Genomic DNA, 121,896 nt, shown 5'->3' on the forward strand with positions numbered 1-121,896 from the left:
AGTGAGAGAACAGTGTAGCAAAGCTGCTGTGGGCAGGTGGGACCTCCAGGGATTTGCTCATCAATTTTATCGTGGAAAGGGGCAAAGATGGAGCCTGGTCAAGATCCTACAGAAAGTATGTTTGGGGCGTTTCATTTCAGCGGTACAAACAGAAGTGAACACAACAGAAAAGGTCAAGAGCATGACAGAGTCTCGGAGAGCGTTTTCAGCAGAGACTTAAGGGCTCCTGTGGCTGGAAGGTAGGAGGGGAGGCAGCTCCACACATCTGCTGCACAATATGTGCTCGGTGTGTTCGGAGAAGGGGCGGTGAAGAAGCAGCAGGGGTGGGCCCTGGCATGGAGTTGTAGGCAACATGGAGACAGAGCTGAAACTCTTGGTTTTAAAGCCCCAATGGAGCTGTTAATGGGCTGGGTTTTGTATTTGTTTTTTGGGTTTTTTTAAAAAATCTTATTCCAAGGAAACTGTCTTGTTGCTAGCCTGACCTTATTGCTGGAGATGGAATCAAGGCAAGGCTCACTCTGGCAGATGCAACTTGGTGGTTCAGACAGGACTTGCAGGAAAGGAAGCTCTTGGCTTAAGCTGCTTCATCTGCAAAGGCTTTGGGTGCACAGTATTTTAAACTTAGCTGCATTATTAATAATAGCAGAGTGTAAAAGAAGAGGAAGCAATCTTTACACCCTGGCTTGCATGGTTATGTGTACTCTGAAATGGGCCTTTGGCTCACTTCACCTCCTGACCTCCTGTTCTTAAAGCCCTGGCAGACTTCCATGCACAGGGAAGGGTTTTTAGATTAGCCTTGGAATGGGATCTTTGCTATCCCTACATCAGTAGCTATATGTGCAGTCTGTGCTTTCAGCTGCCTTTCTGTCTTGCACTAGGAGGTGGCAGGGTGTTGGGTGGGGTTGCCTGCGTCTCTCCTACTGGAAGGGTTTCTGGAGAGATGGGGAAACAGGTACAGTTCTGTCCATCACTGCCTACAAGAGCAGGGAATGGATTCTATCTGCCAGAACTTTGGCTATGGTGTGGTATTATTCCTGAAAAGTATTTCTAAACTGCAGCTAGAAACATCTGAGAATGGGAGACTGGGGAATGTTCCCAATGGGCAGGAAGGAAGGTGTAACTGTTGGTAGTTATTTTCATTTTAGCTCTCAAAGCAGCTTGATGTCTGCACCACATAGTTACGTGACTGGAGGCAATGTTTTGTGGTGGGTGACAAATGCTGGAGCTCGGGTGCTGGGACAGCTGGAGAAGTGCAGAGTGACCAGAACACTGCTACATGGGCCAGGCAATGTTTCTGCTTATAAGAACTTGCAGGAAAGGATTAATGCAAGTGAAATTAATTGCTAATTAATTACTGTCTTAGCGCTGAACAAGGCAAATGTTTCCCTCTCTACAGAAACAAGCATACCATCTTACTTGGATATTGGGGGCAGAGAGAAGCTGCTGGGGCAGCAAGGTGACAGAGATCTTGCCTCTGCTGAGTCTCCTGCATTGGCTGGAGGCCAGTGGCACCAGAATGTGTCTCGCATTACAGAAGCTGAAGCCAAGTCTCTTTGGTGCTCATTTGAATTAAAAACAAACAAACAAACAAAAAACCCCCACCAAACAAAAAACCAAAACAAACACCAACCAAACAAAAAAAAAACAACCACAATGAAGATGACCAACCAACAAAAGATTTGTCACTTATTTCTGGTGCCAAGACAATTTTCTTCCCCAGTACATGGATATTCAGATGTAGTTCCTTTATTTTCCTGTAGGGAAGCTACTATATGGGCATCATAATGGTAAATAGTTTTAGTTTTGGTTTTAATTATCTTTGTTTTCTCACTGCCTCCATAAAACCCATTATTTCTTCCTCGGTTTTTATGTCTCCCTTCTGAAGACAGATGCTGTTTATGGGTGCAGTGTTGTTCTCCTCCCTCTTTATACGTTTTTATCATTATTTCTAGTTTCAGTGAACAAGTTTGTTTCTGTCTCAAGCAGGTGCAGAGAGCTGGAGATTTGCAATAAAAATTTGCCTTCTAATGCTTCACAATGGAAAATTTGCTGATAGAGCATTTGATGTCCCAGGTCCAAGCTGGGTTTCAGTTCAGTGTAAGATCTCAGTTCTGGTTATTGCCTCATCAATGCGATACAGATTTCTTAGTATTGTATCTAATTCCTAACAATGCCTGGGCTGGGATTCTTTTTAGAAAAGATTAAAACAAATGCCTTCTTTCCTTTCTGCTCAGGTTTTTAGCCCTTTCACAAGCTACCAGACCCTGTGTTACATTTCCAACCTGTGTGGCTTCCTGAAAACATTTGAAAAAAAAAGAATTATATGATTAGATCAGTTATTGGAACACTGTCTATAAAGTATAAATGGTAAATCAGCTTTCCAGACAAAGTCCCTGTGGAGCAGAGTCTGCTGTTCAAAGCACTGGTGTGGTGCTCCTGCTTGCCTCTTGAGCTGATGTGATGTTTTGTCTTGGTTGCTGGTATTTTTTTTTCATTCTGGATCTCTTTTTTATCTAGTATTTCTGTTTTGTGAGAGAATTTAATCAGTTGAAATATGGGGAACAGTAACGTCAGTCATCATTCTTTTCCTTTCTTTTCTTTTTAAAAACATATATTTCACTGTTGGATTTCTGCTTTTTCTAATTAAGAGCCAGTAATTTATCAGCAGTTTGTTCATGATGCTCAGCTTCGGCTTTTTTGGAAGTGCTTGAGTTTTTCTGTGAACTAAAGAATATCTTCTTCTGTGCTCAGTAATTACTACTCATGGGTATTTCCTTTTTTGGTCCTGGGTGAGAAATATTCCTAGTCAATGACCCTTAAATACTTAGACAATTCAGAGCAAGGAAATGAGAAGCAGATCTTCCTGCTACTCTACTAATACAGTGTTACATTTTTCAAAGGAACCGATAGCACTTAGATACCCACAGGCTTTGTACTTCAATTTGTTTATTTTACTCCAGGTAAGTCTTCAATCTTCCTTTAGTGCTGCAGACACAACTCCAAGTCCAATGTGAAGCAATGGAGTCTGCCCCTAAGGGAACTTGCATCAAGGCAAGGAACTGATTTTATTGATGGTGGTGTCTTTAAACGAAAAATGAAAAGTTGCTTTTAATAATCCATTATTTCCCCTACCTGTTGTGGAAAAGTTTTCTGTCCATAAATCTATGTCTCTTGTGCTGTATAAGACTTTATTCTACTGAAAGTTTTCCATAACCTCTGGCTTTTAAATTATTATTAATGTAATTCTGCGTACTGTCCGTAGGCAAAGAAAAGTACAGATTGTTACTGGGATGTGAATAGAGACGTATGTAATTTATTAGGCATCTGTTTCCAAAACCAAACTGCTCACATAGGGGCTTGCACAGCCCTTGGCTGTGTGCAGCAGTCTTCTACGCAGGGCAAGATGGGGATTTGGTGGATAGATACTGTTTGTGTGTATTTTCCTGCTCCTTACCCTTTAAATCTCTGTATGACCAGCCTGCTCCTCTGCTCTGCATGTGTCCTGTGCTTTCTGGTGCTGACCAGGGCAATCCAGGAGGAGTGGAGCTTTTGAATCCACTGCTCTGAGTGGGGGGTACCTGTGCCCAAAATGTGTGCTTCAAGGCAGGGAGATTCTTCCCTGCTTCCTCGTGCTGAAGTGGGAATCAAACTCAGAAGAGTGTCTTCAAGCAGTGGCATATCAGTATTTCAAAAGGCAGTGTACTGCCTAGGATTTAGATAAGAGTTATGTCCTTGCTCCTATATGTTGGGTTTTTCCACCATGAAGATGATAGAATGACATTCTCAGCCACAATTTTGAGGGGAAAATCAGCACAAGAACATATGAGCACAAAAAAATAAATGCCTTCAAAATCACTAGAACGTTTTGTGCCTGAAAAATTAATCACCTCTGCTGGGAAATAACTCCCAGTACACATGAGGAAAGTTCCAGAAGCTGTGAGAATAGAATAGCACAAACACAAACCAGCAGAGATCTCTTAGGTATGGGCACAGCAGAACCTCAAGGAAGGTGATCCTATGATAAATTGTGGATGCAAGTTTCTGTCAACAGATGAAAGCAAACTTCTCAGGAGATGGACTGCCTTATGGGGAAAGGAAAGCCAAAGCATTTCTGTCCCCTCTTGCTCGTTGCTTTCCTGAACAAGCACTGTCGTTTCCCGGGCCTCTTCATCACTCTTCTAATAAGTTTATCCACAATTGTTTAAATTGCTTCTTTTCTGATCTGTGGAGGGGCTGTGACTACTCTGTTACCACCTCAAGTGCCTCCATGAGCTGGAATCACAGAGTTTGGAATGACTCAGGACCTGGGGAAAGGTGCTGCCCTCCCTTAGGGTAAGGGAAATGCAGACTCAGGCACAGGGATACATGCTCTAATTTGAAGTTACCAGATGGAAATGTGGTGATAAAAAGAAGTCCAAAGAGGATCTTTTACTTCTAGATATATCCCTGTATTGGCTGGTGTATAAATTTTCAGTGAAGAATAGCATTTTTGTTGTCTTTTGGCACTTAAATTGTTTATGTTGATATACACTATATAGAGCTTTCCTTTTCAAACCAGAAAAGGATGTGGCATTGTTTCTTATAGGACAGAAAGCTTGTGCTTTTAAAAGACTTTTGATTAATAACTGTATTTATCTACCTCCTGTTTGTTTGCTTCATTTTTCTTCTTCCCATCCTTTTTGTAACTATGCTGTTGGAAGTGTTATTATTGGCGGTAAAGATCAGTGCAAATACTAATGCACCTGTGTTTCCTGATGCCTGACTAGGCTTTCCTCCTTCCATTTTTAAAGAAATTCTATTTTATTTTGTAATTAATTTTAGGTTTTGTCCTTTCTGCCATTCCCAGTTATTGGCTGCTATTCAGGAGGGCGTATTTGCCATATTCTTATATTGCCATAGCAACGTGGTCGGCTTGTGTTTTGATTCTTGGTGTTAATATGGTTTTTAATTGTTGGGTGGCAGGGTCTAAGAGTTTCAGCCTAATCAAGCTTCATAATTCTCTTGTGCTAGGTGCTGTCATAAAGCATAAAGTCATACAGTCATAAATGTGTTTCATGCCTCAAATGCTTTCTTATTGTTCCTTTGGGTTACTGTACTGTTGCGTGATACCTAAATTTGCTTTTTGCTTTTGTTTACTTTAGAGAGATCTTTTGAGGAGCCAGGTGCTCCACTATTACCAGGAATCAGGTAATGGCAGGTGTTTACTTTTCACAGTATTTAAAGGGAAATCTGTGTTACCATGTGCTGTTCCCTTGTAACACTTGGAAAAGGAAGGAATGCGTTGTACCAGTCTGTGTGCACGGTAAAGGGGAAGGTTCAAGAAGCTGAATGACTGCTTGGTTTCGTTTGTTGAAGCTCAGTGGATTTTATGTAATATATCAAATGCCAGGTGTAAACAAAGCTGCAGAGCTTCTCTTCAGGAGCTCAAGGTTTTATTCCTCTTGGGAAGATGCTCAGTGTGTCTCTGAGGAAAGGGAAGTGTTGCAGAGAGCTTGGTGATGCCTCCCATGAGGTGCTTGCCACCTGCCTGCTGAAAGGCATTCCTGTTCTCTGCCTACAGCAGACACTGGCACCCTGGGTACTTGCTGCCTGGTTCGGGCTTCTTGCACTTCAGACTGAGAAAAATACCTTCATGTGACATTTATGGAATGGCCTCAAACCCACTTGATATTTCAGCTCTGGCATCGGCCTGGATTTGGCATTGGACTGGCGTCGGTGAACCTCGTCAATTCCAGTGGAGGAGGAAAATCTGACATCAGTGCTAATATCTTCTGATCTGTCATCTGCTCAGAAGTCCAGGTACTGTGAGATCTAAGTGACTAGTGGCTGTATCACTGGTTGCTGTCCTGAACTTGTCACATATGGGGCTCTCACTGAATCATACGTATAGAGAAGGGAGGAGGTGTTCTCATGCAGCTGGAAGCCAAGAGCCCAGGGTTCAGCTCTCTCCAGGAGGACGTGGTGTCTCTGCATTTCCTGTGTCTGGGCCAAGAAATGAGCATGGGCAGCATTTGGCTGTCCCTGTGTGGCTGTCACCAACAGGGGAAGATTGCATAAGGCACCTTCAACCATTATTCCAGACAAACCTGACACAGTGCTGCCCTGCTGACTTCGCTGACACCAATGAAGGCTAGTGCTAGGTGTTTGGGAGGCATTTTGTGGCACCCTATTTACAATACAGCAGCTTTCTTCTACTGTCCACAGAAGGAGACATGCTTCTGTGTGCCCGAAGTAGGTAACAACTTGGGTCTTTGTGAAACAGAAGAGTATACATTTTAAACAAGAATTTGCAAGTATTCTTGCTTTCCAAGGTAAAGATTTTGCTGGCCTCTTATCTTTTGGTGGCTTTTTCAGTAAAATAAGGTGGTAAAAGTATTTTTTTCTGTTCTCCAGCTTTTATAGAGGCTACAAACTCCCACTGGTATGCGTGGCATGACAGGAATTGTTGCATTAGCAAAGAACTGCTGACCGAAAATTGAGTTTGTTTAATCAAAATTCTGCAAAGTGTTCCAAAGACAGAAGATTTCCCCATCTTTTCCTGTGCTGTTGGCAAATCTTCACAGTGAACTTTGTCTGTGCAAGAGGCCATTGCTGTCTTCCACCCCCCAGGTAGGATTCCTGAAATAGCAAAACATATTCATGCCTGATCCCTCTGCTTGTCCATTATTGTCCATCCAGGTGGCCTTTGGAGCACTGCCAGCATTATCCTTACTAGTGCAGGACTCTGAGGAGAAGGCATGTGAGGAGGAGGAGTAAGAGAGCATTGGGGAAGTGTCTCATACAGATGTCCAATCTCTGCTGGTCAGTGGTCCTAACTGGATGTCACAGGTTAGAACAAGCCTGGATTGCTCTGACTTATTGCCAGGGCCAGGACTGAGCCAGTGGCTGGGAGCTGACCTTGGAGGCTCCCACTGTACTTTTGCTAAGATGCTGTTTAGTCAGGATCAGAGCTAGCTCCTTACACCTTGCCCTGGAGAACAACACAGGGAAACCTTGCCAAGGAGGGATTAGCCAAGGGGTTGCAGGTGCAGAAATAAAAAACAGTGCGGTGCAGGTTAATATAAATGCATTTAGTCCACAAACCTCCTCTCAGCATTCATCATTTCCATCTGTGGAACGTGCTGCTGTTGCTGTCAGAGTTGATCCTTGTCCAGCTGGCTATTGCTGCTTATGCACATGATCCCAGACCTTCCCAGAAGCCAGCATCATTAATGCCATGAATCACAGCCTCAGCTGGCTCCAACACTGGGCTTTGTTTCAGGGACCTTTGTGTCTGCACAGTTTCTCTTTTCTTGCTCACCTTGAGAAATGCAGCGGGGTTTAGACTGTCATGCTTATCCTTTTCCCCATGTGATGTTTGATTTTTTACCTGTTTTGCTATTTTAATTGGCATCTGTAGCAGATCATCATGATTGCTACAGGAATATGTGAATGCTTGCTTCTGCTTCTCAGTAAATTTGCATCTCTTGCATCTGTGCTATTTAATTTCTGGGGATAAGGGATGCTGCCTTTTGTTCTGTGTTTATGAAGCACTGGAGCACTATGTAATAAGGTGTTCAGGCCCTTGAAGTCTGCTGCAGGACCTGCTTTTCTATTATGCCACGACACAGACTTCAGGGTGGGATTTCTGAATATCGTGGCAATCTCCTTTGAGTTGCTGCTCCAGGATGGATACTGTCATCTTCCAAGCTTGTTCTGTAATCTCTGTGTTTAAATACAGGGCTTTGCACTGAAACCTGCTAAAATGAAAGTTTCATCCCTCTCAGATTGTCTCTGTCATTCTCTATGACTGCTTGTCTGTCTTACTCTTTTCATTCTACTCATATTTGTCATCTGAAAATCTGATCATCCAAGTTCTTAAAAATACTTCTAGATCACTAATGAAAACTATTGAGCTGTATCAGATCTAATTTACTTCAATACAAAAAAAAAAAAAAACCTCTAGAAACAATGCAATTTTGGGTTGTCCAATAATTTTGTGTCTGCCGGTCTGTCAATTCATCAAATCTGTTTATTTCAGCCAGATTTTACCAGAACACACTGCAAAGATTTACTGAGCACTTCAGCAAGGTTATGTATGCTATACTATATTACATACCTGTAATTTTCTCCATTAAACAATCCATAGATCCCTAAGGATGCTTTCCATTAAACTGTGTTGATGGCATTAATTACATCCTTCATTGGCTATCAGTTGAGTCTTGTATTAATTTCCCCATTAATTTGCTTGGGACTGATATTAACTTAATTTCCCTAGGTCATCTTCCTTTTTTTTTTTTTTTTTTATTTTGAGATGGGAAAAAAATCACTAAATTTGCATGTTAGAATTAATGCATAAAGTATTTTTTCTAGTTTCTGCCCTGTGTGGTATCCCCAGGTATAAGTTTTTACACTACTCACATGAATCTTAAAGACATCAGATGATTTCTTGCCTCTCCTGAAAATGGATATAAATGAACATTATTGCTTGGTAGTCAAACAATAGATGTTTGTTTGTTTGTTTAAAACTACATCTGCTGGAGAAAGTTCACTGCATTCTGTTTAGGAGCCAAAAGGAAATTAAACTCTTTGTCAGCTAAACACTTGATTCTGTCATTTTTTTTTTTTGTATGCCCTTATTGTTTTCTTCAGTAGTTCTTTGACAGAAATTGCCAGGAAAAAAAATATTGTCAGGAAAAAAAATTAGGGACACTGTAGGGTCAGCAACAGCTGCCTTAATTTGCAGAGGGAAAAGACAAAGAGTTCTGTTTGTTTTAAATTAAGGATGTTTTTGCTGATGAAAATATATGCAGCAGTTTTCTGTCTTTTGGTCAGCAGAGAGATTGCTATCTTATTTTTAGGTTTAACATTAATGTATACATGGCTTTACACTGCCTGTTGATTCTGCTGCCACTGGAAGTCTCTGGGCTCTGATGACATTGGGCTGCTCCTGACTGTGGCTCACTGGAGACACTGAGCATGGGTTTCAAAACTTCTTCCCTCAACTCTTCTCTCTTTTTCCTTGTTTTTTTTTTTTTTTTTTTTTTTTGTATAGAAGGTGAAAAAGCATTAGTACTTACACCATTTAATTTGTTCTGCTCCAGGTCTTCAGCTGTGAGTCACTGTAATTGCATTTGAGAATTGAAGTCTCTTGTACTCGTATTAATACGATTTTTCACTTTGGTTTTTTTATTTCTAACAAGCAGGTACATGCAGAAAACAAGATCCTAGATCCTAGTACTAAAATTATAATCTGAAATTTGCAGAGCATGGATGCTATAATTTGCAAACAATCTAAATCTTTATTTCCTAGCAGAAACTATAACTTGAAAATGGAAGCATCATTGGCATGGAAATGTACCTACTAAAGAAACTAAAAATGTGCTTAATGAATAGAACTACACTGACATTTATGCTCTTCAGGTTTCTTGGATAATTCCCAAATGATGAGAAGGTTTGTCAGAATATGCTGGAGTGTGTGTTTAGGTTCTGGAATTTAATCCTCCTTTGTTTCTTTTTTCCCCCTAGTCTGACTGATTCCATGTTTGGGTATACTCTGCGCAGTGAGAATCCTCTTACTCTGAGCCAAAACTCATCAGTGTCCACTCCAACATTTGCAAAGACCTTCAGGTCTTTTGCTTCCAAATGGTTTTAAAGGTTAGAAAGTGTCTTGGATATGACACAGAAATTCATTTCCTTTTCAGATCAGAAAAACATTCAGTGTATCTCCTGCACGTGAGAGCCTTACCGAGTTTTCACACCCCCTCCACAGCCCTCCTTTGTATTCTTCAAATACTCCATTTGCAGTAAATTGAGAAAGTTCACAGGTCTTCGAGCCAAGAGCACTCCAAAACTTTTTGGGTCCAGTATATCTCAATATTCAAGAGGGATGTCTTTGCTCCCTTTGTCATCTAGATCCATCTTCTGGCATTTTACTGTTCCTAACCGAATAATCCAATATTATATGAATCTGAGAAAGAGGGTGAGGCTGCTTAATGCCTGGGAATTGGAAGAAAAAAAAAAAAAAAAAATCTGCGAGGTAGAGTGACAATAAGAAAACAAAAACAAACAAAAAAGCAAAGAAGAAAAACCCCAAAACTCCAAACAACCAAACCAAACCCTTGGCTTGCACTTTATCTCACTGCTGCCAGCTCTTTTTATACTCAGATTAGGCAGGGAGCATGTTGACACAGCCCAGACTGCACGTTCTTACATGAAAAGGCAGCATTTTTAATTAAACACACTTGCTGCTTTTTCGCTAGTAACAAGCCTGCAGCAGTTTACTGTGCTATTCACTCAATTGAAAACTGAATTTCTTATCTTTTTTCCCCCAACCAAGAACTTTCTTAAACTCATAATTTTCTGTGTCTACAGCATTTGCCTTTGTTCACAAGAACAGTGTCTTATTTAAGGTTCCTTAATTTTCCCTAGAAATTTTCCATCTGATGATTTTTCTCTTCATTGCAGTGAGTCCAATGTTCTCCCTTTCCCCCTCCTTTCCATCCTCAGCCTAAGGTACACACACTATCTACTGAATTTAAGCAATTAAGTTACATCAAAGTATTAGAAATTGCAAATGTCTTAATTAAGATTAATGCAATTATATTGCAGCCAGTTGTTCAATTAAACTATTAATAGGAATTATGAAATGGGAGAAAAAAACTACCCCACCCTAAAACCCCTTTTGCATCCCACAGTGTTGGTAAGTAAATATTTAGCAAGCAAGTTGAAACATAGGCAGAATATTTATGTCCTTCTGTTTACTCCAGCCTTTTAGCTCTTGCTTAGGGATTAACAATGAAAGCAATGTCTTCTTGGATTCATTTTCTCTAAATTATATTATATTTTCTAAATTATATTAACTCTTTCTTGGAAACATTTTGATATGAGAGTGATGTTACCAGCCCCTCTCTGCCTTTTGTGATGAAGTAAACAAACCCAAAGACCACTCTTGGCTGTGCAAAGGCTTTTGAGAAAAAAAAAATCTTGTAGGCTATCTGACAGCCAAGATAACATAAACTGCCAAGTTTAATTTTTCTTGGGAAATCTGGAGCAAATGCATTGCAAAGTTGTTCATTTAATGTAAGTGTGCTTCTGGGCTTAAAAGTAAATCCAACCCCAAAACAGTATTGATGAATCACAGTCCACAGACATCTGTCAACAGAGAGGCAAGGCTGAGCAAAAACGTGTTTGCAACTTCTCTCCTTACCTTTAATTTATGTAATTTAACAAATGTTTACTAGATTTTTAATGGATCTAGTAAATCATGCCAAAGATGCCTATGGAGCTAATTTTCTAAAGCACTTGGAGATGAATATTTCATTGAGTCCTTTGTTGTATCACTACTCAAAATAACATCTCCAAATTGCCTCCAAATATGGAGGAAATCATCACCAAGGGCGCTGGTAAATGTTCCTGCTGGAATCAACTTCTTGCTTAGGGGTCCAGGCACCTCCTGGCTTCAGGGATGTTACATGGCAGCAGCTTTCACTGGCACCAGTATCTGTGAGCAATTACTGACAGTGTTCACCACAGACCTTCTCTAGTCACTTGTAATTGTGTTTGTTTGGGGACGCTGTACTGTTAAAGCTTTCTCTGGAGAGCAGGCTGCGGTCAGGCAGTCAGGTGCTCATCAGGAGGGCTGTGTCAGAACTAGCAGTAGGAGCATCTTCTCTTGCTGGTAACAGGAAGAGCGTGCTAGCCTTTCTTAGACTTGCAAGAGTTCTCATCTGGCAAGGAGAGACTGAGCACCATTGCTGTGTATTGGGGCAGTCTCAGCCCCAAAGGTGATTTCCCAGTCCCACGCTCCCCACCTGTTCTGTCAGCCTAAACACTGAGACTTCGAGGTCTGGGTTTTCAGGAATTCTTTCAGTTTTCAATTAGAGAGGAGATGAGGCAGTGGTATTCACTAGATGCAGAAGAAGAGTTAACATTCTGATGTGTCACTAGTTTGGTTTTTAATTTGGTTTTGTGGTTTCAGAGGCAGCCCAGTCTTGACCTCTGCATAGTCTCCGTGCCTAATTTCCTTGTCTCTGCTGTCTGCGCTGACTGACACCATCCTAGAAATTGTCTAAGTGGCTGCTATCCAATTTCCCAGGACCTCTGGAGTATTTCATGCTGAAATGTAGTTCTACACCCTGAACTGACCAAAGCTAGCCTTTGCCTAAGAGCACTACCGATATCTTGTATCTTAAACACCTCTGGAAAACACTGGGCATACTCTGGGAGCAGGGATTTTTCCAGTTCTTTTGAGGCACTGGTGCTGTGACCTTGCCACCTGTCCAAGTCCTACCTGCTGGTGAAAGTAGTTTTGCAGAGCTGCTGGGAAGTGCCCAAGAGGATGGCAAATGAAAATCACACCGCCGCCTCACTGTTTCCTCTCTGACACAGGGTCTACTTTGCCAGTCTTTGGTAAAGTATTTCCACTCTGCTGCTGCTGTTTAGAGGATGACTGTTAGCCCACTAAACTGCCCTGAGAGCAAAAAACATAAATGGTAGGTGGCAGGGATGATGGGAGAGGGAAAAACTCAGCCCCAGATGCCTGTTTGACCTCTTTTTTGGAATTTGTGCTTTAACACCAAGGTAATATTTATCTTAGCCATAACTCAGAGGGGATGCCCACTGGCAGGTTTGCAGCTGCTGCTTGGGAAACACAGGAAGGAACACAATTCCCCAGTCACATTTATGCCCATGGTGCCAGTTTTCACTGAGATGCAATTGAGCAGGAAGCTGAAATTCTTCAGGGGTAGGGCAGAGTTCAGAAAAAGCAAGGAAAGCAGCAGCATGCTCGTTGGTGATCCCTGTAGATGTTTACCAAACCAGCCTCTTCTTAAGGGAAAACCTATTGATTAAATTCATTCTCTGCCTCCTCCTTTACTTTGCTAAATATTGCTGCAGGCAATATTTTTTAAATTAATGCATTATTTGAGTGAAAGCAGTGATGGATCAGAGCTGGAGTTCTTTCAGATATTGTTTTAAGGATTCTTGCATTGATGGATTTTTGGTAAAATTGTGTATTTTTGTCTCTTGTACAGATGTTAAGGTGGCAGTTACTTCATGCTAGTTGGAACTAAAGCAAGCTGCAATACAGCTATACCCAGCATCCTTGTTATTTCTTTATCCACCAGCAGAAAGCAATGGCAACTGTCCTCAAATAAACTTTTATTATAGAGAACAGTACCACATGGAGATCATTCAACAGCCAGGAGCCATTGTTTATGAGATATTATTTGATTATTTTAATTTGATTTCTTCTATTTCAAGCAGAAATCTGTGAACGAGAAATCAAAGAAAACTTTATTTCAGAAGCACCTGAACGCAATATATTTGAAGCAAAATATTTTGCTAAGCAGCTGCTCCAGAGCTGAGTAAATATTTTACTCAGAGCTGCTCCATAATATTCCTGTTGCTGGCCTTGAGGTCTGTGAAGCAGCAAGGGAGTCCCTGGTGTGTTTATCCCATGGGCATCCCTGCTGTACAAATTGCTTCAGAGCAGCCCAAAACTTCCAGCTCCTCATCCCATCTCTCTCATGGGAACACTGGCATTTTTAGGAGCCCTATGTCCACCTCTTTCAGGATGTTATTACTCTAGAGGCAGAGGCAGAGTGTGGTCAGGTTATGAACCTTGAATTCATTAACCGGGGACCCAGAAGAGTGTTCAAGAAATCAAAATCTCAAAGTAATTGGACTAAAATGAAATGTCAGACTTACATTCTTCATTACTTGCTGTAAGGTTTCTGCAGACAGCATTTTAAATTATTTAGCTTGAAACAGAACTCGGATGCCACAAATGGGGGATGTTTACACAGTCTTAGACATATCAGGCGTAGCTTTTTATTTGCAGAGATATTTATAAAACAAACCAGTTACCTCCAAACATGACACAGCAGTATTGATTCTGAATCCTTCCAACTCATGCCTAGCAGGCTTGACTTTGATTTAAAAGGCAATTCTGAAGAATGGCTTAATTTGGGTTTTCCTTCCTGTAGCTTGGCTGCAGGTATTTGTCAAAAAATACTCCTGAGGTAAATGTCACTATTCACAGTCCCTGTATTGTCACTGCAAATTATTCACCTTTGTGTATTATGAGAGCTGTAAAAAACCATTGGAAATTATATAGACATTTTCTAACAATGGCGTTGTACGTCTAATTCCTCTCTTCCTGGTGACATTCTCAGATGTGTAAAGTGACTGGATCTTTTCCAGGCCATTCTGTACAGCTTAGAGAAATCTTTCCAGCAACTTGTTACTGAGTTACAATACGCATGATACACTGATTAGACTAATAGTTGGGTTGGACTATAACTTACAGGCTTTCCTACTTTAATTTAGATACACGCAATATGGAGTGTAACAGCCATAAAATTAAACAGATTCTTTCCTAGGGATTTCCCAGCAGGGATGGATGATCCCCACTCAAATTTTCTTTTGAAAATTACTAAGATATGAGAGCTGCTGTTTCAGTTTCTCTCTTCTTTTATTTTTCTTCCACAGCTGAGGAATATGTCTGTAAGCCTCAGGATAATTCATATGTCTCTGAACTTACCTTTTTTTTGTGAGCGTGTTAAAATTCCAGCTGTAGAGACAAGGGGAAGTTACATTGTGCAGTAAGACTCAGAGGTGTAACAGTACTGATCTCTGTTGATGTCAAGAAAAGTCCTGCAAATGCCACAAGCCTGAACTCTGAATAATTTGGGACTCATTCACATAGTTTTGGAAATTTCAAGAGAAAATCATAGTCTTAAGGGTAAGAATTCTGCTGATTCCATGATGTAAAATTACTGCATATTCTCATTCTTCAGATGATGATGATTGAATATATAATTTTATTTTTCAGACTAGAGTGCTCATAAGACAGCTAGCAAGCCTGCTTCTGATTGCTTTGACCTGTAAGAACATCTTTCACATATTTCTTTATTTCATTGCTCGGGGCATTTTTCTTCTCTTCACCTTCTGGTAGTTTTCATTTTGGTTCTAGGCACAAATGAAGGAACAGTCTTCCAGCAGAAAATCTGTTGAGCCTGGTATAATCTGGGGAGGGTCTTGAATGCCTAGTCCTGACTTCCCTGGATGGCCTTACCTGTGAAGCTGAGCTGGGCTTGTGCTTCTAAGCTATCGATGCAGAGCAGACATTGCCAAGAAACTAATCAATAATCTGCAGGGGATGGGTGTCCCCTCCTTTTCTGTTCTTTATATACAGTCCTGCATTTCAGTGATGTGTCCTTCTGTGATGTTCAGCACACAGTATCCAGTTTTATCTTTGCAGCCGTTGATGATACCTGGTTGATGATTTCCCATTGCTCTGACAAGGCAAATATTTTCTTCTCTCTCCTGAGACACTTTTACTTATTATCTTTTCAAGCTGCTTCTATGAGCTGAAATCCCTCCAGAGAGTTCTTAAAAGATCAGAACTGGTTTATTTTTAAAAATGCGGTATCCAGTTAATTCCCAACAGTTGTTTAACAGTTGAGAGCCCTTTTTTTTTTTTTTTTTTTTTTTTTTTCCCTCCACTCTGGCCATTTCTGTTACCTTTCAGTCATGGGAATCTGAGTTTCAGTCTGAAAATCTGGATTTGGTTCTCAGGTTGCACCAAGAGTGCACTGTGACATGGGTGTTCATCGGATGCAGATGAGGCTCACTGAATAATCTCTCTTCACCTCTTCTGGGATTTCCAGGCCCTGGAAGCGTCTCCCTAGTGGTCTGCACAGGTTATCTAGAGACAAATTGCCTTTAGCTGCTTATGTACCAAGCCAGCCACTTTGATATCGCAATATTACCAGGCCAATGTGTAGCTGGGTCTTGGTTTTAAGCCCAGTTGCTCTTAAAAGAGGAACAGCTTCTTTAGTTGAGATGAAAAAAGACCACAAAACAAAACCCACCACCGGCAAACAGGTGGGGGCGAGTCTTGCTTTTGTTTAGGCATATGAAACTCATTTCTTTAAGGTAAAATAAATGGGAATTTCCATCGTCTGCAGACCGTATAAGACTACAGTACATTTGGCAAGCAAACTTCTACTTCCAAGTCAAAAACTAATTAATTTGAAGACCTAAGAGGTGGTCACAACTTGAGCAGGTAAAATGTTGCAGTGGTCTGTGTTTTCATGCTCCATCGTGGCATTTACAGTGCTCAGGAACTGAATGTACCTACTGGTGTCCCAGATGCTGGCAGGGACAAACTTCAGGAGGAGTTCATGCATACTCCTGGACTAGTTACTTCGATGCTGACCTAGAGAAGGGTTTGGGCTTGCTTTTAAGTAGAGCTGTAATTGTGAATAGAGCTCTATTAGTAGGTTTGGCAGAAAATGGGCTAGTTTCCCTGCTCCCCCTCCTCTTTGGTTGAATCTAAACTCTCAGCATCTATTGAGAATCTGCTCGTTCTTTGAACTCTGTAAAATTTCAAGGTAGGTACAAGTTTGCCTTAGTGGCAACTTCTGGATTTAATGAATACTACTGACAGACTGAGACATCATGAAGGAAAACCCAGACAGACACTGAAAATATAAATTCTCTGTCATGTTAATGTTCTTTCTCCTGGTGTTGTCCTTTACTCTCCCCACCTGCACTTCAAACTCCCACTGCATAGAGGCTTCCTTTGTGCATGATTAGTCACAGCTTCTTCATGTCAAAATAAACCTACCTACGTTTTTTATTGTTACCTTAGCTGAGTGCCCTGAAATTGTCTCTGACTTTCTTTGAGCAATTCATCCCTTCTCATTTCTTTCCTTCTTCTTGCTGGAGAAGGCGTTCGTTACAGGGTGTGAGAGGCCACGAGAGGTCAGTGAAAATTTTAGGTGCCCTTTCAATCAACTGTTTATTAATGATAGGTAACATTTTTGCAGATTTGGGCTCAATATGAAATCTTTTCAGGGCAGCTTTAGAAATAGCACGCCTTTTGTGAATCTTTCTTTGCAGAGCTGTATGTATCCAGCAAAACTGAAATGACTAATAAAAATATTTCATCTTTTAACTCTGAAATTTCACCCATCATGTGGTTTTGAAGGCAGCTTATGGTTATGAAAGTACAGCAGAGCCATGCTACCTTAGAGAATGCAAGAAAAAAAGCGCCCATATTTAACTCAAGTTATATTTTCTTTTAAATATTATGAAAATTTCTTCTCTGTTCCCTCCCAAGAAACAGCTCTGAGTGTTCCAACTGAATTAGAAAGAGTTGTTGGGCTGTTAGAGATGGAAAGGATTGACATGAGTAATGAACAGCTTACAGAAGTCTTAGTGGTAGACTGTAGAAAATTAATTGCATCCCCAATTTTAGATAGAGGTCGAATCTACATTTACATTTTTTAATTCTTCCATTTTTTTCTCAGAGGCGCTTATTGCTCAAAGGTCTTCCAAACTTAGGGAATATGATCTGAGGTTATTGAGTTTTTCAGAGCATAGACAGAAAGTCTCCTTATGGAGGAGGAAGGGTGACCCAATACAATCTAAGCAGCTCATCTGAGAGTGCTGGAGACCTCTGGTTGTTGCAAGTCACTTCCAGATGACCGAGTCATCCAATGGAATTCTTAGGCATGAATATTCTTGCTGTCGCATCTCAGCTGGCCCAAAAGACTACACAGAGTCATAGAATGAACTGAGTTAGAAGAGATGCACAAGGATCATCAAGTCCAACTCCTGGCCCTGCACAGAAGTGTCCCAAGAGTCACACCCTGTGCCTGAGAGTCCAAAGGCTTCATGAACTCTGACAGGCTTGGTGCTGTGACCACTTCCCTGGAAATCCTGTTCCAGTGCCCAAACACCCTCAGGGTGAAGAACCTTTTCCTAATATCCAGCCTTAACCTCCTCCAACACAAGCTTCAGGCTATTTTCTTGTGCCCTACTACTGTGGTCAGAGAGATTGATCGGTGCCTGCCTCTCCTCTTCCCTTCACGGGGAAGCTACATACATTTAATGCAAATATTCAGACAGAGCACATGCAGGAAAAATTGCTGCGTTTACTAATGACTTTGTCTGGTTATATTTTAGAAACAGGTGGGAAAATAAAGTGAGAGACAAATGTCAGGAATAAATCTTGTGCCTTTCTGAAGAGGATCTGCCAGCTCTCCCGGTGGTAAGTAGAGATTTACCTGCTGAGCAGAGAGGGGAGAGGGAGAGCTCCTGAGGAACTTGCCGACATTGTGCCGTGTTTAAAACCATCAGAGGTGCTCGGGGGAGGTCGGTGCCGGTCCCGGGGGTGTTCTCCGGGCTGGGAACACGTCCCGCGGGGAAGCTGCGTTTCGCTGGCCGCGCATCGCCACCTGGTGCCTGGCGGGGAGAGGAGCCCTCGGACCCGTCTGTGCCGCCTCGGCCGCTGCCAGCGCATCTTCCCCTCCGCTGTCCCCTCTCTGCCAGCCGCGAGTCCCTCTCCAAGCCCGGCAGCCGAGGGCGAGAGCCGTGGGGAAATGCTGCGAAAATGCCGCGGATAACTTTCCCAGGGGTATTACAGGGATTAGCTGTGGCCAAAGGAGGTGATGGTCTTGGGCTCGAGAACCTGGCGCTATGTTTGCTGCCCTCCCAGCTGAAGGATCTTTTTCTCTGTCAGCTTTGAAGATGGTCTTCTCCACATACATTCTGTGTCACCAAAACTAGTTTTTCCCCTTAAAATGTAGGGAAAAAGTGGAGCTGGTGATCTGAGAAATATAAACTTACATATACACTTAAGCACTTGGTGAAGCATTGCTAAAAGTTGGAACAAATCCCTTATTTTCACCTACATGATCTTCTCCTTTATAAAGGCATAAATGATGTGAGAAATTAAGTGAAATGAAGAAAAACTATGTCTTTGTGCTTTTGCATCACAGATGATGGCACACTGTGCCAACAGAGGAAGACAGAGACCAAGTGAATTGAGACAATCTGAGTTCAAGATGCTCAGTCTGACAGGGCATTCTGGCTCATTCTGACTACCAAAAAGACTCAGGATATTTTTCCTTTGTTCAGAAAAAGACAGACAACCAACCAGTAAAAAAACCCCCAGTACTTAAGCATATTAAAATATAGAGATTATTTAAGCTTTGGGATTCTAAAGGAATCAACAGAACCAGAAAACACCCCTGAGATTGTGGATAAATACAACAGACACCTAAAACCTCAAATACAGGAGCTGAATGGTTATTTTTGCCTAAAGTATCTAATCTTTGAGAATGAAGGAAAAATCTTTGTGGGGTTAAGTTACTACCTATTATATTATTTTAAATATATTACCTATTATATACAAGTTATTACCTATTATTATTAAAGTTAAAAGACAAACGACAGATATATAGCATATTTATACATTGATAATTGAGTTTATCTACATTAAGAGCAATATGAAAACTCCTAGTGTTAATTACACTTCAATTTGAGCACAATAATTACATTAATTAGAAAATCAGCATAATAAATCCTGTTAACAAGTAGCAACATGTTTTTAAAATACAGTAATATTTTCATTTTTATGTAAGTTTTATAATAACTATTATATGGAGTAAATAATAATTTAAAAAACTTGTTCTGAAGAAAACTTCTCATATGGTAAAGTTAGCTATGAGTACAGATGTTTAGCTGGAAGGATTTCCTGGAAGTGCAACATCAGCAAATCTTCTCTCTTTCAGTCTGGCTGAAGCTCCTGTAAACACCAGTCAGTACAATGCCCAGTGTCCACTGCGGAAGAAGCTCAGAATAATGGTCAGTGTTTCATTGTTTCATATACCCTTTGGGAAATCAGAACAAAGGAAACCCCTTTGGACTAGTTGTATAATCATGAGGCTACTACAGGAGACAGGTGTATTGTGAAGAGCTAAACAAAAGAAAGATACTCTTGGCGGAGATTCATTCTAAACTCAAAAGAGCTAAGAACCCACCACCTGTAAAGAATATTATTACTTGAAAGAGAGGTGCATCTGCTCATTGCCTAGAGGCACAAACAAGTAATATTGGTGGTCAAAAATCTGGTTATATAAATAAAAATAATCATAGAGGGAGCAGTGAGAAAGGAGCTATGGCTTTTCAAGAAATCTACGTAGTACCGTAATTTGTACGTGTAGTGCTTAATTCTGTAAGCCCTGCATTATTTTAATGGTGGTAAATGAACTCAATATATAAAAGTAACAAAAAGCAAAATTATTTTTCATTCTATAACTTGCAAGTCTTAAAGTAATCAGAGCATTAGATTTCAAAGATGAAGCACTCCAAAGCAGCCTCTATTGAATTAAAAGAGCTTTAAGTATTTGCAATTACACTCTATTCTGTTTCTGTTTACAAGTCTGGGTTTTGTAGCTAATTGTAGATTACTTTTTTTTCTCCGTATGGAAGATGACAAGAGAAATGGCTTCTGTAAGATACCTTCATGCTTAAAGGTGAGTGGGATGAGCCCTGTCCACGATGAAGAGTGAATCTGCTAAGTGAATGGATGATCACAGACTCAGGGAGAATCCAGGGAGCTGGGTGAAGGTCACCAGCACATCATAGCTTATCTTGCACTAGGGCACTTTTCCCAAGATCTATCTCTAAACATTATAGAGGTTTAGTAGTTGAGGACAACAAAAAAACAAAACAAACAAACAAAAAAAACCCCAAACAAACAAAAAGAAACCACCCAGAACTCCTGCATGTAGTTTATGGTGAAAGTTAATTTATCTTAACAGCTGAGCACTAGACTCAACAAAACAATATTTGCTCCCCTTATTTCAGCTTAAGCTTGTAAGGCTGCAAGCAGCTGCAGTTAAATTCATTATATTATAAATACGATAGACCAAATTCGATAAATCAAAATTTGGAATTTTATTGAGAGACAAAATGACAGTCTCGGACAGCCACAATTAAAAGGACAGCGTCGAGCCCGGGGTCGGCGCCGGGTGAACAACGATAACACACTCGCCAATCTGTTATCCCCCAAGTTCACATTTCTGGCTTGCAGCAGTCTCTTTTTATACACTGGATTGCTGAGAGAAACTCGGGATTTCGACGGTTCTTCCTCCGAGGCATCTTCATTAAATATTCATGTTCCAGTTCTAAGAGTTTGAATAGGTCAGCGTGAAAGGACAGTGCCGTTAATGGCTGTGGCCAGGTGTGGTGTGGAGGTGTTAATTTCAGGAGGAGACGGTCTAGATATCGATCTGATGTAATCATCTGTGTCTCTGGGCTCTCATCCCCTTTTTCTGTCGTCATTGTTCTTCTTCTAATGTTTCCCGGCAGAGGCATTTTTTTGGTCTCCCTTTCTGGTAATTCCAATAATTTTTCTTTTGTGTCCCTCCCATGTCTTTCAGGCAAGAGAAATTCCTGTGCCTTTTCCGAGCTACTTTTCTCTGAGTTAACTCTTAACATACGGGATTAAAACAGAAACTTATCCTTACAGAGATTGCATTACATTTTATATCTTTTAACATGAATTAACTTTAGGACATGTACCACAATTAGATATGTTGTACTGTTCAGTACCATCTTGTATTTTTATTAAGAGAGTGTGCAAGTCAGGTCTCTAAAATGTAGGCATCATCCAGTCTGAGGCACCTGCTAGCATCTCCCTGTAACCAGTGTCCTTTCCATTCCTTGGTTTCACTCAAGCTGTGACTGGAGCATCCATGCACACAGACATCCTACCTCCTCCAGGAGAAGATAAAGTGATTACACACAGAAAGGCACTTTCTGCTCTTAACAGTACCCACAGGCTGTCATTTCCAGGTGATTTTGGCTGCTCAATTGCCCAGTCCTCATGAACCTAACAAAGTGGCAGGGTACTTGTGTTCCCTGGGCAGAACCAGATGTGCTCTCCTAGGCCACTTGCTGTTCTCTATTTTGCTTTTGTTTTGATTTCACAGCTTTACTTTAAGTGTAATTGGGTTTTACTCTTACTGCTGGAACACCAAGGAATGGAAAACACATAGCAAAACCAGAATGAAATAGCTGTTCAGGTAGGAGACTACAAAGTTCCTTTTGTTTTTCTTTTTTTCAGTTCTCTCCTAAAAGGGGTTCCTACCAGGTAAAGTTTCAAGAACAAAAGCACCAGCCTGTGCAAAAAGCAATTAGGGCTACTCTATGGAAATACATGCATCTTAGAAATTCTCATTTTAATGTGTAGAGAAACTGTCTTTTGAGCTGTTCATAGACCCATGACTCTCATTGTTTTGCTGTTGGCCAGTCACTTATTCCTGGGGTTTTTTTTGGAAAGACGATGGGTACAGTACTGCATGGCTGTGTCATGGTGTGGCACAGGTCTTGGGACAGGGCCTGCAACCCTCACCTGGAGAAACAGCATTGCTGACAAATGACAGCTGGTGGATTATCTGGCTTTAAAAAGTGTCTGGGCAGATTACTACAGCTAGGAAGGCTGTAGATTCTGTGGCCTCAAACCTGCCCCACCTTTAGGCTAGCACAAATATTTGTGTAGTCAGGTGATAGGTGAGACTCTGGGAACTGAAAAATAGCCTTGCCAAAACCAATGAAAAGATTTATTTCTTCTCAGTCTTCTCAGTACTGCAGAATATTCACAGAAAAGCTTGTGCTAGCACAAGGAAGGAGTGTGGAAACAACTGGGGAGAAGGGCAGGATTGCCTCTTTTGGTGTAGTGTGTAGTCGGGAGTACATCCAAAGGCTACTCATCTGAAAATGTCTGAGTCACTGCACAGCCCAGCTTGATTCCCTCTCCTTTGGAAAAGACGACTCAGGTTGTCAGTGCTGTTAAGGAATCTAAAATTTGCAATGTTTCCCCTGTCTAGATCCTTACTTTGGGAAGCAACCTTGGGTAAATGTGTGGAGAAAACAATCAGACTGGGTGACATGCCATCATTGTTGGTTGTGTCAAAGCCTTTTTCAGCTTAGCACACAGAGAAACAGGATCCTTGAGAGGTTTGGCTTTGCCTGCCAGTGCCATTGAAATGGGAGCAGGTTTGTACACACCATGATTTGCGTTTGGCGGCTGGCTCTTACGGCCATGAAATCTTGACTTGTTTCTCTTGCTGTAATGTTTGGGACTGGGTTACATGGATGTTTCCTCATTGAAGAGAAGGAACTGAGACATAGACATTGGTCTGCTCTGACGTCAAGGACTTCGTGAAATATTTGCAGGAAGCTGTGACATTAACTGTGTCAATAACACAGAGGTACTGTAAAGATGTCTATCCACCACAAAAAAAAAAAAAAAAAAAAAAAAATCAGATGTATTTAGCTTATATAAAAAGCTTATATATTCCTTTAGCAAGCTGGTAATTTTTCTTGCTTAGACTATAGAGGTGCATGTTTACAGACAGCTCTTTAAAGTGTCACTTTTAAAGGGTGCCCACCAACAACCTCATCTGTCCAACCTAAGCAATTACCAGTATGGAAGGAAAAACATAGTGCCAGGAAGGTTTTACCGAATGACATCGTGACCATCGTGACCAGACCAAAGGTTTCTGCTGATGTCAATCCATGTTATCCTGCAATAAGCATCAGCAACAAGCCAAGCAAAAAATGGCTGACATTAACTGGAGCCAGCAATATTTAGCAGATCACAGCAGAAGGATTGCCAGGAGTGTGGAGGGTGTGAAACCTCTGCCTGACATACAGCAAACTGCAATGGCAGCAGCAGCTGGGAAAGGCACTGCAGTACAAGCACTGACAAGGTCCAAGACAGGCTGTAGACATTTATAATGAATTAGTCTGGGATGAAGAGATAAAGAAGACCTTGTAAAATCACTTCAGAAGTCAGAGCAAGCTGTTCAAAGAGAAGCAGTACCTGCAAGGAGTGTACTCTTAGTAGGAAAAAAAATCAAGGTCATTCTAACTTTGCAGCAAAGGTTTTCTTGTTTCAAGAAAGGCAGCAAAATACTTTGTGTGAAGCATGTCAGAAAGGCTTCGACAAAAAGTGTGAAAGGAAAAGGCTGTTTACCTTGAGCCAATGAATAGGGACAGGACTTAGGAGGTCAGCATTCATTAGATACATTATGAAAGGTAAAGTATGATCAGAACTGACAGAGTTACAGAATTTATCATCGCCCACCTCTGAACACTGGTAATTCCAGTGAAAGCTGATGGGCATCGTGGCCAATGGAAATAAAGCACATACAAATACAGTGAGACAATAGGCAGAAATAAGTGTACCCACATACATCTAAGCTTGAGCTGTATCCTCAGGTACAAACTAACCAAGATTGATGTTTAATATTCTAGTCCAATAGTGATGATTTTCCTTGTACCTTGAGAGTTTATGGTTTAATTGTCTGAATATATAAAAGCATGCAGATCTAAAGATAAGGTGTGATTTAGCCCCAGGTCTTCTCCCCAAACATATGTTCTCAGTAAAAAGCAAAAATTCAAATTAAGTTTATATTTCAGAGCCTGATTTGACACTTGATTCTTACAGCACGTTCCAGCCGTCAACTAAAATATACGACCTTCAATCATCTTCAAAACAACCTGTTGAGGAGCTTTACAGATTTCCAAAGGTAATAGAGCATTAATGAAAAGTGAAATATGTTTTTGCCTGCTGCCAGGTGAGGTGGTTGATGCTGAAGAGAGAAACTCACTCTTTCTTCTGACGGAAGGGTGTATTTTCATAGATGGGGACTTTCCAAGAGCTTTCTACTTCACACAGAGGTGTGAAGTGTGACATCTAAGAAGGCAGAAGAGTGCTAGGCTGGTGGATGTGGAACAAAAAAGAAACATCCATCAGATGAGACATGCATAGCTCTGGACTCATACCTGGTTTTTGCTGGGTTAGTCACCATTAAGTCCAACACCAGTTGCCTCATGCATGTTCAGTCAAGCCCCTGCTGTGTCCTCAGAGCACTTGACAGTTTTGGGGTGCCCTTGCCTTTATTTGAAGTTCATAGAAAATATGTTAGAAAAGGTGGTTTTGTTTGTCTGTGTACGTGGAGAAATGGATCCCCAGTAAGAGTCTCCCTGGTGTGCAGAGCAGTACAACAGGATGTGTCTGAGAACCAGGCTGCAGAAAAGCACCAGAATGCTTCCCTTGACAGGCACAGGGTAAGACAAAGCTGTTCATTCATTATAGAAAGAATCAGAGCACCATAAGCCAGGAAAACTAGAAAATGTGAAATTATATAAAATAAGGTGTAAGTGTTGATCAAGAGCCAATTACATTCTGTAAGCAACTGATTCACAGATGTTCTGAGCCTCACAAAAAGGGACAGGAATTTGTGAGGTAACAACAACAGCATTACAAAACCTGAGTTACTGTCTGTTGCATTTTAGTATAATTCATGCATTTTGTTTTTTGGAAAGCAGACCTAGGGATAACAAAGTGTTGCTACGCTGGAGTTACCATCAGTTCCACTTTGTGACTGAGGTGGCTGGTGCATGTGGCCAGTCTAAGGCTGCACAGAGAAATGCAAGTATGGAGGCTTTTATTTGTCTTTTCTGATTGAATGCATGAATTTTAATGTAGAATCAGGAAATTTCAGCACAGGAAAAGGAACTGGGCAACTGGTAATGTGAGCTAATAGATCTGGAGAGGATCTACAGTCATTTGGTGTTACAACTCTCCAGGAGGAACCTTTTACTATAGTGGTCATAAACACTGTTTTAATACCACTCTGATGAATTATCCTCGTGATCCTATTGGAAGACTATTCTGGAAGCTCAGACCCAGCACTGAACACTCAAAATATCCAAGTGAAATTAATTTATAACTGGTTGGTGCCTGTTTGATTTTCTGCCAGTTCAGTCCAGTAGCTTAAACAGCACTCTCTGTTTGGAGCAGCTACCATTCAACAATTTTCCTGAGGTAAAATCCCACCCTCTTCTAGGTTTCATTTTGCTAGCTAGATAAGCTATGCTCTTTCAGGTTTTTTTCCTCATAGGCTGCTTGCAGGCATGTAAAATTTCAAGCAAAAGTACAGAGAAAATACTGAGAAAGAAAATTTCTGTGCAGTAAGAGAGGAGTGGAAGGGGTTGTTTCAAAGGAAGCAGGAACAGAGGAGAAAAGGAAATAAAAGTGTCTGGACAGAGTTGTATAAGGAAATGTGCAGCTGACAAATTTGGCTAAACCTTTTAACCTGATTTCTTTGTGGCCCATTAAAAAAAAAAAAAAAAAAAATTGTTGCTACATAAACCATTCATCATAAAATTGGTACATGCAGAATTGTGAAGAAATATTTCTTTTCATCTTTGAAGGAGTAATCTGCTTCTTCTGTGCCATCTTGAGAAAAACAAGTTTTCAAATACTTGCTCAGAAGACTTCAGCGAAACAAAAAGATATGGGTATAACTAGAAATAAATAGTTGCTGTTTCTTTGTAGAAAACTGCTGTCCTGTGCTTCACCATCACTCCTGAACTCATCTGCCAGCCAGATGTGCTGATGGCAAACTTGTGATAACAGACCCTGCCGGAGCTGACAACGTCTTTTCTGACGTGATACCAGATTCACTTTTCATCCATAGAAAACCAGAAGTGCTTTCTTGATTTATTTCCATTATTCAGAAGCAGGAAACAAAATAGCAAGCTGATTTAGTACCAGTGCTTTTTGCCCTCTCCAGATTTGTACTTGGCCAGACTACTCCACATCAGGTCCCTCGAGGGTTTTTTTTAAGATGTAATTTGGTTTAAGTACATGGACTCGTGCATTTGGGCTTTAAGGTCTGACAGTGATATGTGGCAAAACTCTGTGTGGTTCAAATTAAAAGCAGGCAGACTGGGGTATGGACTCAGACCCTCCTTATCATGCTTCCAAAATTGTTGATATGGTCCTGTAATCAAGCCGTGCCCTGTCATCACTGCATCGTACTTGGATCAACAGGAAGGAGTTACCTGGGGGGTTTTGTCCTTGCTCAAAAACCAGAAGAGAATGCAGGAAAAGTTAGGCATTTTCCTTTTAAAAAAATTTTAATGTGTTTTGATTAAGCAATAAAGGTTCTAGAGGTCCTTCTAACCTTAAAATAAATGTCTGGGAAAAAAATACATTTTAAAAAAATGAGAAGAGTCTTTAAATCATTTTTGAACAGAGATGAGAACTACCTACAATGCCTGCACAAATGCAAAGTAAGTCCATATTTGGAAGTAAATCTATCATGTAAATAGATCAATTTCACTCAGAGACTTAAATTTCTGGTTTTTACACAGAAGTTAACTACCTTTTAAGCAAATTAGAACAAATAAAAATAATATATTTCCAGGCAGAAAGTATGTCACAAATGTAAAACTAACCAAGTGCAATTTGCATTTTGAACAGGTAACATGAAAGAAAAATTGCATTTCAATGGCTTATTCAACCTTTGTCAGATCTTTTGCAGCTCTTCAGACAGCATAAATGTAATACCATTATTTTCTGTAAATGTGCTATTTTCCTCTGCAGTTGCTATGAAGAGTTCACAGGAGAACAATAAAATGATCTGAATACGCCTTTTGCGGACAGTGTTTTATTCCACCATGAAGCTGCCGGCTGGGTATAGATGGAAAAGTGTGAATTTTGCTCACAGTGCATATTGAGCTTCTGTGATTTACCAGAAAACCCGGTAAGTGCTTTCGTTTAACATATACTTCAATGCATGTCAAGCAGAGCAAAGAAAGCCATTCCAACCTCTCTGCTTTGAGGAACAACTCAAAATCCTTGACCATCTGTATATGGGGAGAGGATTCCTAACCTGAATTCTTGGTTGACAGAGACTAGTAATTTGGAGAAAATCAGGCTGTTGACAGCAAGAATGTCACGCTAACCTGCCTGAAAAATGGCATTCAACTTTTATTTCAATTGTATTCAAGAGTATTGCTTACTCTCTTTATAGAATTTGTAAAATTTATGTTCCTCATAAAATTTGATAATAATAATATTCTGATTGCTATTTATTTTAGTAAAAAAGGGTAATAAAACTTGCACTAGGGGGATATTAAAAAGGATATTAGGAGATTATAGAATAATGATAAAGTAAAAATTGCTGCTGCTCAGGCAGATATTAGCCATGAAAAGGAAATTGGAAGAGTCTCAGAGAGGAAAAACAAGAAAGAGGACAGTGGTGTAAAGAGATGGATTAAATTCAGCACAGTTGGCATCATTTTTCAATGAAGATTGCAGCATAGGCTTCTCTGGCCTAAAGAAATAAGTAGTCAAACACTGAACTGGGTTAAAAATATTCTACAGGTTAAAAAAGAGGGAAATAGAATATTCTCCATCCTGGAGGTCTGGCTCAAGGTGCCAAAGATTTAATTTTTTATTTTAAATGAACACCAAATCAAGATGTCATAAATACCATGACCATCAAAAAGCAAATTATTAGTTTTTCTTAAAGAGAAACATTTTTTTAAAAAATGCATAAACATTGTATCCTGTCCTCTGACCTCAGAATGCACGGAATTCTGAAATTTGACAGAGAAAAATAAAAACCCCTTGAGCAGTGGTATATGGCAGATTGAAGCAAAATCCATGAGATACATTATATATATATATAGAGAGAGAGAGAGAGATGAGAAGGTTGAACAGTTTTCATCCACTTACACTTAGAGTGCAGTATTTGATTTTATACTAACAGAAAAAAAAAAAATCAATATTTAAGCTGAGGGAGACAAGATTTAAAAATACATACATACATACATACATACATATATATATATATCAGATAAACTGCTCAGAGGGCAGTAGGCAGTCAGGAGACAGCCTGGCTGGGGAAGTAAAAAGGAGCAAGTTAGGGGATGATGTGTGTGGGCCTTTATGATTGGGCAGATGAGCTGCTATCACATAACCCGACAATTATTGCTAAGCATTTGGTACTGCATGACATGGGCTATATTTGTGTATTCCAGGTGCTCAGCACGCAGAGGTGCTCCTGTAGCAGGTGGCACATGTGTGGTCTCTGGTGGCGACTGGCCACACGCCAGGAAAGCCACACAGCTCCTTGGGACATGCTGGCTGAGTCCAGAGCAAATGCTGTGCTACACAGCCAATCTCTTAGGCTATGAGATGCTTCTTGAGCTCCATGGAGAAGCTGAGGAATGTGACCAGCCTCTGGCTCGATACAGGTGAGACACAGAACTGTCACTAGAACATGGAGTTGGACAGATTGCAGGGTCCACACTCAGTATTTAAAGAAGCCTTTGTCTGTACTGCTCAGTTATTAGCATCTTGCTAAGGTGTCCCTTAGCAAAATGAGACAAGCATCTCCCCAGTTGTTGTCCCTGTTCCACACATTACAACAAAGCATGAGATTTTTACTGATCCCTTCACTTGGCTTAACAAGTGAGTGGTAAATAAAGAGACATAATATAACAAAGAAAAGATTCTGTAAAGCTATTAGCACTGAGTTTGAATTTTAAGAAATATAAAAACAAGGAAAGGCAGACTATTAATTCTATCTAAATGACTGGCCTGATTTCTATTCTAAAAATCTATTTTAACTCCATGTAATCACAATATTGCATTGATTAACTCACTGAAATGTAATCTTATTAGTGGTTCAAAGGTTGCATTTAATTTAGCTGATTATGCTAGTGCATCTCTGAGTAGTTACTTCTCTATTGCTGTGTCTCCTAAAGAACTGACTGTGCATTAAAATACACCAAATAAAAGTTACTACCTAGCTTATTCTTATTTATTCTAGTGTTCTGCACACAGTAGTTGTTTGTCCTTTATCTGAAGTTTTATGCAAACTTTCTATTTCTAAAAAGCCACCAAACTCCTTAGAGCATGTGCTTTCTGTATGTCAGCGTGTATTTGCAGTCTTCATAATTAACAACAAATAAACAAACAGGGTTTTTTTTTTTCCCCATGGATACCAGTGTAGCTTGTTTCTGCACTCACTCTGTTGATTGCCTACTCAGCGAAGAGTGCCTGACTTAGTAGCTTCACAGTTTTATTTGTAGAAAGAAATTACAGCTGCAAGACAGGCTTTGCAGTGATTTCCACTTTCTTTCAATGCTTATTTCTTATATTAATCCCTATTAAGACAAGTAATTGTTTACAGAGAGCAGCTTTAATAGCAGTGCTAAGTTTTTTCGCTCTGCCTTTAATTGTGTATTGAAAGCCACTCAGCTGTGAAAGATGACATTTCCATCTGGAAACTTGTGCCGAGAGAAAAGGAAGGTCACCCCTTCCAAATGGACAACGAAAGCACTTCAGGCAGCAAGTGCTGGTTTGCTACAAGTGTTAAAAGCCAGGCCAATGGAGTTATGGCTGGTTAGGAAAAAGAAAATGTGGAACAAAAGAACAATTTTAACCTGGTTATAAGGAGGTTGAAGCCAACTGAAGCCACTGCAATTACACCAGGGTTGAATTGAGCCATGCTGTCTTCAAAGAAACAAGCTGTATCTGGGAAGAATTTTTTAAAAAAGTGTAAATCATCAGAAAAAAAAGTGTGAGTATCAGGTATGGCCTTTTGAAAGTGCATTAGCTGAACTGTGACACCTTTTGCCATCCCCCTCTCAGCGCCTAACACCACGGAAAGCTAGGGGAGTGCAATGTGACCATCCTTCTGCTGCCCTCATCACCAGCAGTCTCATGTACTTTCCTGGAAAGGATGCACTTGCCCCTACCCTGTCCAGATGAGGCTCAACCTTGTGGGTCTCTGTGAGGGGAAAGAGTGTTGTGAATCTGGAGCTGTGCAGTGATGCTTGCACACATTTTCCGGATGTTTATTGCCTGTGTGTTTAAGGCTGCATTTGCTGTGGCAGTTCCTGAAGCTGTTCTAGATACATCTAAGGGGATGAAGAGCTAGACATTTAAATGGCAGTTTGCAGTTAATGAAAATGAGGAAAGGGAAAGGACTTGGGGGAGTGGGCTGGTTTTCAACCTCGACATTCACCACCTCCACCAACCAATGCAAGAGGGCCTGAACTGCTCAGTGTTTCCTCCCGTCTCAGGGGAATCTTGATTATGAGTCACTGCCAGTGATGCTTGGTGCACCCTCTGCTCACTTGTTAAGATGAAGCACCTGTTAGCAGCACTAAAACTGCCCAAATGCTGCGTGACAACATGCACCTACATTTGGCACCGCCAGGATGTGCTTCCGTGCACAGTGGCTGTGTGGCGTCAATGTGCACTTCGAGTGCTCAGACTTTTTCCGTCCATCTATCAAATTGAGTGTGACCAAGAAGGTAAAAATCATTAAAATCATGTTGTTAAGGTGGTATAAACCTAGAATTGGAACTAAAGGACATAAAATTGCTTAAATTTACTGCTTGTAATTATTTTGTACTTAAAACAGATGCCTTATGCTAAAGGGTGAATAACAATTTCATAATATCTGTGTGAGCCACCTCAGGTTAATTTTGTTTCTAGCTTATGGTGATGGGAATAAGGAGCCAAACCCTGCTTCCATCTCTGGGCCACCCTGTATAGATACTCAGTGAAAATATTATCTCCTTCTCCCTGAGTGAGGAGGCGGTTAGAACAAATGCAGTACAATGATATTAGCCATAAGCTGCCTCTGAGGTCACGGTTTCTTGACAACCTTACTGAATCAGAGGTTCTCTGTGCCTTAGGAGCAGCTTCAGATGTAAGCAGACAGCCCAGAGGCTGGAAGAAGGAGCTTCTGCTGTGCTATCTACAGAGTAACAGCAAGTGGACACAACAATAACAGTAATAATCTTGTTGAACAACAAATCCCAGAGTGGTTGAGGCTAGAAGGGACACATGGAGGTCATCTGGTCCAATCCTTCCTGCTAAGCAGGCTGCCTGGGATCACATCCAGATGGCTTTTGAAAATCTGCAATGATGGAGACTCCACAACCCCGCTGGGAAAACTGCCAGTGCTCAGTTACTCTCATCCTAAAAAAGCTATCAAACTTGGCTTCTATGTACTGGGTCAGATACTTAACTGGAACTGTCCTTGCAGTTGGTATAGTCTGAAGTCCACTCTTCTGCTCTGTACTGAGTCCTCTGAAGACGCTGAACCTGCCATTCCCTTCTTAGGACTGCCCCAGGCTGACAAGATGAATGGATGTTTTCAGAGTGGAAGGAAAACTTTTATGGTTTTTTTGCCCTTCTCCTATGTGTTTTTGAAAAAAAAAAAAAAAAAAAAAAAAAAAAAAAAAAAAAAAAAACCAACCAAAAACCAGAAGTCTGGGTGGCACAGTGTGGTGCCAAGTGGGGAAACCAGTGTACCTAACATTCCGCTTCTGCTGACTCCCAGTGCTGCCACCAGCCATTAAAAAAGGACAACAGTTCATGACAGTGTTTCAGCTCCCGTATCCTCTCTCCAAGCTCAATGGGAGAGGGGAGCATTCGTGAGACTATCAGATACATCAACCCCGCTGTCTCCTTTTCCTCCCTTTGCCAGCCCCGCCGCAGAAGTGCCGAGCGTTGGCGCAGCACCCGGCAGCTGAGGCGTGCTCCCTATGAGCCTCCTCTCCCTGTGGCTTCCCGCTGCTCCACACCAGCTCCTGACAAACAGCTTCCTAAAGGAGCAAGGGAAGGTCTGCTCACAGCTATGAGCACGTCTCTCCACCCTGATTAAATGCCTGCTTTTCATTCACGGCTCCTTCCTCTCTGATAAACATCAGAAACAGCCTAATTATGTTTTTCTCTCTGCCCAACTTGTGTTCATTAATCTTATCTACATGCATCTCCACATTATTCCGTAGAGACTTGGAGTCAGATTTTTCAAAGGCTTTTAAGCACCTCATACACAATTTCTATCTATGATTTCTATCAACCATGACATGGGTAATTTCTATAAATTCTCATTTTCACCAATCAGTGTAAAGAAAGCAAGCAGCCTAGAAAAACATAACACAAATCATCTGAGGAGAAGTGAGGTAGAGAATGGAAAGTCTGATTGTCTGGGGTTTTTCAGACTTCCAAATGAAGTTTCATACGAAACAGAAAAATGACCTTGAAACCAAATCGATTTAACCACTCTGTGTTCCTTTATACCATAGCAAATTGCTAAATAAAATACCTGAAACTAAGTTCTTACGAAAAGTGGCATGTTACATTATTGTAGAAATTCTTTCCTTCTCAGGCAGTGTTCTGCCAAATTAGCACCATTTCACAAAGTTCAGTTTCAAGAAAAACACATTTTCAAGGGATATTAAGATCCTGATCACAGCACAGCCAGCCTTGCCTGAACTGATTTTTGTATCAGTTGAGCATGTCCATGAATTCTTTTCTGGGTTTCTAATGAAAACATGACTTAAGTCCTTCCTCTGGGATTATGTGAAAGTTTCAGCTCCAGTTCTGTATTTTGGTATACTCACTGTGCAAATACGGACATGTGGGCCCTTCCTTTCTTTCTATGAAATCTTCATCAGTACAAATACCCTGAATCAAGTTGATGTGAGATTTTTTTTTTTTAGTGGAGCAGCCATCAGGCTAAAGGTGCACATCAATTCCATATGTCAATAATATCCCAGAAAGCAGAAGAAAACTGTGTGCTGTCCTTTTATCAGGGCCTGTTGCTATAGGACAAGTTTGGCTTTAAATGGTTTTAGACTAAAAGAGGGTGGATTCAGACTATGATATAAGGAAATTTTCACAGTGAGGGTGGTGAAACACTAGAAGAGGTTGCCCAGAGAGGTAGTAAATGCCCCATCCCTGGAAACATTCAAGGTCAGGCTGGACAAGTCTCTGAGCAACCTGATCTAACAGGAGGATTTGACCTTAAAGAGTCCCCTCCAACACAAACCATTCTCTGATTCCACATGCTCCAGAGATATGGGGCTGAGACAGAAACTATAGAACTTCTCTCAAGCGTGGCTGTCAAGATGATGAATATCCTCAGTTAGAGAAATGAGGAGGATCACATGGACTAGCTGCTGCAATGTTCTTTTGCCTGCCTGGAGAGGCTTTCCTGCACTGTTGTTAGTTTATATTTGATGTTCTGCTGGAAATCTGCTCCAGGAAGGGAGTTTAGTGCTACCAAATTATACTATATTTAGTAGCATGGGGGAAATCCTGAAAATCCTGCTACCAAACATGAAAAGAAATAAACAAATACATATTATTTGTGAAGTGAGATCTTGATGAACAGGGAAAAGCTAAGAGCACGTAATACCACTAAGGCACTGATTATGGCAGAGATTATCAGGGTTACCATTACTATTGTACCCTCATCCTTTTAATAAATCTGACTGTCTTCATCTGCTTAGAACTATTTTAGATTATTTACTATCCTTTGAGACAGCTGCATGAATGTTAGCAGACTTCTGTGTTCAAAGTAACCTTCAAAGTCAAAATGGCTGAAATGCTATGAATTATCAGTTCCTACAGCTGAGGCTGTTTTCAACTATGTTGTTGGGGGGGGCTCTTTTTTGTTTGTTTGTTTGTTTTTGTTTGTTTGGGTTTCTCTCAGGGCAGTAGATGGTTTGAGTTTTTTTGTTTGTTTTTTGTTTTGTTTGTTTGTTTTAGTTTTTTTTTTAAATTTTATCTATTCTTTTAAAGCTTTTATGTCACAGAATCCAGAAAAAAACCCAAACAAACAAAACAAAGGAAAAAAAAACACCAACCCCCCCAAAAAAAACTCACCAAAAAACAACAAACAAACAAAAAAACCAAAATCAAACCAAACCAAAACAACCAACCAAAAAACCCTAAAAAAACCAGAAACAAAATCCAGGCTCACAGTTTATAGCTATATGTGCATTCTTCAGTGCTGAGCTAAAATGTGTATGTAATACTGAGTTTCATTTTGATAATAATTACACAAAATTACATAAACTGAGAACTATAACAGCAATTTCCCAAAAATTTGACACAGTGGTGGGCATAAGACAGGCTGTCTTTCTTCTGAAAGCTTACACTTGAAAAATCTATATTCCTGCACATGCTGCTGCTTTAAACTATGTGCAAAGTTAATCAATTGCTATTAATTGACAGTGTGGTATGTTGCATCCACCACAGAATTACCAGTGCAGAACACTGGGTTGGTAGTAGCCCAAATAAGCAGATATTTTACACAGAGAGCTTTCCACAGCCCTTAAATTACTTTCCTTGAGGACACACTCTCGAGGCAGCAATTTCTCCTAATGAAATCCTAGCTTACAGATTTTCACTCCTTTAGGTCCCTACGGAGTATATTTCTTTTTGCTTGAGTAATCCAAGGAGAAAACTAGCCTTTGTCAGGAAGCCAATAGACAATTTAATTTAAATGCACCCCAAGCAATACTGCGACCCGGAGTTCTGCTTCATCTCAGAGCCATCTGCCCAAGCCTCTGTGTCTGGCAAACTGTCATGAATGTCCAGGCTCCCCATAAAATTCCAGGCTGTGGCTGATGTGGTGGCACAGGGGAGAGGAACTTGCATGACCCATGACTGATTTTGTCCACTGACAGAAGCTGTGAGCTCACACCTCACACCTCAGTGTTCTGAGGATTTAAAACCTAAATTACGTGTTCAAGTAATATAATTATATTTCCTCACGCTGTGAGTCAGGAAGCAGGAAATAAATTACAGGCACACAAAACTCAGAAGATCCTTACCATGTTCAAAATATTGTCACAACATGATGCCAGTAAGTTGGAAAGATTCTGCATGCTAATTAGATTTAGCATTAAATCCAGATTTGGTGCTAGATGTGGCAGAGTTGATGGACTTTGGGTGTTTTTTTTATCTCCAGGTTTAACTCGACGTCCCAAATTAGGGGAAGACATTGGGAGGATACCAGCATGATACAGCTGAAGTCCCAGAGAAGTTTGCTACTAAGGCAGAGAATTTCCTGACTCTAATTTGTTACAGCTCAAGTCCCAGTTTGTTCCCTTACGCAGTGACCTCCATGCCTGAACTGCGGTAAGCTGAAAACTGTGTCTCCAACTTTAGGCCTTTACAGAGGATCCCAATAATGATGTTGTGGCAGAGGTGTAAATTCAGCAGTGGAAAAGCTGCTCTAGCACTTGAACAAGGCCTAATATGAGCTTGAATTTCTGGCATAATAAGCCAAGTAGTGATTAAGATGCTATGTGTTTGGACAAGTGCAGTGTCCCATGTCAGTGAAAAGGCTCTACATGTTCTTAAACTGCTCTTCAGCTGAGCCTTCTATCTTCAAAGGAGATTCCTGGTGTGCCCACAGCACTCACAGCATGAGAAAAGCACTGGGGAAAAAAAAAAACAAAAAAAACCCAACCCACCTTAAAGGCAGTAGAGTTATGTAGACTTTGATCTGCAAGGAAAGAAATCTGTGAAAATCTCTAGAATCTAATGAGGACTCAATGCTTGATACTTGTTCCTTTTGGGAGTTGCAGCATTTTTCATAACCAGCCTTGGACCAGCAAAGGTTTTCTACAAGTGCATAGGAATTTTAAATTGTCCCTCCAGTGGGCAACTGCAGAGTTACAGAAGTAGGGCTGGGAGCAGGATTTAGCTCACATAGCTTTCCAGGGAGCAAGGGGAAAGGAGTAGGGAACCAGACAAATGGCAGTAAACAAAGCCTCTGGGAGGGGCTGATGTGCGTGGATTGCCACTGCCATTGGCTCAGGAACTCAAGCTGTGAAACGGAGTGACAGAATGCAAATCCAGAGATGGCAACCAGACACAAATTATTTTGCTTTATTAAAAAAGATGCCACTTGGTCTGTAGCTGCATCTCAATAAGAAGTAGGAATGAAAATCTGTCTTAAAATGGCTTGTGACAATGGACAGAAGAGTTGGATATTTTATGCCAACCTGTCTTTCTTGCTGATGTCTGTAAATACTGGTTCTTAGTTCTTTGAAGTCCTATTTATTCTGTTCTAGCATTATCATCTCTCCATCATTACCAACAAATGTGGAGTTAGCCATCTGGAAAAAAATAAAAGCACATTCTAAATTATGTTTCTCTCTCTACTGTCATGTGAGTATTAACCCAGATAAATGAATTTAAGCTGTTCCTGGGTCCATTATAATTCCTCTGGAGAATGACAGTAAATTACTCTCTAGCTTTTTAAAGACATTTTGTGATCTATGTAGTGAGAGCATCAAATACTAATTCACCCTTCTGAAGGCTAATACCAGTCTTTACAGCACCTGTTCTCGCACTTTTATCTGAGTCAGAACTGCAGCTTGCCACAGCTTTTCCCAATGATCTACAGGGAGAGGTGTTTGGGGGGAAATGCTTTTTAGTCATTATGAAACAGGTCTCTTTTTTTTTTTTTTTGACAGCTTTTCAGAACTGGTATGAATTTCTTTCACTGCCTGTCAAATTTATTTTCCTGCTGACCACACATAGATATTAATTGCAGCTTGCCAACATGTTTTTGCTCAGATGAAGCACAGTATTCAATGTGATTCCATGGACACAACTCTTAAAAGTAGCATTTTGTGAATTAGCTGATAATTCTGGTAGAGAAAATGGAAAAGGTTGCATCTCATTCAGTTTTAGAAACAGGAACTCTGCACAACTTTTAAAAGTAAGGGAGTAATGCTGCAGTTATCAGATATAAACATGCAACAAACCTGCTGACCCAGAAAAACCCATTTTGAGAAAATTAGTCTTAGTTTAAATGAGTATTTAGGATGTCTCTTACTTGAGTCATGTAGGTTTTGAAGGGGTTTTGCAGGTTATTTTTCAGTGACATCAGGTTTGGTGATGTGTGTCTAAATTTCCTTATGAACTATCAGCCAGACTTTTAAAATTGAAAGTGGACGTGATACCCTAAAATGAATAGATTTCTTTCCCTATTTATTTCCGTTTTGGTTTCCTTTTTTGGAATATATTTTTTCCATACACATTTTCATTTCAGATATACATATAGAGATAGTATGTATAATACAGGCAGATTATATGCATATTTTAATAACACATAACATATAACTTGTGCATACACTCCCCCAGTGTAATGCTACAGTGACTTGGGAATTGTACAAAGTGGCCTATGGCTCTAATTTTAGCAAAACCATAAGGACTGAAAAGAGAATACAAATTGTAAACCCAAAGCATCACATTCCCTTTCCCTTACATCTTATGGATTTTTCTGCATTTTAAAGAGCCTCCAGGGCTCTGCACAATAAATTTTACATAGGTTTTGACATTAACTCTTCTTTAAGGAGTCAAGAACATTGTAGCAGTTCTCTCATTAGAGATCAAAGCAAGGGAAGATGCAGTGAGTTTTTCTGTGAGCCCTACCTGCCCTGTCTTCATAGATCTTGCCAAAGAGTGTTCATCATGTAAGTTGATCTAGAAATGGATAAAACTCCTATTTTTCAACTCCACCAGAAATCAACATCATCTTTTGAAGAATTTGATCCATATCCCCTGACCTTTTTTTTTTTTTTTTTTTTTTTTTTTTTTTTTTTTTTTTTTTAATGGGGATAAGGAAAGAGGAATTTTTTTCTTCTGAAAGCTTGTGTCTAACTTACACCTTAAATACTAATCATCCTCTTGCCTAACTGAGCACTACTCTTTGTACATGTAGAAAACCAGTTAGGCTATTCATTTATGCAATACTCAGTCTTTTGGTGGATGTATCCACAAGACAAACTATTCTCTGGTCTTAGTTTTGCAGCAGTATGATGACAGCAACATCTATTCCCCTCCTTCTTTCAAGGAAAACAACAGCAAATAAAGAAATCAAATTCAAAGTGAAACTCCTAGTGAACTAGTAGAGAACGCTTAGTGAACATAAAACCATATATGTCATTTCAATCATGGCCATATCTAATGTAAAAATGCAGAATTAAGAAACAAACCATGAATTAGATTGCTCCCTATGACTAAGTCATCAGGTCCTGGGTCCTCTCATAAACCAAGGATTAATATAACAAGGCCATGATATGTCCTCTACACCTCAAGTCTCTCCAGGCTGTCCTTTCTATTGAAAGTACACCTACTTGCATGAGTGCCCTTCCTACCTGCATTTTGTCTGGTGCATGTCTCTGGCTCCCATAGCTCAGATTTCCTCCAGTGCCCTGGAGGGGTTCCAGCATCCCATTAACAGTCTCCTTCCTCTTCCACCCACTCCCATGAACAGACTAGGACTCCACATCCCAGAAACTGGATACCATTTTATCGGTGTAATCAGTCAGTCCAGCTCCAAACTTTACCAGGGTTGGTGAAGAAATCCTACCACTGTAGGATTGGATAAGCTTAGCATCTGAAGGCAGAAGTTGGCAACAGTCTTAGAATGGATGGACTTGCTGGTGAGCATGTTTTATAGAGTACTTCTGTTATCTGCTCCACATAAACAGTGGGCTGAATATACCAATTTATTTTTGCTGCTGGTGAGAGGTTGATAGTTATTATCTTTCATTTAGTGGAAAGAAAGCATGAAGAAGCGCTATGATTTAGCCCTTCTATCTCTGCAGTAGATTAATTATAGCGAAAATGATCAAAATCTCAAGTTCACAGGCAGCATTCTCTTGAAGGAGAAATCATCTTTCTTGCTGTTTTTTGTATGGAGGTATGCTAAGCAATATTTTTAATGTATTATATGTTGTTTGTTTTTTATAAGAACAACTAGTAATAGTGAGAAAAAAAAGTGAAGCTGTGCCAGTTCAGCACAAGATGAAAATTCAAGACTTTCAAAGTGGAATTGTTGAAAATACAAAGAGTTGTATTTACTATAGTTCTTCAGGTGCTAAGCCTCCTAGATTTTTGGCAACTTCTGAAAATGATGAATAGCCCTGATTTATTTTTTTAAATTGGCTGGGGAAAGCTAGAATGATTCTGTAGGCAATTGAGGCTGATGGGATGAGAAGGACGTACTGTGCAATTGGATTCCTTGTTGGTGCACAGTTGCTAAGATACAAGATTCATTCCTGGCACTATGACTTGCTGTCACCAAGTAATTCCCATGTCCTGCCTAACGCCTGTGGAAGTAATGAACGTGGTGAGTCTCTCTGTCTGATGAATGTCCAAATTACCATACACAAAATGCAACAGCAAGAGAAATTAGGGCAATTCTGCTACGGGGTGAAACTACCTCAAGAAGGGGAAGGAAATCTAGTTGAGCTTCTGGCATTCTGGACTATTAAGTCAGTAGCTGAAAGGCTGAAGTGTTGCAGTAGGATCATCATATTGCCTTCACAGAAACCTTTTGAACACATGCCAGTTTTGACAACAAAGACTAGGCAGGTGAAAATGAAACATCTAGATATGGAGCGCCTCACTGCTCTGCACTTTAGAATCTTAATTGCACTGGGTTTTCATGGTAAAAGCCTCGATCTGCAGAAACCTTACAAACCTCTGGAAGGCAAGTGGTCCACAAGCAGGAGAATGAAGTATTGACTTCTCAACCCACACTGGGCTTTTAGGCAGTATTACAATTTCTAAGTGCTTTTGTAGATAGAGTGCTTCGTTAAATATTATTAATATAGTATAAATGGGGTTTAAATTCCTATTTGGATAATAGACATATTATTATAATTGATTTAGGGAAACTACAGCTCTTAATACTAAATGCTGTCTGTCACTGTGTGTAATATTAAGGTCTTCAAATTAGTACTTCATCTCTACCTACCTTAGAAGGGTGTGAAAAATTTTTCCTCAATTTGTTGGTTTGAAAACAAGGTTACCAAACAAGAAAAATAAATCCATGTACTTTTCTAATTAAATGAGTAAGGCAACCTCTACTTCATTAAAAAAAAAAAAAAAAAAAACCAATATCAAAGGAAAACCTCACAGTCAATAATTCTACCCTGAGAGAAAAGAGAGGCAAAGATTAATATGAAATTCTGTTAGTACATGCCCATATATATGAGTGTGAAAATAATTACCTCCTATAATGAAACCGGACAAAATTATATATTTCTGCACACAGTAGATGGAAAAAATATGTCTCTTATTCAAATAAATTTTCAAAGGCAGTAAATTAGTGCATTCCTAAATAATGTCTGAGTAATATGTCTCTATAATCTATTTTAGCATTTTCTTCCATAATATTTATTCTTGCAGGTTTCCCTGTACATTGTGTAAATGTGTATATAAGTTTTGTTTGTATATTTTATTTTCCAGAATCAGAGGAAAGAGTCACATTTCTGAGCATGTCTAAAACAATTATCCAGTCCTGTAGTAAAGGGTACCGATATTTTTGGCCTAGATAAGATTTAAAAAAAAAAAAAAAATTGTATGTGTGAATTCTACTTTTATGCTATTCTTGCAGTTCCCTGTTTCTCATACAGCTGTGAGATGAACCTGAGTATAGTGAGAAGGAGAAGATCACAGTGCAGGGTACTTTATTAACCAAATGCGTGTCCTAAATTTTCTATGCCAGTAAGGAATAGGAGTGTTGTTTCTGCATCAGGTCTTCTACTGATCCAGGTCCACTCTGTTTCCTTCCTGCCCAAGGAAAAAAAGAAGTGAAAGACCAACAGAAATATTTTCTACTGGAACCGGTCCACTTCAAAGAATTTGGGTTTGCGGAGTTCTCACAGAATATTTCAAAACGATTCCCCCCAGCTGATGGACCTGAAAACTGCTGAGCACTGGCTGCTGAGCATCAAAGCACATGTGCAGGTAAGTTTAAGCATGTATTTAAGTGTTTTGCAGGATCAAGGGTGGAGTTATCTGCATTTCATTGTACAAAGGATAACAAAGTACCCAGTCCAGCGAAGGAACATTAAAAATTCAGGTTTGGGGCATCCACTCAAGAGCAATGAAAGCAATTGGATTTTAATCAGATGATTCTACAACACATTAAGATGCAGAGGGTTCATCTCTGGATACAAAGCAGTCCAAGGTGTTTTCCCAGAGAACAGGAAAGAGTTTTTCTGAGAGCTAATGGCAAAGAAAACCATTCTTGAGTTTTGCACCTCTTTCTGCAGCATTGCAGGTGTTCATGACAGAGCACAGTACCAAATTCTCAGCTATCACAGCTGAAATAAAAGATGCAACCTACTGGCATTTTTAATGGCCACAGTTTTCCAAATGGGTGAATACTCATTGGGACTACCAGAAAGAGAAGCACAAGCTTTGCATTCTTCATCATTAAAAGATTTAAGTCACCAGAGAGCACTTAAAAACCCCAGCGTATTCTCTTCCTTCTTTTCTCTTTCACTTGCTTTCAAACCCACCTGGTCCTAATAATCAATAATTCTAATATGGGCACATAAGAATAGCTGTCACACATAATTTCGGGATTTTAAATCTTCTTTTCATGGATTTTTCAAAGGAGCTGAGATAGGAATAGATAATAAACTCTCTGACTATAGTAATTTTCTGGCAATGTATTTCACAGTCTATAAATTCTTGTTGAACTGTAGGGATCAAAAGTAATCTAGGAATACAAAAGAGCTTTTTACCTTATACTCCTGGAATTCATTTGTTTGTTCCAAAACCCTGGCTAGGAACCAAGGCTGTCATTTCAGGACACTGGAAGGATGAAATATACAACGAAAATAATTAATTCTGAAGTTTGTGACCTGAAGGGAATTGCATAGTATATATACGCATATTTTACATTTAGTTTTGCATTCATTTCTTCAGCATGCTAACACATACAATTCATAATTGACTTCTAAGGCTATAAGTGACAAAAAGGACAATCTAATAAATTGCTTTAACACATATCCATCTGGACTTCATGTGTCAACCTAAATAAGAATAATAATCATGTAAAATAATAATAATAATAATAATAATAGCACTGAACTTAAAGGCAATCTCTAAAAAACATTGCCATTCCACAGGCTTATAAGAATACGCTACTTATGACAAGTAAGTGCAAATGATAAGTTAATGGAAGTCACCAAGAAATTTCTACTATACTATCTAGGAACAGCACACCATCAGAAATAAAAGAAATTAAAATAATCTATCATTATGTCCAGTGCAGGAGTAAAGGAAACAGAAGATTATATGGGATGTCTATAGTATTTGAAGTGGCATGCAGTATTCACACTAGTAGTGGAAGGAATCCCTGCACAGGAATTATAATGAAATCAGGATGTGCCTTTTACATTTTCTCAGAACCTGTTAAAATACTAGCCAGAACAAGCCAAAAGTAAAAAATCTGCCTGAAGAAAACTTTTCCTTTGAAGTGTGGATAAACAGCAACAACCGTTTTCCATGTTCCTGGCTATAGAAACAGAATCAACTCAAAATACCAGGAGAGGTGAGAACCTTTATCCCACGTAGACAGCTTACTGAAATATTGGCACAACACAATTTGGCTGCACTTCGTTGCTTTTCCTGCAGCTTGACAGCCTTGTTCTTTCCAGATCCTGCACACGTGCTGTTGTTACCCTCACATACAGCTCTCAAGGGAAATTACTCCCCCAGAGTGTCTGGGGATCCTTGTTGTACCTAATGCTGTGTAGTTCAGTGGCAGAACCCCAGTGGTTGAGATTTTACTGGAGAGTTCAGGTTGTAGAAGTTAATATTGGGCTGTGAATAACCACTGCCCGACCTGAGAAAGAGTAAGTATGGAGATGTTCTGGCAAACATGCCAATGGCTTTCCTGGATACAGATGTTTAAATGGGTGCTGATGTCACTTTCCTAGACAGCTAGGCTCTTTCTCCTTCCAGGATATCTGAGCTGATATGTCCTAATAGACTGAAATATATGAATACTAATGTATAAATGCTAGCATACTAGTTTATGTCTCCAATACATCCATACAATTAAAACAATCTTTTATGCCATTTGAAATTCTTGCATCATTCTTGAAAAAGGCTTCAAAGACAGTTTTAAATGTACCAAAATTCATATTACTAAAATATATTGTTACAGATGTTTCAAAGGCATAAATGCTTGCAATTAATGAAAAAAAAAATCATGATTCTGCAGTTTATTTTTTCTTTTGTAAACATCTTTATAATTGTGGGTTAATTGGGTAATTTTGCTTGCAATAACAGAATGCATCAGGGGGACTTTTGATATTTTTGTTTCACACCATGGTTTTTCATCAGAGAGTTAAAACAGTGAAACAACAGGCAAAATCTAGTTTTTCTAGAGTGAGACGTGAATCTCATTTGGCATCTGATCTGACCTTCATACCTGAAATGTCTAAGTGATTCACATTTCTTAGTACATTTATCCTCACAATGAACCTGTGTGATAGGACACAATCTCTCTGTCTTATGGAGCTGTGCTACCAGCAAGGTTAAAATACTGCTCACATATAACAGACAGGACCCTGCTGTGGATTTCCTCATTATATCATCCTAATGGCTTGGTGGGCTGGATATACTCATCCAAATTAAAGTATTTGAACTTCCTCTTGTGAAGAATTACTCTGGCATCTCTAAAAGACAAAATTCCATGGACAATCATATGCCCAAGAAACAAATTTCTTTTTTTATATTTTGCTGAACTTTCATTGCTCTGCTACATTTGTACAAAGCAACACTTAGGCTTTGCAGACCAAAGATGCTCTGCCTTTCTCTCACAAATAGCAATATCATAGGAGACATAACCTGCCTTTATAACACCAACATTTTGTTCTTACTGCGAGAACTATGATGACCACCAAATACAAATCAAGCAACGGTGTTAGAATAGCGGATAACATCTAATCAAGCATCAGAGGATGAACATTTTCCCATAAAATCTGGCTGTGTACATACTCCTGCAAAGTCACCAGAACAGATTCTGTTACAAGCAGATTTTCTATTTTACAGTGACACCTGCAGTGTTAGGAGGAAAGTGCCACTAGCAAGAGCAATGCTGTTCAGTTGTTTCACATTAAGACACATGCTGATTAGCTTTGAGGGCAGGCTGTGATCCAGCACCACACGATGTCAGGCTTGGAGGACATTTTCCAAAAAGCACAGGTGCACCAGAAGTTCATTTATAGGCTTGATTAAGAGCATGGGCTGATTACTTGGTGTTACCGAGGAAGCCACAATTTTTCCTCTCTACTCTCTGGAACAGGGGGAAATCACATCTCCCTTTGAAGATTCCTGAAGGAGTTCAGCTTTCAGCTATTTAATTAGAATCACAGAATGGATAAGGTTGTAGGGGACCACTGAAGTTCATCTAGTCCAATCTTCCTGTTCGAGCAGGGTCTCCTAAGAGCATGTTACTCGTGCTCAGGATTGTGTCCAGACAGCCTTTTGTCTCCCTAGGGAAAAAGAATTTGCAACCTCTCTGGTCACCTTGTTCCATGTCTCAGTCACCCTCACAGTGAGTTGTTCCTCATGTTCAAGTGGAATTTCCGGTGTTCCATTCTCTGCCAGCTGTCTCTTGTCCTATTGCTGGGCACTACCAAGCAGAGCCTGGCTTCATCCTCTTGGCATCCTCCCTTCAGATACTTAATGATAAGATTCCCCCCTCTATCCTTTTAAGAGAGATACTCTACTCCCTTAACTATCCTTGTTGCCTTCCACATGGACTCCAGGAGTTCCATGTGCCTCTTGTCCTGAGGAGCCCAGAACTGGACACAGCACTCCAGCTGAACCTCACTAGAGCTGAGAACAGGGGTAGGATCACCTCCCTCAACCTGGTGTCAGTGCTCTTCCTAATGCACCCCAGGATAGCACTGGACACACCATGGCACTGCTGGCTCATGGACAGCTTGTTGTTCACCAGGACCTTCAGACAACTAAAACAGAGAGAGAACAATCTGAAAATCCTCTGAAGAAATCAAGGCATCAAAACAGATTTTTGGGCCGGTACATGCAGTTTACATTGTGCAGTTGCCAAAATTTCTTTCAAGAGACAGCCTAGTTCTTTAATTTTCATGTTGTCGCTGTGAGAATCCCTTCCTATGATTTTCTTCTATAAGACAAGCAGTAAAAATTCTTTCATATCATCCAAAGGAGGTTGGCAGTGAGGTGACAAATAGGGATTTGGGAAACCTGGTCATGCTTCCTGGCTTTACTGGCAAACCTTTCCATTGTGTTGAATAATACCTTCTCTACTGCTTCTTGCCTGTTCTGAAAGCCCTAAAGATCAATGACGCCTTGCACGTTTGTACAACACTCAGCATTCTGCAGCCCATATCCCCACCTGTGCTGTGCGATTCTCTACCAACCATAGAGTTCATTGCTTGCCTGCAAGACATTTCTGACAGCAGTCTGGACAAATGTATACTCCTACAAGGTGCTAAAGGTCCTGGTTTAATGGCACTCTGTAAGAATTTTTCTGGTTTTCCTACATAAAAATGTAGTAATTCTTGTCCAGACTTTGATCATCTTTCAAAGCTGTACTCGAAGTAGGGCAGCATCTTTGTGTCCCTCAATTAGGCTTGTCTGATGATTCAAGCAATTTATGTCTGACTCAAAGCATGAACTCTTTTATATCCCTTAACTTTTTATATTCACCAATCAGCCTAGAAATCCTTCCTACCTTGTGGTCCCACAGCATTAACTTCCATAGACTATCCCCAACAGGGACCATTGACATATGTTGTCTTTGGCTATTCTATTCTAGATTATAATTATCATTATTATTATTATTACTTTCTTTGTAATACTACACATTTACCCAGTTACTCAGCCACATTTTAATTTCTTGCTTTGCAACATACACATAAACTTCCACATAATCTTCTTTCACAAAACACTGGGTAATTTTGATAAATATATCATGAATCCAAAGATATGTAAGTACTGTCCTTGTCGACCGATTTGACTCTCATGTCAGTGGTGCATTTCTTACCAGACACTGGCTGAACCTGCTTTTCTAGTCTATTCTAGTGAATAAGCACAACTGGGTTTGGCATGGGGAAGGCAGGAATAGCTACACCCAGAGGAGCTATATCATCTTTTTCAGGTCAGAATTCAGATGAATGTGTATAAAGCACCTGCCCTTTGGTTCTGAAATTATAGTGGTTGGAAATTTGCATTGCAGAAATCCCAGAAGGAAAGAAAATGCAGTGCAAGCTCATTTCTCTCCTGCATGCTGTACACCCTATCGCTCAGGACATGCATAAAAAGGCAGAAGGAAGTAATTGACTTCTAAAAGCTGCTGAGGAAGTTAATGATAGAAGCAGATCCTGGCCTGGCACCTGGAGCACATGGGTAAGGTGGGGATGTCAGCACCTCAACTGCAAGCCTGTGAGACCCTGACCTCACCCCCTGGATAACCAGGAGAAAGTGCATTCATTTTAGATGCGAAAAATCATCTTTTTGGGTTTTTTTCTAAAGTGTGACATGGAAGATCTTTCTAGGTTTGCTGTGAAAATGAAGTAAAGTTTGGAAAGCAGAGTAAAGAAAGAGTAAAGTTTGCAAGGGGGCCTCCCAAACACATGCACTGAATGCTGATGGATATGATGCTACTCGATTACTTCTTCTAATAATAGCTTTTTTGTTTCCACTCTTGTTCTTGTTTGGTTGGATTTGCGTTTTTTGTAGCTAGACTACAAACAGTGTGGGATGATGGTTATGACAACAAACATCCTTCTCTGACAGTCACTTGGTAAGAGTCACCCCCTGCCAGAAGAAGCAACCCTTTTTCTGGAGCCATACAGGCTGGTGGGGACAAAATTGAGAGCAGAGGGCATCAAATGTGAAGACAAATCAAAAAGGAAGCGGGCTTTAGAATTTTCATCTGATGATTTCAAACTTGTCAGAACTTGGGAAATTCCTTTATTTTTCTAACAGCAAATTGCACAGATATTTTTTTTCTACTAATTCATGGCTCGTGTTTTTGATGGTCAGAATCACATAAGGAATTAGGATACCTAAAAGAATTGTGCATGGCTGAGAGCACAGGGTTATCCTGGTAATTCAAAGGAAAGCTGGAGGCAGCCCATCAGGTTTGAATGGTTCCCAGTCAGAGGAGATAAATGTGAACCAGGACAGGCACATGGGGCTGGAAAAAGCTGAGGATGTAAGGCTGAGCTGGCCAGTTCAGGGGTTGAATAAAACCTGAGATGTTGTTGAGCAGGAAAGGAATTAAGCCAATATCTTGCATCAATTTAACATTTTTAAATATTAAATAACTGTTTTCAGTCAATAGCAACATTCACCAGCTATTTACCCTGTGCCTCTGTTTGTAGGCCGCAGCTTCTGTTTCACGTTAATTAGCATTATTGTGTTCCTTATTTATCTCACACCAAAAGCCATAAAGTCCATCTCTCTCTGTAGTCACTGGTAGCTGGATATTAATTTTCCCTTGTGATGCTGTACATGACAAAGCAGAAAAAAAGGGATGAAGCCCTTGTTTCATCCAGTGACGGGTGTCTCTGTCAGCGGTAGCCTGGTATTTGGGTGGGATGTGCCCTTGTTTCTGTAAACCACGCTTGGATGTGATTAAACTGAACCCGTAGAGAAAACACATTCAAACAGTTAAAGCAGCACATGTCAAAGGCATTTAAAGGCACTCACACAGATCCCCTCTGTGCCTTGGTGCTGTGTTGGGGCAGGAGCACCAGACACAGGAGGTGTCAGGAGTGGTTTTGGCCAGGACCAGGTCTCACTGCTTGGCTCCCTCAGCGGAGCCCTGCGCAGCTTTACCAGGCAGCCAGGAGTTCTTTGGAGAGGCGCTGGAAAATGCCTTTGAAATTCCTCTAGATGGCACAGCACCTTGACAAATCTGGGAGTGAACACAATTAGCAGACAAGCGAGAGCCATAAAGCCTCCTCTTCTTTCCAGAGAATGGCTTTTCCTGCTGAATTGTGGTTATTATTTTCTAATTCCGCTGTTAGGATGGAGCTCCTTCTTAAGGCAAGGTAGGCTTTTGTGCCCAAAGTCTTGCTTTCCCCATCAGCCTCCCAGGCATGTGGGCTTGTGCTGCCAGCTCTGGGCACTCAGGCAGAGATGCAGGGATGTTACATCCCACTGGAGGTTATGCTTTGGGTAGCATCTGGAAAAGATGAAGTCAAAAATTTTGGGTGGTGTCTCATCTTTATCCTGCAGCAATGCTCAGAATTCAGCAAAAAGCTGCTATTCAATCAAACAACTTGCTCTCTAATACAGGCAATATTTTTCATGAGAAAACAGATTTCATGAAGCCACTAAGTGGCATTGCTGTCTTCTAAGAGTAGACCTGAGAGAGACACACAGAATTTGTTCCTGTAGAGCTGCAAGCCAGGTTGCTCCTCGCGCTATTGGGGCAAAGCAGTCAGACCAAGCACATCCAGCTTTCAATATTGTGAATAACATGACCTCCCCAATGCCAAATTCCCTTGCACTGGTTAGCTCATCTGCTGAGTCCCTACTCTTCCTTCTGGAACTAACTTCTGTCTCATATTTAAGGGTGGATCATGAATTGCTTCAATTCTCACCCTTTTTGTGAGGACAGAAGAGCTGTGGGTGTTTTATATCCTCTGAGCTGAGACTGATCCCAGTGTGAAAATTTCTTGGCTTTATTAGTAACCCTGCCTGGCACCTCTGCTGTTGAACACCAGTGAGCATGCAGCTTCTTTTATCTCCTAGAAAAATTCTAGGGACTGGTTCTAATTAAACAGTTAGCAATTATATATTTGCCCCCAGCAAACTACTCTGCCAGGCTCCCTGCCTTCCCAAATATTTTGTTTACAGTTAAAACCACAGTAATCTGGGGGAAGGATCATCCCATACAGCAAATGGACTAAATTATACCCACACTGATACAGAGCATGGGAGATTTACAGAAGGCTGATCAAATTGAGATATGCACCAAAGGGGAAAGTACATTTCCCTTGACCACACAATGCTCATCAAAAGATAATGAATATGCAAACGACTTTTGACATGCACAGAAAGTTGTGGGCCCCAATTGCACTGGTTGTACTCTAGCAGTCTTTTCCTCCCAAAGTCACCTTGGCCACTTTGCTGGTCTGGGAATGGATATAAATACAAATGAGCAAAGTGTACTTCACCAAGGCCACTGCCGTTCTTTAACATGCAAAATGTTATAGATCATTTCTAGAACACCCTGCTTGAAGCACATGGGGGACCTTAACGCAGAGTATTTTTAGATGTAATATTTCTCAAGACACAACAGATCTGGAATCAAAACCAAGCAGAGGTTGTTAATTCGTGATTGAGCTGGTTTCCTTGTGAGTGGCAGCTTGTTAAGATATGGAGACTCTTGATGTGTGAGCTGAAGTGTGAACCAAGATCATCATGCTGACTGTTTCTAATTTATTCTGTTTGCTTATTTTGCCCTGGATGTGCTGCTATACAAGCACAGAGAGAAAAAATTAAATTCGAGATAGGCAGAAGAGTGATTAACCAAAATCTGTCTACTTAGAGAAGTTGCAGTGTTTGAAGACTCCCAAATTTTACTGCACAAAGGCTTCCCTCTGAGTCAAAATCATATTACCATTTGTACTTACAGCTTGTAAGCTAAAACAGAGTCATGCATTTTCCTGTATGGTCTGTCTGGTTATAGAGAGCCCCATCTGCTATAGCTCTTTTCCTTACACCACATAATGATGGTGTATTAGTAATCAGAAAGCAGCTATGAGCTGTCATTCCAGGCACCACCTGTTTTCAATCATGTATAGGGAGATTTTTTATAAAATGAATAATTTAAACACTCATCTTGTGCACTGCAGCCACCAAAGTCTTTTTGCTTTGACCTTCTTTCTCACGGTGGCTAAAAAATGGAAGATCTTCCAGTACTTAAAGGAGTCTTAAAAAGAGGGCGCAGATAGTGTTAAAACAAGGCGGAATAGTCTTAAACTAAAAGAGGGGAGATTTAGATTAGATGTTGGGAAGGAATTCATTACTGTGAGGGCAGCAAGGCACTGGCACAGATTGCCCAAAGAAGTTGTGGATGCCCCATCAATGGAAGTGTTCAAGGCCAGGTTGGATGGGGCTTGGAGTCTAGCCTAGTCTAGTCGAATGTGTCCCTGGAAATTCTATGATTCCATGATCTCTGCATCAGGACTTCCAGCAAAACTGCATCAGCCCTAGTAGCAGAAGAGAGATTTTTGAGAAAAAGCATATGTATTTGCAAAGTCTAACCATGTCATCCTGCTGTTGTGTATAAGCCTGCTCTGTGTACACTATCCCCAGTAATTCTGAGAAGTGAGGAACAGTGTGACTTCACTTGTAGGATTCGTTTTACATCCATAATTGCCCAGGTTGCATGTACGAAGTTGGTCCTACGGCTTTGGAGAGATCAGCCCACCGCCTCTCTGGATTATTAAAGGGACTCGGGGGTTTAAAAACAACACTACTGCCAGAAAGCTTTGCACCTGTTATTGCCGTAAGGAGCAGCTCACATCACCCAGGCAGGGCAGCAAACACTGAATCAGCCCATGTCAGGCTCTGGTGAGTGAACAGATGGTTTTCAAGCCTCATTTGCCCCTACTTACTTGTCTTCCACCACAAACAACTCAGAGCCATAGTACAGCTGGGACTCGCTGGTTTTATTCAGAGAGGAGGTAAGCACAGAGACACAGCACTGTGTCTCCCCTCTGCCCCCACCCCGAAGGCATCAGAAGAGATCTGTACCTGTCAGGGTTAAGTCATTCACGCCATTTACCTGGCAGGGATAAGTCACTAACATATGTAGAAACAGCAGTGGAAAGGAAAACAAGATGGACAGGTACGTGCTGCTTTGGCATAACTTTGACTAGAAAGAAAGTGATGCTAAACTGCTGAAAATGTTACTCACTAGCAAAGCAGTTGTGATGGGGCATGTCGAGTTTGTGCATTGTCTCATTCTTGCCTGGTCTTTAGCAGTACCATAATAAAATGGATGAATAATTCAAACTGTGTCCCAATACACATTTATAGTTTCAATCCTATGCTAATCCTAGCAGTATAGTCTACTGTACCTGAGAGGAAAAGGGCAAAAACCCCCAACCCTTTCAACAAGCTAAATATGTGTCTCCTCTGAAAAGGTAATTAACAGCTGGTTTCTATGGAGCCTTTATCACAAAATCAATAGAAGTCAGTTCTGATCTGCCTTGTTCTTCTCCACTTTGTGTTGCTTTCACTGTTTATAAAAATGTTTGTGGGTTTGGCTGTTGGACTCTCATTGGAAAACTGAGGCTAAGAGGGTCGTGTCAACTGAGTGCATGAAATCAAGTAAGTTTGCTTTGTTCAGAGAGGTTTTGACAAATCTTCCTCCCCAGGATTTCACCCTATCTTCACTTTCCTGAGCTTTCTATGGCAAACTGCCATTTTTATCTTCCTTGTGCCATCACAGAAATAATATCAGAATTCTGACTTTCTACTGATACTAAAATCAATAATACAACATGAAATTTTTTTAAGACTGCTGTGGCAGCAAGTAGCCAAAAACACAAGAAGATTTAGGAATAAAACCAATGTCAAAATGGAAGATGGAGCTGTTTCTATGGCTATCCACACAGCCTAGGCTCCCTCTAGGATCATCTGGAAAGGCTTCACAAACCTGAAGTGGCACAGTCAGCATGACTTGTAGCTCTCTTTTCATATATCTTCTAAGAAACTCGAACTCCGTCTCAGCTTGCACTGAGTCCACTGAGGACTCAGAAATTGTCTGACTTCCCACACCTCTCTACATCAGGATCTTCCCTCTCTCTACCCTTCTCTTGGCTCTTCTAATTCTCATTCACCCTGACCTTCAGAACTGTAATAAGAAGGGACTTGAACATGGAGTATGTTCCCTTATCTTTTGGCTGCATCCCAAGAGAACAGAGCTGCCTGGGAACGTAGGCTTTATGGGGTACCAGGGTGTTAAATATTTATTCTATAGCATGCAACCTACACACCATAAAGGCCTCCTTTCCTTCCTGCCCCCCCTTTCCACCTGTTTTTTTCACCCCTAATAAACTTACTTAGCTGCAAACAGGAAAATTAGAACTTAAAGCAAGCTTTGCCACTCTTACTGTTATTGGCAGGGAGCAAACTGTTGTCGATAAAGCAGAAGGATATCAGCAGGACTTTTTTCTCACATGCAGTGTACAGTGCCCTGGATTTTTTTTCCTATGGATTCTGTATCGGTTTTTCCCCTTACTGTTTGTAACAAAATGGGGAAATGAGATTAAAAATTCAATACTGAATGCAAACAGGCCATTTAGGTTATACTTTGTTCAGTAGTGCTCCATGTTTACTTTACCGATATAACCTTTCCAAACATTAGCCCCTTCTGGTATGCTAAATAAATATTATCTTTTAAATAGAAGCCTTACCTCATTGCATACGTAATAGGTCTGAAAACATGGACACTTTCTAATCACCATAAATAACAAATGGCCATTTAGAGGTATTGAGCTGCCTGTCAAGTTGTGAGCTTTCATACACACAGGAAGATGAAGAGTGAGATGAAGAGTGAAATGAAGAGTGAGAACAGGCTGACCCAAACCCCACCTCCATGGACTCTGAGGAAATGGATGTCCTCTAGAAGAACTGTCAGACGTGGGGTTTTATTTTTGAAGTTCAGATACTTCTCAATCTTCTTTCTGCAATATAAATAAATTAATTAATAAATAAACAAACAAATCATATTGTTACAGAAAAAATATGGAAAGCAAATGCACCAAATTCTAGATATATTGATAGCTTTTGGGGGGAAAAAGTAGCAGCTAATCCAATCTGGGCATGAATAAGGATTTCTAGGTCAGGTTCCAAGCTGCTGCCATACTTGGGAATGGAAGCTGGGACTGAGACTCACTGGGGCAAATAAGTGGTCTCCTGTTACCACTTACCCTCAGTCCCAGGAGTTTTCATTCCAGCACAGTCAGTTGGGGGTTTCATTGTAAGAAATAGAAAATATCAACAAATTAATCCCTGTCCCTTCAAAAGTCAATAAAAAGATATACTTAACTGATTTACTGTAGCCAAGTTCTCACAATGCAAAAATAAATTGACACGACTCTTTCACTTTCATCTCTGTAAATTATGGAGGATTTTTTATAAGCTCATCTCCAGCCATGATATTCTGCAAGATCTGAAGGTTTTTCTATATTCTTGGATGATTATTTAGCTCCTAATAATATGCAAATATTAAGTTTCTTTCAGCATTAGAGGCACAATGCTGGAACAGTCACAACCCTCTGTTTTGTACTGCAAATATCTTTGGCTAAGCAGGTGGCTTCTGAAGGTGCTGAGTGTATAGCTGATTTTTCTCAATTTGCTGGCCAAACTGACAAATGACTACTGAGATGGAAGAATGTTAGCAAAAAACGTAGCCTAACAAAAAAAGACTGAGCATAGTAATCCACAGATGAAACTGAGGGAGAAACATTTTCCTTTATGTTTAGTTGCTATGATAGGGTGGATACGCCCTATAAATTAACTGTATGAAATAATTAAATTAATTTTCATGTCATGGAAAGGACATCCTATTTTCTTTTCTACTGAAATTACTCTCTCCCTACTTTTTTGCTATGACATACTCATTTGTGTTCTGTTTCAAGCCAAGCTCCAAGAAGCAGATGCTCCTTTGGAAGAGATAGGTTCTTTATTCTTTCTATTTTGAGGGTTCAGCAGAAAGAGATTTTGGATTTTCAGCGTATGGCTTCTGGCTTATCTATCAATTCAGCATATCTGTGGTTGATACCTGGGCCAGAATCAGCTCTGCTGTGTAGACCTGAATCTGTTTTGATATGAAGGCTGCACTTTGATTAATTTCACTCATGGTTTTGGATCCTCTGGCCTTAAACACCAGCCATGAGATGATGGTGGTAAAGGACAACATACTATTGTAGTTGTTATTTTTATAGAAAAAGATAAGTGAATTATAAAAGCAATGTAAAATTAGATGGAACAGATGGAAAGGAAAAATGCATTTTTATCTATTGACTCCCTTTCAAGATTTTTCAAGGATAACTTTAAATGCAACCTTTAGTTACTGCCTCTGTACAGGGGCTCATGTGGGTACCTAGTGAGTCCAGTTAAGGCAAAAACTTATTTGGTTAAGCAGTTTTGTCTGGCTATGTGACTGTTTTATTTTAAACAAGTTTGGCTGGAATTAATTAAGTTTAATTTTGAAGCAACTGTCAATTGTAAATGAGATTTTAAGATGGCAGAACCACATGTAAACTCTCAATCCAGTTTAAGTGCATTTAGCTGGTTGCTATTTGAAGAGTTGCTATAGCATGCAGCTATAGCCTAGGAATCAGTTTGAGGAAATAATTTCCTACAGCAAGTAGTAGAAATAGTCAGAGAAGGTATATTATTCTCTTTTCATTATTGTTTGAACATTGAAATACTAACAATCAGATAGATAATTGGACAGATAATTGAACCAATTTTAACAAAAAAAAATTGCAAAGGTCTTCTTCTTATCAAAATTCACAATTTCATAACCAAATTTTATTAACCTGTTGTATTTAAAAATTTTTGAATAATCTTAGAAAGCTTCAAAAGATTCCCATTTACATGAATGAAGATAACTGATCAAAAACATGGAAAATCTGCAGTTTCCATTAAAAATTGTAAGGAAGATTTAAGAAGCAAGAAATCACATCAGTACAGGGAAAAGGGAAATTACAGCCCATTCCATGCAGTTGCAAGTCTGAATGCCAAAATGCTTAGACTGGAAACTAAAAATATTCTCAGGTTAGAAATGCATTTCAATTTTCTCTCCTAATGCTCTTCTTGATGGTATAAGTGCATGAAATCGTGACAGATTGGGCTCTTTAGCAGGTTTTTGAATTGTCTAGGAGATAGCTTTGCCTGGTTCCACCCACTTTCACAGGCACTGGGAATCCCTGAGGCAGCTTTTGCAGTTTTGCTTTAGGCTTTTCTCTGCCTCTCTAAACAAATACAGCGCAGCTGCCATTGCAGGAGAAGATGAAGTAAACAACAAACACAGAGTGTCAGTGTTGGTCAAAAGTTACGGTGATCTTGAAGCCCTTGCATGCTTTGGCAGTTCGTGTAACCAAGCAAAGGCCTGAAGGGGACACTTGATGGAGACAGCGAAGACTTGGAGCAACTGCAGGTGCACAGCACAGAGGGGAGGGAGGGGAAGAGCTTGGGCAGGTAGGGACACCCTGAGATAATCAGCCTGGAAGGGATGGCAAAGGTCCCGGTGCTCTAGAGGAACATGGACAAGAAGGAGCTGGATCATTCCTGGTGCCCGTGTATCTAAAGGTTAAAAATATTCCATTGATCCCTCAAGCAGCAGTGGTGACTTAAACCAGAGCTGCATTCCCTTAAGTGAGGATGGCAAAGAGGAGATGAAAGAGTGGAGGTGTTTACATGGCTCTTGAGCCAAGCAGACTGTCCAAAAGTGCAGCTGTGTCCCTCTGCTGCCTGCTGATTCCTCCTCCGCATCTCCATGGGATAGGACCATCCAGCAAAAATCTTTCTTCTGTTTGTGGAGTCATTATTGAATGTTTCTTACACTGTGGCTTGAGCTATGCTGAAATGCTTGCAGAACATAAAATTTCTTAGAGGCTGCTGGGCTGGGATGTTGCTAAATCTGAACTGGGAATGTTTCAATTTCTGAGAGTAACCCTCAGTGTGTGGGAAGGCAGAGAGAGTGCTGAAGGCAATCTTGCCCCTGATGTATTGCAGCTGCGTTAATTACCAAAGAGTGGGAACAGCCTAGTCCTCACAGCTATGGGTGTGATAGTGAGTGAGTTAGTTGGTAGGGAATCATTTGCAGACTGCTGGCCCTTCTGTGAGGAGGAAGGGACAGAAGGGTGTGTAAGGGACAGAAAGGGTGAGATGTTGTATGAGGGGCAGACAGGGTTAGGTGGCTGTGCTGGGGACAGGAAGCAGTGAGCTGGAACTGCAGACGGAAGGGAGAAGAAGGAGAGAAAGGACCAGAGCTGCGTGGAGCTGCACATGGGAGACTACATGGAAAAGGTATGAGGGACTTTTAGATAATAAGGTGCTGATGCTTGAAGTCTTCTTTGGTGCCAGTTGTACCTTCTCCATCGTCAGTGCACAGTAAGAGGAATATGTGCATGTTCTTATGGTTCTGTTCTCTGTAGTGTATGGTCAGCAGGTCCTGGTAATTCTCCAGTTTGGGTGGATGACAACTCAGAGGTGAAGATCCACATATTGTCAGTCTTTCTGCTTTGTGGGATAGGAAAAGGAACAGAGAGCAACTCAGCTAATTTGGGATGATGTGTTGTCCTAGGGTGACTCTATGATGCTTGTATCCCCAGTCGTCTGTTCTGTTTGTGCTGTACATTGAGTTCTGTGCCTTTAAGACTGGTTCTAAGAGCAAGGAGAAGCGTGGAGTTTGTTTTGAGAAAACTGCCTGACTCCTCCACATTCTTCTTCTCCGAACTGGGTATTTGGCTGAGGCTTGGAGAGACTGCAGGACAGAGATCTTTTTGCTTTTAGTTAGTTTCAGCTAGCTAAGGCAGAGAAGTTACCTGGACTGGTTTTTTTGGGTTTTTTTTTTTTTTTTTTCTTTTTCTTAGAACTGTTTAAACCTGTTCTGGACTGAAAAAACCCAGGGGAGCACTGGGGGCTTGCACCTGTGGCCCACCAGGGCCTGGACCTCAGCATTTTCCAGCAACACCAGGGGGACTGGGACTGATGAGAGACTCAGAGAGAGCTGAGCTACATCCATGGCAAGAACTTTCTCAATTTGCCATGTCATTCCAGAATGAGAGGTTTTATTGTTTCATATCATTCATTCTTTGTACTTGTGGGCACTTTGTTTGTTAAGTGAAATAGGTTTTTTTCCACTTTTCTCTGTGGAACTTCTTTACTGGACCAGTTGCGGGGAGGGATCCCATTCAGGGGTTTTCTCCTAAATTTGTCCAAAACCAGGACACATGTGTCTGGCTCGAAGCACAGCTGTTGCTTTGAAGCTCCAAAGTTACTTCTTGGTAGTGAAGATAGAGGGAGAAACCTTTGCCAAGATGGCACTGGCAGATGCGTGGGTCCCTCATTACTCTAACAATAACAGACTGATTTCAGATACTCCAAGTCCTATTGGCCTGGTGCCAATAGAGCAGCAAATTCAGATTCTTTCCTCCCAGTCCACGTTGTGATTTCCTTACTTCCAGGCTGTGCCAAGTTAACAACCCTGTTGTGGCTGTGCCTTCTGCAGTCAATGCCTCTCTGTTGTCCCTGGTGAGGGAGGGAAGAACCCACACAGAAAGTGCACAGATCAGAGCACCTGGGCGTGCTGGAATCAAAAAACCAGTCAGGATCATAAATGCCATTTTTGCCCACCCCTCAGTATAAATCAGGGCAGCCCCAGCCCAGCCAGGCCCGTAGCTGGTGCCAGGGCCCGGCCGGCAGAGCCCGTGCTGGCAGCGGATGGGGCCGGAGGCACAGCCCGGCCAGCGCCGCTCCTCTGAGCCCGGCTCAGCCCAGCCCCAGCCGACCCCTGGCTGCTGTGTGATGTTACCTTTCCCTCCCTCTGGCCAAAGAGAAAAGGGCTGTCCTGCAAGAAATCAGGGGCTTTTATATGGGTAGTGCCCAAAGCCTCAACTGACATTCTCAGTGGTCAAAACAGATGCCAATATCCCAAACTAGCCTTCTAATAGGTCCCTGTCCTTCCTAAAGCAATTCTTCCATAACTAAAATACCTAACTGTGCCAACCCATGACAGTGAGATAAAGGCATTGAGTGACATCTGGGGAGCACGCCACCACCATGGTCACAACCATCACTATCATCTTTATCACCACCACCATTTACCTTCCCCAGTGCAGTGTAGCTTCATTGTCTTTAATGGGGCAGATGTTATCTGTTCCTTTTTCAGAAAGTGAATTCATGTTGAAGTCCATGCAACGTTGCCCTGAATAAGACCAAGGTAGTATGTTTGTTAAAGCCTGACTGAAACAGTATGCAAATTAATGGGCGCCCTTGAGCTGAATTTCAGGACACACAGTTGGGTGGTGCATGTAATGTGAGAAGCATCCTCAGTTATTACAACTTACCTTTGGCTACCTGCAGTGATTTTAATTTGGCTGTGCCAATAAATTATCTTCTCTTTGTGGACTAAAATGCCTTGCACATAGAGAGAACCTGTAAGGCCACACAGGAAAATAATTGGAACTGTGGGAAGACTAAATAATTTCATCAACTATTCACTGGGAAATAGAAAATTATACCTCTATCTCTTTATTTTCAAGCAGTTGCATGCTGGCTTGTGGAAAGATGGGATATTTTTCCTAGAAGTCCTATACTAATACTGTTACACCCACCATACTCACTGAAAGTATTAGAGTGCATATTTGAGAGAGTTGTTTAAAACTGGTGAACTGAAGGTTTTTCTATATACTCTAAGATATTTCTCCTTTTATCTGGAGCTAACATATTTTCAAAATTCAGATATTGATAATTAAATGTTTGACCATCCTACCATTATTACTGGGAAAAGTCAAGTCACTTTGCATGGAAAGTGTATTTGCTGTGTACTAATGTTCACAGGAAAACCCAGTCCATATTTCACTCAAGGCAGTGTCTATTCTGGGTATTCATATTGGCTAAGGGATAGCCTAACACACCCACTCCACTCAACCAGAGGCTACATCCTTGTGAGACTCTTGCCCAGAGTCACCTGTTGAATGTTGTGGCGCATAAAACATCAGCTGAAGCTGTGGCACTTCTTTAATACTTTAAAAATAGTTGTACAAATTTCTAGGAATCTTCAGGGCTTTCTAGGACCAGCTCAAAATTCATTGCAGTGACTCTGAGGAACTCGTGCACAATGATGAATAAGTAGTTTGGGATCACAGAGCGTGATTTGGGACAGCTCTGGGTGTCCCCTATCTGTCAGGGAAAGGGATGTTCTTTGGTTTTGCTAGCCCTGAGGGTATGGAAAGAGCTACATCTTCTGACATGGCCAAGTCAATCATGCATTTAGTGTGATAGGTTTCTGAATGCCAGTGGAATGAAAAAAGTGCATAAACAAAGGAGACAAACACCTGCATTTCAGCTCTTTGCATTAGCAAACCTGAGTAACTTGGGGTCAGAGCAGATTCCAGTAGAGAGAGCCACAAGAGCAGCAATGACTTCCTCCCTTGTCCATGCTGACTATGCAGGCACAACTTGTCCTGATCTGGGTTGCTGGCATACTGGTCTGAATATACCTCATAAGGATTTCTTTAGCTTCCTAATTGTCACGCATGAGTGGCATTCCAGAGTGAGGAGCTCGGAAAGGAAACTGAGGCAGATGGCTTCTCAGACCCTTCCTCATCCAAAGGACTTCAAGTCCTTGTGCTTCTCTGGAAATCTGTCTCCATTCCCCAGCAGGGAATTAAGAGGAGCATGTTATCTACAATTTGTTCACCCATGGCTGTCTCCCGTGACCGCTAAAATCTAAGGCCAAAGTTCTTTCCTTTATCCCCCACAAAAGGGAAATATATGCTGAGACCTCCATTACCAGTGTGTCTTGTTTCCAGCTCACACCTTCCCACTCATTTTCCTCCAGCCTTTCCACTGCTTTTCCAGCTTTGTAGAAACACTTCAAAACCTGTCTCATCTCCATACAGCAATGCCAGGACTGGCCAGGGTTAGCAGCAGGAAATTTCAAATCCTGCACCAGATGGCTGAGAGAGTCTAGCAGCTCCTAGCAGTGGGGGAGGCAGAGGAGTGACAGCCTGGCTTGGCTATAAGGAAACATTTCTTTGCTCCCCAGCACACTTGTCTCAGCATTTGCAGAATTGCTAAGCCATACGGTATGCTGTAAGGAGAAACAAGCTGTGGGGAGGGAAGAGGGGAGTACCCATTCAGATGATGGGCTGGCTTCCTGCAGACAGTTTTTACTCCTCTTCATCCCATTGCCTTCCTTGCCTTAATGCTGGCTGTTGTTGAAGAAAAGGCTTGATGAAGAAACGTTGTTGGTTACTGAAAATGGGGGTTTTTTGGTTGCTCTTTTTGTTTTATTGTGGGCTACTTTGAGGTTGGGGCATGTTTCTGAGTGCTAGGAAAGGGGCTTGCCATGGATAATAATTTTTTTTTACCTTCTATTAGAACAGCTGCCAAAAAGGGGTAACTGACTCTATGCTCTTTTTGTTCAGCCTTCAAAGCCTTTAAACTGTTCCATCTCCTGCCTGTATTGATGAGACAAAGTGTAGCTTGTCACATTGCTTGAAAGTGACCTCAATTGCATTAAAGCAGACCACGGTATCCTGGAGGAGCTTGATCCCCACATCACAAAGCCACTGTAAAACTTTGTGTCACCAGGCAGCAGAAATGTAGGAAAGGTGGGCACACACTGTGGAACACAGAGGTAACTGAACTAGATGAGACCTTTTCTGGCAATACCTGAGCCGTAGAAGCTCTCTACTTCTGGCGACGTGATGACAGGCAGGATGTGGGACTTGGCACTGACTGGGCTGAGCTGCTTAGTGCTGCTTCTTCAGGGCAACCCGGATATCTCCCTCCCCTCTCCACTGCAAAGGTACAGCAGGGATGTACTTTTGGAAGCTGGTCCTAAATCCAAGTGTTTAGAGTTGCATCAGACAAAGAGAAGGGGAAAGGAGGTAGAATTTAGCTCCTTTGTGCAGAGCTAGAAACAGAAAGTCACACTCCCAAGTCCTGGCTGGTCACTGTGCTTGACCAGAAAGATGAAGAACATTGGGAATGCCAAAGTTCTATAAGGCTGCTGCCAAGGGTTATGCAACAAAGAAATCATCTACCAGTAGATTCATAAGCAAATACTGCCATAAAATGCAAGTTATTCTATCCTGCAGTAGAGCCTATCAATCTGACAATGCACGTAACAAGATTTCGTTTACGCTTCCAAACTGGCTCTTAGAGCAATTTGCATGTATTTTTTTTTTATTTGTTGCACAACCCTAGTGTGGACTGAGCACAGATGCAGCAACATTTCAAATAAACAGGCTCTCTGCCCCAAGACAAATTCAGCACAGTGACCAAGACCTACATAATTCAGCTGATACGCATGGGGAACTGGAGGTGTGTTTGGCTCAAGACGTGCAGTGCTGTGGCAATAACATCAGCGGCTCCAAGCCAAAAAGGTAAACAAAATGACGAAACCCTTCGGGATGAGCGTTAACCAAAACCTTAGAGAACCTGGGGCAGGTTCAGCTGAGGATCCATGCTCTGTATGTTAGACCCTTCTGCCAGCCTTGGCGCTGCTCCCACATAGCCATATTGTGACATTACAGACCATCTGACAAGTGCTGGAAGTCATACAGGCCACAGCCATGAAGAACACTCTTCCCTCCCCAAAAGATCAGATAATTCATGATTTTCCTTCAAAGCTTGCCGCTGCATTCCTGTCCCCAGCATGTAAGTGCCTTTTATGTTGAGCCTTACCAGCCCAGGACTGATTTTTTTTCACCATTCCGGCCCACTCTGCTACCAGGATTTCTCGGCCTGCAAAACGTAGGTGTGATGAGATAGTTATTCCCCCAGGGAAAGCCTTCAGTCCTTGACTGTGTACAGCAAGCATACTACTGGCATGAAAATAAAATGGACTTTTCCCTGGCAGAGTGGGCAGGAAAAGACAGAGGCCTGTAGCTCCCCAGAAGTTGTAAAAGTGGGCCCCCAAACCTCCCGTGTCCACTCTCCCACCAGTGACAAGTCCCACTGGGATCAAAAATTCTGTTCTCTTTTCCTTCTGTTCTCTAAATTTAATGCTCAAAAACCCTGTGAAATTTTTGGACAGGTAGTGGTTTCCCTACATATCTAACCAGAAAAGCAGTATTTGTCTGTCTTGAAATCGCTTTCTTCGCCTCTCGGTGTTTTTTCCCCAGACAACCAGAGAATTTACACAGTGTCATTTGATAGAGGGGATTGAATCAGACCACCTTGCAAACACAGAACAGCTGGAGCAAATAGCATGCATTCAAACTGTAAACTGGGTTAGGTTTACATTTGCATTTATAGCTGAAAACTCAACAGTTGTCCCTAAGCCGTTCACGCACAGAAGAAAAGAAATGCCATCAAACACATTATTTTCTAGGGAACACTTACTGACATTTATTTTAAAAGCAGTCTTTAAAAATGGAAACACCATAAAATTGTAAAGCACAGGATAAGGGTAGGTAAAACTTATTTGACATTGGAAGTGTAATTATTGTTATTTTTCTCTGGGTATTTATTACATGTTTAAAATAATTTGTTTGCTTCCCCCTGAGTCATTGCAAAAATAGACCAGCAAAATTGGTGCTACTGTTGCAATGACAAACAAAGCTCTCATTTTAGTTAACTAAATGAAGTTTGTGGTTAATTGCTTTTTTCACAAATTTGGACCTTAGAATAATAGTGTTGGTAGAAGGAAGGAAATCGTTCAGTAGATGACAGCTGATTAAATTATTATAATGCTTATGGCAGCAAAAGGAGTTTATGCTGTAATAAGTATACCCAAAATATGCTGAGAAGAAAAAACGCAGCCCTGAATGAGCTTGTTCCTGCTTGCATTGGAAGCTGTGGTTGTGGCACACCAAGGTGAACTCGGGCCTTCTGTAGATGGTCCGGTTCTGTCCTGTTTTGAAAACACAGGTCCTCCAAACCTGCCTGGGCATTGTGGTGAGCTGATCTGTGAGCAGAGACATCTCCATCATGAGTAGGGCAATGACAGGGCTCTCATCAAGGCCCTGAGAGCAATCACAACAGGCTCTGGGATTCTCAGGTCAGTTCTGGGGAGAAGGAACCATAGTCATTTTATTCCACTGATAATTTTATTCCTATTGCCAGCCTGTTGCCTTCATAGTCTGCTGTCCTGGGCTATCTTGACTCAGGATTCCTCTCTCTAACTGGGATCACATCAAGTTGTGAACTTAAGCCCAGCTCCTGAAGCGTGAAGAACTGATTATTTGGCTTAATTTGTATCATATCATTGATAGAAACCTGATCTCTTTTGCTCTGAGAGCTAACAAAATGAAAATGTGCTTCCTTTCCCGGCATGTTCTCTTTAAAATTACTTGCTCTCTTTTTGAGTGGAGTGGTTATATTTGCTGGAACATGCAAAGGGTAAGAACAAACATTTTCAGATTAAAAATATAAGTTTATCAAGTCTTCAGTGCCATTTCTTAATGAGACTGAGGTAGGTGCAACTTAAGAGCTAAGGGGAAGAGATCGCAGAAGAGCAGTGAGGATGCAGTGCAGTATTTACAAACTGCTGTGTTTGTGTAGATGATCTCAAGCTCTGCAGGCACCTACACTCTTATTGCATTCTGCACTTTGAGATGCACAGGGTTATTCTGTAACGCATCCAAGATGGTAGTAGGACTGAGCCGGAGTTGGGCGTTTTTAGTGCCAGAAACACTAAGAACAAAATGGCCTTATATTCTGCTGCTTGGCCCTAGTCATGCTCATGGTGGAAGCTGTTATTTTGCTTTTTGGCTCTCTGCCTACAAAAACTAAACATGTAATTAACGTTAAAAGGAAAATGAGATCAAACTAAGATATTTTTCCCTCTGGACCTTTAGGATTGAAAGGTTTTTCTTCTTCTGTTTTAACAGACTCTGGTGCAAAGCCAAAAAAATAACAGGCCACTGACGTGGAGCAAAAGTTATAGCCATATACTTGACAAAGTAAAAAAGTTGAAAACAAAGTAATATGTCCCTTTTGTATCCCTTATTATGCATAGAGATGGGAGTCTGGCAACAGGGTGTTCATTCATAAAGACTGGAGCTCCTTTTGCAGATTGCATCTGTGATTATTTAACATCCATTCTCTTATTTTCATCTTCAACATCATATTTTAATGTATTGCTTGTCAGTGTCAGGGTTATGGACTTCCTGCAGGTGAATGTTAGCATTATGTATTTCAGCAGTGATTTATTTTCACTTTAAAGTATGAAAAAGGAACATTGACTGCTAGCTTATGAGAAAAAAAAAAAAAAAAAGCTATATTAGATTAAATTTGACTGGAAATTCCACAGTTTCCTTTAGAACTCGCAATCAGACACGTCCTTGTTTTTTCTATTTAATTTGCTCACGGTGATGTAGGATATCACAAAACATTTTCACATTCTTTGGGTGAAAGGAATCAAAATGCAGTAGTGACAACACACAAAATTACCCATTTCATTCCTTTCCCCATTGCCCCTGGACCTACCAGCTGTAATTTCATCTGGTCAAAATGTGAATGTCTGGCTCTGCCCTAGCTCTGCCAAAGGTGGGTGAATGGCCAGCCAGGGCTGCAAACATCCTGTGCAAGGGTGCAGAGGGATGGGTGTCCAGACCTTCCCACCCAGCTGGTCACAAAGGTTCTGGCGGTGCCTGAGCCTGCCTCGTCTTCATCTGCAGTGCAGTGAAACTAGCCTTAAGAGTGCCTCTGGCCTGGAGCTGTCCTATGGTTCAGTGTCATTGGCACAGGGTTAGCTGAGAGAGGGCAGCGGTGTGGCTGTGCTAAGAAAGACCATAAAGGGTCACAACAACCCTCCAGGTACATCATGGTTTTCAAAACAAGCTTTTCTGAGGTTCTCTTTACCCACGTGTGGCATCTAGAAAAACCTTTCATGGACCAACAGCTTGGTTAAGGCGTAACTTTACTCATTTGGTTAAACAGTTGTGTCTGCCTATAAGATTGTTTCGTTTTAAACTAGTTTGGCTGGAATTAATTAAGTTTAATTTTGAAGCAACTGTCAATTATAAATCAGATTTAAAATGCCACAACTACATGTAAACTCTCAATCCAGTTTAAGTTCTATTTATACGGCTATAGCATCAAGGATTGTAGAATCACAGCCTAGGAACTAATTTGAGGGGAAAAAAAAATTACTTAGGCTTTTTTCCTCAAAATTTTGCAAAGGTCTCACCAAAATTCACAATTTCATAACCAAATTTTATTAACCTGCTGTATTCAAAAATTTTGCATAATCTTAGAAAGCATCGAAAGACTCCCATTTACATGAATGAAGATAACTGATCAAAAACATGGAAAATCCGCAGTTTCCATTAAAAATTGTAAGGAAGATTTAAGAAGCAAGAAATCACATCAGTACAGGCAAAAGGGAAATTACAGCCCATTCCATGCAGTTGCAATTCTGAATGCCAAAATGCTTAGACTGGAAACTAAAAATATTCTCAGGTTAGAAATGCATTTCAATTTTCTCTCCTAATGCCCTTCTTGACAGTGTAAGTGCACGAAATCGTGACAGATTGGGCTCTTTAGCAGGCTTTTGAATTGTCTAGGAGATAGCTTTGCCTGGTTCCACCCACTTTCACAGGCACTGGGAATCCCTGAGGCAGCTTTTGCAGTTTTGCTTTAGGCTTTTCTCTGCCTCTCTATACAAATACAGCACAGCTGCCATTGCAGGAGAAGATGAAGTAAATGACAAACACAGAGTGTCAGCGTTGGTCAAAAGTTACGGTGATCTTGAAGCCTTTGCATGCTTTGGCAGTTCATGTAACCAAGCAAAGGACTGAAGGGGACACTTGATGGAGACAGCGAAGACTTGGAAAAACCGCAGGTGCACAGCACAGAGGGGAGGGTGGAGAAGAGCTTGGGCAGGTAGGGACACCCTGAGATTATCAGCCTGGAAGGGATGGCAAAGGTCCCGGTGCTCTAGAGGAACATGGACAAGAAGGAGCTGCATCATTCCTGGTGCCCGTGTATCTAAAGGTTAAAAATATTCCATTGATCCCTCAAGCAGCAGTGGTGACTTAAACCAGAGCTGCATTCCCTTAAGTGAGGATGGCAAAGAGGGGATGAAAGAGTGGAGGTGTTTACATGGCTCTTGAGCCAAGCAGACTGTCCAAAAGTGCAGCTGTGTCCCTCTGCTGCCTGCTGACTTCTCCTCCACACCTCTGTGGAACAGGACCATCTGCCTACTCTGCCAGTGGGAGAGTCTGGCTGTTAAAAATGATGTTTCTCAAAGCGTACCTTAAGGAATTTATCTGCAGGTATTAAAATGTCACTGTTGCAAAATGTTCTGTGCTTCTACCACAAAGAATATTGTTCAAGTAATTGTAGGTCAGGATAATGTGCTGCCTTTTTTTTTTTTTTTCCCCTGATGCTTTTTGAAGAGTACTACTATCCAGAACTCATAAAGTACCATGTTTTTCCACTTCATGCCTTTACCTTAGCCAATAGGCGAATTACGAGGACCACATATATTTTGTCATATTATGAATAAAAACATGTACTAAATAATGTTGCCAATTGTGAAATGAAAGCCAGTGTCCCCTTTGCAAAATGACAGTTCAGTTTATACAAATGAAGTATGATGAAGGCACCACATCTTGAGTAACATGTAGGAAGTAAGCAAGACAAAGAGGAGTGTTGTTTGCACTCAAAGCTTAATGAAATTGCTATTTCCTTCCTCTGCACAGCATGCAGGCGTAGCACTGAGCAATTAACTTGATATCTTTGGATTACTCCCAAACTATATTTGACTTTGTTACACACCCACAGAGGAATGACTGCTTCTGCTTCCACTGATACTAGCAGCATGCAGCCGGATCCTATATGTACCACATGGATCACAGACAGGTCTTTCTAGGACCTCGTATTGCTAGTGTATTCTGAAGCTGTAGTTGTTCTCCTTCTCACAAGTTACCTGCTTTATGGCTTAGCCCATCTACAGTTCTCTCTTGACTGGAAAAGCAGGGACCAGCTTTGTTAGGAAATGAACCTTTCAGAAGAGATGGCACCTTAGATTTCTCTGGATCTGGCCTTTATGTGGGGTTTATATAACATATCAACCCTGGAACATGTGTAGGAGTCTGGGAGACAGAGAATGAAGTTCTCCTGGAGTAATAATTTACTATACAAAATGAAGAAAACTCCATTTACACATGTGGAGATAAAATATCCATTGTCCCAAGATGAACAGGTGGTTCAGTAATCACTGACACCTGATTTGAATGAGGCCAGATAACAGGTTTGAGGTTCTGGTGGCCTGCATGCCAGCAAGTGATAGAACCACAGGGCGCTGAGTCCATCTTGGTCGTGATCCCTGTGGTCAGTGAAGTGTGAGCTGACCCAGCATGACAGAGCTCCAACTGAGGAGCAGAACAGACCAACTACTGAGTGGCAAGGGAGGTGAATAAACGTCAAGTTGCATTCTCATCTGACAGTGGTACAGCTGTGTCTCTTGCACCATAGACCAATCTCAGATTTGGGGGCCATTTGACTAAAGGGAAAAAATGTCTCTAATTCTGTCTGCTTCTTTTACTGGTTTTGTTTTGTTTCAAATAGTCATTAAAAGCCCATGGCTTTGTTGCATGTGCAACAGAAAAGACTCCTGAAGATTGACAAAATGAGAAAAATCATTCATGTCCAGGGAATGTCCATTTGAAATAAGAGACAAAAATCTAGAAGTAGGATTTGGTTAGAGATAATTGTTGTTGAAAAAGTAGCGTACAATGTTAGCCTGTGAGGAAAGCTGAGAATGTGATTTGAACAATTTTCAGAACCCTAGGTCCTACAATGCAGTTTAAAGTGCTTGCTTTGCTGAGAACTTCCATTTTCACCTTCATAGAAAAAGACACTTCAGTAAAGATGTGAGTTTGTTTCCCCTATGCTTAAATCAGAGGAAAAACTAATTATATTTGGACTGTGTCCTGAGCAAGAAACGCTCAGAATTAAATAAAGATGGTAGACCCTGGCCCAAGACGAGCTACGAAGTACTTGTTGGTGTACCAGATATATTATCAGGTCGTTTAGTGTTGGTGTGTTTGCAGTCAGATTTCTACTTCCTTTGTAAGAGGAAGAGTGAAAAGAGGAATGCTAGAAATGGTGAGAATTCCTACCAGTATTTATGGTCACCTGATATAATGATCTGGAACATTTCACATTTGTTTAAGAGCTTAAAACACTATATTAATGAACATGAGGACTGAAAATTTTAGTAGTCAGAAAATACAGGAATTGAGATTGTCTGTGCAGTTAGGTCCTTGTGTATATCTCTTGTGTTAAATCCGTGGCATCGACAAGGAAGCCAGGAACCTTTGACTCATTTTCTAATGATTTCAGCCCAGAACAAAACACTGTCTTTGCGAAGAGTACAGGCCAAATAGGAGGAGCTAACTCAGGATACCCTGATTTCATATACAGGTAACAGGCAGAGTTCTGTGCCTGTCATACAGTTCAGAGAACCTGCATGAGTTGTCTCACATCACCTGCTGAGTGGGAAACCAACCTCGAATGACTACAAGGTAGCTCAGTGTCCCACAGGCAAGAGCTGCTTGACAGGCAGTGCTAGAAACTGGCGTGCCCTACATTTTATATACGAAATGTACAGGCAATTTCAGTCAGTACTATATAGCAACACACAAAAATGCCCTTCGCTTCCACACTATGTCCCTTTTTTCCTCTAACCTATGAGGCCTGGAGGTCAGGGGTTTGTCTCATACACTTGCCATCTGGGTCTTATTGGAATGCAGATTGGAATAACTCAGAGTTGTGCTGACAGATGCTGTTGATTCTTGAAATCATGCCATGATGCCCAAACCAAGCTTTTAGTTCCTTTCATCAAAAATACCTCTTTTCCATTCTGAGAGCAAGGCAAGGCTAATCATTATCATTATCCTGTAATGGAGTGATAAAACCCAGTGACACACACGAAGCAGCTGTCACAGCTCCTCTCAGCCAGCCCATCAGCCCCGTCTATTTTTTATGACAGTTTTAATGACAGTGATGTGCTGATGTCAGGGACAGGAAGGGCTGTAGGAGGGGCAGTGCATCACTTATGTCATCCTGTTGCCCGAGGCGACTGAGTGTGCCCAGACCTTTGAAAATATATTATTTTCATGGCCCTTGTCTTGCTTAATTATTGCTTCAGCAAGATAATTTCATTTCTTCTTCCCCTCCCATCCATGCTTTTTTGTTATAAAGATCTCTCTTGAAGTAGAAAAGGTCAAGTATGAAAAAAGTCATAGCAGAAACCAATGCTAAATAAAGGTTAGATTATTTGGTTTATTACCCTGTGTAAACAGCAATTGTATTTTCTTCTTTGTGATTTATTAATGAGGGAATTGACAGAAATGTCTGTATTTATATTCTGTGAAAAATTTCATTAGAAATTATTCTTGAGACTTTCTCTGCTTGAATAAGCCTGCTACTTGGCAGAAGGACTGCCCCATGGTTGTGGAATATCTCTGCTTTGCTTATGAAGCTCTATACAGTTCTCATCTGTGGAAATATGTATATTCAAAAAGGTACACAGTGAAGAGTCAAGTAGAACACCTCCTGAAGTCAGTAACTGAAGAGTTAATCCAGCCAAAGTGGTCAGCAAATTTTAGAGCTATAAAGTATGCATTTGCTGGAAGAGGTCATTAAAAATTGCTTTATCTCTGTTCTTTGACATCTGACAAATGTAAGTTTTTACAATGGACCATATTCTTCATTTGATTCCTGCAGGAGCAACTGCAGCTCTTTCAGGCCTAAACTGGGTTATAAAGAATATCCACTTAAGGGGCTAGAAGGTAAAAATAGAAAGGAACTTTACTTCATGTTCTGAAAACACAGAGACATGCCTGGGGAAAAAAAACAAAGGTAAAATTTAGGTGCTGAAGCATTTAGGACTCCTGTTAGTTGTTTTTTACCTATTTCACCTCCATCTTCCAACCAGTCAGCATGTGAAGTTGTAAGACTTAAGAGTCCCTCACCTCCCACTATGTGTGTTAAATGGTATGACACTTACTCCAGCTGTCGTATCACCTTCCTTTTGGTCTACTGAACTGAACAGTCTGGAGCTCAGATGGTCTGTCACCACTCCAAAATGTCTGCAAAATAAAGCCTCTTGGATAAAGGTGCTAGAAAATAATAAAACAAACAAGGAGCACGGGGGGTTGAAGGAAAACCCTTGCAGAAACAGAGCAGGGCTAAAGGGGTGTTTATGGTATAAGGCAGGAGGAGTAAGGCAGTATCATTTCGGCTGCAACAAGCTGAATGTTGTTGATGAGCACCAGAGAGCCAGACAGTTTTCACAACAGGCTTTTGCCTTTTCCTGTCTATTTGTATGCAGCACATCACACGTTCAAGCTGGTGGAGAAAGTGACCTTACACAAGGGAAAGCGAGAGTGAGCCCAACTGCTGTGCTGCTCCAAGGCAGCCAATCCACAGCTGATGCCTCGTTGCTAAATTAAGCAACAGGCCAGGGTCTGAAGCAGACATGGACTCAGGGCTTCATAAATCAAATTTCCCTGCAGCAATAGAAGCTTACAGGGAAAAAGCAAACAGTGCTCTTGCAAACCCATTCATGCATTTCCAGACTGGGCTGCCTTTTTTTTTTTTTTTTTTTTTTTTCCTGCCATTTCTGAATAGTTCACAGCTATTAGTAAATAAACGTTGCAACAGATTTTTACTACATGATAATAGACCACTTATACTATTACTGAAATATTTACTGAAACTAAACAGTATTATGTGTGTAAAACCCAAATCTCTTCTGCAGGAAAACTGAAACAGAAGCAGTTTAAATATTGGATCATAATTATCCTTAATTGCAAAAGCTTTGAACTAAAAAAGAATTGAACCCTTCTACTTGCTGGGCTTGATTTAGCACTTCATTAGTCAGATTTTGCACCAGTTACAGAGCTGCTTTGGAATTCAGCTGGAGTAGCACAGCAGTGAATAATAGGCATGCTTTACAGATGTACTGCTTGTGGAATTGGAGATTTTAGGGCTTCTAAGGTTAATGTCTAGAAGGCTGCCAACCAGGCATCACCTGAAGTTCCTCTCAAGGGAAGAATTGGAAAACTTTTACTTTTGTGGGTAAAATATGAATGGTATGTTCAGCTTATCAAGCTGTCCCCCAGGGATGCATGACCCACTTGAAGTTCTCAGCTGGAAAAGCTTTGGTGAATTCTGTACAAACATTTGCCTTCCAGTGGCAGTCCAATGAAAAATAGGCAGGGCCCTAGATCCACCTGCCTAATTTCTGAAGGAAACTTCCTCACTTTTCCTGTTCAGCTGCTCTGTGTCATATTATGCTATCACTTACGCAGCAACAGAGAACGAGGTTTCATTTGTAAAGCCTTGTGCACATATGGAATGAGGAGTATGGTACACCAAATGAGTTTACAGTATCTGTCTTAAGTTATCCACTTGTATGGGACCACTCAGCCCCTCCAGGACAAACTGTTTTCCTATGTACACTGGTTTTTGTAAGTTCTCTGCTTCTCCCACTATGTGGTGAGATCCATTAAAGTATTTTTTTAATCTTTCAAACCTTGAAAAAGCCACTCTTCCTTTTGAATGAAATCTTGGTATGTGATGGCTTATGGTAAGAAGGGTGGGGTTTTATTTATAAAAACTGAAAGGCCCACTTCCTTCTTCTGAAGCAGAACTGAGAAACAATTGCTTTTCATAGCAGCATTGCAAAGAGAAGTGGTAGAGTGCTGGAGCTTATCCACAGCTTAAGTACAGTTCAACAACATTTTAGGCCAAGACTATGATCTGGAGGTTTCACTCCTCTTTCCACCCTTCACTTGAGGTGGCCGGAGGTCCCTGTACACTTGTGGTAAGATGGTTTGGGGAGCTTGTATAGATAAAATTAATAATTTGGAGAGTGATAATTTTTACCTTCATTAGCCCTTTGTTCTGGCTCACCATAGAGGCAAGGAAATGTTTGTGGTCTGGGGAGGCAGGCAGGGCACTGAAAACTGCCCTGAAACTACATTCCCCCACATCCTTCTGGCAGTCCTCAAGCAAATAATGTGTCTGTGGCCCCTCTGCTGCAGGATGAAGCCAAATGTCATGGAGCAAGCGGCATCAAATTTTGTAAATGTTTGTGTCCTCCACAACAAGGTGATTTGGCACAGACTTGGAGCATCCTACCTGCCAGCCAGCCAAGCACAGGAATTTCTCAGCAGAGTGCTAGCTGGCCCTGGTAAGGTGATGTAATACATGAAGGCACAATGCTCTTGTCTAGCAGCTTACATCATCTCCCTGGACCCTCCAGGAGCTTGAACTTTGATTGGCATTAGTTCTCCAGAAAAAACTTTGTCCAGCTGCATGCCCTGTATTGTATGAGCCCTCTGGGCTGCATGAGGATCAGAAAATCCATATAAGGGAAGAAGACCATCTCAGGTGGCTGCCTTTTTGTGCCTCTTGAATCCCCCTCTGCACCTTCATTTTATGTGTCCAAAATGGCTGTCCTTGCTCCTGTATCATTCAGGCAGGGACAAGTCCCTGGAGGAGAAAGGGCTAAGTCTGAGTTCAGTGGCTATAGATAGCAAGCACATTGTTATCCTCTGTGGAAAGGCGATTAAAATGAGTCAGTAAACAGCACATGCAGCACAAGAGAGAAATCCACACACTGCTGACTCTTACAGAAAAGGAACATGTCGGTTACTGTACAAACACACCACATCTCTTCTGTGAGAGACTTGAAATTAACTCATTTGTGTCCATTCCCTACACAATTTTCTTTAACTTCCAAGGAGTCAGTAAGCTAAAGCTGGCATATCAGTGCTTCAGCACATGGGAGAGGCTATGCTGTATTTTCCAGAAGTTTAAACATTTGAAAAACACAGGGGCTTTGTTGTGAGACATTTCTAATAGTTGAGGTCTTTTCAGAGGTTGGGGTACTGACTTTTTTATTTATTTTATCAGTTATTTATTTTATCAGTTCTGCTCTTTCTGGAATATTACAGAACTCCCAGTGAGTTTCAGAAAAGGAGCTGACTTTGTCTTATCTCTCCCTGGCATGGGGTGCATCTTGCACCTTCTTTTCCCTTGGATACTCTCCCTTTACACAATGCTACCCTGTGCCAAGCAGTTAGAAAAACTTTAAAAAAAAATTAAATTGGAACTTCAGCTTTGGCCAGTGTTGAGACCCCTTTCATCTGAGTCCTGATAAACATTGTGGTGCCACTTAATGGAGGCCACACAGTATCATGGGGCAAACAGGCAGGCACAGAGTGTGCAAATTCTCCTGTGTGTGCCCTGCTGCCAGAAGGGCTCACATCTGTGACAAGGAGGGGACTGTCCCTGGAGGTGGCACGGTTAATCTCTCTCCTTCTGAAATACAGCTGAACACAGGAGGGAATATTGCTTTCATTTCTCTAGCCTCTTCTCATCAATCTTGGTAAATAAATAGGTTTTTCTCTTCAGTTCACCTTTAAATTAAGAAAATGAGACTAAAAAGAATCTGTTTCTGACTGTGCTGACTCCCTCCTTAGCAATGCCACTGAGATCAGAGGAGCATTGCCAGCCATTAGCTAGAGTGAGTGCACAATGGGATCCAGCTTTGATTACAGTTTTTAATAACAAGTCTAAACTCTTTGATGGATTCTTTAATGCTTTTGGGATATTATTTTTTTTTCTCCTATTCCCCACCTCTATTTCAAGAGAGTGATTCAGTGCATTGGTGATATCCAATTTATTCTTCTAGATGTGAGTAATATCCTCTGTTAGCAGTATAAATTGTACCCGTTGCCCTTGGCAGAATTCTCAACAATTCTCCTGCTGCCTATTAAAGTGGTTTCTTAAATAGACACACTTCATTAATATACACTTTTTCGAAGACCAATTGAATTTTTCCAATGTATCCCTCAGCAGCCATTGAATTATTTAGCTGCTGGTGGATGTGTGCAAGCTCATGGGCAGTGATGCTGAAGAATCATCAGTGGCTAAGGGAAAGTACAGGACGTGCTCTGCTTTTGTGTTGGTTGAGATGCTTCTGAAGGCCTCACTCCTGAGAAAACAGGCAACGTAGGAAGCTCCTGTCAGCATCACCTTGTTGTGACAATGATGCTTGTTTGTGGCTCAAAAGACTTGTCAAAATCATCTCATGAGAATACACTGGGACAGTGAAAGGCAAACCTAAGCCAAGAAAGGAAGGAACAGCAGTGGGCTCTATGCTCAAAACCTGGCATGGCATCATAAGGAGAGGAAGATCTTCTGCAAAAGGTGTAGATTGCACTGTGACCTTTGATAGAAACCTTGGCAACGCAAAACTTCCTTGGAAGTATTCTGCAGGGATGATAAAATCAGTGTTCACTTCACACACTGGTAAATGGCATAACTAAAAGTAAATGCAGAGAATTGGTACAGGAGAAAAAGGAACCAGTAAAGGGAACCAGTGAGAAAAACTCTGGTACTGCACACAGGCACAAATTTCAAAGGCAAACAAGACAATCGCTATTCCTACATTACAACTAGCATAGACGAATGCATGTCTAAGTCTGACAGAAATTAATTAAGAAGTTCATGGCATAGGTTTATCAGTAGGGGAAAAGAACCACGTCAATGTCTGCACAAGAGCTCTTAGCGTGATCCCTCATGGAGTCCCAACAAATGTTTTCAAGGAATTCAAAAATGGACTTGGAGCTTTTTCTGGTGCAAGTAAAGCAGGAATTCACTTCTCTATTTTGTTTGTTGGTTTGTTGTTTTGTTGTGGGTTTGTTTTTTTTTTTTTTCACTTCCTCCTCTGCCTCTTTCACTCCCTTACTACAGCTTACTGTATGCAGAATGAAGTGAATACAGGGAAAGGTTTCCTTGAGTGCCTGAGGCTCCAAGAATTTTTATTAAAATCACAAGAAATATGGCTTTAAGCATCACATACTTTACTCTCTCAGACCTGAGGATGGCAATTCCTGCTGGGAAGAATGGATCACAGGAAGAAGTAGCTTTCAATCACTCAGTGAGGATTTCCAGGGCTCATTTAGAAAATCTCCCAGGAGCCTGCCATTTATTCTAGCGCAAAGGATTCGGTCAAAAATAAAAGATGGGCTGAGTCAGGTCAACAGAATCTGAAGTGAGTTTTCTTCATGTGTGACTAGCTGATACTGCTCTTGAGCTAAGAGAAACGATTTTATAACATTTTTTTTTTTCCTTTTTTAATATAAAGTATGAATTCTTTATAGGTATGTGCACAATAGAAATTGTTGACATGTACTGGAAGGTAATCCTATGGCTATCAGTATCAATAGCAAATTCATTCGCTTTAGTGGAAATGATTAAAAGAAGACTTAGCAATACTGAGTCTCTTAATTAATTACTGAAGTTTCTGTTTATTTTTTTTTTTTTTTCTGGTAAAGTTTGATGCTGTGCTGAGCTCTAAAGGAGTTACATGGGGGTAGAGTTTCTTCCAAAGGGCCTGCCAAGGATGAGGTTTTATTACAAGCTGTGTTATCAACATGGCTGTACCCTATCTGTAAAAGGCTGCTCCCTTTGTGTCCATTAGGATAAGCCACATAAAAACCAGTCACAACCAAGTTTTCTATGCTGAAGAGAGTTCTCAGGTTGCTATACCAATGAGGAAAGTGACCCTTTCCAGCAGAGCAGAAATGTGAAGTAATTGTGCACTTTTAGAAAACTGGGGACTGAAAAAACCCCCATCTCTGTGGTGACTTCTGAAAGAGGGTATTGGTTTCTGCTGGAAGTAGGGTACTTCTGCACATACACTCAGGTTAAAAGGAATTAGAGCGAATCTGCAATGACTACAGCTTCAAATAGTATTCACCATATACAAATCAATTTTTCAATTACACTGAAGATATTAGCAAAGAATTCACTGCCTTAAGATATTCTGGTTTGGATAGTAAGCCATAATCTAGTAAATTTTAATGGCCAAAATTCTCCTATACATCACAAAGTTCTGTAGAGTATATGGCTTGTATGGTAGTTATGTCAAAGTGAAGTGAAAAACAGCAGAGTCTTATCCATCCTTTGCAATCTGGCAGCTAATGTACTATAGATTCATGGAGATTACTTTAGTTTGACTTACATCTCCCGGACACAGAAGGTTGTCTCACAGCTAAGCTTTTCTTCACAAGTCCCTTAACTACAGGAATGTTTCCCAGAGAACAACACAGTAAATCTTTTAGTTGGGGAATGGATAGGTGATAAGAATGTCAAGTCATATTTATGCTTTTCTTCCCCTGTAAAAAGGAAAAGTGATTTATACTCAGCAAAGAGCTGATATAAAAAGACCCCTATAAATTTAAAATGTTTGTTATTCCAGTGACATAGAAACATGAAATTTTTTTGGAAGTTAGAAATAGGCCCTCTCTGAGTATTACAAAAAAGTAACAGAGAGAGAGTTAATTAATTTACGATTTTTTTTTGAGAACTGAGTAATTTTTCTGACTGGACTTCCATGGGTCTTTCCAGGACCCGGCCTGGCACATGCCACCAACTTGCTCCCCTGCTTTTTACAGCTCTCAATGCCCGGCAAAAGCAGTTTCACGACTACTTTGTGACAGCCACCTACTTCATTTCTTACAGATTTTGCATCTGCCAGGGGGTTTCTGTATCTGGCAGTGCAATTCTGTGAGTCCCAGGATGCCCACTTAACCCTGAGCTTTTAGCTTAGGTTTATTATGACAGCTTTATGTCTGCTGAGGATTGCTCTTACTGTATCTCTCAGACAAGCTTCAAGGCTTTCACTCTTGCTAAACAGATTCTCACCTGTTATAAATTGCCAGGGATTCATTGATTTCAGTTTGCTGATAATGATTGCTTCGTACAGTATTGCCAGTTGGCCTCACTTTGATCAAGATGGTGGCTCAGAGCACTCTGGCAAGAAAAACAGGTACAATTTGTTCATTCAAATTCAATGTTGTTATATCTAGGGGACTAAGCATTAAAAAAAAATTGAGAGCTCCAACTCCTTTGGAGCAACCAGTCATACAGCATGAGGATGCAGGCATGGAAAACATTATCCTGCCTTATGTATTCTTGTGTGTGTGTGTGTTTGTGTATATAACCACAGAAAGCATTGGTCATAGTGGCTGAGAATTTTGCAGTTTTTCATCTATTATATAGAAGCAAGAGAGGGAAGAGGGTTTTTATTTGCTTTATACTCTCACTGCTTTGGCATCCTGTTCAGTGACCACAGCCAGGATCTCATGTCAGCTGAATCTGATGATGAGCAGGAAGGCAGGACTAGTCCCAGGCCCCTGATTTTGCAGTCATCCCATCAGGATGCCATCACAGGAGGGAAAAAATAGCAACTGACTCATAACCATTTATCACAAACAGGAAAAAGATGGGAGGGTGAAAGGTGCCATCACACAAGGGTCGAGATCATTCCCAATGGGAGCATAGAGGAATGTGATCTAGCGAAGACTCGTAAGGGCCAGAGTGTCTGTGTTTAACAGTGGTGTCAGAAGAGAAGATCTTGTGGCTATTATAAAGGTAGGAGACTGCAGGAATTAGCAACTGGACTGGGGAAAACCACTAGGCTGTCCAGAGCATTTTGTCAGCCAGGAAATGGTTCTGTGCTATTTGACAAGGGAACACCATGTCAATATGTATCCCATAATACCAAGCAGCTGCATCACCAGAGCACAGCAGGACAGATTTTGTCATGCTTGTTCTGCTGTATTGGCAAATGGGTGATTTCCTTTTGCACGGAGCATCAGGCTGCCAACAGAGTAAACAAATCTGGAAAAGATTTTATCAATATAAAACCCAAACAGTTCCACTCTTGTAATATTTTGCATTTAACATTTTTATTTCCTGGGAGACAGTAGATTATTTATTTCTTGGGAGCACCTTAGGATTCACAGGTAAGGAGATCCATCAACCTTGCACAGGGAGAATGAGGGGGTAAAGAAAGCTCTGGTGCAACAGAGATGTGTGAGATCTTCAGCCTGAGCTGCTTCTGTCACATGTGCCTTGTGGGAAGAAATGTCAAAGCCCAGGAGAATCTGTCAAACACTATTATCCATTAAAAAGTTGCCATTTTGTATATGATACGGGTTTCAGGTAGTTGCTATTCCCACATATAAAATCTGCAGGTTTTGTAAACCATTGACTGATGATATGACTACCAGTGCTTTTTCTGTCTCTTCCTGTTTCACACAATACTAGCTCAGAAAAAGAAAACCTAGACTGAGTCTTCCCTGTCAGCTCTGGTGATCACAATACTCAGGTATGTCCTACTCCACTGCAAGCTTGGAAAAGAAGGAAAATAACTCTAAAAACCTGGCAGCCCTGTTTTACAGAGAGCTGTCTCCTTTGCTCCAAGTATCTCCCAATTCTGTTATTCTTCAGCAATTCTATTCTTGAGCAGCTGCAAAGTAGAGGGAACCAAGGCCCTAAGGGTTTGACCAGCATCATGAAGGAGGTCTGGGGTTATGCTCAAATGGATATAAAATCATGTTAGAATCCAGTGCCAGCCAGTCATCTGTTAGCCTAGAAAGTATTCATACCCAAAAGGGCAGTGAGACACTTAGAGTCCTACGGCTCCAAAAGACATTTCTGTGCCAATTGGGAATGTCCTGGTGACTAATCTATAAGCTGTAGTGAAGCCCATGAGTGCATCTTTAACAAATTTATTCTGAAATGTTCAGCCTCTCAGATGGTCACCTAGGCAATTTGTTTCTACTTTATAGTTTTTGGGGTGGGGGGTTGCTCTTAGGGTGGTGGAGGTTCAGGGCTGTTGATGGTGTCAGCAAGTGCCTTTTAATATCTCTGGCTACGCACACAGCATTGATACTCTGCACAGGGTAGCACTTTATATTCAGCTCAGAAGAAGGGCAAATAACAATAGTAGGAGATTAAATGAAAGACAGAGCCAGGCTTGTGTATTCAGTGTATTTTCTAAAATATCATATATTTCTGGAATCTGGGGAGTTTTCACCACTATTATACCTCTACAATGCTTCCTGAGACCAATATAATAAAATTTACACATGGTGGGGATGGTTTTTGTCAGGTATATAATAAGAATTGACATTTTTTCCCTTACTGCTACACCATGGATCAAACCCATGAAGTTATTTGGTCAGCTGCAGTGTCTAACTTTATTTCACAAAGCCAATAGTAAAATACTTTTTCTTCTTGTGCCATTACCTGAAATATGCCTGAAACACTCAACAGAATAACCACAAAAATAGTCTTTCCCCTGCTATCTGAAGTAGAGAGATGTTGTGTTTCTTACTCCATCTGGCAAGCTACATTGTAAAGTGTATTTGTATTAATGGCTAGGTTAGAAGATTAAATATAAGTTGAGAAAAACCTTGATACTGTCTTCAGAAGAACAGGTTAGAACATCTTCACTAGTAGAAGGTACATCATTCTACCTGTTTTAGAGGGAGGGGACAGAGGGAGTGACTCAGTGTTGGGTTAATGCTTGGCCTTGATGATTTTAAATGTCTTTTTTAACTGAAATGAGTCTATGATTCTAAAAAGAAAATCTTAGTGGTTTTTGAGTTAATCACCTTCTAGAGACAAGCTAAACTCATAGACCATTAGTTTCTGAGTTTAGAATGCTGCTAATTAATCAAAGTTTCTGTCATAAAACAATGCAACATTAGATTAGATGGAAAATTTACCTTCTTTTTCCATGCTGAGCACTATTCAAATATCTTATCAGTAGGCAAAATGATATGAAATTATTAGAATCAGTTTCAGCTATTTCTCCCTGCCCTTTTCCCTGGTTAGCAGGATTCTGAAGATCTTTTAGCTCAAAGAAAAGGTCACGTTCTTCTGAAAGTATAAGGGATGTTGACTTTAAAGGGATAGCAAAACATATGTTCATCTGCCATCTGTGACTTATTCCATAATTTTTGCCTTGTCCACTGAGACCGAAGTCACCTAGAAACTTTAGTGTCCATTGTGTTGAGCTCAGAAACAGTTTTTTGATAATACATTTTCTTAGCACTGACAGGAAAATGTCTTCTTGCTCTGGAGCTGTGAGACAGGAATCTTCCCAATCTCCCTATGAATCTCTGAACCTAGCTCAAGTTCTGGAAGGGAGTCCCAAACACCAGAGGGAGAACCATCTCTAAATTATAATCAGACAAAACACCTTGTGGGAATCATGCTTGTACCCCTAATGCAATTCACCAAAAGCCAAAATGGACGTGCTTTGGTAGAACTGGAGTGGGAAACAGTGGTCTGTGCTGCAGAAAGCCTGTCTCAAAACACTTCCCTTAGGTTCACAGGTCATGAAATTGCTGAAATTGTATAACATGGGCCCTGCACATATCCCAGTGGGTCAGTTCAGTCCTGGCTTGAATGATTCATGTTCTTGGTGGTATGAACAGTGTTTGGATGATCCCTGCAGCAAGGAAGGACTAAAGGGAGCATAACCAAGGTAGAGTGGAAAATCAGCCTAGCAGAAAGACCTAGAAGGACAAAGAGGGAGAGAGAAATTCCCGGGCAGACCTTGTCCATTCAAGTGGCACTAAACCAGTGCAATCCCCATGGTGAAGCCTGGTCCGGTGGAGCCCATGTGGAAGGTGCATTGTGTACATTTGGGCACATTTGTGTCCATTTCCATGGAGCTGGCTGAGTCTGAGATGAGGCTGTCCAGTGTGACAGGGTGAGCTGTTTACAATATGCATGAAAGCTCAAAGAGAAGGTAATCCAGACAAACAGAAGACAGAGCCTGACCTACTTTAAATTGAGAAACTGTAAAATCACTTGGTTTAATCAAGTGGAGGTAATTACTTCTATGGTAAGAAAAGGAGAAAAGGAAAAAAAAAAAAAAAAAAAAAAAAGACAAAACAGGCTTTTTTAAAAAGATCAAACCTTGCTTCTAGAAACAACTACACTGAGTACAACTGAGCTACAGCTAGGCTTTTTCAGCCAAAGATATAATTTCTATGTATTCAGATTAATAGAGCAGCTATTACTTTTTAGTGACACCAATAATGTTATTAGAACCATGGCTGGGCAAGAGATGCAACAGATGCATGAAAAGGCAACCCTCTGTAAATGTTTGACTTCTTATTTCAGATTTTAAAAAAATAATAGGTGACTAATAGTTACATTATGATGATAGATACAATGTGAAGAATGGCCAAAAGAAAGTAAATTTGACATTTTTATATAGAACACAGGAATAATGAATGCACTGGCAAATTTAGAGAGGAATGCTCTTCCATAAAGCACAGTTGCATCACAGAGAGTTAAGACCATATATCAATGGGATTCTAGTGAAAATTAGTGAATATATCCAGGAAACAGAAACACCTGATGTTTTATTTTGTCAGCTGCCTGGAATTAATGTAAGGCTTTCTGTTCCAATGGAGTACTGACATGTTTAGAGATCATATGATCATATATTTTTTTTCTTTTTGGACATATGATTCTACACTGACCTATGGTATATCTAGGGGTTTTTACAATATTTATATTTAAACAAGAGCCTCTGCTCTCTTTAGTTCTTTTTATCCCCACTCTTTACTGTTGGTGGTACTTATCCTCCATGCTTGCACATAGCTATCATTTATCTACTCACCTTGCAGCACCTATTACATTTGCTTTTCATCTCACCTGTTGTATGAATTGGCATAAAAATCCATGTTGTAGGGGGCAACTGTGAGCCATCTTTTGTAGTGGTCCAGAGAATGGTTCTTTTGGTAGCATGAGGAGAAGTTTCTGTCTTGTGCAATGAAAGGCAAAAGTATGAAAGTAGCTCTGATAGCCCTGTCAAAAGATGTTCCCCTCTGGAATAACACTTCACACAGCCAAGGAAGTAGGAAGAACTAACCTGCCATCAGAACAAACAATTTCTTAAACTCAGTGAAAACGTACAACTGTAAGAGTGATTCCATATCACAGAACCGTATTGGAAGAGTATTTCATTTACATTTACCTTCAGCACTCACAACCACTCCTTAAAAGGATCCCTGACTGTTTTTCTTTTTTCCTGAAATTCTAAAAATGTCAAAGGCTTTTGATATATACATAATTTAAGTAGAGATGGAGCACTGAGTCCAGAGAACCCATGTGTCTGGTACTGCATTAGCTTAATTTATTGTTCCCAGTAGGCAGCGGTTGTCTGAGCAGATAGATTTTCCAGTCGTATTGTTTGACATCATTACAGCTGAATATGCACCAGAATACCATGTGGTGACTACGTAATAAATCAGCTCATTATGTCTATAATCATTATGATTATGTGTTGTTCCAGGTCTTGGGATTGTTGACATAAAAGGATGTAAACAGTATAAATTACTGACTCATCAAATCGTTTGTTTTAATTTGTTGAGAAGGGAGAAGGTTATTTTTTTTTGGGGGGGTGACCTGCTTCACATGTAGGAACAGAGTAATGAATACACAGAATGTGTTAAATGGGAGTAGCAGAATGTGTAATGAATCATACCCAATTGTCCTCCCCAGAGTCTAAGGGCGAAAACAGAAGTGTCACAGCCCACTGGCCAAAAGTTCCCATCATACCAAAGGTATCACAGAATCACAGACTGATGCAGGTTGGGAGGGATCTCTGGAGGTCATCTGGTCCAACACCTCCGTTCAAGCAGGGCCACCTAGATCAAATGGCTTTGGAATATCTCCAAGGATGGAGGCTCCATAGCTTCTCTGGGCAAGTGTGTCAGTCCTTGGTCACCCTCACAATCTTGCAGGTGGGCAGCCCTAGCATGTACCAATGCCTGGGGTTACTCCTCCCTGCACTTCCTTTGCTGAAATGTCTCAGGTTTCTGTCATCCCATATCTCCAGCCCCTGGCGGTGTCTCTGGATGGCAGCACATCCCTCTGGTGTGTCAGCCGCCCTACCAGATCTGTGCCATCAGCAAAGTTGCTGAGGGTGTCCTTTGCACCATCATCCAGATCATGAATGAGGATGTTTAATATATTATTTAATATTATTTAATGCTGTTAATATATTAACCCAGTCTTCACCCCTGGGATATACCACTAGTGACTGGCCTACAATTACACTTCTTGCCACTCCTCACCACCCTCTGGACACATCTGTTCAGCCACTATTCAATCCAACTCCCTGTTCATCCAGCTCATACTTCATGTTCACTATGAGCATCTTAGAGGAGTCAGTGCCAAAATCCTTCCTGAAGTGTGGGTAGACAACAATCACTGTTTGTAGAAGGGAATAGAGGTGACCTTGCCCCCGATAAGTAACTGATAACTAGCTGTGTTAATTACCCAATACAGCCTCACTCCTGATGAGTCACAGCTGTATCCAATAAAGATAAGTGTGATAAAAGGGAGTGAAAAAGGGAGTGTGTTAGGTGGTAAGAGGATATGAAGGAGGAGGAATGTTGAGGAAGAGAGAATCATGAAGCAGGATCCAGGGGAGAGAAAATCACCTCTGTGAGGTCAGTCTGGGTATGCAGTTAGAGCCTGTTGCTGGAACCTGCAGTCACAATCTAGCTAGGTAAAAGCCTGTGTTCAGAGTCTACAAACTGAAATATGCAGTCACAGTTTAGCAGGAAACAACCAATGGATAGTTGGAGTCAGGAAGGAGGAATAAACCAGGACCCTTTTCACGCTGTGAGAAACACCAAGCCTGTGCCTTGGTTCATTTCCACCCTCTACCAAGAGGGCTGCTGCAACAACTGCTCTCTGCTCATCTACAAAGCCAGTCATTTCACCATAGGAGTTTATAAAGTTGGCCAAGTACCTCTTCCACTTGGTGAAACTGATGTTGACTACTCCAGATAGCTGTCTGATCCTTCATGTGCCTGAAACAGTTTCCAAGTTTAACTGTTCCATCACTTCCCAAGGATTGAGGTGGGGCTTACTGGCCCTGGGTCCTTCTTCCTGACCTTCCTGTGCATGTCCATTCTGCTAAAATATTGTCTAACCTGATCCTTGTCCACCCATGCTATGTCTTCTCTGATACAGAGATTCCCCTGGTTTCAGGGACCTGGGATTCCTGGAGGTCAGCCTTGCTAGTAAGGACTGAGGTGGAGAGGGGATTTTTATAGCCTTTGCCACATCCTGTGTAAAGAAGTCTCCCATCTCGTCCAGCAATCCACATCTTTCCTTGTCTTCTTTTTGTCACCTCTGTACCCACAAAGCCCTTCTTGTTCTCTTTGATGTTCCTAGGCAGATTAAATTCCAGTTGGGCTTTATCTTTCTTAACTTCAACCCTAGATGCTCTGACAATGTATTTCTATTTCTCTCAGGTTACCTGTCCTTGCTTCATCTCGTTGTATGCCTCCTTTTTGTCTCTCAGATTTTCTGGGAGCTCACTGTTCATTCATGCAGAAATTTTGCCTGGTTTCTTTCTCATTGGGATGGATTTCTCCTGAGTTTGGAGAAGGTGATTCTTGAATATTAACCAGCTTTCTTGGGCTGCTCTTTCCTCTGGAGCTTTATTCCATGGGCCTCTACCCTTTGGAAAGGCCAAAATCTGTTGTCCTGATGTACAGGGTTGTGAACTCGTTTTTTACCCTCCTACCTCCTTTCAGGACCCCAAACTCCACCATCTCATTGTCACTGCTGCTTTGACCCTCACACCCACAGTGAGCCCCTCCTTGTTGGTGAGTGGGAGGTCCAGTGAGCACCTTCCTCTGCTCCTCTGTCACTTGGATGAAGAAGCTGAGGTACTCCAAGGACCTCCAGGATTGCCTAAGTCCTACTGTACTGTCCCTCCTGTATATGCTGGGGTGGATGATGTTCCCTCATGAGGACCTTCACAGCTCAGACAGATGCAAAAGCCATCAAGAGGTGCATGGCAAGATGCAAAAACATTTCCTCAATGCTGTAGAATTTCACATGCTTACATATTTTTAAGTGAAATTTGACATAAGTACCAGAGGTACAGCAGCTAGCTCATGGGTGCAGAGGGTTTTAGGATCACTGTGAAAAACATCCCAAATATTGTGTTCCCTCACAATGGCATACTATTTGTTCCATGCAGTTTTCTTTACATCCCTTTTTGTTATTATTATTTTTTTTCATAAGGACCAAAAGGTTTAAAGGAAACATTCTTAAATATGTCCAAAAGAACCCATTATTTCTAGCCATAAACGGTGATATCAGTCCCAGTCTAATGATCCAGGAGAGTTTTTACTGTGGCTGAACAGTGCATCCATTTGTGAGATGCCTGGTACAGCCCATTAGGTGTGTGAGAGGGAGATGCTGTGTAACAGGTGGAATGAGTATTTACTCTGCTCTGCTGGTCAGACAGAAAGCGCATGATCACAAAACGCGTGCAACCACATCACCTTGTGTATGGTACGGCTTTCTTTGGATACATTTGTCTCTAATGGTACAGCCGTCAACTGCAGCTATTACAGCAGAGGATCTGCACCTCTTTTGGCTCAGCTCCTTGTCCCAAATAAACATTTTCATCCAGTCATTCAGCTTGTTTTTCACACTAATGGAAAGTAAAGTTATAATGCCTTCACAAAAGCATAAATATTAAATGACTGTATTCACAAATTTGCCCTTCATTGCCCTTTTCAGCGCAATCTTGGATTGAAGTTTTGCTGGAGAAAAGTTATGCTTCTGTTCACTTTGTGAAGTAGTCTTAACTCCTTTTCCTAAAGAAGACATGACAGATGTTGCATTAAAAAAAAAAGGCTCCCACACAATTTAAATTTGTTATTAATGTCATCAAAACTCATCAAAACATGTTAAGAAATGTGGTAGAAGCAGTGCAGTAACAATAGGCCTAATCCACACCAATGCAAATTTGCCTAGCACTACTGAAGTAAATGAAGCCACACCAGTTTAGGCCAACTGCACAGCTTCTCAACATGTTATACCACTATTCATTTTGATAAATCATCTCATCTATTTTTTTTTTCCAGCTACAGTAAGGAATTTCTTTTAGCCAGATAGTAATACAGTTTGAAGATGAGATTTTAAAATACTCTACAAGAGTAAAGGGCACAGCAGAAGTGTGGTTGTCATTCTGATGGCCAATTGGACTGTGACAGCTCCTAAAAACCCAGGCTCCCGTTGCCCTGAGCTCTGGTCTAACACATATTAAAAGATAAACTCTCTGCAGTTACATTTATGCTTTCACTTCAGACAATACTAGCAAGTTAAAGAGGTTGAATTCTTTATTATTCTCAATATTATTGAGACCTGTGCATACATTTAATCTTAAGCATGTTCTGTTGACTTTATTTAAGGTTCTAAGTACAGTGCCTAAAGGTAAGCAGCCGTCTATGTGGTGTCCTCAGTAATTATACTTTCTGCATTGAGACCTGCAAAAAGTCAACACAAGCCAAATGCATATAGGTGGAGATGGAAGCAGAAAAAAAGGATGGATAAGTAGTAGCAAATTGGCCATGACTCACAGGTGATTAAAGGAGTTAAACATTCAGATAAATAAATCAGAATTATCTAAAGCTCTAGTTTGCATTGATACGGTGACACATTGATGTGCTGAGATGTGATGACTTCTCTTGACAATTGGAACAGTGGCTAGCAGACTTCAGAGCTAGTTAGAACATCCTTCAGAGGTCTTTAAAACCCATATTGCCTAATGTACCAAATTAAGCCATTACATGGTAGACTGTAGTTCAGGGAAGAGTAAAGGACACTGGGGAATAAACAGGTATGTGAGAAGAATTCATAAACAAAGTGGCCATGCCCCGAGTGCATCATCTCAACCAACTTCTGCAATGGCCTGAGTCTCTTTAACACCTCTTCTCAGCTTTCCCTGATCTTCACTGCATTTGGAGGCTAAAGCATCCATGCTGTGCTGGGCATGGGAAAGAGGTTATCAGCTGAGCAGTGTTTGTCATATTACTGTCTTCTATTCTCTTGGAATTCCTTGTCCATCAGACATAATAACTGTAGACCCAGTGCTCAGATATGACTGCTTGAGAGCAGAGTGGGGATTCTCAGCAACGCTGTACAGACAGAAGAAAGGTTTATCTGAACTCAGCAGGAAAACATGTGGACACTAGTTATGAGGTGCATGAGTATGCAGGGACTTGGACCAAAAAAAAAACCTCCCAGTTCCTCTCTTGTTGCCTCAGAATGTCAATTTCCCATAGGTTCTGGGACTGAGTCCTCCACATGTTCTGAAGGTGCTTCACAACCCTAGAAGGACACAATAGCCTTTAGAGAAACTTCCTAGTCTTTCCAACTCAATGTATATAACGCTTCTTGCTGTGACATTCAAGGCTGGATTGTCAACAGAAAGGTCGCTCAAGAATCCAGATAAGGAGTCTCATGTTTAGGAAGGTTTATGAAGACAATTACAAATTGTAATTGTCCCTTGCTAAGTAGCCCATGAGATCCCACAAAGTCCTTGCAGCTGCAAGGTCTGTAAGTGCTGACAGCTATCTCTTCATAAAAGTGTAATTGCTGACAAAAGGAAATTGCATCATCCAGCCTTTTTCCTTCTTTATTTAAAAAAAAAAAAAAAAAAAAAAAAAAAAAAAAAAAAAAAAAAAAAAAAGGAAGTACCACTGTAGTAATGTTAATGGCAGGAGGATTAATTTTAGGAAGTTTGGCAATGTTTCTTTAAAAATACGTCCTTTTGCAGAATAATGAAGAAGAGTTGAACACTGACTCAGTTACCAAACTGACCTTTAATTCCTGATTCAGACATGGGCATGGGGAAGACCAGGCTTTGCTTAGCCCTCCAAGGGCACCAAAAAAAGTAGCAACACTGTGAAGAGAGCACAGTTAAGAGGAGCTACCGGGAAGCCTTGGATGTGCTAGTGCTGTAAATCTTTTCCTGATAAAGTCTGATGCTCTCTCCAATCTCCTTCCAGTGATGGACGCTTGGGATATTCAGGCTCTTAAGAGTACTGCTGGATTGGCTTCGGCATATGAGGAAAAGTTGTTATTGTAGGAGAACATTGAAAACATATCATAAATTTTCCATGCTTAAATAACTGTCAGAAAACCACATTCAGGAATGGCTACTAGACAAATATGAGCTGATCTTAGTGGCTGCTGTTGGGGAAGAAATGACATTTGCTAAGGTCGGAAATATAAGGTGTTTTTCATGATCACTTAACTCTTGAGTCAAGGAGATTTAGGATCAATAAATGAGGTGGAGGGTGTTTGGTAAAGCAGTAAATAAAATATGGGTCCATTCATAAGGATCAAGGGAATATGATTCACTGATGCCTACAACGTTTAGGGATATATATATATATATATATATTTTTTAGATATCCTAGTCACCTGTTCTTTATTCCCCCCTCATTTTTTTTCCCCCATATTGCAACAGAGTTCTCCTCACAGCCTATAGTGGTTTTTTTTTTTCTTTTTTTTTCCTTTTTTTTTTTTTTTTCCTTTTTTTTAATTCTGCTTTTATTCATCCCTAAGGGATTGCAGAAGAGTTAAAATCTTCCCGGCTGAAAACCTGTACTTGACTTGAGTCTCCGGGCACTGCAGAACCATTTCCTGCGATTGCAGCAGAGAGAGAGATAAAATTCCACTGTGGTGGGAATAAACCGAAATTAGATCAAAGATTTCCGGATAATTAAGAGTTTCAAACCAAAACCTCTCTTGCTGCTTTTCGTTTGACTCTACTACTTTTTTTTTTCTTTTTTTTTTTTTTTTTTTTTTTTTTTTTTTTCTTTTAATATATTTTTTTCCTTAGGCAAACAGGGCAGCGCTTCGCACAGGAAGCCAAATTTGCCTATCAAAAACAACAATCCAAATTGAAAGCGTGACAAGAGCTTAACCGCATTTGCATCCACTGCAATTCCCCGCGCACACCCCGTGCCACCCCGCAAGCTGCGGGCTCAGGAGATGCCTCGCTGGCTGAACGCTTCCTCCGCGGACACATGCACAGCGAGCACAGGTGGATGGAATTGGCGGATTTGGGGCGTGAGGTTCTAGCTCTTCTGTCGGGAAGCAGCTCAGCGCCCAGTTTTGGGTTAGGAGCCCGAGAGAAGCCGGTTGGCGGAGGTGGCAAATACAGAGCGAGCCCGGGGCTCCGGCACGGCTGCCGAGGTCTCCCGGGGGGATGCCGAGGGCCCCCTGCTCAGCCCCATGCGCCTGATGGAGGACAGGAGCGGCCAGTTCCCGCGCTATAAAAGCCAGGAGAGGCCCGGGGTGGGGCCGGCGTCAGCGGGAAATGTCTCCCTGGAAGCAGGTACGTGTCCGCGCCCCGCGCTTTTGGGAGGGCTCGGGGCGGGTTGCGAAGCCGAGCGCACCGGGGCTGCTGCGGTCCCTCCCCGCCGGCGGGGCCCGGGAGCTGCCCCGCTCTGCTGCGGAGGGAGCCCGGCCCCGGCCCGGCGCCGCAGCCCCGGCGCTCCCCGCCTCCCGAGCCGGCCGGGAGCCCGCAGCCGGCAGCGGCCGGAGGCGCGGCTCCGCGGGCGGCGGCAGAGGCGGGCCGGGCCGCCCGCGCCCCCCGCCCGCCTCGTCGGTGGAGGCGCGGATCGCCTCCGTCCTGCCCCCGCGGCGGAAAGGGCCGCCCCGGCGGAGCCCTCCTCCCTCCCGCCGCCGCGCACCCCGAGGAACGGCTTGTTTTCCTGCCCGGATGATGGATTTCTCCGCAAGGTCATCCCTGCCCGCGGCGGCGGCGTGCCCGCGGCTCCCCAGGCGCCGCCGCGGAGGTAAGGGGCGAGGGGAGCGGAGCGGGCACGGCGAGCGCCTACGCGGCGCACACGCACACCGGCCAGGGCGTTCGGCGCCGGAGAGCAGCGCGGTGGGTGCGTGGGCAGGTGCCGGGGCGAGGCGGGCGTGCCTCGCCCTGCCGGCCGAGCCCGGCGCGGGGTCCGAGCCGGCCGCGCCGAGCCGCGCCCGGGGAGCGCCCCGGGAAGCCGAGCCGTGCCCCGCTCGGCGGCGGGAGGGGGCTGCGGCCCGCCCCGCCGAGCGGGCAGCAGCGGGTGGGAGCGGCCGGGCCGGCCCCGAGGGCGTCTCTCTCATCCCCCGCTCGTTTTTACCGACGCTCGTGAGAGACTTTGACTCACGCGTGGCCCGGGAGCGCGGAAAACTTAAGAAAAGAAATGAAAAAAAGGTGGACGGAATAATGATGAGATGCCCCCCACTGCCGGGACGGGCCGGGCGGGGGGGGATGCGCGGCGCGGTCGCCACGGCAACGTGTCCGCGGCGGCGATGTCGCAGCGCGGAAGATGCCCCGGAGGCGGCCGCCGTCGCGGGGAGAACCCCAGCCGCCGCCTTCCGCCGCCCGGAGTGGGGATCGTGGCCAAGGGGCCGAAGCCGGGTGGACGCAGCGGTGAGGGTGAGCTGAGGTACCCCGGGTGGTTGTCGGCCGAGCCCGGGGCTCCCCGGACCGTGGTGTGGCGGCTCTGGGCCGAGAGCGGGAGGGTCCGTTCGGATCGCGAGCTGGGATGTGACGGTCAAGGAGCATCGCGCCGTGAGGGTTGGCCGGGTGATGTCCCTTGCCTGGCTCGGGGCGTTGGGGCTGGGCGCGAATCCCTCACGGCCTGTTCTTTCTTTTGCTCTAGTTGGTGGCAAAACTACTGATGATGTCAGCTGCTGGTCTGTGGCTTGCGTTGTCCACATTCGGCTTGTGTTCTGTGCCCCATAGAGACCTTGGCTTTATTAATGCTCTATTCCTTCATCCTTTCTTTGGCAAGGAAGATAACAATGCTGGTGGTGGATTTTTAAGTCAAAAGACATTATTATGATCCTATAGCATAGCCTCCTCTGTAATATAAAGCAGAGACAATTCCCCAGTGATTCCAAGGTCTGGCCCACCAGCTTCTTCAAACAGTCTTGATTTAATGACTTCCAACGATGGGAATTGACTACATTCCTGGATAATTGGCTCAAATTTTTAATAGCTTTGTTAAACGTTTGCATCTCTTTTCCCCTTTGAACTTTTCCGACTTCATCTTCCAGCTACTGGGTCTTGTAATGTTTTACTTGTCAGATTAAATAGCTATCTAGTTTCAGATCATCTCTCTCTGCTCAAGTATTTAAGGGCAGTAATTAAATAGCCACTTAACGTTGTCTCTGATGAGATAAATAGATCTGACTCTCTTGGTCTCTCCCTGGAATGCAGATGCTCCCCAGGAGAAATGTCTGGGCTGCTCTTCTCTGAGCCTCCACCACCATCCTTGCTGGCCTCCGGTGCTGCACAGTGGATTCCAGGAAGGCCCTAGTTAATGTCACGTGTGGAGATAATAACCTTGTGCTCAGTATTCCCCTGTCTATTCACCCAATGGTACAAACTTTTCTTTCCCACGACTGCACGGTGGGAACTTCTGTTGCATCGGTTACAGGCAGTGATCCGTGCGCTTCTTTGCTAGCCAAGGTTTCCTCAGAAGCTGGTTGCCTGTCCTGTAAGGAGCATTTGAATTAAATATTTCCACATGCCTACCTTTGGATCTGCCTATATTAGAGTTTGCCTCCTCAGATCACCTCACTTCCTTGGAGTTTGCAGCTCAGGAATTACAATAGACCTCTGGGGTCCCGTAGAAGTCAGAAGGGTTTCTTTTCCAAGGGCCTCCCTGCTAAAGGTCTGTCTTCTCCCTCAGCCAACTTCAGATAAGTTTAAGGTGACCTGGAGTAAATGGTACCAAGAAGTTATACTGAGTAATATACAAACTGCAAACTGAAAGTTCCCATTACAGTGAATTGCTTTTGTAACTGCTTTTGTTCAGCTGTGCCTCCGAGTGTTGGTGAGGAAAAAAAAGAGGATTGTTTTCCTGTCTTAAAGAGCTGTAAATCCCACAGCTGGCTATGATGTCTAGGTTGACATATACAGTGTCATTATTTTGTGAGTCTTTAACTTGAATGTTGTGAGTTTTACTTGCTCTGAAGTGTGCTTAAGCCTGGATTTACAGCTCTCTGGAAAGCACAATATCTGAAAGTATGGGCCAGAGGTGGGTGGCTTTGACAGAATATTGTCGATTTTTCTAGCAGCATGTAGCATCTTGAATCTCAACAAAAGGATAAGATTGAGTAGTCTGAAGGCACCTTCTGCGGGAGATGGTACAAAGCAAAGTTCTTTGAAATTAACTCTTTTTTTTGTTTTTGTTCGTTTGTTTGTTTGTTTGGGTTGGGTTTTTTGTTTTGTTTGGGGGTTGTGTGTTTGTAGCCACCTTGACTTGCCCTGTCCAAAAGCTTAATGAGGGAGGGTGATGTAAGAGGTCTGGAAATCAAAGGTCTTTAAATGCAGACTACCCCATGGAGTAAGTGATATGATGATGGCTGTGAGTAAGGTTTGTTTGCACCAATAATGATAGTAGGTTTCAGCCTTTAGAATGACCTAGTTGTCTAAGAAGTGTTAAAATTAGGAGAAGTACTTTCTGATTGTGTAATGACTTAAATGCCAGGGCAAAGAGAGTTCTTGAAATTTCATGAAGATTTTTTTTATTACAAGTTCCACAAAATGCCTATTCATAAGATTTCATGAAGTATAGACAGTGATGCACTAAATATAAACAGTGATGGACCCTTAAAAGCTCTGAAAAATCATCACAGAACTCAGACACCACATCTGATTGAATAGAGCTCTAGAATTCTGCTGAATTTTCTACAGGCTGGAGTCAGCATCTTAGGAATTGTTTCTCAATTGTTTGTCCCTCAATGCAAAATTTTGAAGTGTTACTACCTGAGAGGTATCTTTCCCTTACCCACTCAAACTCAGCTTCTGTCCCCCATTTTGGGCTAATATCGCTGAGGTTTTTAACACATGCTTTCCCTTCTCATGGTTGCACCTTTTCTTCAACTTCTTTTGCAATCAGAATGTGTGTGTTTCCTAAGGGTGGCTGGTCCCAAAAATTAGGCCTTTCTGAATTATGAAGCCCATCCAGAGTCAGCTCAGCATTAAGAACAGTGGGTATTAATTAGTTCTACAAGGCTGTAACAGACAGGAGATAGTGTTTTTGAGTCTCAGACTTGCTGAAGACTGTCCAGTGAGTGCTAAGTTAGACAGATTTCACTAGCAAAGTACTATGTTGGTGGTAAAATTTATCAGATTTGGGTCCTGAAACTGTTACTGATGCTGTTATTTTTAAGAACATAAACTCCCTCTGTCAGACTCAGCCAAAGTTAAGGGGAACAACATCCTGCCTCCAGTTTGTGAAATTCTCACTGCTGTAGGAGTATGAGCAATCTGCTTGTAGTCTCACAGCTACAGACAGAATAAAATTTCATAACTGAGAATCGTGCTTCTAGCAGCACATCACTTTTCAATCTATAACTCACACAATAAAAGCAGAGTTAGGTTACAGGCTGAATCAGCTGCCTTTGTGGATTTAGGAGCAATCCTGGATTAAAACCTGGTGTTACCTAATTTCGGTAAACATCACCTTCTTGAGAGTCAGAACAAAACCAAAAACAATGGATAATTTTACTAGGGGAAAACAAATTCTGAATGAAATTAAGTTGCTGTCCAATAGGACAAGTTTTTAAAAGTATATCGAAATACAGTTTACTTTTGCAAATAGTAAAAATAGAAAATGTCTGCATATGTCTGTTTTATTATATATATGGACTTTGAACTCTGTAACAGTTCTATAGAAACAAAGACTGGTGCCGATTAAAAATTTAATCACACATGATCAGTTACTTATTAACATCGAGTTATTTGTCTCTTGGGAGTCTGTGGCTAGGAGCTCACATTTGTAAATTGGCAGCAGATCCCAGAGGGTTGAGGTGTCAGCATGCTGCTGAGTAAATAGGGAAGAAAATGGAGTGCCAACACCTGCAATGCCATGAAGGCTGTGGGGGTGAAAGGCAAAGAAAAAGGTGGGCACCTAAGTAGGAATGACTGGAGACCAGCATAATACCATTGTGCACCTATTTGTCCTCTGTCAATAGTGGACACATGCACTTGATGAGAATAATTAAATGGAGGGAAGAATACCAACAATGACAGAAATTACCATGCATTTTGGTAAAAGAGTGCTACAGGTGTGTTCACAGAGGACAGGTTCAGTTCTTTCCCCTCATCTCCCCCATGCCTCTAAATCCGTGATTCTGTGTAACAAAGCCTGGTGGCAGGTATGGAAGCTATTAGAACGGCCAATATCAGCCAGACATCCAGGAAGTTACAGTATCTATTCAATTATCCAGGAAAAGGTGTCTGTATCTATTATATCTCAGAGTGCAATTGTTAGCAACATGCTACTTCTACTGATTGTTTTGCTGTACTAGTAAAACATGGTAGTAACAGTTGTTTGCTTGTTTCTTCCCCCTGACAGTAATTCTTCTAGAAGAACAAAGAGGTAATCAAGGGGGACACAGACATCCCAGTGCTCTGTTAAACTGTTAGTATCTGTGCTCTCAGCATCGCTGCATACTGTTGGCGCCTGCGTCTGACTTGGTGGAGTCCAGCTCTGAGCTGAGACTGAAAACTTGTATCACTTGGCAAATCTAATTTATATCACTGCTGTCTAGCTTGGGAGAAGTATTATGCTGAGGGAGTGGAGGAGAAGTTCTTTAGAAGGGCATCAAAAGAAGTATGTGTTCTGAGATATTTATCGCCTCTCTCAGGCAACCCTCATAGTCAAACTCAACTATGATAAAACAGATATGAAGCACATTGCTAGACAGGGATCTTCACTGCGGTCTGGTGACCTCCTGATCCAGGAAGCAGCAGTATTGCTAAGTTTAAAATCATTCATGTTGTCTGTGGATTGATCGTGGTTACATAGTAATAACACACCCCCTCTCATTTGCGTGCCTGTACATTAATGCAAACACAAGTTGGGGGAAGAGCAGTGTTCCCTGAAGCATTGGCAGTCTGGATGATTCTGGCAAAAGCTAACAGAATTATTTTAGTGGTTCAGTTAGCTACAACTATGAACTAAAGCATAGGTCAGGACTGAAGTAACTACTGTAGGAAAGGTTGTCTAGAGAGCTAGCAACCAGGACTGTTCTTACTTTCTGAAGAAAACATATACCAAACATAAGCAGAACATAGTGACCAAACATTCAGCTTTGGAAAGACGTATCTAACATATTTGCCCTTTTACTGTTTTGTTTTTGGTTTGTTTTGTCTTTTTTTGTTTGTTTGTTTGGTTTTTTTCCCTACTAGATGGACCAGGTGTTTCTAAAAATATTGAGAAGTAATCAATGTTTGCTTGAATTCTCACAGTGACACCTCTATCCTGAGATTCTCTTGTAGCTCACTGATGGTAATTAATATTGTCAGCTTCTCAAAGTCATCATGCAATTATCACCAGTTGGCATTTTTATCCAGATGAGCAGGATGGCTTTCTATATGCACATGTGCCTTCCTACTTTTTTTTTGAGAACATTGAACAAATATTGGCTACTGCAGTTGGAATCCCAGACGGCATTCTAATGGTGAAATTTTTTTTTCCCAGTGACACTTATGTGCAAACAAAGTTCAGTTTTTAAAAGGGAAGGCAAACAAGAAAAAAGGGAAAATTAATCAAGATGTGCAATTATTTTTCATTTTCTTCATGCAAAAACTGAACAGATTCAAACAGAGGGCATGAATACTATGCTACATTATGACTATTCTTAAAAGGATACTATAAAAAACAATGGCTTATCTCAGATGATGACAGTGAAATCACTGAAGAATTAATTCAGGATTTTTCTGGTGACTCCAGGACCCCTCTTTACATGCATGAAATAATCACTAGGAAGCTAGGAAAATCAGTCAAGATGATATCATGGAAACAGTGGGAATTTCCAATGCAGGATAACAAAGGATCTGATGTTTACCTTAAATTTGCATAAACAGGAGTCAATTCATTAACATTTATGTAGAAAAAAATATATGCTATTAGGCAGAATTTTCACATGGATGGATTTTTCCTTTCCTGGGTGAAACAGAGAAGGAAAAGAACAGTAGACTGGTTACTAATCTGATTTCACATGGTTTTGGGAAGAGATGAGTGTTCCTCTTGGTCGCAAGTAGAGCTGGCACGTGGTTTCTCTGGTCAGGGAAATGTGGTGTCTGCCAGCTTTGGGGTGAGCAGAGTCCTTCAACCTAAAGCCAGCCTAACTGAAAGTTATTCTCTACTCGTGGGCAGTCATTTTGTCTTAGTAAAAAACTGTTTTGAAGTCCAAGGACTTTACCTTTAGTATATTGCCAGTGAGATCCAGAAAGCAGTGTGTCTGCTGAGTGTTCAGAGAGCAGTCCTCCCCTTCCATAGGACCCCAGGACTCTGTGGAGTTTTGCCAAAAACAGGGTCAAATAACAGATTAAGTCTGTAAAACTGGTATAACAGAGCAGGTAAGAAATTTTCCAGCAGAGAAGGTGATATGGACAGGGCCCTGTTGCATTTTAGCAAGTCTGTGTTTTCTTAGACTACTGGAGCTGGCTACAATTCAGAGCATCTTCTAAGATGGCCTTTGGGCACTGAGGAATGACGTAGATCCCAGGTCCCAACTTCAAGAAGTGGAGAGGTGTAAAAGTCATCTAAATCTTCCCAGCTCAGCTCTCCTAGAAGCAGTCTGGCTGTTGAGGACATAGCCAACCCTTTGGCTAGAAAATGCTGAAGGACCATCGCACTTTAGTATTTAACAAACTAAGGGGTCACTTTCATTACTCACTCTCCTTCCTCTGAAGTATCAGTTTCATGAAAAACTTCACACAATTGAAAGATTAAGGTTGAGATGACTCATTAATGGAATTATGGAATATAATAAGCATGCCTGAGAGTGGAGTAAGGGGTAGAAGTAATAGTGATAAAATACTTGTCAGAAAGATGCTAGTCTTGAGAAGAGCTGTATGGAAACAAGATGACAGAATTATTCCACTTCGAAAAGCTGGCATTTCAGAACTCTTTATAATACTGCTGCACACCACAGCCTCTCCATGTTAATTAAAATAAAAATGTTAATCTTGCCCTTGAGGTTAATAGTTACGGAGGATCTGTTAAAAGCTGTTAAAGAGGCTATGAAGGTTTGCATGAGTTTGAGGACTCAGATTCCTGCTAGAGCTAAGCAGTAGCCTTGCGAGATCAGCTGTTTCATTACTCCATAAAATAGCATCAGTTTCCGTCTCTCCATAGGGATGGGTATCCCATCTACAAAGTCAGCTGTGGTAACATTTGACAATTCTTAGTTGCAGCACCAAAGGCATTTTCACAGGAAGGGTAAGAGGTGTTTCAAAGAGTCACCTCAAATGCATGGTATGGCAGAATAAAATGACTGGACTTTCAGATCCCTGTTGCTGCACCATTTTTCAAATAAACCTATTCATGCCGTGAGAGCATTAGTAACTGCAAATGTACTTTCACCCACCTCAGCCAAGAGTTGTGTAGATTTGGAAGACCATACCTGTATGTGATGCCTTCAGGTGAGAACTGTGCAGAATCTGTGCTGTTATCTCATTCCTGAGAACACAGGGTTCATCAGCTGAATTCAGCCTGTAGTTCTGGCCATGTGCTAGTGGTGCTAAAAATGCTTGAGGATGCACTGCGAGCTACGACTGAGGAACAGAAGTGCTTCATTGATTTCCTGAGAAGTCAAGCAAGCTGCATCAGGAGCTGCAGAGAAGTTTTAACAAATGGGTATTACAAAAGGATTAGCCTCATTAATTTAGCTGCGTGTGCTTTTGGCACTCGGGAATTAATCCAGCCTTTATTGATTGTTTTGAGCATCAATTAGCTTGATGCCTAGGAAGGGGAAGGGACAAGCAGTTTCCTCCTGCAGGCATAGAAACTCAGATGGTCTTTCCTTTGGCGAGAAAAGGGGTTTTTACTTCCTCTCTGGGTTCAGGGTACGCATCAACTTAAAAGGAACAATTCAAACCTCAAGTCATGAGGCCGCTGTGCAACAAAAGCAGATAATACCCTATCATAAAACCTGGGAGCTTTCCTTCAGAAATGCTCTTCTATTAAATGGTCTATTTGAGAATTGCTTCCAGCTGGACCATGCTTGGCCATTATCACATAAACATGTGAGTTGATATTGGGAAATAGAGGAGCAGTATTTATCCAGTTCAAAAGATACTCTTAATATGAAGGGCCTCAAGGGAATATTGCCTGGAAAACAAATTTTCATAATAAAATGACCTATTTTAGAATTACAGTTTTCCATGCTGGAGGGGACAGGAAGGTAGCAGGGTGCTTGCCAAAGAGATGGACAGTAAGCACACTCACACTTGCTCCCTAATGAGAAGATGAGTGGACTGAATGTGTTCATGAGATAGTACCCTAGGGTTTGGGGGTGTTTTTTTGTTGTTTGTTTGGGGTTGGGTTTTGGTTTGGTTTTTTTTCTGTTTCTTTTGGTTTGAGTTGGGTTTTTTTCACTGGATTCCTGCATGCAGACTATTTGTATGTGTTTGCTGTATCCAGATTGGCATGCCTGCGGGAATGTGAGCAGACTTTTCTACCAGCAGCCAGCTCAAACATGTAGATGACAGGGAGAGAACCCACACCATGTCTGAGCCCTTCCTTAAAAAGCCTTAGGAGAAGAAAATTAAGTAAAAGGACAGCAAAGCTAATAATAGTTTCGTTAAGTGTGTACCAGGAAAGCAAGCTCCAATTACATTATGCCTCTAATATTATGATCCCAAGAAGGGAGCTCTGTAAGAAGTGTTATTTGCTGTTACTCATCAGTTCCGTCTGTGTGGAAGCTCCAGGACAATTCATGTGGTGGTGTTCCTCCAGCAGCAGAGCCTGCCTTCCAGTGACTAATGAATGCCACCTACTCAGCCTCAGTTTGTCTTATATTTGTCTGTAAAACCCTTCTTCTTTTTCAATGTGATCTATAATCTCAGCTCTAGCAACCAAAATTGGGTTTTAATGACCACAGGAGTTCGACTAGTTGGCAATCAGAGCCACACCTGTTATTGTAAAAATTGTATCAGAGTCTGTAGCTAACATGCTGCTCAGAGCAGGAAACTGAATTAGATGGGTGAAATTTGACCTTGCAGTTAAAGGCTGTAATTCCTTTGTAGTTTACAGGAGGTATAAATCTGGCCTTTTACCAGAGGTATCTAACGAGAGATATGAAATTAATATGAAATTGTTCCAAGCACCATAGTTACCATTCTGACAGGAAGCCAAACCTCATCATCCTTTCAGTCATCCTGTCTTAGATGTCTGATTCATAATGAATATAGGGCAGATGAGGTAGAGATGAATGAAAAGTGTCTATTTTCTAGTAGAGCATATGATGACTTTTTTGCACTGTGGAGTTAAAGACAGTTAAATGTGGTTTGGGGTAAACCTGCATTTGGAGAGCATTTTGAAGGAGAAATGCACATGAAAACATACACACCCTTTGAATTAATTTAGCAGGATTGACATTTGTGTGTTGCATGGGGAATTTCATTCATGGACTTCTGAGCTGACCTCCAGGACCAGAATTTAGCTGGGATAAATATATTGAGGTCACCTAATCTTGATCTTAAATTCTTCACTGTTGACACTTGTGTTAATTGGTTATATATACTTAATGAGTAATTCTGTTTTGAGGGAGGATTTTCTGTTCATGACTGAAAAGATGACAGACTTTAGTAAAATAGACTTTATGCATGTACACCTTTTTATGCTCTAAGGGGGTATATGCTTTATGCATATACCCCCCCCCCCCCCCCCCCCCCCCCCCCCCATGCATACAGACCTCTTTTTTAGGTCAGTCTGTATGGGGTTTTTTGTTTGTCTGAAGGATTTTGGTATGGATTTTTTTGGTTTTGTTTTTTATTTTTTCTTTCTTTTTTGTGTGCCTATACACAGAAAAAATGCTTTCTGTATAATCAGCAGCCTTTTGAATTGTGTTTGACATTGGTCAACCATTAAAAGAGAGAGGCCTAATACTTTTCCAAGAAAACCCCAGGAAATGGGAAGAAATGCTCATCAGAGGCTTAAAAAGACAAAGCAATGTTTACACTATTCAACTTGAACATGCAACATGAGGCAGCAAGAGATAGGAACATGGTCAACACCACAAATATTTAAAACTGTCTTTCAAAAGCGATGCTATGCTATGGTGCAAAAGACAATTTTAAATTATGCATTTGTGAACAGTTTCCTGGCCTTGAGCGATACGAAGCTGTGAAATGGTCTGGCAAGGAGCACACAGTAAGAGACAGATGGAGAATCAGTGCTGGAAGAGCATTCAAGCCTAGGTCCAGGAGGCAGAGGGCCAAAAAAATTCTCTTATCACAGGGACCAACCAACTCACTTTTCTCTGCACATCCTCATTGTTTTTTCTGAAAGAGCAGGTCTCCCCTTCCCCCCTTATTCCTCCTGCCTTCTTACCCAGCAAGAATTCACTCAGCACTGGTATAGGTATGTCAGCCTCGTAAAAGTAATGAAGTCACTGAATTCCTATGGGAGAAGGCTGGTCTTCCCAAGGTCAGTGTTAACACTCTAGTTTTGTGAGAGAAACTTAGGACTGAGGCATGTTAACCTTGAAATTCAGCAGCTGAGCCATTTCATCTAGTTGCTGCCCAGAGAGAAGGCCAGGGACCTAATGAATTTCTAGGCATTGCAGTTTCTCCCTTAAAATAAAAGCAAAGCTCCCACACATGAGGAGAAAAGAACACATTTTCTGACCTTCTGGAAAAGGAAAAGGGTGAGAGTTTTGAAGTGGTGATGGGAGTTTTCAGCCCATCTGCAGTGCTAATCAGACATCTGTCTCTCTCAAACCACCTCACATGGCAGTCTGCATTTGCAAAAAATATTTTTCTCCTCTTGACTTGGAGTAGAACAAACCTAACAGTTTTCCTGTGGCTGCCCACACCTGTGGCTCAGGGTCATTAATAAATAGATGAGGGACCATAGTGAAGAGAGCTGAGATAATGAAAATGAGGCTACAGGAATTACCTGGACTGTGCTGACCAGCAGCTGAGCAGGATGAGGACAAGGCTTCCCACCTTATGGACAGCCAAGTTTCTTGGGGTGTGGCCTCGGTGTTTGATAATATGGTTATACAATGAGCAGCTGATAAATTGCTCTTAGTTTCCCAGCTCTGTAGCCTGGCATTACCTGATCCTCTGACCCAATCTACCTCTGTCCACATACTGCTGTTTCCATTTGTTCTTGGTCTGCCCTGAGTTCGCTTGCACTGGCACACAGGCTACAGGTTCATAGGAGAGGTGTTTCAGAACAAATTGCCAGCCTTGCTGTCTGCAAGAGAAGCAGCTCATCTATAAGAAGATGGAAAGATAATTGAGATGATGGCTCAGTATCTCATTGACTTGCTGCCCTGTTTACACTGGATGACCGGTTCTCTCTTGTCATATGTTCATACCCCATCTGATCCCATGTGCAGCCTGAGTTTTCTGAAGAGCAAGGGCAATAACAGAGCCCTTTCCAAAAGTGCTTACCTCCTTGCATGGATGCTTATGAATCTGCAGCGGTTGCAAGTACTCTTCTTGGGTGGAGTATGTGCAAGTACTTTTCCTGGGTCTGTAACATCCTTTGCTTATTCAGCTTTAAGGTGGTGGTTTTCTGGGATCTGGGTTTTTTTCTTTGCAATTGCCAGCAGTGGCATATTCTGTACACTTGTTTTGTTTCTGCGTTTCATTTAGCAGAGGTCTCTTTCCCTCTTTGTAGATTCAGGACTTGAATCTAGGAAGGGAAGGAACTAACTTGAATACTTTTTTAGTAATGTTGCCGAGGTGGATCACTAAAGCCAGAATTGCTGGGCTTGTGATTGCACAGCTTTTAGTAGTAGATGATGAGATGTAGAAGAAAGGAGTTCTGTAGTTAAATCACTGGTATTAGACACTGGCTGTTGCATGGCTTTCTCTGTGACCTTCATCTGTGTTAGATTGTATTGAAAAGGCAGAAAAAGTAGAGGTTTTCTGCTGAAGTGATGAGTTTAGTATCTCTATGCTCACATGTGGCATCCAGGAAAGTGGCAGAGTGTTAGAGTCTTCTGGCATTTCTTGGATAAGAACAGGAATTTTTAAAAATCATATTTTCAGAAATATTGAGCAACTTTTGAATCCTAGTGGCTTTACTGGTATTTCTGATTATTCAGCACTTTTGAGCATCAGGCTTCTTTGATTTCAATGCCCAGCTTTAATCACCCAGATTAGGCTCTCTTTGTTAGCATATATCAGGTTTTATATGTATGTGTATGTCTGTCTTCAATCATGTAAATATGCGTAGTTTGTGGTAATTCAAATGGTATCCATAAGCAAGATGTCAATAAAAATAAATTGTGGTCGGAAGACTGCTGTGCATTCTCAGCTGTCAGATGACTGGTTGAAGTATCTAGTACTTATGTGGTGCTGTGGAAATAAACCATCTTGTCTGGATTTTCATACTGGCTCTAAGGCTGCCATATGTTTTCTTACTCTTTCAAGTGTGCCTCTGTGCGTGGGGCATTGATGTTCAATGTGAGTCCAGTAATTAAACCCTAAGCTGTGAGTGATCCTTTTTCACTCTGCCCTGCCAGCTTCCACTCCAGCTGACTTAGAAACAAGGACAAAGCTATCCCACAGCCCTGCTCGCTCACAGCTGTGCTCTAGCAAGGTACAGCTTGACCTTAGATCACTTCTAAGAGCTGCGGGTTAAATATGCCGGCATCTTGAGCAAGGGCAGCTAAAACTGCTCCAAAGAGGAGTAAAATGCAGTGCAGCCTGATGGGAGGTGCTGGGCATTAGGTGGTAAACTCAATAATTGCTTAGGGGTGCCACATAATTTTTTTTATTCTCTTTTGAATACTTGGGGGCGTGAGCTTGCTGTGTGCAGTGTGAGAACCTGGAAAGTGAGCTGGAGCGAAAGCTGCCACGTGAGTGAGTGCCAGTCATGCTGCCCACGGGGATGTCTGCTTTGGGCTTGCCCAGGTGATTGAGGAAGTCAGCTCCAATAAACTGAGACTCAGCTGAACTCAGATGTGATATAACTCCTTTGAGCTGTCATTTCAATTAATGCTAATTATTCTCATTAGCTAATTTGACAATCACTCTGAGGGACAGGGAGTCAAGTCAAAGCCAATGTTTTTTACTAGTGCCTTCAGTCACCTGATAAATGTAAATGTGAATTCTTCTGTCCTAAATGCAGAAGAAATAAGGAGAAGAGGTGTGCCCAGAAATAGACTCAGTGTAAACCTTGAACTCTCACTTGGAAGATGCCAGCCTTTGGCAGGAGTGGGGATGTCACATTAGCCCGGTGTAAGCCTTGCAGAGTTCCAGGGTGTGGACTGGACCATAAACCTGGTATGGATAAGGCAGAGGTCTAAAATATGGATATGGCTGTGCCATACCACAGTGGGCAAAGCTTTGGCTTGCAACACCTGCTGTGTCTCTGTTTCTAGCCTGTTTTATTGAGCTAGTCTCCAGATTTTGCACTGCTACCTCTTAAATGTTGTCTGCCTTGAGGAAGTGGTTCTGGGCTTAGTTTGGTTCCAGAACAGATGGGACTTCCCAGGTCAGACACTAAATAAGTATTTGTTTTAAGAGCGCTGAGATTTTTAGGAATACAGAAGCAGAGAATGTAATTATTCTTATGCCTGTGAAAATCATATTTGAAACACAGTATAAAATGCTGCAGACAGTTGGATACCTTTGCCGTCTTTCTTGGGGCTAGAAGGATAGAAGCACATTGAATTTCCAGATAAAAATACATGTTTTGTATAAGCCATTGTTAGGAAACAACTCTAACAGTAGTGAGGGTGGTTCCTGCAATTGTGTAGCATGAGAGATTTTTACACTCCTGGGCTCCCTGCAAGGCCAACTTTTAAAAGCTATTGCCATTAAACACCTGTGGAATAGACTGCAAATAATGAGTTTTTCCTAAAATAAACCATAATACAGCACAGCTGTTTGTGTTTTTCTTTGCTGTAGGAAGATGGAGGTGTTGAGAGAACGACTTGGTGAATGAGTTGGCTGCTTCACCTGGAGGAAGCTTTGCAGTCTCTTTGTTCAAGCACATCTAAGTGCAGGATGGAGAAGACTTAAGAGCCTCTCTTTGTCCAAAAGAACTCTCTGGCTACATAGTGAATTTCAGGACCCAAAGCTAGTGATGCAAGGTTTGGGAGTTGATTTTTAGCAGTGCTGGTTTGGTATCAGTGCCAGTACCGCCTTTTGCTCAAGCCAAGAGCCAGAACAGTCAGTTTCTCTCAATTTTACCTGATCAGTTCTGCCATAGTGGCGGTCGCTGTCATCTGTGAGGTTGCTCAGATGCATCCTTCAGCACTTTCTGTCAGCTCTGGCTGGAGACCAGAGAAAACCTGGTGTAGTTTATAGTTGTAATATTTTACCACCATTTTCCCATCCGGCATTGAGCTTCATTAGAGTCAGGTGACTGGAAACCATCACCCACCTACAGTGCTTTGTACGCCGTTAGGCTGTTCCATCATTTCTGGATATAAAGAACAGTGGTCTCACTGATTATACATGACAAATGTTGGTTCCTCCACATCCCACGTGCAGTTCTTCATCAGTTAAACAAATAATGAATGAGGCACTGGTGTGGTCCAGTTCCACTAGGGTCAGGGAATAAATACGCACAATAAAGCGTATAGCCTCAAGTAAAGAAAAAGAAGAGGCTGAGATGACAGCTTTTCATGTAATGGTCTCACTAAAGTCCCATCATAAGCTTGAGTGACTGAGGTGAGCAGCTTAGAGTCCTTAGCTGGACACACAGGTTTGAGTCACTGCCCTCAAAAGAGCATTTACCAGCATTGTAAAGATACCACAGAATTGCTCAGATTTTATCCCTGAACACCGAAGGCCTCCAACCTGCAGCCATTTGGTTTCCTGCAGAGCCTCAATACACCAGACAAAAAGTGGCCCAGCACATGGCACTTCCTCTCATGGGTTTTTTGAGAAGGTGTTTAGCAGGAGGCAGTTTGCTAAGGAGATTATTTTGTTCTTTTTGCTGCTCTTACTGTCAATGACAGCCAGCAGCAGAGCAAAGTGACAACGTGAAAAAACAGGAAGCAACTGCTGAGGTGGCAGCAGGAAGAAGGCAAGATATTTTTAACTGTTGGGGTTTTTTTTTGTTTTTTTTTTTAAAAAAAACCTACAGTGATAGCTGTTTCAGCTGCCAGCCTCTCTATTCACATGAGTTGTGTTTTTTGATAGCCAGGAGGCAAGAGCAGACATGGTGAGATCATCATCATGCCTTTCTTAGGTTAATCACACAGTACAGCAAATTTCTGTTACAGTAATGACTGGGTAGGCACTGCATCGTTCTTCTCTAATTGCATGCCATTTGGAGTAGTTCTTTTCCGTTAGGATAACGCCTGTAAATGACAATGGATACATCCCTTGCCAGGGGCCTGTTATGTAAAGATCTATTCCCTTCTCTAATACTGAGTCCAGCATCTTCATTAAAATGATATATGAGGAGAACTTCATTTTTTCAGACTGTGTGTGCATGAGTGTTAAATGTTATAGTTTTGGGGTTTTACCTTATGCAAAAGACATTGATCCCACTGTCAGCTCTTTCAAGGCAGAATTTCCTTGCTTGCAAGGTTGGTTTTAAAATAAGAAGTGCTGCTACAAAACATTTCTCTGGGCACTGATAATATGGTTATTCAGCAGCAAATCAGGCCTAATTGTCTAGAGTGGTTACTCTACTCCTGTGGATGCTTCAGCCACAAGATGAATGTTTGTATTCAGTGCACGGGGGGGAATGCTCTTACAGCAGTCATAATGAAATTCCGGAAACTTCCTTTTGAGGGCCTGAAAGCATGTTAGAAGTACATAATAGCCTTTGTCCCTAGAGCCACCCTTTCCAAGACATACCTGCTCATCAGTGGTTATGTTTTCCTGACCACAGAAAAAAGATTTTGGTCTTAGTCCAGCTTCCAGTGGATGGATGTCCATGTAAACCACATCATCCTGGTTATTGCAAGTTGTCTGGGCAACAAAGAATTGCAAGAATTGCATGGGCAACAAGCCAGGATTATGCTTTTATCCCTAAAGATGATCACTCTGCTTTATGTAGTCACGTTGGCATTGCTGTGTAGGAAAAAGGTATTTATTGTTGGTACTGCTAAACTGCTCTCACAAAAAGCTCATGAAGGGCTTTTGTTTGTCATCTGTCAACATTCAAATGCAGTCAGCTGCATAATATGTGTTAGTGAGGGGTTGGATTTCAACATGCTTTTATCAGAAAGATAGCAGGATAGGTAAGGAGTGAAATTCCCATTGGTTGTTAGAAATTCTGTTGCTTTTGACACCAGATACCAATACAAAAGTGGTGTTAGAGAGGTACATGTGACCCTCCTGTTCACACTCCTCAAAAACCACGTCTTGTTTTTATACAACAGTAAGCTGAAGTAGAATAAGCAGTGGCAGTGAGCTATGTGGAGTCACCTGCCTGGTGTGGACAGCAGGTTGCTGGTTTCCTCTCATGTGCTTGTGTCAGGAGTGTGCCCACAGACTTCCTCCTGAAACATGGCTTACCCTTGAAGTCAGGCTGCATTTCCTCAAAAATGACTTCCAGGGTCAGACACTGAAAAAACTGCTGATAAATAATGAGGCTAAACATAATAACATGCAATTAAACCAATGAAGGTATATCTGTGTGGTTTTACCCACGTGTTGCCTCCCCTCCAGGGTGGCCCAGGATGTGAGGTAGGAATATCGCTGTAGCTTATGCAACCATTACAGCTGGCTGCCAGTCGGTGTGGTTGTTGTTTGATTTAGCTGTTTTCATAAAGCCATTTATCCTTCCCTTTCACCTTGGAGGAGGAAGACTGATGGGCTCTTTGCGGTGCTCTGCAGCAAGCGCAGCGTTCAGCAGGGGCTTTTGCATGCTTACGTGCCTCGCCAAAGAAAGCCTTTTTATCAGGTGCTGTAGCTCTGGGAGGAGGTGTGCAGGGGGAGAGCCTGTCTTTGCAGCCCCTGCTGCTACCCAAGGCCCCTGTCTGCAACAGGAGGCATGCTTGTGAGGGTGAGCTGAGTGGGTGGAATGATATGAGAGAGAGAAGAGTGTGGAGGTCATAGACACTCAGCCCTCCTGTGGTTCCTGCCCATGCCAGGCAGGATGTGTGAGGCTCTTTGGAGAGATTCTAGAGGCTGTGATTACATGAGGATCTGAGCTTCTCCTGGGAAGGGTTTTTAATCTGTGAGAAAGGACTGAACTTTGAAGGCTCAAAACTTCAATGGCAGCAGATATCACAATGCTTAATTTAAACCACGATTTTCAATCTGCTTGCCAAATGTTGTCTTCTAGCAATCTTCTCAATACTGTATTTTCTATCTCTTCTAAATACTGTTTTTTCTTGCTTTATAGTGTTGGAGTGTGAGGAAAACCCATTTTCTTTCAGGAAATGCAGAAGAATTTCACTGAACCATGTTGCACCTGTAAATCCATAACCACTTGATTCTTACTCCCATATAAGCATGATGTTCTTGCAGGACACCTACAGCACGTAGCAGCCTGTTGCCTTTGGCTGTGGCCAGAGGACAATGACATTTTCAGCAGGGGCAGCCCGGCTTTTGGGGCTGAGTTGCATTCTGGCATTGCTAACAGTGCACGGGCTCCCACCAGGGCCTCATCAGCAGGTGCCAGAGCTGGATGTGGGGGTTGCTGCTTGTCTCCTGGCCAGGGCAAGATGGGTGCTGCCCACAGGGAACAGATGGGACACAGGCTGGAACATCCTGTCTCGGAGCAGAGCTGTATTTCCCTTTAGATGGACATCTTTCTAATTGTAGGGTAACTGCCAGCAGGACGGTAGAGCTGAATCATGCTTGATCACCACACAGTTTTTATTCTCTGTGCCTGTCTATTAAGAGCCAATTGCAGATATTCTCACACATCTGTCCCTGAGTGACTGCTAAGGTCCCCATGTGCCCCTGGACTGCTTTGAAGTGTTGGGGCAAGGTCCTGGTCAGGGCTCTTGGCAAGATGTACTCAAGGTTTGCCAGGAGCTGAGAGGAATGAAGGAAGGTGCAAAGCAGTTTGCTCTGCTTTGTATTAGTCCCAGAGGCTAGTGTACCATTTGTAGGACTGGCTTTACACATTTTCTCATCTGTAGGTTTTGGGCAGCAGGTTAAGCTGAGCTTTGTCCTTCCAAAGTGGAGTTACCATGTTCTGCACTTTGCAGAGTTAATCTTTATACTTGGCAGAGAGATGCAAGATGGGAGGAGACAACAGGCAGAAAAATGTGTTTCTTCAGCATGTACAAATATTGCTAAATAAATCTGCAGTAGGTGTCAGGCTGATTGGCAGCCATCTCCTTTTGGCTGAAAATGGTAGTGTGTCTTGCCCTTGATTTTCACATGATTTTACTCTGTTTACTACCATACAAAACAAAGATGAGCTCTTAGACCCTGTTTTTGTGTTTTCCCATTTTTATCTCTGCCATTTCCATTTTTCATTGCATCATGACACCTTTCTGAGCAGACCCAATAGACATTGCTGGTTGCATGTCAGCGTTCAGGAGGAAGAGCTCTGGGGTCTGGTGAGGAGTCCTGGCTGGATCTGGTTTCTCCTCAGGGCTGTTCATGTGGCTCAGTTGGTGGTTCCAGCTGATGCAGTGTTATGGTGTGTGTAAAGTCACCCACTTTGCTTAATGTCTGCACAGAAGGTGCTGCAGCCCTGTGATGCTGAACATGTTGCTTCTGCTGTCCAGCTCTCTACCTGTCTCTAGCACAGGTTCCTGCTTTGTCTGCAGGTCTGACCTGCAATAACATGTGCATTCCTGAGGTGTAGAAGAAGAACTGGGACTTGGGGCACTCTTCTTCTTTAAATGCCAGCCCCATCTCTGGTGGGAATCACAGGTATGCAAGGCATCTGTGTGCATCCCTACCACCTCTTCCCTCCCTGTCATCACAGTGAATAATTTGTCTCCTGTCAGCATCCCAAAACATACTGAAAGTTGGAAGCTCTGCATCTTGTATCCTACCTCTTCAGGCAATCTCTTCTGTATTTTAATGAATGTGTCCTTGTTTTGTGCTGTCTTTCATTTTAGTGCCAGTCTTTTTGATCCCACAGATAATTAGAAGAAAATAACCCATGTAGCAAATTTTTTCACAAGAAACAGAATAACAAACACCCTTTGACATTGAAAAGAGGGTAAAAACCCACTGGCTGCAGAATTAGAAGGACGTAAGTGCATTTGTAAATTTAAAAATTAAATAAATGCATTTTATTTTCTATACAGTTAGTAGTCTAATATGAGCTCAGGTGAAGCATTGTCTTTTTACTCAGATTAGAAAATGAGAACAGAGACTAAATTCCCACTTCAGCAGATGTTTATCTCTGTTCTTAACCGATGTGGCTGTATAACGATTTTTGTGATGATCTGGAAGATCTTGTAAGATTAGAACTATTAAGAGCAAGTGTTCAGCTCTTCTGTTTGCAGAGACAAGGTTGAAGAGAGGGCTCAAAGAGTGCGGGACTCAAGGAATGGAAAGGTGATGAGAATCCGGAATTGGGAAAGGGGTGCTTGATTCGTTTGGGAGCTGCTTTTTAGTTGTTTTTACAGGTGAGGATAGGTGGAGATGCTGGGAGTCTTATTTGTGCTTCTCCAGATTCTCAGATTTCTTTCAGAAGGAATGGAAGGCAGAATCTTATGTCGGAATTTGCCGAAAGTTTATTGGTTTGTATTATGAAACATGCAGACTTCCTGGCTTTGTTGACTTTCTCATAGGCAGCAAGAGTAAAAATTGCCGTGTTGTTTTATTGGGGGTTGGGTATTACTGAAATAGATAGGAGTTTCTTTTCATTGTCAGCATTGAGTTGCCTTGAAACTTCTTGGGATGTGGGGTTTTTTTTGAGATTTTTTAACAGCACATGAAAAAACCTACTCAGTTACAAGAGCCCGTGATGGTCTGCTGGCCATGCAGAGACCCTCCCAGACCAAAGCCAAGCACAGACTTTGCCAAAGTCAGAAACCTCCTGTTGCTAAAGGTCCAGAATAATTCTGTGTTGAGATGAGATTGACGCAGTCAGGCAGGCTAATTTGATCTGCAAGAATAAGGATAAGGAGAACTCTGTTGGTGTAGCAAATCTGTTCTTATTACTAAAAATTGATTTTGACCTTTGTAGAGACACTAATTTCACCTCCTGTTAAAAGAAAACTTTGGATGATTGCTCCAGGTCTGGCATACAAGACTTGAAAAATTCATCAGCGATCTTGATTTGTTTTGACATGTTTTTTGGCCTTCTACTGAGTTTTGTATTTCTGTTTTTCCTAAGTATTTGCTTGCAGGCAATATTGCTTGTTTGTTTGAATCCTCACTGTCTTGGCAGTTGAGTAGTGTTGCCCACAGGTCCCAATATTGTTCTTCATTCCTATGTAACAGGACTCAAATAATAAAAATGAGACAATAATCATAAATGAGATTCTAATAACAAAATTACTTCTCTAATTCTATAATCTGTGGGGCCTCCTTGCTGCCCTCTTTCAAAATACTTTGCTTTCTTTCTAATTTTATTAATTCTTAAGTTGGCATATTTTCCTAAGTTACCATGCTTATTTAGGCTACTTCAGTGCCTTTGGCTTCTGTCATTAGGATGGTTTAGTGACAGTCTAAAAAATAGTTCCCATGACTTTGACAACAAAGTCTTTAGAGAAACCTTACTCTCAGAAAGTAACTCATTTGCAGAGTCATTCCAGGCAGATGATCCAACCCCCAACCCCCATATCAAGCAAAATATCTGGACTATGCTCAGTTGTCCCACATCAGAGAATATTTCCAGGTGTGTTTTCTGGGGAAGAATTTCTTCTGTTGATATTGTATGTCAAGGACTGGTAGCAAAATCTCTTTTGGTTACCATATGAGGCAGACATTCAACTGTGTGTTTCAGGGGAATCTGGGAAGAGCGACTAAACAGATTGGGAGAATTCATGCAGAATTCAGACCAGAATTAATTCATTTAATTGAAAAATTAGGAATCAATGCCCTGTTGAGTGGGTATGAGTTAATATAATGCTCCAGTATGCAGATTGCATTGTCCAGGATTTGTATAGTGAAGAGCCAAACAGATTTTCTCTGAAATCTTTATTTCTTCTGACACTGTTTGCTGAGTGGTACATCTCATCCTAAAAATGGGGATTGATTTTGTTCCATTATTTGCTTAATTTTTCTTAAATAAACTCTGGATCTAAAAAATAAGGAAAAAAGATATCTGACCTGCCCAGTTGTATATACTGGTTTGGTTTGCGTCGATATTTGGAAAAGGAAAGAAGAGAGTAACAGAACTTAGTCCATTGGCTACCCAAAGCCATCTGCTCCTCTCCTCGCAGCCCTTAGATGTTTGTAGCACAACAGGGTGAACATGGAACAATTGTCCTTCCTTCAGGACTGTATTGGCTGTCCTTAAAGTGAGAACGAAATGAAGGCAAGACATGTTGTGGGCAGCCACAAACTTCCATTGGTTTGCAGCCTGGTTTTCATGCTCTCAGTACTTCTCAGAAAGCTTGGTGATCCTCTCCAGCCCTCCTGGAAAACCGTTGTGGGGTGATGCTGGGCTGCTGTCACAGAGCACAGCCAAGGAACTTGGGATCCTTCAGGGGCAGGATTATAGTTTGTCAGGGCTGGCTTAACCCCACAGACTATATCTCTGTAGTTGGACAGAACCTAAAGAGGCATTATAAAAGTAATAAATTTTTAATACCTGGAAGACAGAAAGCTTAATGAATAAGTAATAAGTTGCAGCACTTTCTTTTTCTTAGAAAAAAATAGGCTGGTTGTATTTTAAAAATGTTTCCTTCATTGAGCATTTTTCTCCTGTTGCTCTATTAACGTATCTTAAGGTGTTGAAATATGGGACTGGTTTTACAGAAACTGAGGAAGTTATACCACTGCCATCCAGGCTGAGAAAAGGAGAGCAGAGATTTTTCTGGAGAGAGCTTTTATTGATTTTTCTAGTGAGAAGGGAGGGTCTGGAACAGCTGAGTGATTGCTCCACTGCTTCCCCCAGCATCTCCCTAGTAATGTAGCAAGGGAGATCCTACTGTGTGCCTGCAGAGACAGGGGCACACAAACAGGTACAGCAGTGTTCTCATCACCAGGTTAACAAAACTTGGGTGTCTCCCAGGTCTCATACCTGTGTTTTGCTGGAAACATAAGCCAGTGAAAGCTTTTTAAACAAGCACAGGTAGCCTGCAGTTTAAAAGAAGAGTGGGGTGGGATTTTATCAGTGGCTACCACCACTCTGTTGAGATGGATCCCATCCTTGACCTCTAGCAGTGTCCAGGCTGGGCAGTGCTAAGCCCTTTGGAAAGCCAGCAAGCACCTTTGGAGATCACGTCCTGTTTGAAGGGATGGTTTCTCTGCAGTCCTGGCATGATTCCAGCCTGGATAACTCTGTTCTACCTGCTTAAAATCCCTCCCCCACATTTCCCTGGGTATGGCAGGAACCACTCCTGTTCTGCGCCGCGGCAATGTTCCCCTTTCAATTTCATACCACCTCCTTGTAAGTTAATTTCTAGGTCACCTGTACCCCATTTATTAATCAAGCTGGCTTCCTTGTAATTATTTCAAAGGAACTAAATGTGACAGCAGTAAGTATGTGCACAGCCGTGGTGTGCAGTACCTCCTCTTGGTTTCCAACTGCATCACCCAGCCGGTTGTGATCCCTCCATGTTCCTTTTACCAGTCAGGTTTGGGTTCATTCACGTGAGTCTGAACTGACCTGTTGCCCCCTGTATCTGTGTCCTTGTTGGTAGTGGAGCTAGAAAGGCTGTCCTTGAGATGAACAGGGAACTGGTGTTCACTGAAGATGTGGAACCTACTCAGACCTAGGGATCTGTTCTTCGCATAGGCATTTCCTTCCACAGGTGGCTTGCTAGAGAATGTTATCACAGGGATTTTATTTAATGACTCAAACGTCCACACAAAGTCTGTACCTCTTCTTTCATTTCATATTTCTTCCTCCTCCCTCCCCCCACCCCCCGCCCCGGGCATGTCAATGTTTTCATTAGTATATCAACAACACAGGAGCTGTTTTTGCTCTGTCCCCAGTATTGCTTTCTCCACCCAAACCTGAGAATTGGGAAATCCTTGAAATCTGTCTTTTTTGTGACTTCCAGGCAGGATTGGGTGCTTTACTTTCTCCCCTGCCTGCAAGTTTCTCTTCACACTGTAAAATCAATTAGTTCTGGGTACTTTTTCTTAAATCTGACTGCTGCTAACACTGTGTTTGTTTCATTAACAGATTAGCTTCACGGGAAGCCTGTCGTCGACAGCCTGCCCAGCGAGAAAACTCCAAGAAGCTGAGGACAAACAGCATCCCAAAGACAGTCCATGGGGACTGTACCAGATCCTCTGAGATCTGCCAAGCTTTCCCTGGTCTCAGCTTCTGCAGAGGAGGAGCACCTGGGAGACCTGCAGCCTGCTAAGCACCAGCCCCAAGCCCCCAGTGGCGAGAAGGCCAGCAATGGCTTCCCGTGTGCGCCGTCCAGCTCAGCTGGGGTTTGCCTGTTCGACCTGAGCTGCACAGGTGCTGCCAGCACACAGAGGTGCCAGCAGTGCCACACAGACGATGACAGCCAGCAGGAATCCTTTTCTCCCAGGCTGGCCAGCACAGCTGCAGAGGGGCATCCTGCAGATGTAAAGCCTGCTGGTTGTTCCCAGCCAGCAGGCATCCAGGCACCGGCAGCGCCAGCCCTTGCTGCAGCGGGTGCCCTCTTGGTGGGGCAGGGGCCAGAGATGATGCCAGCCCCCCAGAGCTCCCGGCAGTTTGTGCAAGGCAGCCAGGCCAAAACGAGCTCCCTGACACAGATAGATGACTCTGCCTTGAAACCTCAGGGAACTGATGATCAGCCAGCGCTTGAAGTGTTAAATTATTCCTCCCCGGGTGATCCTGTCGGGGTTAATCAATTCTGTCATACTTCTCAGGCAAGCCTTCTGCAAAGAGGGGAAAAAGACAGGGCGGCAGAGAATGATGGTTCTGCTGTGTGTCAGTCAGCCTTGGCAGCAAGGAAAACCGAAGCTGACCTGGGGAGAGACCCGCAGACCAGTCTGGAGGCAAAACACGGGACTGCAGACACGGCGCAGTTGCATCCCCCAGGTAAAACTGAGGCGATGCAGAGCAGCAAGGCACCGGCCCAGTCTGGCCACGGGAGTCCACATCCTGTACACAACCTGGACCCCACACCTGGGAGTCCAAACCCCACCCAGCTCTCCAAATTCAGAGAAACAGGTACAATGACAGCTCAGCCAGAGAGCAGCCCTTTTACTCAGGAAGTTGTAAGCAGGACATGGCAGGATGCTGAGGTTCAGGCCGTGGCCACTGTGGAGAGCAAATCAGCTTCCACAAGTCCCAGCATCTTTGCTGCCTTCTTAAAAGGGAATTCTCCTCCAGAGGAGAAGGAAGAACTGCATATAATTTACCAAGGAGATATGGGGCTGAGCCAGGCTGCACTTACTGACAGTTTATCCTCACAACAAAAGTTTCCATGTTCTCCTGGTGTCACATCAAAGTCGACTGTTGTGGCTGTGACCGCTTCAGCCCAAACCCAGCCTGTCAAATTGCCCGGGGTCCCATCTGATGTGGCATCTCCAGTATCAGCAGATAATGCAAAACCTGTTCTCCCCTGCTCCCCTGCAGCTGTTACCTCCCAAGGAACATCTGTGGGTAATGCTGAAATGACCAGCGCAGCCCGTGATGTCAAGGACACTGCTCAGCTGCCAAAGGATGCTCCAGTCTCACCAAAGCCCATCCCAGCTGAGCAGCTTGGAGTCGACCCCAGTAATCAAACTCCATCACAGTCTGGGGCTGGTGCTGGTGACACAAGCACCACTTCCACTGGTGCTGTCCCAGGAGCCCAGAACAGCGTGCAAGATCTCGTCCCTCATGTAGGAAGCAGCAAGTCACCTTCACTCTCTGGCAAGGACAGTGAGGTCAAGCAGAAGGAGGTCCTGGGCAGTTCTGACCAAAAGCCTGCGCAAAGCAAGGGTGCGAGTCAAGGGCAGGCCAGTCCTAATCAATCCGTGGTAAAACCAAAGGAAGAAAACTTGGTGGTGCTTGATCCTAAAGGAGGGCTGAACGTTAGCAGCCAGCCTGCCGCTGTCCATGCAAAGGCGTGCTCACAGGATGCAGGGGAGAAGGAGAGCAGAGGCCACGGAGACAGCGGCCAGTCTCGGATGGCTGGTGGCCAGAGCCTGCAGGCAGGACTGACACCCGAGCTGAGCGTGAGTTCTGCAAGTCTTGCCCCTCCCGTGGCAGCATCGGCAGCGCCCCAGCAGCAGGGCCTCCGGGCCAGGGGGTCCAGACACGACCTCCACGCTGCAGTGAGTCCTGCTTCCTCTCAGGCTGTGCCGAACCTGGGGGAGGGCAAAAAGCACTCCACCCCAGCCATGGAGGCGAAAGTACAGGTGAAGCAGTCCAAACACGTCAGGGATGTTGTTTGGGATGAGCAAGGAATGACGTGGGAGGTTTATGGTGCTTCCCTCGATCCAGAATCCCTGGGAATTGCCATCCAGAACCACTTACAGAGACAAATACGGGAACACGAGAAACTGATCCGGGCCCAAAACAGTCAGACCCGGAAATCCATTTCCTCAGATACATCCTCAAATAAAAAACTGAAAGGGAGGCAGCACAACGTGTTCCAGTCCATGCTGCAGAATTTTAGGCGTCCGAATTGCTGCGTCCGACCTGCTCCCTCTTCTGTGCTAGACTGATGTGGTTTGCAGGGGTGCCTAAATACCTGCAGTGGTGGAGAGAATCCCTCCCCTCAAGTCCTGCTGTTTGGTTGTGTAATTGGGGTTGTGATGCAACAGTGGAAAATGATCCTCCTTTGTTTTCTGACTAGCCACATGCTCCATCCTGCCATTATTATTGTCACAGCTGGTGTATTTCCACGTTATGCCCCAACCTTGACTGCTGTCAGATGAAAAGCTAGGCACTTAGCAAAAGCACAAATTTCAATCGCCACCTTGCTGCAGGGAGAGCAGCACTTTCTGATAAAGCAGGAAGCAGAGGAATTGTCAGAATGATGGGAATTTATTTATGTGCATTATGAGGTCTTACTCAAAGGGGTGGACTGGGGGAAGCTGAGGGAGGTGGAATTAAGGTTCAACAGCTGTAAAGACCTAACACAAGACAACTTTCCTGGTTTGTAAGTTACCCGTGCCGAGGCAAGTCCATGAACAAGCTATGGACATTGATTGCTGAGCAGCCTCACTTCTGTTCATACTGTGGGCCGCTGTTCTCAGGTGAGCCCCAGGGAGGCCGCTCTTCCCCTCCTGGTGAAATGTAGAACCAGGCAAAGAATGAGGATCAAGACTGAAGGATTCTCTCTTTGGGAGAAGCTAAATCAGTGGGATGTTGATGGCCAGAAGGGGAGGTGAGAGAGATGCTTTTTGTCCCCTGCAGTGGCCACTCTTAAGGTACAAGCCGTCGGGGCACAGGAGAGCGCATCGGTAGATGGACCTGCATCCAGCAGGACGGTGCCCACCCTCACCCTGGTACCCCTGCCGAGTCTTTTAAAAAGCAGGGAGCCATTCTGACTCCTCAGATGGGGTGGGCAGCCCCTGCTCCCAGCCTCCCATGGCACTGAGCACCTCTCTTCTAAATCACTCTTTGAAGTGATGTGGATCTTTCTTCTCTCTCCAGAGATGCACAGTAATGTTTTCCCATAGCAGCAGGCTCTCTGTGCATTGGGGTCCATGAGCCTCTATGTCTAGTGTGTTACACTGATTTTTTTTCCCCTTTAAGTCCTTAGCCAACTCTACAGGTTTTTTTCAGTATTTTGGTGCTTTTCTTGCTGCCTTTCATAACCCATTTATTTAGCCTGTGTGATATTTTATTTTACCTAACACTCTATATTATGAACCATTATACTGTTAACTTGAAAAATTTGCAGCAGTACTGAAATCTTGAGACAATCTTTGCTGTATTTCTGAACTTAGTTGTAGAAACTGCTAATAAAAGGTAGCTTAGTGACTGTTTCTCCAGAGTTATGATACACAATAATGTCTGAAATAGATGTTGGTCTCATTCCTCAATAATATTTTTCAACTTGGAAAATGTGTTTCCCGGTAGCTTTGTATTTTGTCCACTAGAGTTCATTATGGGAGGCTGGGGAGCTCCTGCAGTTTGTAGAAAATTTAGTTATCAATCCTGCAAAGCACTGATGGTTTGGATATTGTAATCCTGCAGAGTATTAGAGTTAAACAGGAGATACTTTTAGACCATTAAAGATATTTCATGAATCAGGATGATAATTTATTTCTGTCTCTAGTACCACGTACCTGACTTTGACTTACTCTGTAGATCTTGCTCTTACAACTTACTCTAAATCTTACAGGTTTATACCATGTAAATGAGTATTAGTATCTTTTTTCTTTTTCTTTTTTTTTTTTTTTTTTTCCTGTGTGGTGAAGCTGAAGTGGTCCCCAGTTATTTAGGAGGCCAGACTTCTTGAGTATATCAACTGCCAAGCCTTCATAGTAGCTGTTTGGGGGCAATTTTTCCCCAGCAGAAAAGTAAAATACTGTAAGATAAAATATTTTAACCCAGTGCGATGAAAAGTGTTGCCCCTAAGCATAGTACTGAATTGACTCCTAGTTTTCCTCAGATACCAGGGAGCTTTTTGTGTACGTTATTTCAAGTCCTTTCCTTCTTGTGGTGCTGAGTTTTTAGTTCTAAAACACCACATTAGAGAGTGTCTTCCCACCTCTGCCTACCAAGAGGAAAGTCTCCAGCCTTTTTTCTGTTAGTACTGCTGTCTCTACCCCCTTCCTAGCAGTGTCTGAGATGTGAGTTTCACATGAAATTTTGTGTGGGGTTAATATCGACAGTATCATTAGGTCAGGTTAGATGACAAGTTCAGTGTCTCTTCCCACATTGTGTCCGTGTCAGCCCTGACGAGGTTCCCTGAGTTGTCTGCAGTTTTTGCTGTGTTCTGTCCAGGTCCAAGGCTCTGTGCTGCTCCTTTTGCCTCCCTTCTGCCCCTTCCCTTGCTAGCTGTTGCCCAGCGTGTCTTTGTGTGAAGCCGTGTCCCTTGGCTCAGCTCGCGTCCCCCTCTGCGTTCCCCCTGCTGTAGCTGTGATCCAGCTTACTCTGAACTGTCCCTTTACAAATATGCTCAGTCTAAATATACAAATGGATTGTCCTTTTTTTTTTTTTTTTTTTCCTTCCAGAGGAGAATAAACTATGAGCTATCACTCATTCACTGATTTCCATGAATTTTATCTTTTAGCTTCACCTCTGCAAAATATTTCTAGGATATGGGTATGAATTGCTTTATGGAGGACAAACTAGGCTTGGCAAGGAATGAGCAGGATGCTGGGGCAGCACTGGACTTACTGCTTCTTTGCAAGGGATGAGAGATCTCTCCTGGTTCTTTGCAGTCTCTTTCAGCTGTGAGTCTGCAGTAGCTGGTCCACCCTCCCTTCCCTTAGAAGAAATGACCTTTCTTCTAAGAAAATCTCACCAGTGCATTTGTACTACAAAGCACCGATGGAGAAGTTACTGAGCAAATGCACCTGAACAACTGCATGGGAATAACTGAAACAGCAAGCATGCAGTGCTCAGCCTGTGTTCTGGGCAAATTCGAGTGCAAAGATGCAAATTGTCCGTGGCACTATCTGGTGGCTGCAGAAGTCCTGCAGACGTTGGAAGCCAAGCAATAAAGTGCCAAAAGCCAACACATAAAAATGAGTCGATAACCACCAGCACATCTCATGGGAAATATTTTAGGTTTTGACTGTGCCTTGCGAGGGAAGACTGAAGGCAACCTGCTAGTTTAACACTGGTGATTAGGGCTTTCTCCTGCATAGAATGTCTAGGTGACAATGTGAATCCTCACTGATGACATGTCTTTCACCAACAGCAAAACCACCACGCTGGGGGTAGCAATTAGCAAATATGCATTTGAGTGTGCTTGTAGCACCCAAGAAAGGCTGTTCTTGGTGTCATGTCAGTCTCAAAAATTAAAATGTACTTGGAGTAGTGATATGGCAGAGAGAGTAGGGGGAGATGATCCGTGTGCCACCACCCCATTCTTTTTCTCTGCCCAATGACTCAGAATCACATTGCATTAGTTGGATGGGTAACAACCAAGGAAATCCATTTGGGCTAACAAAAAGAAGGTTCAGGACAGAAAATACTTTGTCATTCCCAAGAGCAGATTTATATGAAAAAAACACACCAAACCTGTGTTGCAGCCTAGCCAGTTGAAGTAACCCTTAATTTTTTTTTTTTATTTTTTTTTTTTTTTTCTTTTTCCCAAGATGAGAGATTTTGGGAAACAAGCTCATTGTCAGGAAAGCCTTCCCTGCTGGTCACATCTTCTAGGAAGGCCGATGTAGCAAGAGCCATTAATAAAAGCTGTGAATAAGAATGGAAGTTTTACTTCTAGTTTCACTTAGGGGGCTTTCCACTAGCAAATATGAGCAAAAGCACATTTCAGTGTTACCAATACAATACTTGAGTTGAAGGAACATCTCATTGCAGGCAATTTGCAATATAGGCCTGGATTTTATGTCAGGCTGTGATATCCATCTGTATGCACTTGGTTGGGATCTGCCAGCTTTGTGTTGTTTGGGCACAAGTGCTGAAGTTCTGCCTCTATTCTGCTGATTTGGTTTGGAAAAAAAGAGTGGGGAAAGAGCTGAAGGGACAAGAAGGGGAATATCTATGTTCTCCATTTCAGAAGAAAACATTATTTTGAATACAGAAGAAGAAATTATTGAGTAACAGGGGGAGGGAAGAACAAAAAGAAGAGTAAAATAAAGTTGGTGTAGGTGCTTCACAATGAATGTCCATTCCTATGTATGTTTTGCCCACTTGTTTTCTGACCTCACATATTTTTTCTTTTGTTGGCGTCCTGTGTCTTTTAGGAAAATTAATACTTCCAAAGGCTCTATATTTTGCTAGTATTTATAGATATATCCTAATAGGACTCAAGAAAACCTCTAAGCAGTCAAACTGTTTATTATTGCCACTAAAACATAAGAGCTCGTAAAATGCACCATTTGAAGAAGTATATTGAAGGGATTCAAAAAACTGAATGTAGGCTCTAAAGATAGCACTAGCTTTTCTCTTGAGTTTCATTACTGTGTTTAAGTGTTAAAGTTAGAAGTGGAAATCCAAATGAAAATCAGCGTTGATGAGAAATTCAAATTGGCTGCCACTGGTTTTCAGTTCGGAGACTTCATGGAATGTACCATACCAGTGTTTCATTAGTTAGCTCAGTATATGCAATGTTTGTATGAAAGTACAAATTTTATTAACTTATTAGCTCCATTATCTTCTTCTGTGTCTATCCTTCTACACCTTTTAAAAATTAACACAAAATGCTACCACAACAGAGTCACTTCAGCACAGAGCTTGTGGGAACAACTCCTCTGAATGACAGACAACTGATTGTCAGACTCTGTGGGCTTGGAAAGTTAAGGGCTGTGGTCTGAGGGAAACTGCTCCCTCCTTTTCCCTAACTCCCTGTTTTAGAAACCAATCTCTGCTGGTTTATTTTTTGGTGTCTCTGTGATGCCTGTATATTTGGTCAGTATTTTCAGTTGTCCCAAAGAAACAGCGGTAGATCTTTACCCAAATACTGCACGCTACAAAATACCTCTGGTGCCATTGGATGCTGTTGTGTGACCTGAAGGTCAGGACCTGTAACTTGAACTGGCTTCAATATTCTCTTAGGGGCCTAAATTATCCCACTTGAGTCACTGTAGATGTTTAAAAGGAAGACTGAAGTGTTACAGCTGAATTGAGCCAAACTGATTCGTTTTTTAAACTCTGAGGTTTATTGGGTATTTTTGCTTTGTGTTTTTCTGAGTAGCTCTTCCTGCCTAGAGTTTATAATATGGATTTTGCATCAGATCCTGGCAAGGAAGATTTTGCAAAGTGAAACCTACTTTTTATCATTCAGGCTTCTTTAAAGAAAAGTGACATTATTACTGAGCCAAATCACAGAGAGAAGAATTATTTTTTCCACTAGGACAACTTCTGATATAGGTAAGCTTATGTGTGTGTGTCCCTGTTTAAAAGTACATGTGTGCAGGTCTCATGCATCACTCATGCTCTAAAATGATTTTTTACCTTTGCCCTTCTGATTGAATGCTGGAGGTTTAGCATTTTCCACAACCTTGAGGCAAGTTTAAATCTTTCTCTGGTCTCTAAAAAGCAGACTGTGGGTGATACGAAGCATCTGATCTCCTTAGGAACAGAATCACATCAACTAATCCCCATTTTGAAATATCAGACCGTAAGTTTTTGTTAGCTTTCTTCTAAGACTGATATTCTTTGGAGTAGAAATAAGTGACAAATCTGCCTGCAAAGTCTCCAGCAGTCATCTGCTGCAGACTACGAGTCTCTCAGATACTTCTCAGCAGCTCTGCTGTTAAGAGGTGACCCTTCTCCTGGAGGGTCCTCCTGACACTTCCCTTAGCTCAGTTCACCATCAATAGTTTCAAGTACATCAGAAGCAAGTTTAGGCACTGTCCTGAGGGATTTCCATAAAATGGAAAAGAACCATTTGTGTGTTTGTGGCACATAAAATCACCGAGTCTGAGTTGTGAAGTAAAAGTCTCAGTGACACTGAAGAGTATTGGGAGTCTCTGCCCAGAATTAAAAGCAGGGAGTGTATCTGAACTTTTAATTTCAAAAAATTGTGGCCATGAGTCAGCCAGCATCAGAAGAAAACCAACTTTGAAGCTTCTAACAACAACTAATATTGTGGCTTTATTAATTTTATAGTTACACTATGATTGAACGTGATGTACTGTACAAAATAAAGTTAGTCTTAGGCTTCCAGGTGTACCATGGCATTCATTTGAGACATACCAACAGAAGTTTGCATGTGAAAAATCTTAAAGTGATACTAAAACAATGTTACCCCCCTGACTGAGTCCCTTAGGAATTTAATGTTTTCCTGTTTTACATCTGGTTTCCATGCTGAGTACAATAAAATGAGCACTGTCTTAATTATTCTGGGTCTCTGTTTGTAGGCTGATGTGGGAAAAGAAAGGACTTTTAAGGGTGAATATTGTGCCTGAATTTATGAATGTGTGTAAGTCAGAGCAGCTGTGAAGGGCTTTCTGGATTCAGGCCTGAGATCTGGCACTTTGCAAAGCTCAGCGTGGTGGTGGAAGCTTCCATGTGCTGTCCGTGCCGGAGAAGAGACCTTGTCTGCTTCCTTCTGTGTGAGTGCCGTTGCCTTTGCACAGTGGCTCACGAGCACAGGCTCTTCTGCAT

At 41.9% G+C, this 121,896-nt stretch overlaps 1 protein-coding gene across 5 annotated transcripts; it reads left to right on the forward strand.

Moving 5' to 3' along the window:
* The first annotated feature begins 41,165 nt into the window (after positions 1–41,165).
* Positions 41,166–121,626, forward strand: GPRIN3 (GPRIN family member 3). 5 transcript variants are annotated; one of them, XM_040065213.2, is made up of 3 exons: positions 41,166–41,239; positions 88,569–89,066; positions 112,897–121,626. In XM_040065213.2, the coding sequence occupies exon 3, from the start codon at positions 112,986–112,988 to the stop codon at positions 115,365–115,367; it is 2,382 nt and encodes a 793-aa protein (XP_039921147.1). In that variant the 5' UTR covers positions 41,166–41,239; positions 88,569–89,066; positions 112,897–112,985; the 3' UTR covers positions 115,368–121,626. The 5 variants fall into 5 exon arrangements, with proteins under 5 accessions (XP_039921147.1, XP_039921144.1, XP_039921149.1 ...); XM_040065210.2 differs by lacking the exon at positions 41,166–41,239 and adding an exon at positions 56,177–56,347; XM_040065215.2 differs by lacking the exons at positions 41,166–41,239; positions 88,569–89,066 and adding an exon at positions 56,177–56,347.
* The last annotated feature ends 270 nt before the right edge of the window (positions 121,627–121,896 follow it).

This window comes from Hirundo rustica, chromosome 5 (genome assembly GCF_015227805.2).
Source record: "Hirundo rustica isolate bHirRus1 chromosome 5, bHirRus1.pri.v3, whole genome shotgun sequence".
Lineage (NCBI taxonomy): Eukaryota > Metazoa > Chordata > Aves > Passeriformes > Hirundinidae > Hirundo > Hirundo rustica.

Coding starts and splice junctions, on each gene's coding strand:
- GPRIN3 (XM_040065213.2), top strand. CDS start 112,986: ATGGGGACTGTACCAGATCCTCTGAGATCTGCCAAGCTTTCCCTGGTC.